Source organism: Cryptomeria japonica, chromosome 6, assembly GCF_030272615.1.
Source record: "Cryptomeria japonica chromosome 6, Sugi_1.0, whole genome shotgun sequence".
Taxonomy (NCBI): Eukaryota; Viridiplantae; Streptophyta; class Pinopsida; order Cupressales; family Cupressaceae; genus Cryptomeria; species Cryptomeria japonica.
Window position 1 is genome coordinate 74,020,586 of NC_081410.1, and position 144,179 is coordinate 74,164,764.

At 37.2% G+C, this 144,179-nt stretch overlaps 1 protein-coding gene across 2 annotated transcripts; it reads right to left on the minus strand.

Annotated features, from left to right (window-relative positions):
* Positions 1–22,059: 22,059 nt before the first annotated feature.
* On the minus strand, positions 22,060–75,429 carry LOC131064190 (serine/arginine-rich splicing factor SR45). Of its 2 annotated transcripts, XR_009111215.2 has the most exons (14): positions 75,148–75,429; positions 36,148–36,219; positions 34,842–34,930; positions 29,820–29,866; positions 29,600–29,680; positions 29,271–29,436; positions 28,986–29,154; positions 28,801–28,869; positions 24,528–24,647; positions 23,417–23,486; positions 23,164–23,213; positions 23,005–23,082; positions 22,817–22,911; positions 22,060–22,614 (listed from the first exon to the last, which is right to left on the minus strand). XR_009111215.2 is itself a non-coding variant. In XM_057998233.2 (13 exons), the coding sequence occupies exons 1-12, from the start codon at positions 75,327–75,329 to the stop codon at positions 23,007–23,009; spliced, it is 1,191 nt and encodes a 396-aa protein (XP_057854216.2). In that variant the 5' UTR covers positions 75,330–75,429; the 3' UTR covers positions 22,060–22,911; positions 23,005–23,006. The 2 variants fall into 2 exon arrangements, 1 of the variants encoding a protein (XP_057854216.2); XM_057998233.2 differs by having other exon boundaries at positions 22,060–22,911.
* Positions 75,430–144,179: the final 68,750 nt, after the last annotated feature.

The following is a 144,179-nucleotide window of genomic DNA, read 5'->3' on the forward strand; positions in this document are numbered from 1 at the left end:
GGTAACTTTTTCTTCATGCCTCCAATAGTGAATGCTATGTCGATGACTGTCACGATATCGGTGTAGCTCTTCCCTAGAGATTACCAACTCGCCAAACTTCTTCCTACCGATCACACCCTGATAAAAAGCCATCGGGTGCATCAGTAGAAGGCTTTCTTTCACAAATAACCATGCTAATGGACTTCTGAAGCACTGAAAACATTCATGAATACACTCATGACCCTGCTTCTATGATGAACCCTAAAAATGTGCTATTTTTTAATATTCAAAGAAGAGTACTTGGTTAACCTGGAAATGGCAATAAAATGTGTGAATGATAAGCTTCATATACCTTACTCGGAAGCTTACACTTTAGTTGTTGAAGCCATAAATAAGGAAGAGGTGCTCAATATAGAGTTCACAAGGCCTATTCTCAGTAGCAAGGATCATAAACTTTGTCATCAAAGACAAACAGAGATTGCAAGGAGCATTGCATTCCTTAAGCAATGGCTTGGAGTGGTAAAAGAACCAAAAGGGGAATGGTGGGTGAGTTATATGGTAGAAGAGGGGTTGGCCCCATTCTAGGCTGATAATCCCAGTGATATGGAGGTTGTAGAAACATAGGCCTCTGGCATGGAAGTCGCAGATGACAAGGAGGAAGAATAAGTTTTCATTACATAGTTTTGCTTGCAATTACTAATATAACTAATCTCATACATTGAAATATAGGATCTGTAGTTTTGGCAAGGCACATATTGAACTATTAATAAAAAACTTTGATATAGCATAGATAGCGCAGGGTAAGATACTCACTTGATGACACTTTCAAAACATATAGTTATACTAAATAAGTGAAGTTTAGAATGCGGATGTTTTTTGAATCAGGCACATACTAAAATATAGTAACAGGGAGTACTTTAGTAACTCTGGCATATTGGTTTACTTCAGCATTTATATTTAAACATATATAAGTCTTGAATATCATGGTAAGACAATGAAGTACAGGCTAGATAGGTTGTGTTATTATCAGTCCTTTGTTGACCAGTGTTTATACCCCTAATATTATTGTAGACTGGGTAATCTTTCATAGTATAGCCAACAATTTTTGATGCTGACTTAATATGAAAGAAACCTAGGCTATAATAACAACAGGGGTAACTATGCAAAGATAATATTGGCTCTTCTTCTTTGCAACTAACACTTAACAAAGTGGTTTTGCAGAAGGATTGTTTTGAAAATATGTTTTTGCAGGATAATCAGAAGATGGCAAATATGGCAACAGTGAACTAGGAAATATGGCAGAAGTGAACTAGGATGCTACCTATGAAGGGCTTTTTGATCAGCCAGAATGTAGAATTTGTAAAAGATGGCAACAATGAACTAGGATGCTACCTATGAAAGGCTTTTGATCAGCCAGAATGCAAAATTTGTATAAGATTATATGCAAATCATTAAAAGTTAGTAGTCACTGACTGGACCTATGGTCTCAGGCAAGGCCGGAGGTTTTCTCCTCTCCGCTCTTTCCTACCAGCACCCGCACTGAGCGGAGATTGTAATAAAATTTATTAATAAAATATGGCTTAGGCCTTTTACCAAGCAAAAAAAAATTATTCTATTTTTCGATTTTGTCATCATTTAATCATTTAACCATTTTCTAATATTAATTAAATATTTATTATTTGATTAATTCTGATTAATTCCCTAATTTAAATAATCTTTATTATTTAAATAAATTAATTCTCAATTTATATCTCTATTCAATTAAACATTAACCCTCTTTTAAATATTAATTATATATTATTATTTAATTAATTGTGATTTTAATCCTTTAATTTAAATAATCTTTATTAATTAATTAAATTCCATTTCTAAATAATTAAATAGTTTCTTTAAATTATTTAATTAACTAATTAATTCTTCTAATTCCATTTCCAAATCCCCAAATTCTAATTCAAATTCTTCTAATTAATTCTAATTTCATTTAATTCCAATTTCTTTTGTTTCAAATACATGTGCATGATTTCAAAAATCAAATTGAAAATCAATGTCAAGTACTAAATATATTCAAATACTAAATTGAATTTAAAATAAATTTAATATTTGAATTAAAATCTCATGAAAAGATTAAATTGAAAATCAAAGTCAAAGTGCAAGCACATGCTAAATTAATTAATTAAATCAATTATCTTTTCAATTCCTATTTCTATCTTTTAGTTAGCTTTTTCTAAATAAAGCTTTCTTTGTCATCCTCTTTATTTCCTCCAATTGTCCTTTTTCATCCTTCAATCATCTTTTTCCTCAATCAGTTGACTCAATTAATCTATTCAATCAATTGAGTTCCACCTCAAAATCAGCGGTTCAACTATCAATCAGCATGTGAGCTCACCTGAGTTCCACCTCTTGATCAATTTGTTCCATCTTTCAATCAATTCTCTCCAATAATTTATAAATTGAGCATTCAATCTCCATTTTCACTCTCTCTCTCTAAACTCTAGACAATTACTCTTTGAATCACGAACTTTGAATCTTTGTGTCAATTGCAGGTTGCCAGCACAATATCTGAGAGCCACCATACCACAAAGAAGAGAAGAACAATGGAAGCTACATGTGATCATGGAATAGGGAGTTTTAATTGATTATTTTGCATTCCTATTTGCTTGATTGTGTTATTTCATTGGTTTATTTAGAATTCTTTGATTGGATAGGGATTTGTGATTTCCTTTGTTTCTAATCGATAGTTAATGATGATTTTTACATACGAAATTTTGGTGAACCCGACGTGAACAATAGCTAATTAACTTCTCTGTTTTCTATGTGATTTTTGCAGGTTGTACGGATTTTTTAATTTTTTGTAGGTTTTGTATGTATTCCAAAGCGGATCTCATCATCATGCAATCACGTTTACAAAATCACGCAATCGCATAAACAGATTTACGCATTCATGTAGACACCAATACGCATTCATATTTTTTCAGTTTCTGGTTTGAGTTAGGCATTCACCAATATTTTTACACAATCTCCATAAGTGTCATGCATTTGCCTTAAGTGTTACGCATTCACCATATGTGTCACGCATTCACCATAAGTGCCATGCATTCGCCATAAGTGCCACGCATTCGCCAAAATTTTCACACATTTGCCAAAAGTGTCACACATTCGCCAAAAGTGTCATGCATTCATCATAGGTGTCATGGATTGGTCCTGATAGTACCACACAATTGTCATGTCACTATCACACATTTGTGCTGACAGATTTACGCAAACGCTCTGTTAGGATCATTCAATCGCTCTGTCAGAATTACGCAATCAACCTATAGAATTACGCAATAGATCATACAGGATCACACAATTGCTCAGGTATTATCACACATTTGTGTTTGTCATAGTTTAGTTTTTTGTTTTCTATGGGTTTTATTGGGTTACTAATTATCTGTCTACAGCCTGTGGTGAATTTACAGAGGATCAGATTATTATTGAATCATAAACACTCATGCTCTCACACTTCATTTTTGGGCTTAAAATAAACAATGGTTAAAATTGGCATGCATGCATTCACATTTCAATTTGGTGTTTTAAAATTGGCATGCACATGCGTATCTAACACCTAAATTTGGGTTTTTTTAAACGAACGTAAATCAGGTTGTTCAATAGATTAACTCACATTTCTTTTTTTAAGGGAAAGAATCTTTTATCATGTTTGGGGTGGACCTACTGTTGCATAACTACCTTTCCACCCGCCTTTGGGGTCTTGGGAGAAAGGGAGAAGGTGACAACAACGCCCAATTTTATTTTATTTCAATTAGTGAGGGGTATCTTTGACTAGGGATTTTATCACCCCATAGAGGTACTTCGAATTGGGATGCGTTGGGGGTATCATCTCTCCCAGCGTACTCTCGAGTGGATTTTTTGAGCCTCTATATAAATATATTGGTCAGGCGGCTAGAGTGTTGAGTGAATTCGACGTATGTGGGAGCCTTCCCTGCACCGATAAGTTCCACTAAAGTCTTAAGTGGCTTTCTCTAAGAATCCATCGTTGGATCAGGAACCCTCGAAATTTTACAATAAGAACCAACTTAATAGCCCAAATCCTACATTCAGTGATTCTGGGAGTGTGGATCATACCCCATAGATTCCCTTCATGTACCTTGCATTATGAGACAAAAAACCCTCAGTGATAAGATCTTCGGGGTAAGAGAGATTGGCATGCCCAAGAAGTGTGTGTCGTGGAGTGGAGCCAGTGCTGCCAGACTCTCTAGTTGTTTGTCTTGTTTCGGTATTTCGTAAGGGCCTCATTTGAATGGTTTCTAATTTCCAGCCTAAGATTGTCTTCTTTTCTTTTATATGTATCATTGTGTCAAACCAGTATTGAGTCAGTATTGGGCTATTTCAAGGCCTACCTTGCGTATCTTAGAATTCTCAAAGTTTGTTTGAAAATAAGTTCAGTCAGCTATACCTACCTCCAGACAACTATTCTCAGACTTGGAAAACAACAAATTTGTCCTATACATAGAATTACTCGAAACAAAGTCCATTTTGAAAGGTCAGACAGTCCTGCAAACTCAAATTTATACATACTCGTGACCATAGGTAGTCCTTGCATAGTCCTTGCATAGTCCTCATTTACGTCCTTATTATCATCCTCATATACATCCTTAAAATTTGCATGTCCTTGCATAGTCCTCATTTACATCCTTATTATCATCCTCATATACGTCCTTAAAAGTTGCATAAGTCCCTGCGTTGTCCTCATTTACATCCTTATTATCATCCTCATATACATCCTTAGAAGTTGCATAAGTTCCTCATTTACATCCTTATCATTGTCTCCATTATAGTCCTCATTTACGTCCTCATTATCGTCCTCATTTACGTCCTCATTATCGTCCTCATTTACGTCCTTATAATTTGCATAAGTCCTTGCATCCTCCTCATTATCGTCCTTATTATCATCCTCATTTACGTCATTAGAATTTGCATAAGTTTTTGCATCATCCTCATTATCATTCTCATAGAGTTCCCATATACGTCGTCATAATCTTCACATAGTCCTCATTTACGTCCTCATTATCATCTTCATAGAGTTCCCATATACGTCGTCATAATCTTCACATAGTCCTCATTTACGTCCTCATTATCGTCCTTAGAATAAGTCTTTGCATAGTCTTCATTAGACCTCATTTAGGCCCATCTTAGTTTGTCGACATTTGTATAATCATCCTCGAAATTCATATCCCAAACATCCAAAACACAATCAGAGGATCAATCAAACTCAACCTCAACTCAAACAAGTTTGTTAAGTTCAACAAATCAAACATTGTCACATTCAAAGAAATGGAGAAAACATCTTACATGTTGTGATCCTAGGTCCAAATCAATCAAGAAAACATCATGGATTGGCATTATACATTTCATAGGGAAGGTGGAGAATTTATCCCTTGCATTCCTATTCCATTGACATCCATAGAAACCTTAGCTCAATAGATCAAGACTTTGCAACAACAAATGATAGACATGACTAGTCCTAACAACCATAGGGGCTGGTTAGAAAAAATGATGAGAGAAGTGATGACCACGAGGGAATCAGTATCAAGCCAACCATCTTCTTCTTGTGAGACCATTCAAACATGCCAACCTTCATTCTTCAACAAAATCGTTCCTACCTCAATTCAACCAACATTAGAGTCATGTAAACCTTCTTTTTCTTTCAACCTACTATATCAATCATACCAATCATATGAACCCAACATTCAAAGTACCCCATTCAACCAAAGTTCAAATCAAAATTCACATCAACCCAACATTCAAACCTCTTTCAACCAAAATCAAACCCCTTTCAACCAAAGTCCAAATCAAAATTCATTCAACCAAAATCAAACCTCTTTCACCCACAATCATACTCCTTTCAACAAAAATCAAATCCCTTTCAACCAAAGCCCAAATCAACCATTTCATCATCCCCTGAAGTCACACAAGACCAATCCATGTCATCTCTATCCAATAACACAACCTCCCAAGGGCTATCCATCGTACAAATCCAATCTAATTCAAGTCATGACTCAGAGAGTCTCATTCAAAATCCTTTCTCATCAAGCCAATGTGTTGAAACATTCCAAGAATCTCCCATGCATATCCAAACTTCTTCCCCATGTCAACAGGATGATCCAAAATCAAAATAAATAAATCTTGAAACAAATAAAGATCAAGAATAAACACTTCCATCCTACCCAATTTTTTATCAAGATCCCACCGACCAAGAATCTTATGATGATCCCCTCACTCTTTTCTATTCCATTCATAATGATACCCTTTTGTCTCAAGAACAAAGTGTCCTTTCAAGTCCCATCCAACATCCACCTCCTAAGAAAGATCGGGACATTCCTTCCATCCTTCCTAATAATCCCTTTACAAGTCGATCAAAGTATTCCTTCACCTTCATGTCCTAAACAAGAACACATTATTTCTCCAAATCCTCATCAACGTTCCTCCATTCCTTCATCTCCATGTCATAATCATCCGTTTCTCTCACAAGATTCCCTCTCAAAAGAATTTACCATTTCTCCTAGTGATCCCAATCCCTCTACACAAGGTTTGCATGAACTCCTTATCAATGAAATCACCAATCCTAATCATTCTACAGATAATAATTTATCAATGATTGTATGTGTGCCATTTTCACATGCCAATGTGGTCACAATTTCGGAACCAAAATCCATTTGCCTCATACACCCACACTTGATAGATTAGGGGCAAGAGAATCTATCACAATTGGATTGATTTGAAAATGATAAGGCTATAGCTAAACTTATGGGGTCCAGAGCTGGATTTCCCTTTGATGATCCACAAAATCCACAAACTAAGGAAATAAACTTTGGAGATGTTGAACATGTACACTTAGCTGAGTCCTTATATCCTATTGGAAAAGACATCTTTATCCGAGTCTTCAAACAAAGACCAATGAACTATCTACATAAAATTTATATCGATCCTATGAACAGCATGCACCTTAAATGATATTATATCTAAGGGTTGGGTTAGTTTAGGTTTTACTTTCCGCATTGCATATCATTTTATTTAAAACACTGCATCACATATAGTTTCCTTTTTCAAATGCATCGCATTCATAAAATTTATGCATTAGCATATAGCAGCATCAATAAAACAAGGCAATTGTCCAAGTTTATCATATGTTTGCATTCAAGAGAAACAAGGACCATCTCCTTTCTTAGATATTTGGACATGAAGTCTTTGAGGTCATAAGGTCATTCATTTTCAACATTACCCTATGATGACGCTTTACTTATGGTTGGATAGTGATTGCACTATTTGAGACTTGTTAACCCAAAATTTCTCAAACACATTAACAAAATCTCTAATTCATTCTAGACACCTAGTTGATCATATGACTAATGAAAAATCTAAAATTTTACTTCAGCACTGCTATAATTGTCACACCCAAGTAGGTTTCGTTACTTACAAGTCAAGGCAAGAAAAAGAAAAAGAAAAAAAAGAACAAGTACTATGTCAAATATCCATCTCAAGGCAAAAGATAAATGATATATAACTGAAATATCACGCATACAAAGTGCGGTAAAAATATTGACTATGGGAACATGCAAGTAACTCCATCAAGGCTATGAACGCCTGCTGACAATGGAGCAATATTTGAGAAATTACAATCTATAACCTTGTCAGAGCTCTAAAAGCTTGTTGGCAGTGAGGCTCTATTTGGGATGCTTTTGAAGTTAGAATAATCCATATAGCTAGTCATATAGGATGCTAAGGATCTTTAGTGAATACAAAAGCAGGAATTAACTCATTTGCACACACATGGGCAAAAGAAGATCAAAGTTTCAAGAACCAATGGGGAGGTTTTTCGTGTCTCCATTTGTAAATCCTAATCACTAAGTGTGTTAATTTGGATGTTCCAAGGGACCTTAAGGATCGATTGACCGCTTATCTATGAAATGTTTTGTACCTCCAATTCAATTGGTGTATTACAAAATGTTAAACAAACACAGTCATCCTTGTTAGAATAGGAAATGCATCTTCATCATGCATATTGCATTAACATAGGTCATATTGAAAATTCATTGTCTCTACATGCATTCTGCAGATCATTATGTCACATAGGTCTACACACTGGGGGCATAACTGAAAAAATCAACTAAAAATAATATAAAGTCTTGGAAAAACCCTAAAAATCAAATACAATCCTGAAAAAATCAACCAAAAACTTCAAATATGATCCTGAAAAAATTGATCATAAACATTGGAAAATCATTCAAAAATCCAAAAACATTGAAAAGCATAAAATCCAAAAATAGCGAAAAACACAAAATCCAAAAACATTGGAAAATCCTTCAAAAATCAAAAACATTGAAAAGCATAAAATCCAAAAACAGCGAAAAGCATAAAAAATCAACCAAAAACATTCGAAAAAAGTCTTTAAAAACTCAAAAACATCCATATAATGTCTTGACAAAAAATCAATCAAAAACATTCAAATATCGATCCACATAATCCAAAAACATCGAAAAAGCTCTTGGAAAAGAACTAAAAATTGAAAATCAATCAATCAAAAACTTGCAATAAAATGTCTCGCAAGAATCAAATACCCTAGCAGATATCCAGCAAATGTTTCGCATGAAGTTAACAAAGGATACGACTATCCAGTCAAACATCTGCAATCAACTGATCAAACTATCTTATCAATCGTATCATATCCATATCAAGTGATCATTATCTTGTCTTAAATAAAAGAGGATATACTCGAAATCAGATAGGTCAATCTTAAACAGGGTCTTCAACTTTCTGAGATCAAACATTATCAACCATCACATCAAGCAACTGAGAACAAAGGCACGAGGTCAGTATGGCTGCTGAACTTTGTCCGAGTCAGTCTTTATCTTTTATCATTTGGCGACATATTATGTTCCTCTGCTACTCAAGGATGCCCACAAGTGACTAGAGAAGCCATGATGGGCATTATCTTTTTCTTTGTTTGATGTTTGTGGTGTGAACCGATGAAGTTCTAGGGAAATTGCTCTAGTGGGTGTCTGTGATAGGAGCATTCAGCTAGTGAATGCCACACATACCTCGACCCCTAGTGTATTTTCCAGAATGCAAGGGTTCACTCCTTGTCTGCTACGTGTTTGTTTCTTCAATGAGATATCTTTACATCTTGGTTCCTTATTCCCTGATGAGCTAAGCTTCATTGTTCAATAATAAGGCTCGGTGATGAATATATATTGTACAATAAATAATGACACAGGTTCGTGATTTAATCATTCTCATTCGCATCTCATTTGCTTATTGCTAGTTTGTTGATTATTTTCTCATCATCTATTTCTAAATCATTGTCTATCATCTAACATTATTCTATTTCATTCTCTCATATTCTATCTCAATATCATCTTCACATCACCTATCTCTATCTCTAATCAACTAACTATTCTTCTATCTAACATTCTTCTTTTTTCAAGAGATCATTCATACCTTTAATGCACAAACAATCTCTCAAGGGGGCATCCTACCTCCATTACTGAGGCAGAATTTTTTTTAATTTTCTTTGAAACAATGTCGTTCTGACATTGTCTCAAAGAGGGGCAAATGTAAACACCTAAAAATGTCTCATTGATCATGTACTAATTATTCGTCTAGTTGATTAAATAATTATTTAATTTTGATTAATTCTAATTAATTCCCCAGTTTAAATAATATTTATTATTTAAATAAATTAATTCTCAATTTCTATATCTATTCAATTAAACATTAACCCTCTTCTAAATATTAATTAAATATTATTATTTAATTAAATAGCTTATTTAAATTATTTAATTAACTAATTAATTCTTCTAATTTCATTTCCAAATCCCCAAATTCTAATTTCAAATTCTAATTTAAATTCTTCTAATTAATTCTAATTTCATTTAATTCCAATTTCTTCTGTTTCAAATACATGTGCATGATTTCAAAAATCAAATTGAAAATCAAAGTCAAGTTCTAAATATATTCAAATACTAAATTGAATTTAAAATAAATTTAATATTTGAATTAAAATCTCATGCAAAGATTAAATTGAAAATCAAAGTGTGCAAGCACATGCTAAATTAATTAATTCAATCAAATTAATTAATTAAATCAATTATCTTTTCAATTCCTATTTCTATCTTTTAGTTAGCCTTTTATAAATAAAGCTTTCTTTGTCATCCTCTTTATTTCCTCCAATCATACTTTTCAATCAGTTTTTTCTTCAATCAGTTGACTCAATTAATCTATTAAATCAATTGAGCTTCACCTCCAAATCAACAGTTCAACTATCAATCAGCATGTGAGCTCACCTGAGTTCCACCTCTTGATCAATATGTTCCATCTTTCAATCAATTCTCTCCAATAATCTATAAATTGAGCATTCAATCTTCATTTTCACTCTCTCTCTCTGAACTTTGGACAATTACTCTCTGAATCATGAACTTCGAATCTTTGTGTCAATTGTAGGTTGTCGGCGCAATATCTGAGAGCCACCATACCACAAAGAAGAGAAGAACAATGGAAGCTACAATGCGATCATGGAATATGGAGTTTTAATTGATTATTTTGCATTCCTATTTGCTTGATTGTGTTATTTCATTGGTTTATTTAAAATTCTTTGATTAGATAGGGATTTGTGATTTCTTTTGTTTCTAATTGATAATTAATGATGAATTTTACATACGACACTATGTATACCCTTAATTTGAAAGATATTGGAATTGAGTAATGGCAAGTTCGTATATGTATTTCATCTTTAAAGCTATCAACTCAGCCTACTTGCAGTGTCTTGGTTGACTTCAAGTAATTGATTCCATTTAACAATTTGTGTTCTCTTGTTTTCTTGTACAATAGGTCAAATCAAGAAGCTTATGTGATAATATTTTAGTGTTTGATGACCTTGAATATGCAAAGAAGTTAGCAGAGGAGATATGGGGCAAAAACAAAGGTGTGAGTCAATCTTGTTGTTTTGAAATCCCCTCTTGTAGGTATTTTAGTTGATTGTAGAGTTGGTCATTGTAGATATTTTAGCTGAGTGTAGAGTCTTCTATGATATCATCTTTGCAACATTGGGATTCTTCTCTTTCACTCTTTTGGGCTATCACAAGTTGATGCATGTTGCTTTGTGTGCTCCTAGTTGTCATAGCTTTGAACTAGGGCAATGATCTTGTGTAGAAGCTTCCTTCACTATGACTAGGATTCTTTATTGATGCTCTTGATTGTAGTTGTTGAAGCTTAAGATCATGGATGTCCCAAGTGGTGTCTCTTATTTGCAATTTCTAAGACTCGTTACTGACATTGCAGTATTTCTTATAATTGTATGACTATTATAGTGAATACATAACTTTGGTCTGCTAGATGTCTTTTTTTTCAGCTGTAGAATCATTGCATTTTTTTTGAAATTTTCTTTTTGTAGTTATTTTAACACACACGTACTATTAAATTAATGGTTGTTTTATCATGCAAATAAGGGTAATCATTGCATATGTATTAATATAACCTGCTATTTTTTCTTTTTGTAGAAACATACTCATAAATTCAATGAAGGTGATAAAGTTAGGTTATTGGATCCATTTGATAGTGTTGTTGTTGGCATTGGGAGGATTCACTCCCTATCTATTCTACATGGAGTAAACTTAAAAGGAACAGGTGACGCAAATGTGAACTTTTTAATGCTCACAAGTAACAATTCTCTTCCTTATGAAGACAAAATAGATGGAGTCATTCGTCTGAAAGAGAAAGAGGGAACCTTAGCAAGGTGACCATTAAAATATTTGCAGAAAATGATATAGTTGAATATGTTTATCATGTTTCTTATTGTTTTATGCAGTATTTTGAATATTTTGAAAAAGTTGGAAACTCTTAGACAACTTTGACATTTTTTATTATATTTACATATATACCCTTAAACAGATTTGACATCTTATAACTTGATTTATATATACATATTTGCAATATATTTTGTTTATTGCAGATTACCTTGTTTGTCATGATGTTCAATCAATCTTTTAATTCTAACATGTAGCTTGTTCGTATATGTAATATTTTTATTTGCTTTTATGATCTAGTTTGAGTTTAATGTTCTATTATTTTTGCATTATAAAATGACTAAATATACTACCAATAAATAAAAATGATTAAATATACTACCCATGGATGTAAATATATGACTAAAATAAGGACTAAATATATGACTATGATAACTAAATAAATGACCATTTAACAACAATCAATGATTAAATTAATGACTCAATATATGACTAAATAAATGACCACATAACAACAATCAATGACTAAATTAATGATTAAATATATGACTTAATTAGTGACTAAATATATGACAAAATTAGTGACTATCATGACTAATAAATGACCAGATAACAACAATCAATGACTAAATTAATGATTAAATATATGACTAATTATTGACTATTATGACTAAATAAATGACCGGATAACAACAATCAATAACTAAATTAATGGCTAAATTAGTGACTAAATCAATGACCAAATCAATGACCAAATCGATTTACCAAATTGATCAATCAAAACAACCAATAAATGACTCAAATAGTTTAGTCATAAATTTGGTCATGTGATTAATGACTGGCAATAAACTACTAATGGTCACGTGATCAAATTTAGTCATTTATATGCAATTTTTGGTAGTTTTTTTAGTCATATATTGTTGTTTTTGTACTAGTGAGGTATTGTATGGATTGAAGCAAGTTCCAAGAGTTTGATATGCAAGGCTTGACAAATATTTGCTAAAGCAAGGATTTCAAAAGGTACTACTAACAATAATCCCTATTTTAAGGTTGTAGAAAATGACATCTTCATTGTAGTTGTTTATGTAGATGATATAATCTGTGGAGGAAATGATAATATGTGCAAAAAGTTTTTTGATGAGATGCAAGAATTATTTGAAATTTTTATGATTAGGGAGATGAATTTCTTTCTTAGTTTACCAGTTAATCAAAATGTTGATGGTATATTTCTTTCACAATCTAAGTGAGTTAAGGAAATGTTGAAGAAGTTTGGAATGGAGAATACTAAACCTATATGTACTCCTATGGCTATTGGTTGTAAATTGAACAAAGATGTTGAATCGTCGAAGACTGATAAGAGCATATATAGATCTATGATTGTAGGTTTATTGTATTTGACTGCTACTATACCAGATATCATGTATGTTGTTTGTCTTGTGGCTATATTTCAACAAGACCTTAGAGAGACATGTTGTTGTTGTGATAAGAATTTTTAGATACTTGAAAGGAACAAAAGACTATGGTTTATGGTACCCTAAAAGATCTAACTTCACTCTGATTGCCTACACAAATGCAAATTGGGCTAGCTATGTGGATGATAGGAAAAGTACTAGTGGGGGTGCATTTTTCCTTGGACCCCAGTTAGTTTCTTGGTCAAGTAAGAAATAGGATTCATATCCCTATCTACTGCTAAAGTTGAGTATATTGTTGTTGCTACTTGTTGTACTCGAGTATTGTGAATGAAACAAACCTTGAAGGACATTGGAATATTATTTGATAAACATGTTTCTATCTTTTGTGACAATACCAGTGCAATAAACATTTATATGAATCTAGTACTGCATTCAAGAATGAAACATATTTCTATTCGGTGCCACTTTTTGAGGGAAAAAGTTTTGGAGAATGAAGTAAAGCTTGATTATGTGCCTACAAAGGAACAAATTGTTGATATATTTACTAAACCTCTTGTTAAAGATACTTTTGAATATCTCCATGAGAAATTGGGGGTCTCCTTTTCTAAACTAAATGCATATGGAGATGCATTAGTCCAGTAAATTTCTTGAACACTACTATTCTGGACTAATGATTTGATGCTACCTCTTAGGGGGAGCTTGGTGCAGTTGTAAGTTTTTGAAGAGTTGAATAAAATGAGCTAACAATTTTTGTACTTGAATCTTTGTCCTTGATGGCAAAGGGGGAGAGAATGAGAAGATGGGATGTCTAGCAAAGTGGGAGAGAACATGAAATAGATTGTTTTCTTGATTCTGATATGAGAGTTGTTGTCGTTGATGTGTTTTCATCAATGAAAAAGGGGGAGATTGTTGCAAGACTAATTAGAATGAGCTATTTATGTGTTGTCAATGACGTCAACATGCTTTGGTTGTCATTAGTGATTGATTGGTATAAGTGATGTTGAGCTCTTTGTGCAATTGTGATGAGTGATTTGCTCTGCATATCATCTATGTTGCATATCTATCATTTCGGTTTGGATATTGCTAAGCTATGTTTGAAGATGTTATATTCTAGATTTGGTGCTCTAAATTGTTGTGAAAAGGAAGTTGTGTTTACCAGTATGTTTGATAGTGTTTCTGTATGAAATGCATGCTCTGCATTTCTCCGTGCTATGGTTTTTAGCATTACGGTTTTGGATTTAATTTGATAATATCCTTAGCTTCATTCTATTTAGTTGACATGTGTTCTTGGACTTCGGAAGCATGATTTTCAAGTTCGATGGTGTTTTACTCTAGGTTTGGTTGACTTTAGGTGTTTACACTTCATATTGTTGCTCTGATGATTATGGACTATTGCATAACATGTTTGATGACTATTTTAGTTCTAATTAAGATGTGTTGTGCTCCACTTTACATTCTTGTCCACCACAGGAATGTTTAGTGCCGACCTAATTTGAATTATGTTCAGTTAAGTTGCTTAGATTCCCTTGCGAGACTTTGCATATGAGAAGATGATATATATAGTGATTCTTAAGTATTGTGTGTAGGGGTGTGTGTGAGAAATAAAGTGAGATGTGATGAAGGTGTATGAAAGAGGATCTATTTTCCTGATTGTTTGATGGTTGATGTTGAGTTGGTGAAAAGTGTTGAGTAAAGTGAGCTTTCATGTGTTATCTATCGGAAGCAATGAGCCGAAGGTATCTATAAATCTTGTAGTTGCAGAAGTGCAATGAGCCCTCTAATAGTGAGCCTCTCTTTCTTTCTCTTGGGCATTGTATCTTTCTTTGTAAAAATCACCTTAACCAATGTCACCCTAACAAGTGTTCATATATTGAGAATAGCTTCTCTATTTTTTTTTCCCCTAACAAAATTTCCCACGTAAAATCTGGTGTCTCATTGTGTATGGTGCATTCTAATGTTTCATGCTCATGTCTTTCTGTGGATTATGTGTTAAGATTAAGTTGTTGCAAATCTTATTCAAGAAATAAATTTAAGTTTTGTACAACTAATTCACACCCCCCCCCCCCTCCTCTCATTTCTCTTGTGCGTTAGTATATTCAACAACTATCAAATCAAAAATGTTGAACACAAGTAATACCTTATTCGACTTGGTAACTCCACCTCATATGCATTTCCTAAATCATGTTTCTTTATTATTGTACATGATCTAAACTTCTTCATTTTTTAACTTATTATATGTTCCCATATGAACCTTTCTTTCCTTAGATGAACCATAACTTCATCACCAATATTGAACTCTCTGAAATTCTACTCTTGATCCACCTTGCAGTAAAAGATTATCTTACTAATGTGATTTCTTACTTCTTTGTGCAAGTTCTTCACCTATTCTACAAAGTCCTCAGCATCAACGATACTCTTTTTCTCATTTATCTTCATCAATTTAGAAGCATTTCTTAAACTACTCACCTATACAATGAGGATTTACCAGTGCTCCTATTGATAAAACTATTGTAAGAAAATTTTGCATGTGGTTAAATTAAATTCCACCCCTTGGGCTTGTCCCCTACTAAGCATCTAAACAAATTGCCCAAGTTTCTATTCACTATCTCTATTTGTCCATCAGTCTATGGATGGTGTGCAAAAATGAACTTAAAATCTGTCTACAATTTCTTCTAGAAGTACCCAACAAATTTGGTATCCTTGTTAGAAACCATACTCTTTGGTAGACCAAAAAAACAACTCTACAATGTGAATAACATCATTAGTATTTTGACATAGAATGAAATGTGTCATCTTAGAAAATTTATCAACCATCACAAATATTGAGTCATGTCCCCTTTATATCCATGGCAAACCAAGAATAAAATGCATATTGATATCTTCCCATGGTCTCTTTGGTACAGGTAATGGCTGATACAACCGTGTTTTGACTTACTCTTTTAGTCATATCGCCTATTCTGCAACTTTGTACAAAATTCTTCACATCTTGTTGTAACTATAACCAGTAAAAATTCTCACTAACAAGAGCAATGGTCTTGTCTCAACCAATGTCTCCAACCAATCCTCCATTATGCTTCTCCTTAACAAGGTTCTTTCTCATAGAACTCCTTAGAATGCACAATTTGCTACCTCTAAACAAGATCTCATCTTGGATTAAAAAAACCAACCATTTTATCTTTTCCAAAGTAACAAGTTCTAAGCAAGCTCTCCAAGGCTTTTCAAAGTCTAGATCTTTAGGATACAAACTCTTGAGTTCATCAAACTGAACCTCTATCTTCATTTTTGTCAACAAATTTTGCCTTCTACTTAAGGCATTTGCAAATTTGTTTAGCATTGCACTGTTATGCTTCAAAACAAAAGTAAAACTTTGCAAACACTTAATCCATTTTAAGTGCCTCTAATTTAACTTCCCTAGACTATTAAGATACTACAAAGCCTTACGATTAGTATATAAAAGAAATGAATTTGGTAACAAATAATTTCTCCATTTCTTCAAAGCTTGAAGTATAGCATAAAACTCTTGATCGTAGATAGAATATTTTTTCTTGGCATCATTAATCTTCTCTCTAAAGTAGGCAAAAAACTTACCTTCTTGACTCAAAAGTGCTCATGTGGACTACCATTAGCATCACAATCAACTTGAAGTACCTTATTGAAATCTGGAAGTGCCAAAACAGGTTGCTTTGGGACTTTCTTCCTTCTCCAAACCCAATATTCATTGTAGAATTTTGTCTTAGGATTGTTGTTGATCAAACCTACTCAACCTCTACAACTGAGGTTTCAAGAAAATGCCAAATGCCAAGAATAATGAAATGAGTCTTCTCAACCTCCCTTATTAACTACTTGTGGAACATTCCTAAAATTATATTATGAAATCACTTTTTTAAATAGAATGATTTTTGCTCCACAAATAAGACTTTATACTCCAATTAAATAATTAACATAAATTGTATTTATTTTTTGCTTCTTGAATAACTTAACAATTACTTGTTAAGTTATTAAATTATTTCTTGTATCTACCTAAAGTTATGAAATATATATATAAAGGTTGGAGCTTGACATTTTATATATGCTATAAAAAGTATTGATTGCATATAGAGAGGAAGAAAGCCAAAAGGAGGGAGAATCTATCAACCCTCTAAAAATAGAGTAAACATCCCATACAAGTACTGATCTGAGAAATTCAAAGTGAGGGGAAATCAATCAACTTTCAACTTACATAAAGAAACTAAAATCCCGGCTATCAAAACCAAAGGCTTTTGAAAGATATTCAACCAAAAACTATGACATGAAACCTGTACAAAACAACTGAAGTAAAGTAACATGCAACTTGATTATTCCCATTAGAGGATTCTTCATAAGATGCTACATCTAACGACTTGGGAAACGAAGATGAGTACCCATGGGGGTCTATTTTTGTATGATCAAGGAGCTCTCAAATGCCATCAAATTTTGACAATGTAGAGGAGAATAAGGGCCCACTGATGAGATCTTTGTTTTGATGAATCCATGAGTGAAATGGGCCTATTGAATCTATCTTTAAACCATTGATCATGGAGATCAGAATTGATCTTGGAGTCTTTTTTTCCAATATTTTAGACCTATCCAAAAAACCAACCAAAAATATTAGAACGAACCTTTCCAAAAGTTATGAAAAATATTACAATGGACCAAAAATGAATTTCAATCATATCAAAATATTCTCAAGCACAAAAAAAAAGAACCTTCTAAAAATTGCTACTTTCCACGAATAGCAATCATCTTCAAAAAATATGGAGAGCTCCCATAAAATAGAAACCGTACCCAACAAGTATGATAGAATTTTCCTTGAATCCCTAAACTCACCACCACTATCAAAATCATGTCTTAAAAGGTCTAGCACTCTCCAAGAAAGTTGGAATCATTCAAGATGTTGTAAAGGCAACAAAAGTGGGACATTATTGTCCTCCCTTCCCAAAGATTATTTATCCTCATGTAATGTCCACTCAATCACTCATTGATCTCGAATAAAACCCAATATGATTCCAAGATCCCAAACCAATCTTAAAAGTAATACACTGCTTTCGCTAGTCCACTCTAATTAAATCTAAAATACTAATGTATCAAGTCTCCATTTTCTTTTCGTGTAGCCTAGCATAATAGCCATCTTAAACAACCAAGTTGAGATTCCTGCAAGATCTAAATTCCTTCTCTATAAAATAAAACACCTCATATCAAAGTGGTCTATGAATCTCTTATCTATCCCACTTATGTGTCATCAAAAACATGCCCAAATTATTTGCATGTGGGCTGAAAGCAAAAAGACGAGCACAACTCACTATGCCACCAATGTGAAATTCACTTGCATATTCCACTTTGATTTTTAGCCTTCGCTTTCCCAAATAATCACTTATATCTCATATTTTTCTATTGCTATCATATGTGCTTCTTGTATCATTAAGTGTCTCAACATTCAAAACAAAGAGTGAATTATCAAAAGCTAACTCGTCATGAATAAATTGCTACTCTACATTTGTGAGTTTACACCCTTAACTACCTTCCCAAATGCTATCAACATGTTGAACCTCCATGGTATGATGAACATTGGAATCATTACGTAACATCTCATCCTCCCTGATTTCTTCTTTGTATATCTAAGAGTAGCTTGGCTGCAAATTATAGTCCATTTGAAGCACATCAATTCCTTCAATTATCTACATGACTTCCATGGTCCTTGTGTTAGATTATTGTTCCTTAGGTATGGCTAAAATAGATAACTGATTTTCCACTTTTTGAGCCCAACTTAACTCTTAAGTTAAATTCATCAACCTCTTTCTCCTCATCTACGAGCAACTATAAGTAACTTGAATCATTACGTAACATCTCATCCTCCCTGATTTCTTCTTTGTATATCTAAGAGTAGCTTGGCTGCAAATTATAGTCCATTTGAAGCACATCAATTCCTTCAATTATCTACATGACTTCCATGGTCCTTGTGTTAGATTATTGTTCCTTAGGTATGGCTAAAATAGATAACTGATTTTCCAATTTTTGAGCCCAACTTAACTCTTAAGTTAAATTTATCAACCTCTTTCTCCTTATCTACGAGCAACTATAAGTAACTTGAATTTTATAATTTCCAATGCATCATTGATTGTCTGCAAATTTGCAAGAGTGACTCCTCCAATGCCTTTTTACCTCTCCCCAGTCTCAACATTCCAAACAAACTCTTCAATGCATTTGTGTGCCATCAACTCTTATCAAAGCTTGTTCCATTTTCTCTTCTATCACCAAATAATGATTCTTCAATTCTTGCAATTCACGAGGCATTTATTCTACATCAATAAAGGAGCTTTGCTCCTCACACAAAAAACATTCTGATTTGTCTTCATGTGTAGGATACAGTATCATATTTAGATATAAATTTACTAGAATGCTAAACTTATTTTTTTTACTCCTATAAGATCAACACCATCATTTGTTCTCCTCCTCCTTATGCAGTTTTAAAAGGTCTTTTCTGATAGGCTTCTCTAGTTCAAGTAACTTTAAGAGTTCTTCATACGACACCTATTATTTGTACTAATTAGGTAATTCTAGATACTTATCAAGAACTTTGGTGGCCTTATGTTCATAGTTAAATTTATCCTACTCCCTTGTCAATCTTGTCACATTTTGATGGCATTTCCTAAATACAAGCAAAGGTTTATTCATGAATTCCTAAAATGAACATACTCCTATGGTCAATATTCCTAACCTGAACAAATTTGAGCTTACAAGACGCTTGGGAACTGAACAAATTTGACTTTATTTCCACCATTCATAAGCTTCAATGAAAGTGCACTGACGCAGACTTAGCTTTCCCAAAGCTACTATGGGGAACCAAAGCCTATAGCATGATGGATTCATAGTAAAATAAATAAATAATGAATTGATGGTACTAGACTTGTAAGATTAGTTCTCAACTTAATCATATTTTAAACTTGTCGATTTTTGGGTTCCTAATCTTACAATAAGAAGAAATTCCAAGGTAATCATGAATAACCTGAACATGGATTATACAAGCAATCAACTTGGAAAAGTAACAGAATATAATGGCCATTGAATTTGATTAACTTCAACGACAAGCTTTTCTCAATGCAAAAGACGAAACAATACAAGATCAAAAGTGGAGCAAAATTCAGCGAAACTGGTGAGCAATACATGGAATTTTTGAAAAATTAAAATTCAAAATACAATTAATTAGAAATACATCTCAAAGCAAATATTAAAAGGAATGAAAATTTCAGAAATCTTTTTCAATAGCTATTTGGAGTCTACCAATTTCTTTACAATACCATTTTCTTCATTTCTTTTCAAGTCTTTTTTCTCTTGTTATATTTTGGTGCCTTTGAGAATTCATTTGAGCCATTTCACAAATTCTGAAAGTAACTCATTGAGCTATGTAGTTCATATGATTTTCAGAATTAGCGATTCTCCAATCCGCGAAGCATTTGACAGTGCACTTATATTAGATGATAGATGCAGCAGACCCTTCGTCTCTTGAATCTTTCTTATTCTATTTTTGCTACCTCAGCCTTTTATCAATTTTGTACTAATACCTAAGCCACAAAGGTCTGGCAAGTTTAGCTTGGTAATCCTCCTCATCAAGGGTTTATAGCTCTCATTATTTGCAAATTTTGAGGCTTTCCTTTTTTTGATACATGTATTAGCATTCTCAAGAAAAAAAATATTATTTACAATTAGAGCACGGAATAATTAAAAAAGAAAATATATTCATTGACACTCAAGTATTATTGCAGGGGTTTCATTTGTCACTGCAATTCTCAATAGAGTACGCTAGCTTACTCAGCTTGAAAATCAACCTAGAAAGGAAGAAAAATGATTAGATCCTTGGTCAGATGTATTGACTGCCTGACACAAATGAATCAGAACGTTCTTCCCCTTGCTTGGCTTGCTTTGTAGGATTGAGCATTTGCATACAACACTAATATTGAATTATTTTCCTCTACATATTGGAATGCCCTTCTAATCGAAGGCTGATAAGAACACTGAGAAACGATCATTGTTAGCAGTCCCAAGCTCTTGCAAGTAGAGCATAAGAAAAAATGATAAACGATATTAATAAAGTTATTTAAATACAAAATGTCTAGGCAAAATTTTTGCTTGGATTCATGCCCACGCAGCAGTGCGATAAGGTGTTAGAATTTCTTTTAATGCCTTCCACTTAAAGAGATTGTTTTCTTGTTTAACCACATGCTGTTTCACATGAATCTTCATTTATGTCAAATAATTCTGCATATATTTCACATAAAGTGGAGAAAAGAAATGAAGCAATTCCTTTCACTCAACTACAAATTAGTGAAGAAAATTTACCATTTCCAAAAGCCCTCAGAGTAGAGATAAGCAAAAATCATGATTCGAAGACTGTCAATCAGAGGCAGCATCTACTCTAGTAGAAATAAATTTGCCTCATTTTTTAGCTTTGATTTGAACAGTATTCATTGTACAAGATTGTCAAGTGCAAAATCTAAGGATTAAATGTTCAGTAGCAAAATGAAATGTGGAAAAAAGGAAAAAACATTAAGATGGTACCAAAAATAGGTTCCCAATCTTTTAATTAATTTCCATACCATAGATTAAAAAGCTCTTGAAATCCGTGTTTAATTTATAGCTGTCAAATATCACTAAATACTCTGGAAAATATTCCATATGCCCAGTAAAACAATGGTTTGCGCTGATGAATACCAAAAGAAAAAATACCATTTCCAAAAGCCCTCAGAGTAGAGAGAATAAAAAATCATGATTTGAAGATACCATTTCCAAAAGCCCTCAGAGTAGAGAGAAAAAAAAATCATGATTTGAAGACTATCAATCAGATGCATCTACTCTAGTAGAACTAAATTTGCCTCATGCTTGAACTTTGATTGGACCAGAATTCATTGTACAAGAATGTCAGGTGCAAAATATAAGGAACAAATGTTCAGTAGCAAAATGAAATGTGTAACAAGGAAAAAACATTCAGATGGTACCAAAAATAGGTTCCCAATCTTTTAATTAATTTCCATACCATAGATTAAAAAAGCTCTTGAAATCCATGTTTAACTTGTACCTGTCAAAAAACACTAAATACTCTGGAAAATATTCCATATGCCCAGTAAAACAATGGTTTGTGCTGATGAATCCCATCAGGCTGTCATGAAATACTTTGATAAATTAAGACAGCAAAATATCATAAGGATTCTGACCTAAATAACTGGGAGGAAATGGTCCAGACACATGACAAGATATTTTTTAAGGCAATTCTCTCCAAAATATTGTTTGTATGGTCAAATGCAGCAAAGGATCCCTTCTACACTAATCACTGCCTGCAACAAACTAGTGAAAAAAGGCATAATAATGAAACCATTGTTTGTCGCAAGTTGCACGTGAATCGCCTGACAAGGTATCTAGAAATGAGCAGCAAGACTATTTTAATGAGATGAACCAATCAACACTGCCAATATGAAAATGGTTGACAACAAAAAAATTCTACCACCGCACTACTACAAAATCAAGGATCTTTTGCCTACCACACAAAGAACCACAGTCAGCATTAAAGCTTCAGGGGGCATTCATATGCAAAACAATTTGCAAATACAAAAATTTAACCTGGATACTGCTCACACACAAAACATGGAGTCCTCGAGTCCAAGGTGTCCAGGGCTGCCAACTGGAATCCAAGGCTACCCATTATTCTGAGAAACCTGTAGTTGGTAAAGATAATTAAACCATTGCATTTATTTAAAGTAGAGAAACAAATCACAACAAAATTGACATGAAGTACTGCAAACCCCTACCCTTATGTGTTGCTTTTTGAAGGCGAATTTGAGCTACTCCGCCTACTACTGGGACTGCTTTTTCCTCCTTTCACAGGCCTGTACAACCATTAAGCATAATTATCAATAAGACCTAAAAAAAATGAGCATATAAGTCCAAGCTATAAATAGAGCATGCACCTTCTTGGACTCTGACTCTTTGAGAGTTTCCTATCTCCACGAGAGGAACGCTGCAAGAATCAAAGATGCCAAAGAAAACTAAACATCATGGATGTCTTTAATATGAGATATCTAAATGCAGTTGTGCACCATTACACAATTAAGTGTTCCATCTACCTCAATAAGCATTTCCAAATGTACAAATACAAAGGGAATACAACCATGAAGCTAGCACAAAAAGCTTGTCACAAGTGACTGATGATCATTTATGCACCTTTTGTGGACTAGGAGATTCAGAGGAAAATGAACTGGATCTTCCACGCTTCCGAGGAGGTGACCGTGCCCTGATAACAAAAATATCAAAACAGTTTGAGGAACATATATTTAGAAAAATAACATCATACAAGATACAAATTTCAACCAATGTTATTTAATACAATACAATAAAGAACCCATTCAAAAGAACTAAAAAAATATGTGCACTTTGCTAAAAAGCTGTGAGGACATGATGCATCCCTTTTCCTTTGGAACTTACAAGAAATTATTTTATTGTTCAATAATACTCCTTCAACCTTCGGCATTACTCTTATTCTTTGATATACAAAAGTTTTTAAAAAAACCAAGTGTAGAAAAACTCTGCCATTAAAGGCCGCGGATGACACACCTCAATGCCTTAAGAAAGAGTGCATCCTATCCATAAAAGGGCCAGTTTACTATGGACTCTGATCCTGTGGCCACATTCACTAGGGCAAGTAGAGTAAACCTTTTCTGCAGCCCAATACTTACACGGCTTTGCCAAAAAGAGCCATAAGGAGGTATACCAAAAAGAAAACTATTTTTTTATCCAACAAACCAAAGATGTAAATGGGTGACAAAACACAATTAAATAAAATCATATTTGGGATGATAATAGAAATAGTATGTGTTCAAATCAAGAAATCGCATATCCATTTGGAAGGAAAATTTGTCTCTGTTAGAATTTTTACATATTCATTAAAAATTATGTACTTCATATAGTCCAGACAGTAAAAGAAAATAGAAGACAATAAATTTAAGAGCCCCCTGTCTCACATCTAGAACCTTTTTAAACGTACTTGTTATGCCATAGCCAAATGAATTATAACATGTAAAGATAACTTGAGAAGAACAATCCTTTACCTGAAAACCTTTTGTTTCTAAGAATGAAATGCAGATCAAACAGAAAAGCCTGAATTTGGCAACATTACATTTCCAGAGACCTTTACTCTGTCTGTTCTTCCAGAACTCAAGTTATTCTTAATTACGCAATGGTTATTGCTTCAAAAAAATTAATTAAGTTAAAATTTTATTACACAATGGCTATAGCTCTAATAGTGTCTACATTTCCAGCGAATAATTGAAGTTACCTCCGGACGGGAGAACGGGATGTTGATCTAGACCGGAGGGGTCTACGTGGAGGAGAACGACTCCGTCGACGAACAGGAGATGATCTGCGAGGTGGAGTCCTACCACGACGAGGAGGAGATCTGTATAAAGATAGAAATAAGAACAGGAGAAGACAAAAAGATCTCTTAACTGTTTAAATTAATCAGCCATCAAAATTCATTAACTGGTACATATCTAACACGCCTACACCAGGTCAAAATATCTTGAATCAAGCCAAGATTTGAACTCAAATCTCAAAATGCAATATCAATTACTAGCTATATGTTCTAACAGCTAATACACAAGAAGTCAAACAACTAAAAATGGTGCAGAAACAATTTCTATAATGTAGAAGAACCGACCTCAGAAAAAAATGTATTAAAATATTTACTATCACGACAGTGGAATATATACTAAAGTGGAAGATTTGTTTTGTTTCAATTCAATCCATTCGAGGAGCAGTATTGATCCATAATTTTCTGGGAAGATAACAGATCAGTAGGAAGATCCACTACAGGAATCTTTAGGTTTCAGAACAACCACAAGGAAAAAACAGTGCAAAATCATTAATTCCATCAGGGAGCACCTTCAAAATCACCTGTTTCATTCCAACTGAATGTGTGAGATTAAGACATGAAATGACCAGCTTGACTTCATCTCTTCATTTTTGGGCAAGAAGATATTTCAGTGCACAATTAGCAACCTCAAGCATCTATATGAAACCATGGAGGGGCCGAATAAGGGAATTGCAGAACAAATTAAATGTTGAAGCAACTATTAGGATAAGAATTCAAGCTGAAAAGTGATGCAGCACAATTGACAATAAGAACAACTAAAAAAGTATTTCCTATCTTTGCACCTGTTTGTTCTAAGAAAACCATTCTGGAATATAAGGAATTGCCACTAGCAGCCATTTTACCCCATCCCAAGGTTTTCCGGTAGAAAAATATTTGTTATATTAATTTCTCTATTGAATTTAAACTCCAACAACATTTCAGACCTCTAATTAAGCTTTCAGCTGATAAAGTCAATAAGTGCAGTACTTTTAATTGTGTTTTTTACATTTCTACTAAAAACTAGGAAAACTATGGACCAGCTTTAACATGCAAAATATTACACAAAGTTGAACCTCAAATCAGGATACCAGAAACTTTTAGTTTTATTCAATTGATGAATGATGCGTTAAGGAAATTCATAGGTACGTCTTACAGTACATCTAAATGATACTCTAATTTTCAATGCTACATGTGAAGAACACCTGATCAATCCACTTGAAGAATGTTTTATAGGTCTTAAAATAAAAACAACTTATGTACAAAATGAACAAATGTGAAATTGCAAAAGAAGCACTTGTTTATTTGGGGTGTGTGGTTGCAGGAGGTGATTTTAGAGTACATGCAACCAAGGTGAAACTCATCACTAATTGACCTACACCAATGAGTGCCATAGACAAGGTGTTTTGTAGGGGTAGTTCAATGAATGAGGAACTTCATTTAGGGGCTCTCGACCATGTAACATCTCAACATGCAGTTAACGTGATGAGTACTAGCATTTAATCAGGTAAGGAACATGATCAAACTTATAAATTGCTTAAACATAAAATAACTTGTGCTCCAGTGCAAGCTCTTCCTAGCTTGCACCAGCCTTAGAAGTGGAACCAATGCGAGGGAATAAGTTGTGGTCCTCGTCTTGTTGCAAGGACATAAGTCAGTTTGTTATCATTCACAGATTTTTACATCAACACTTAGAAGATGACAAGTTCATGATAAAGAAATATAAGCACTACTTCAGGCACTTAAAAACGGAGACATAAATTGTTGGATAAATAAACTATTGCACATACTAACCACCAGCCTGTGCAATATTTGTGAGCAGAAAATAAATTTCAACAGACAAGTGACAAGTGGATAGGGTTTTAGCTACAACCCATTTTGGTGATTATATACAATAAAGGAGAGCACAAGTGCAGTGCAGGATATGCTTTCTAGGCCACCTTTCTCCAGAACAATTTCAGGCTTGGCCATAGTTACTCAACTAGAGCCTTTTACCAAAGAAACATATGGAAAGGAATATGCTCAAGATTCTAATTTTGGAGAGAATTTCAAGCAATTGCAATCTCACAGAGTTGCCAAGAGTGAAGTAAATTTCTATCTCAAGAATTGGCTATGCTTAAATTTGAGCAACTTGTGTGTACCAAAAGAACAAGGACTTCTATTGATGAGAGAAGTGCATACCTCCAAAGTTGTGGGCCATTTTTGGAGTTAGTAAGACATTGGCTCATTCACAAAGATGTGTATTGGCCTAAAATGCAGAAAGAAATAGCTAGATTTATTAGAGGTTGCAAACTTTGTTGCACTAGTAAATAGCTCTTACTGTGCCCACAAGGCCATGGAAAAGTGTTTCCATAAATTTTACAAGCGATTTACCATGAATAGGCATGGGCATGGGCATGGGCATGACTATCTTCTGGTAGTTGACGATAGATTTAGAGAAATGTGCTTTGCAACACCATGCAAGAAGTTCATCACAGGCAATGGGGCAGTTGAAATGTCTTCTGTAAATGTTTGGGTGCATTTTGGATTAACAAAGTATATTGTTTCCAATACAGATTACTGATTTATAGGGAAATTTCAATCTATATTTTGCTCCAAAATGGATACAAGGCTCCGAGAGAGTACAGCTTTCCACCCTCAAACCAAAGGGCAAAGGAAGATGAGCATACAGGGCTTTGGCACGGTTCATTGGAGACTACTAAAGCAGGTTTCCAAGGACTTGGCATCAGTCCTTGCCTTATATCCGTGCATCAACATCCAATCATCTTTTGAAGTTTGTTTGGATTAATTGACTCCTAAACTTGATGCTGCATTGGGGCAGTCAGCTAAGCAAGAACACCAAGATTCAGAAGTGGCAAGAGTCATTTAATTCATTAAATGGATTAGACAAATCCAGCTCAAGGTGAAAAACCAGTTAGAGAAATCTCAAGAAAAATGTAAGAACAAGCATGATCGGCATCATAGAGAACAAAGTCAAGGTTGGATATAAGATGTTGTAATTCTTATGAAAAAATGCTTCAAAGATCAGCTAAGAAGTATGGACATTGGACTCTTCACAATCTTGGAAAACTTAGGAAACAATGCTTTCAGACTTGATCTGCCCCAATATATGACAATAAATTTGGTGGCAAACTGTAAATAACTGCATTTGTTCGAACCATGCATTTGTTTATTGGTGATTACGAGTCAACTTGCCAAAATCTCTTTAGATGAGCCAGCTTGTACATATGACATGGCTAGTGGAAGTGGTATTGTATCTCATTGTAGTTCAAATGAAATTGAAACAAATGATGCTCTTGATGAAAAGCAATATGAAGATTATTGAATACTGATTGTAATTTTCGTTTTGTATTGACATTTCACAAATCAAAAAAATATTTTCATTTCTTCCCAATTATGAGGTATTTAAATATTTTGTTTATTGGCAATTACGAGTCATTGTTTTCTATTTTATAATTTTTAATATATATATAGCCAAACCCGTACTACCATAATACTTAAAGTTTGTATTTGTGCTCGTCCTTGTACTAGTCTGAACATAGTTTGCAATCTCTCTGAGTTGCCAAGTACTCTCTGTTTTTTTTGCTCCATGAGCTTTTACAGGTTTAACTCGTGAGTTTTTAAGGACATGAGAAAAATGTTGGTAAAAACCCCAACATGGGTAAAATGTTGGTTAAAACACGTTTTCACATGTTTTTTGGCTTATAAAACCATGCATTTTCTCTTTTGAAATGTCAATTTTTAATTTAATACATTTTGTAATTGAATTTTGCAAAAACTATATGTTTCCAAAAAAAATATATTTTTTAGTACTCTCTAAAGTTGCCTAGTTGAAAATTTTGGGCTTGCCAAGTACTCTCCATGTTCGATTTTGCGAACCATGAGTCTCACAGCTTAGTATTCCAATAATGAGTAAAATACTAAAATCATTCTAATCTCTAGAGAACTTGTATTTTGCCTTGTCAAGGGCTCAACTTCAACTCCCTAGAGAGTTTGTTTCTGAGATGCCAAACATGCAATGCACGATAACTATCAAGTTTGTTATGTGCATGATAAAGCTCCACCTCTGCATCTTGCTTAGAATTGTAAAGAAGAAACTAGACAGGCACAATTTAAAGACCTGACAAGCTAGTGGATATACTTTATAACTATTACAATACCTTTGACCATCAATACAGATATTGTCATAGGAATTGCATACCTGCGTCTATGAGACAATGGCGAGCGTGCTCGACCAGCTGGACTTCCCCTTATCCTTCGTGGAGAGGTCCTGTCAAGAAATGATACGCTTCTATAATTATGGAACAAAAGCATTGACCAAAGAATAAGTATCACTATTATGAATGCAAACAAACAAAAAGGAAGAGTCATATCATGTAATTCTACCTGATTGGTGAACGATTTCTACGACGGAAAGGTGGGGAAGAATTCCGACGAGGAGGTGAAATCGGACGACGACGCGGTGGTGAATCTCCTCGACGACGAGGAGATTCCCCTCGTCGATTTATTGGGGACCTTCGCAATGGTGAACGTGATTTCCGACGAAGTGGAGGAGCTACAAGTTAGGCATCAAAGAACAACCAGTGATTAAAAAACAAAATCACAATGAAAATGGCTCATAATGCTTAAGATTATTTGACAACATCCACAAATAACAAATTTACAACATACATTCCCTGTGACGTGCAGCCCCATCCTTTACTGCATCAGGAACAGCATTGTCTCTTGTTGAAATCTCCCTTTTAGGAGGGGGAACAACTGTTCTTGGAGGTGGTGATGTTCTTGTTCGTTGAGGGAGTGTAAATCGAGCAGTAATAAAATTTCCATCAACCTGGCCCTGAGTTAAATAATGGAAAACAACTAATCAATCTTAGCAGAGAACCAGAGCAAAATCTTGATTATCTCATGTTGTGCATCCGAACTTCATCATTACAATCATTGCCTTCAATGATTCTCACACATTAAAAATGTTTGTGTACAATGAGAAGACGAATTCTTACCCCATTCATATGAAGAAGTGCTTTCTCTGCATCAGATCTTGTCTTGAATTCTACATAGCCATAACCCCTGGGTAATTGAACCTTTAATAAAATGCATTAAAATTAATTAAATACTAGAAGGAACATCTAACAGTACTGAAACACCACTACAGTTTGAAAGAAAACCAAACTAGTAGACAACATAAAAACTTAGTTTAAGAAAGAAAAGTTGTAAACTTACAACACGGTCCATTGACAGTTCTACATTTACCACCTCACCAAAGTTACCTGAGAGAATTTAGAAAAACTTAGAACATTTCTGTGTAATTTTCTCAAAAAAAAGGAACTATAGTCCCCAGAGATTAAGATATGGTGCATGCTCTCAAGAAATGTCTTGAATCATGAAGTATGTCACAAGTTTTGAATTACTCAATCAACAGACTGCAAATCTTCTGATCAACAGAGAGCAAATCTTCCAAAGATCCAAGTGAGGCGATTATTTGCAATATTTGAGAAAGGTTTCTAACTAAGAAGGAAGATGATAAACTTTAGAATGTTTAAATTTCAAAAATGAATTGTAAAATAATACTCTCAACAGAGAAGAAACATCAGCATTAGCTAAATAAGAACATGACTGTTCTGAAAAGTAAGAGATACAAGCCATGGAATATCTAGTATTTGCATTTACTGTATACATTATTTACTATACAGCCATAGGCCCAAGTTTTCTTATCAATATAGTGGATTTACCACCAATATGACTGGATTGAGTGTACTTACACCATTTTTAACGTGTTTGATCAGACCTTTAATGCAATCAAAATACTCGAACTATAAAAACTAATTTTCAAAGCAAATAATCTTCAGCAATTGTAACATTGTGAAATACAAAGTTTTATCTAATTTTTAAGTTCTATTATACATTTTTTTCACCTTTTTTCCAGTGAAAGAGAACTGGAGTAAACCTATACAACAAAATAATACATAAACAAATCTCTCTATCTAAGTTTCCTTGCACGAAATATCATTTACCAGTGAACCTTAAATAATATAATATATGCATTTAAGCATTAAAACAAGAATTAAGTTGGTCTCATTCAATAGAGAAAACTCTCCTTTCCCTTGATGAAACATAAAATGATGTTTCTATTAGGCATTGTGTTTTATATGGCAAATCTTTATAACCATTAAAAAAATTCTTAAATGAAATTAAAAACATATAAGATGATAGTCAAATGAGAATTGAGTATATGAAACTTTAATGGCATAAAGATAGGCTTTGTTGATGCGCATAATTTCAACAATAAATATCTAAGGTTAAGTAAAAACAGTCTCCTTATTCTAACAACATTATCTAATAGCAATACACAAGAGACATGCTAGCTTAGGTAGGGAATAAAATTCATCATTGACTTTAGATTTTGAACAATTATGGAAAATCTAGGAGGTTTCTAGGAGATCCAAAATGAGGATATATGTACACACACACACCTAGAGACCCGTCTCCTACCCCCTAACACATGTCTCGGAGACCAGAGACGCCCCTCGACGCACGGGGTTCTTCTGGACATGGTCTCCTGCCATCTGTGAAGTCTCCCAACAAGAAATTGACATCTCCCGCCATAAAACTTAGGGCATAAGGTGTTATAAAAAAACTCTGATTCTCATCCTCTATCATCACCCTTGCAAAATCATTATTACTTATCTGTTAGTAATGGTAATGATAGCCACTGTAGTGTTCTGATCAATCTGCTCAATTGCCTCTCTAGAAAGACTCATCAATGATTTACAATTATTCACTTCTCTTTAAGTGTAATAATTTACTAATCACTGTACTTTTAAAGAGGTCGCTAGAATGTTAATCAGAGATCTTTGCGTAACATCAATTCAACTGTTGGAAATAATGTAAGCCACTGAGCATCTCCAGCCTTCTCAAATATCCTATAGGGATACATCCATGCAAACCTTCTCCATTCTCAAAAGAACAGTACCAAATTTCTCATAATTAGGCATCCCATATCCTTTGGCATGTGTATCAGCATCAAACTATCAATATTTTTGAATTTTAATCTATAAGTTTTGTGTGTGTGTGTGCATGTGCATGTGAGTGTGTGTGTGTGAGTGTGTGTGCGTGTGCGTGTGGGGCATACATCCATACAAATCTTCTCCATTCTCAAAAGAACAGTACCAAATTTCTCATAACTAGGCATCCCATATCCTTTGGCATGTGTATCAGCATCAAACTATCAATATTTTTAAATACAATCTTTAAAGTTTTGTGTGTGTGTGTACATCCACGCAAACCTCCATTCTCAAAAGAACAGTACCAAATTTCTCATAACTAGGCATCACATATCCTGTGGCATGTGGATCAGCATTAAACTATCTATATTTTTTAATTTCAATCTTTAAAGTTTTGTGTGTGTTTTTTTGTGTGCGTGCATCCATGCAAACCTTCTCCATTCTCAAAAGAACAGTACCAAATTTCCCATAACTACGCATCCCATATCCTTTGGCATGTGTGTCAGCATTAAACTATCATCTTGTGTGTGTGTGTCCATGTCGTGTCATGTCATGTGCGTGTGTGTGTGCATCCATGCAAACCTTCTCCATTCTCAAAAGAAAAGTACCAAATTTCTCATAACTAGGCATCTCATATCCTTTGGCATGTGTATCAGCATCAAACTATCATTGTGTGTGTGTGTGTGCGCGTGCCGTGTCATGTCGTGCCATGTGCATGTGCATGCATGCGCGCGTGTGTGTGTGACAAGGAGACCCAAAACTAGTTACCAAATTTTCAGTCCTGGATTTTTTACTAATCCTAACTCTGGTTCTCCCTAGAAATGACAAGAAATACTGTCAACTTTTCTTGAACCATAATAAGGGTCTCTAGAAATAAATTTTTAAAGACTTGAATCATGAGGAACGTAATCAACTTTGCTCTAATGGCCAATATCCTAGGAGTACATGGTTTTCATGTTCCAAGGAAGAAGCATCTTGTGTGCCGACTACAAAAGATTTTATACAGTCTAAAGCAAGCACCCCTATACATCAAAATTGGCAAATACTTTGATGAACAAAGGTTCCAACAAAATCCTTCAAGGTCCGATTTTTACATCAAATGATCTCATTCTACTAGTCATATATGTTAATGACATCAATTTTACAAATTGTCAAGCATGTGTTATTGAAAAAATCAAATATAGTACAAGTAAAGCTTTTGATGTAACTGATCTAAGCCTCCAACATAATTTTCCTCATGTAGAAGTTTGGCAAACAAGTGGCAACATTTTTGTCTCCCAAACAAAATATATTAAGGGTTTTCCTCAACAAATTCAAAATGACAAATTGCAAAATCTCGTCTACACCTATGGAGAAAGGCCTGAAGCTTTTAGCCAAGATTGACTCTAGGGCAATTAATGAGTCAACCTACAAACAACTAATGGGGAGCTTAATATACCTTACAGCCATCAAACCTGATTTCAGATATAATATGAGTTTTATTTCCAAATTCATGACAACACCAAATATAGACATTGGACTACAACAAAGAGGGCGTTGAGATATGTGAAAGGAACACTTGACTTTGCATTATGTACAACAAAAAGCAAAGACTTCAGGTTGTGTGGATTTACAAATTCAGATTGGTCAGTTTCTATGTATGATAGAAAATCCACTTCTGAACATGTTATCAGCTTTGGCACAGACACAATTACATGGACCAGCAAGAAGCAAGCTGCAACATGCGATAACTCTATCTTTGACTAAAGCATAATATCAAGGAACAACAAAAGGAGCATGTGAGGCAGTTGGCTCAAGAGGATGATTTTGGACATGAAGATGCCACAACAAAGACTACAACCCTATTTTGTGATAATCAAGGGGTGCTCAAACATGCCAAAAATCCAATCTCCATGAGCATACCAAGCTTGTTGAAAAACATTTTCACTTCACTTAACAATTTGTATAAGATGGATCTATCATAGTGCAGTAATGTCCAATAGAGAACCAAACTGCAAACATTTCTACCAAGTCTTTGAGTCGAGACAAATTTGTAAAATTTTGAATTAAGATTGGTGTAGTTAGTTGAATGACCATTCAAGGAGGCTGTTAAAATAAATATTAAATAGTAATGATCAATTAGTTATTCCAATTAAGCTTTAATAAAGTCAAACTACCTTTAGGATGTATCTTTATGTTTTATTTTCCTGTACTTTTTGTTTTTTTATTTACCCCACATTCATAACATGGGTTGTCGAATATGCGTATAATCCTCTATAAGAAGGCTTCCTTATGTGCAATATCTTGGTTTTCTTTATGTGCTCAATTTTTGTGATAGAGAAGTTAAGTACATTGGAGCTGGTGTTCACCACAATATCTCAAACTCGTGGCTTTAAACCTTTAATCATGTCAAACACACTATTTGAAAGGTTAACTACATTGGAGCTAGTGTTCATTGCGATATCTCAAAATCAACCATGTATATTTTATAAGATCCAATAATTTCTAAGATTTACCAAGCATTTACACTATTTTATGAAAATTGTTTATCTACCTGTGCTCATATGCATATAATGGTAATTTAACAGTCTAGCTGTTGTCCAGAGATAACTTTAGACTACTAACATTATTGCAGCATAGATTAATTAAAATTTATTTATACAAAAAAATTGTGCAAGATGAGTTATATAATACTGCTTTCAGCCTTCAATCAAGTCATATACATTATTTAGGAGGTTAAATACAGTTGGGCACCACAATACCTTGAACTCCACCTTGTATATTTTATAAGACTCTAATAATTTGTACTAGTTTTCTATTTTTTAATTTATCTGCCAGTGAACATATGCATGCAAACATGAAATTCGCCATGATTTCAGAGGATAAACATAGACAGACTCCCTTGCAACTACCCTTAGGAATTTTGCAGGAAGTCTACAGGCTGTGGCTTAATTTTGAATTGCCTTAACCTGGGGCAGGGAGATAATTATTGTATTGAATAGTCATTATATGTCTTATTTTCTGGTATATCAAGGACTGAAAGTCTAACATTTGCTTTATTTTTATATGTTTCATTACATTATTTGGTTGAGGGGCCCACTAATGAAGCCCCTTTCTTTTACCAGAGAAAACTAAATAATTCTCAGAACAATGGTAAATACTTAGTAGTTAGTACCAATGAGAAAATCAAATCATGATTTAACATTACAATTTCTAAGTGAAAAGGAATGGCAAAACCATATCATATCAATGAATTTCTTACTAAAGATCTCTTTCAGGTGAGCTTCATTCACATTTCGAGACAGATTGCCAATATGAAGCACCACCGACTCTGGCAGTGGAGATGATTTCCTGAAATTAAAATCTTTAACATATCAGATTAAGAACAATGTATAAACTAATAAAAAAAATAAAGAAATTCCATTGCCTATAAGATAAATAAGAACATGTAGATAGAAATCAGTATGATATGTTTGGTTTGACTAAGCAGTAACAATGGGAACCAGAAAAAACTAATCAACGGAGTCAAGAAAACACATACAAATATCATGGATACTGTGACATAATTATACTTATGACAGAATTTGTCATAATTCAAAAAAGTAACAAAAATAATACATTATTGGAGAAAGTTGCACTCAAATTTCAAGATATTACTAAGTTTGATTCTTGAAAACTTTAGTTATGTTGAAACATTTGCAAACCAGTGGCCTCATTATATCTGCCTCACCTATCAAATACACTAGTTCTTGACAGAGAAACGCAACATTTACCAAAATGTAGATTATTTCATCAGTTCAGATGCCACAAATGATGACAATCTTTTATATTAGAATCATCCAGGTTTGGTACCTAAAGACCTGGCCTCAAACATTTGGAACCAGAATAACCAAATCTAGACAGATTTGTCCGATTTGATCTGAAATTTTAAATTCCTACAGAAATTTACAATTTTTCGTAATTCAGGATATCTGAAATTTTTTGACAACCTCAATAAAGCAAGTGTTTTGAACCTGGTAATTATGTTTGGGTTTTTTCAATGGGACATGTCCACCTTGGATAAAGCTGTCTTTTCCATTAAAAAGCCCCAGGTCTGGTGCCTGAAATCCTAGCCTTGATCATTTGGAAAATTTTTAGCCCACCACGGACAGAACTTGGATTGTTTTTTATGGCAGGCAAGCCACTTTTCCACTGGACCACATTCAATTGACCAATCGTTTCTTCAGTTTCTAGGAGCATCAATAGGATTGAACATATGAACCCTTTGATCAAAAAGTAAACAAAGAATAATCCACAAAGTTTGTAGGTACTCTGAATAGTAGTATTGAAAACGTGTATCAAAATAATAGTAACTTACAAAGTGAGGGAAGCAACTAAAATTTAACAGATATGACTTTCTACTAGAAAGTACCTCTAAAAATTATGTGAACGGTGATACTTATGAAATATGAAAAAAGATCAAAACTGTGAGCTTATGTTACAGATTTGCTTTATTAGTTATTACACAATTTACCAAATTAGGAAAGTTTAAACAAAATGTAAAGTTTAAGTGAAGGAACAAAGAACACCTTGTGGGAGAAGACTTTCTAATCTGTTCTGGTGGTGGTGTACGAGCTCTCCTCGCAGCTGCTACTGGACTTCTGCATATCGGATTGACCAGTGTGAATGATTACAGAGAATTTAAGTGCAACTCGAAGAAAAGTATGCTCTTGCATGCCAATCAAAATCACAAAGCTAAATGGCACACTTTCACTAATCTAAATTATGCAGGTTATGGATTAAGAGCACCAGGTGGAGACACAAAAAACTTGAGTGCAAAATAGGATACAATTTTTAGTATGTGCGTGTGTTCATTACTTATATGAAAAAATATAGAATGCAAAACAATTCTATAGCTTGGGTACAGCTAGCGATGCATATTATGTGCATGTATGTACCCAAGGCATCCTTTTCTGACGCTAAGCACATGTCTTTGTTAACAGTATTAGAGGGCCAAAGAAACAGATATAGTTTTAAACTTGGTTGTGAATTTAATAAAAAATCAACCTTAATTATTTTTGCTTATTGAAATGCCACATATAAGCCTGGAAGAGATTCAAATAGTAATTAACTACCAAACCAAAGATAAGCATTTTAACTACTGAAACTTATGCATTTAAATGAACGTGACTAGAACTTATATTAAATGCTTGTAAAGCCACATACAAGCCTGGAAGAGATTCAAATAGTAATTAACTACCAAACCAAAGGTAAGTATTTGAACTACTGAAACTTGTGCATTTAAATGAACATGACACAGAACTTATATTAAATGCTTGTAAATACCTGATTAACAAGCAATCTACACAGTGGATCTGTCAGCGTTAATGGTTGACATCATATTCCATAAATTCATTGCTTATAAGTTATAGATGATTCCATCAAACAATTAGAAGGGAATAGAATGAATAAAAGGCAATGACCAAGGAAAATGAAAAAGAATAAAACATAAACTTCCCAGCATGAAAGGGTGTATATCTACATTCACATAAACATAGATCTACATGTATGGATCTTTCTATGCCCATTTAGATAAATTTATTTATACTTAGATATATGTATACTTGTTCTTATCCATATAGATAAAAGAAAGACCACATGCCAGGAACCAGATTTGTATGATGATCAAGTCCTCGGCTCTACCGAGCAATCCCAGCTCTTCTCCATGTATAAGCCTAGCATGGAACTGTTGTGACATTTTCACACATCGCCCCATTGCAAATGGAGACCCCCTACTTTTTAGGCCCTTCCGGTCTTTTGGCTTTGTTTTTTAGGTCTTTTTCGTAGCAGTCTCGTCAGTCTCTCCGCTTTGCAGGTGTTCGAGGGTCATTTTGATTAAGTCTGCTTTTCGTTTGAGTGAATTTGATGAAGTCTAGGACTCGTTTTGCTAATTTTAGGGTTTTTGCCTTCAATCCTAGATTTTAGGGGTTTCTTTTAGGGTTTTGAAAAAACTGAACTTAGAACTGGAATCGGGACCCTTCAAAGAACCTCCTAGTAAAATTTGAGCGAATTCTGAGCACTTACTATTTTTAGTAAGTCCATTTTTAGTAAGTTTCACTGCCTCCCGAATTGGTCTAATTTTGCCAAAAATCAAACTTACAATTTTTAGTAATTTCTATTTTTAGTAAGTGCTTTTCTAACCTATTTTGTCCAAACCCTAACATTTTGAAACACTTACTATTTGGAATAATCTATTTTGGCAGGTTCATCCCTGAAGACACTAAAGACTGAACGTTCCTCAAGATCATTTCTAAATCCGGAAGAGTCGAAAGGCAGACAAAGTTGGATCAAAAAAATGGTTAAGTTTGGAACTCCTATTCCAGAAGAAGAAAGCATGATTCACATCAATCCACCAATGTCATCCTGATCCGAAAATGGCCTGAAATTTGACCAAGTCTGAAAATTTGAAAGACCTTCCAAAATCCAGAATTTACGTTATGATTCTTAGGGACCTGAAACCACTCTCAAACATCCTAACAATATATATGAAATATAACTTAAAGTACCACTTATACTTAAATGTTATATTTCATATATATACATGACCTGAATTGGTAGAAAACATCAAATTCCTCCTTCATGGCCAAAATCCGCCCGAGCACTCAACAGGGCACCAAAATGGAGGGGTCATGGAGGATTCAGCATTTGATGAAATTCCTCCTCCACAGTGAAATTCCGCCCAAACACTCAGCAAGGCGCCAAAATGGAAGAATCATGGAGGATTCGGCATTTGATGAAATTCCTCCTCCCCCAATGAAATTTCGCCCAAACACTCAGCAGCACGCCAAAATGGAGGGGTATGGAGGATTCAGCATTTGATGAAATTCCTCCTCCTCAGTGAAATTTCGCCCAAGGCATGGTGAAGGCGCCAAAACAAGGAAGTGATGGAAGATTCCAAACAAAGCATGAATTCCTCTACACATGGAAATAGCGCCCTAGACTAATGGAAAGCGCCAAATTGAGGGATGCTTGGAGGCATGGAAAATGATCAAATTCCAAGACATGGTGAATTCCATGCTTAAGCTTGAAAATTGAAAATTTGTCTAAGGCATGAAAGTCAAAGGGTCAAGGAGGAATGAAAAGCAAAAAAAATCCCCTCAGAAATTGAAAAATTTTCATTTTTAGAGACCAAATCTTATCAGAATCCGGAAAGATTTGCAAATTTGGACTCATGAGATAATTCTCTATCTCTTGGACCCAGGTCCTAAATTTTAGGAAAATTCCTAAAAAATAGGAAATGTGGCAAATTGGTCAAAAAGCTCCCTGCGAATGTGATGAATTCAAAAAGCACAAAACAATTCCTCTCTCGAGAAAGAATTGCGCCCAAGAAGAAATTTAAAAAACAAAAAAATTGACGAAGTGAAGGAAATTCCTTCCTTCACGACATAGTTCTTGGAAATCATGAAAATTGGCTAAGGCATGAAGAATTTCCTTCGTCAAGTGTAAGGTACAAATTTCTTTCCAAAGGAGAATTCCTTCACAACATGAATTCCACGCCGGGATGAATTTAAGGTGGAAAAAACAATTTCTAAGGCAAGGAAGAAATCAAGGATGAATTGAACAAGAAATTCCCCCCCAAGGAAAAATTTGAAAAATCCATTCTCGAGCATCAAGAATCATCCGAATTTGAAAATGATGGTAGACTTGGAGTCGTGAGGGAATTTTCTCTCTGCTGGACCGTGGAACCCTAATTTGTGGAAAATTCCTAAAAAATAGATGGTAGAAAATCATTAAAAATCTCCTCCAGAGCAAAGAAAGTTCGAGAAACTTCAAGAAAATTCTTCATGGATCAAATTCTTCTCTCCTGAAGTTTTCTCTCTCCAAGGTTTTCTTGCCAAGTGGCAGCCGAGTCAACGCACGCTGAATTAATGAAGCATCTCTTTGCATGCAACCGTCACATTTATGGCATTATGGCAGATTCCTTCTGCATGCATGCAGTCATCATGTTCAAGAGATGATGGTGCATTTATGGCATCATGGGTGACTTTTGCTTGAGGGTACATTCATTGCATAGTGGGCACATTCTGAATGTAATGATTAATTAACGTTTTATGGGTGCCATTTTTGGAAGCATTGTAATTAATTGTATATGGGCTTTATGGGGTATTTATTGTTGACTCCCACCTTGTTGCATCTTGAATGGGGAATCTTCTAGGGTGAAACCCTAATTAGGGTTTTTCATATAATCATGGCCTGAAGCCTATATAAAGGGGTGACCCCCCTCATTTGTAAAGGAAGGAGCTTTGTATGAAATTTTTGCGATAAGTTTTTGGGAAAATAATAGTGAAACATTGTTCTCTGATGTTGTCCACTTAAGTTATTTTTTCAAAACTTGCATGGTTTCACCTTCCTTGCTTAGAGTAGTATTTTATTTTCTCGGTTGTTAGATAAAGTGCTTTGATTTCATGGAGAATGTAATGGTGTTTGATGAATTTCCATGGTTCATACTTTTGGCATCTTGTTGATTATAAGATGTTGTGTAAAGTTATAGCTTGAACCCCTAAATTTGTGCTAAGTTCGATTGTGGATAGTCGTTTGGATTGCATCGTTTTTGGGTATTCAAATGCACTTTCTCAATTTGAAAATCCTCTAGCATCCCCAAAAGATTGCACCAGTTCTTGCGGAGTTGTAGTTAAACTTGGCAAAGCAGAGCTTGGTTTAATTGGAATTTGTCCACCAAAGCACTATTCATTGATATCATCGTCCTTAGGAGTAGATTTAGATCCTTCTAAAAACCCTTTTCCCCTTTATTTTCAGTTCATTTAAGTCCCTTCGAAGCAAAAGCATCGCAAAATTGCCATATCTGATGATGGAGTTCCAGCCACAACAAATAAGTGAAAGAACGATCCAAACGTAAGGCCCCTTGGAGTACCAGCAATCACATCAGCCAACTGAGTCACGTTTGTAGCATAAAGGAACCTTGGAGTCGATTATTTGAACTTCTTGCAATCTTAGCATGCAATCGCACTTTGATCAAGAGAGAGTGAAGTGACTGTTAGACAACTTTATTCTATGTTCGACGCTGTCATAAAAAACACGTCAACAAGAACCTAAACTAATGTCAACTAATAAAGGAGGAGAAAATAAAGCTTTTCTTTTGAAGATCCTTATTTTAGTCACCACTTGAAACACTGAGAACAATTGCATAATTTCAAGTAAAATTTTCATGAACTTGAAATACATGGGGACCTTTGAAAATTTATAACCATTGGTTCTTTCTGCAGATATAAAAACAACTCCCCTGGCTAATGGAGCCAACGTGCTCAATAACCCAAAGATTGTTGGCATGCAAAAAACAAAGAAAAGCCAGTCGTTGAACTTAAAAATATTAAACTTGGATTTGGATAGTGCCTCAAAAGTTAACTGAGGCCCATCAGAGCAAATCCTCAAAAGTGAAAATATGTATGTTGAAGTAATGTTTGTCATTGATTTAGGTATAAATGCAATAAACATGGCTGAAGCAGAGGCCCTCCTCAAAGGAACAAACTTGGCTTTCATCATAAATTGTACTAAGATGCTCAATAACCCAAAGATTGTTGGCATGCAAAAAACAAAGAAAAGTCAGTCATTGAACTTAAAAATATTAAACTTGGATTTGGATGATGCCTCAAAAGTTAACTGAGGCCCATCAAAGCAAATCCTCAGAAGTGAAAATCTGTATGTTGAAGTAATGTTTGCAGTTGATTTAGGTATAAATGCAATAAACATGGCTGAAGCTGAAGCCCTCCTCAAAGGAACAAAATTGGCTTTCATCATTAATTGTACTAAGATGGGCAATGTTTGTTGGCTTGATGATAATTGTAATGAATAACTTCATCATATATTGTCATTGATGAAACACATACACACACATATGTTCATATTGTCTACCAGTGTGACTTCAAAGTTGTTTATATTAAAACTAGTATACTAGAGGTTTACATCTAACCGGTACATGGTGACAACCGATATATACATGGAGACAACCAGTGGATATACATAACTTGGCATCAACCTGAAGATCCAGGGGAGATTATCACAGGAGCATCAAAGGATAAACGGTTTATATGTTTAACTCCAACCGGTATTGTTGTTCCAACCCGTATTCATTGATTATGTGATGAGTTATCACTAGTCGTGATGAGTTATCCTTACCGACAATTTTTGGTGGTATTTTTGTGATGAGTTATGATTGTTTGACCAGATACACTGCACCTAGGAAATTGTGATATGATTTCTAGAGGCCGACATGAAATCTAAATGTCTATATATTGACATCTCGATGAATTATTTTGTATGAGCGAAGAAGATATGTTATGAGATATTTGATGTGAATGCAAAAGTGTATGTTGGTAATGAAGTTTTGAGTGCGCAGAAGAGGATCTATACAAGCAAGTTGTGCTACTACTAGATCACACCACCTGTTGTTTTCTAATCACTGCAACAGTCAAATCCCCTAACCGGGTAAGCTCCAACAAGCTTCATTGTACAAATCCTCTAACCAGGGGATCCATTAGTTTGGATTCAGAAATCCTCCACCAAGGTTACTCCTTGCAGGGTACTACCTTTTACAAGGTATAGCTTTTAACTAAGCTTTGGGATCTTTAACAGGAATCGCTCCTAGCAGAGCACTTTGTAGACCTTAACCGGTCAATTATCTATTACTGTAGATAGTTAACTTGTGAATCCCATCTCATTGTGGTTTTTACCTATTTGGGTTTTCCACGTATAAACACTTGTGTTATGGTGGATGTTTTACTTATTGTGGATGTTGTTATATCGTTTTGGATTGTATGCATATTGATGCTTTAGCTGAGGAAGTTGAAAAACTAAACAGTGAAAAGCTAAATTTGAGGAGAGAGCTAGAAGGTCTTACTATCCGCATGAGTCAGGAACTGGAAGCCAGGAGAACTGTTGAAGATCTCGTCAATGAAAGAGATCATGAGATTGCCAAGAACAAGCGAGAGAATGCTACTTTGCATGAGCATTTGAATGCAGAGGGGGAAGAAAAAGAGAACTTACAGCTAGATCTTGAATTAGCATCATCTCTGAGAGAGAACCTGTCAAAACATAATGAAGATCTCACCAGACAGCTCACTGAAGCAAATGGGAAATTGGAAAAGTTCAACATAGTTCTACCTTGCTAGAAGAGCAAATTCAATCACAAAGGATGAATGGTGATACCTCTGGACTTGGTTTTCACACATCTGAAAAAGGTGAATCCTCCAATACCAAGAGCAACACTCATAAGAACAAATCTGCTCCTAAGGCCAAAAAGCCTATCGGTAAGAAGGTCTTTAAACCTGTTTGTTTTGTTTGCCATAAACCTGGTCACATTGCAAATGTTTGTAGAAACAAACCTAATGGAAATGCAAACTACAATACAAATGCTAGGTATGTGTCCAAGAAATTTGAAAGTCATTGCTTCACATGCAAAATGTATGGACATAAGATCGGTTGAATGCAGATATGGAGCAAATAATCCAGTACCGCATATGCATCTAAAACACCAAATGGCAACTGGATGAGAAATTATGATAACCAGGGTAACATGAACTGGCAAAGATCCTACAGTAACCGGTTTAGTCCATTTGAGATGGAAAAGGTAACAAATGTCATTTGCACCATCTATAACAACTTTGGTCATGTGGCTATGAATTGCAAAAAAAGAACTGGGAGAGGTAATGCACGAGCTTGGAGATCATTTGGAATGGCCTGCTATCATTGTCATAAACCGAGACACGTAGCAAAGTTTTGTAGATCCAGAAAGAGCAAACCGGTTAATCCTTCTAAAGATCAGAAAGGCAAGCAAAAGGTCAATATTGAAGAAACCAGAGAAGAAATGAATCGAATATGGAAGAAGAAGAGTGATGACTTACCTAGAGAAGAAACTAATCCTTCACCAAGTGTGGAAAATCCTGCACCGGTGAATTAAGCCTTTTCAATATGGCTAAGGGGAGCATAACGATAAACCTACTTCCGAACCCCTTGAAATGAATGAGTGGTAAGAGAATTTGAATGCATGAAATTTTGATAGCTTTTTGTCAATCGATTATCAACCGGTTTTACGTTTGTCAATATTGTATGTATCATTAAGCGGTGTAATTAGGGTTTGTAACCCTAACGGGCGAGCATTTAATGCAATAGGTAAAAAGGATAAAAGCGAGTTTCACTTTGTTATTTTTACCCTAATGCATTCGAGAAAGAATTTTTGAGCGCTTGCAGAGCTAAGAAAGGATTGTTAGCTGATTTTAGTCAAAGTTGTATCGTGATTTGAGTGATCAAGCTGATTTGAAGGTTGGTGAAGACTGAACTAGTGTGCACTTGAGTATTCAATCGGTAAACGAGGTAGCACGCGTAAAATAAGGTATTTCTTTGAAAAATCCTGCTTCAAATCTAATCTATCTGAAATGGCATCGTCTTCTAAACCAGTAGAGAAATTGATGATCACATCTGAACCTATGGAAGTTGTAAAGGCGGAACGAATTGTGTCTTATAATGCTTTATCACAAGTTCGTAGTGGTGTCGTAGTGAAAGGAGATTTGTCCAGCTACATTGATTGCAAGATTGAGGATTTAGGATCATTGTCGATATATTCTCATTTGAAAATCCCTTTGCGATGAAAACAGAAAGATTCAACCAGAATATATTAGGGTTTATGAGAAAGGTTTTCATAATGCAGCTTATTTTCTTGAAGATTTTGAAGAGGAACATATCCAAATTATTTGGAGTCACGTTCATGGGGAAAACATGTATTTAGAAAGGACTCGTACTATAACCAAGGAAGCTATTCAAGCTGTAACTGGTTTTTTCTCAACCGGTGAAGTACCTAAGTTGAGGCGTATTTCACAAGAGACAGTAAACACTCTAACCGGATGAACCTTCTGATGGGCGTGCTTTTTTTGTCAATAACATCAAGGACCCAACGGTTAAGTTGGCAGCTATGTTTATGGGCTACCGGATATTCTATTCTGGTAGATTGAATAGTGTTCCATCTACAGCTGTGCATACTGCTTACAAAATGATAGCTGAAAATGCTAATTATGACCTATGTGAGACCATAAGGAGCCAAATATTGTTGAATCTTCAGTCTATCAAGAAGGATAGCAATCAAAAGTTTAAATTTGGACAGTTGTTGATCGGTCTATTCTTTTATTTCCAGAATTTCCTACCGGGAATTGGTGATCTTGAATGGTCTAAGAATCTACCGGTATCTGCCCAGATTAAGAATAGGATCAAGGCTGTGAGGAACACCTTCTCTACTGCAATGAATAAATATTTCAATGAATTTCAGAAGAAAATGAGTATGAGAGTAAGATTGCCTGAGGATGTGGTAAAACACTTCACTAAGGACATTATTTTCACAGTTACCACTGATTTCTGTTTGATGGAGGCTATTGAGCCTAGAGAAAAAGAAATGGAAGACATGAGCTATGAAGTCAACTATGACTTATTGATCAGTTATGCCAATAACCTGTTGGCATCTCCAGTGGACAAAAAGAAGGCAAAATTGGATACAGTTGTAGTTCAAACTACACAAGCTGAAACTAGTAGTGTTCCAACCATAAGTGGTAAAGTTAAGAAGGCGGCGGCTAAGCAAGCACCTCCGATGATAAAAAGTACAAGAGTGACACAAAGTGTCCAAAACAAAAAGGAACCAGAACCTAAAGTATATGCAAAGAAGGAGACTACATCAAAGAAAAGAGGTCGGAAACTAATTCTCCAAGTTGAATCTGAAGGTACTGATACTGAGGAGGAACCTAAGAAAATGAAAGCAACTGGTAAAACAACCAAACAAGTGAAGGAAGTGCCAAAGGCAACTGTGCCTATTGATGTCTTAACTTACAAGCCTGAGACTACCTTTAAGAGAACAGTGAAGACATTAGGAAGAAACAGATTTGATAATGTCAAAGATCATTTTGATTCATTCAATGAAGATGAAAAGGAACAAATTATTCAACAAGTAATCAATTATTTGTGCCATTATAATAGATTACCTCATGATCTTGTAAAGGATATCTCTAATTCCTTATATACTATTATTTTGAATAAATGAGAGGAAGTTGTAAAGAAGGAAAAAGAAATTATAGATGATGTATTTGTGCAATATTTTTCTGATTTGTCAAAGGATGAGTTGAATAAATTGTTTGATAAGTACAAAGTTCAATTTGCTTTCAAGGCAAGAAGATTGAAGCTACTTAGTGGAAAGGTACAAATTGTTGAGACTGGGAGTCATCAGATTGCTCGTAACATCCAACGAATGCAAGAGCTTATACATTCTTCTAAGGATGAGCAAGATACTGTTGATATACCTAAAATGGATGAGGAAGAAATTGTGCAAGCTGATGTTGTCTATCCTGTCAAGGAGAAGGATGACACTATTATCCAACGAGTCATACTTGTTGATGATACTCAGGATGCAATAAATCTATCTAGAAATGTTACTGCACCAGATATGCAGCCACTGGCAATTTCAGATTCACAAATTACTTCAGTTGAGAAACCGGCAACTCAACCAGGATTGGATATTCCACCAGCAAAGGAATAATCAATGAAACCCCAACTCCCACCGGTTTCACAAGCCACTCAGAAGGAATCCGATGAAAAAGTTGATACACAAATTTCTGAACAGGAAACGAAGAAAGAACAAGACAGAGAAGATTGAAGAACAAGACAGAGAAGATTAAGTTAACATCTCCTGAACCGGTAACATCATTAGTCTTACAGTAGATTGATGAAGATGACGATGACTCATTAGGCATCTCAGGGCCTATAATTGTTAATAATATGAGTGCATCTGAAATGATGAAGATTGCAACTGTCATGCAATCTAGGGCACACAAGAAAAGACTTAAAGAACACAGAATGGAAGCAAAAACCATTCAAAATGTTGTGGATATTCTGACAAGTCTACTACCCGAAACTGCTACAGGGCATCTGACAACTCCTATTAGCAAACTTGGTCAATTGGTTGCGGATGCATCTGACCAACTTAAGTCCCTAGAAGAAGCAATGCAAACTTATGCTGAGAAGAGTTACAGGAAGAAGCGTGGAGAGCAGCTTAAGAAAGAGATTGATACAAGAAAAATTGCTCTATCTCTTAATAAAGATTTATTAAGAAAAGTTATTGAAACAAGAGGAAAATACCTTGCATCTACTTCTAATGTTTCATTCTTTTATTCCGATATCAATAACAAGCGAATTGAAACACAGCAAGAGCTAGAGAAGATATGCAATGCATATGTACCACTTCAAGATTCTATTTTTGCTTTTGGCAAATCTGTGGATGATTTGCAAAACAGGTTAGATACCTATGATCTTGAAAAAGCAAAAAGACTCTAATCCCTGAAGGAATTGAGGAGTCTACTCACATCCCAAGTGGACATGCTGCAAAGAGCCTACAAGAATGCAGAAGCTATTTTGGCAACTCCAGAAACCTGTACACTTGATTCAATGGAAGAGTTCCATACTCAGATTATGTCTACCCTTGAGTTCACTAAGAACTTGCTGAAGACATGGGAACATGCTTTATCTCAGTTTAAGAGAAATTTTAATGCCATTTTTATGAGGCTTGCAAATGAATGAATCTTGATTCAGTTTTTCAAGTTTTTGTATATGGAGAACATTTTGATACAAATTTTCTATATATATATATATATATTATGTTTTTCAATTTGGCATTGTTGTCAAAGGGGGAGTAGAAATATGTATGTGTGTTGTGAAAATTTTGTATGTTGTATGTAGTAAGGGGGAGTATATGTATATGTGTATAAAAAAAAATTTATAAGCACACTTAACGGTACTACTGTAAAATTTTCTAAGTGTTGCCATCAATGCCAAAGGGGAATATTGTTGGCTTGATGATGATTGTAATGAATAACTTCATCATATGTTGCCATTGATGAAACACATACACACACATATGTTCATATTGTCTACCAGTGTGACTTCAAAGTTGTTTATATTACAACCGGTATACTAGAGATTTAAATCTAACCGATACATGGTGACAACCGGTATATACATGGAGACAACCAGTGGATATACATAACTCGGCATCAACCTGAAGATCCAACAGAGATTATCAAATGAGCATCAAAGGATAAACGGTTTATATGTTTAACTCCAACCGGTATTGTTGTTCCAACCGGTATTCATTGATTATGTGATGAGTTATCACTAGTCGTGATGAGTTATCACTAGTCGTGATGAGTTATCCTTACCGACAATTTTTGGTGGTATTTTTGTGATGAGTTATGATTGTTTGACCAGATACACTGCACCTAGGAAATTGTGATATGATTTCTAGAGGCCGACATGAAATCTAAATGTCTATATATTGACATCTCGATGAATTATTTTGTATGAGCGAAGAAGATATGTTATGAGATATTTGATGTGAATGCAGAAGTGTATGTTGGTAATGAAGTTTTGAGTGCACAGAAGAGGATCTATAAAAGCAAGTTGTGCTATAAAGAAATGAAACATGAAAAGAGGACCAGAGGTAAGTGACAAAGGCATCAGAATGCATTAAAACAAGAAAAGATCAAGGTTTGTGGGTTCAAGAAGAAGCACGTATTGCAGCCCACTATAGTGCTAGAGGGCTCAGTTAAGGAGAAACATCTGTTGTGAACCCCCATGCCGCTAAAGGGCTTAGTAAAGGGACAGTGCCCAACAAAGTCTTTGATTTTATTTTTTGTGCCAACATTCTGCACCACATGATCTATCTTAATGCTAGCTAACAGCATTCGTGTCAAACACAAGCCAATATGACACCCAGTGCCAGTCAATGCCGCCGCACTAAGCATTGCATGAACTTCCTCGTAATGATCAGAAGATGAATTGCTTCACCTTACCCATCATTCATCCTTCTCGATGCAACATCTCTTATAATAATTTTGTATATACTATAGTATTGGGACTGGTCAGGCCCCACCAAGACTTGTGAGAAGGCAAACCCAGTGAATCTATGGCTCCAACTGCCAGAACTGTGAAGTCTTGCATCTGGCCTCATGGGTCAACTGAGCCTAGCAAGTCTCAACACGAGTCTCAAAAGTCCACAAGGTCAACGCCCACATTTAAAAAACATCAAAAAACTCACTTCAATAATTTAAAAAACAAAGTATATCAAATGTAAATTTAAAAGGCCGTAAATGACTCAAACACATTTCATTTCGTTTTTTGACCATTTTCACTTGCCCATTTGATTTCAAATTGTTCGCTCAATCAGAAGATGAACTGCTTCGACTCACTCATCACTCATCCTTCTCTATGCAACATCTCTTGTAATAAATATGTATATACCATTACCACGATATTAGGACTTGCCCTTGCCCAAACTAGTGAGTTTAGGTCCTAGGCAAACCCAATGACTCTGGTTCCAACTCACAGACTCACCAAGTCTCGTGTCTAACCTCCCGAGTCTATAGAAACTAGCAATTCCAAATGTAGGATTCAGCGACCAACGTTGGCACTTAGAAATGCATTACAAAATACTCTTCAATAATTTTTAAAAAACACATCAAATGTAAACTTGAATAGCCATTATGATTAAAACATAATTTATTTGCTCTTTTGCCCATTTTTATTTGCCTATTCACTTTCAATTGTTTTCACTCATTTAAAAGATGAACTACTTCACCTTACCCATCATTCATCCTTTTCTATGCAACACCTCTTGCAATAAATATGCTTATTCCATAGTAGTGGGACTTTCCAAGTCCTCATCTTGACTTGTCAATCTAGGTCCAAGGCAAACCCAATAACTCTATTGCTACAACTCACACATTCACCAAGTCTCATGTCTAGCCTCACAAATCTATAGAGACTGGCCAATCTAGATGTAGGATTCAATGAGAACAAAAGGCAAGTATCCACACTTTAAAAAAATTAAAAAAACACAACAAATGTAAACTTAAACGATCTTGAAGGAAATTAATGACTCAAACACATATCATTTGTTGTATTGACTATTTTCACTTGCACGTTTGCTTTCAAACTGTTTTCACTCTACTTGGATAGCATTTTAATCTTCAAAGAAATTCAACATTCATGTGCAAGGAGACAGTAGGATCCAACTGACAATGGATTTGTTCCAAGGAGCTAATATAAGGCCCAAGATACGTATTTCCAATTTCCAACATCAAGCATCAAGTAAAGCTACATTGAAAATCTACAATTTTTGCCTCAAATTTTTTTCTTTACATTTTATAGCTAAATTTTTACAGAATTTCAGTTTTTTACATTGTAAAATTAGAAATCTAAAAAAAAAAAGGAAAAGGTTTAAAACCCTAGGGTTATGTTATTTTATTTTTTTCCTTGCATTCTTGCTTTTATTTTTCTTATTCATTTTTTAAACTTTTTGTTGCAAATTTTTAGCTTTGTTGCTTGCATTTTTAAATTAACCTTAACTTCTTTTCTATCCATGGTGTAGGATTTTTTAACTCTTGATATGCCTATACCATACACCAATCACAAAAAAAAGGGCTTTTTTTGCTCTAGGAGGCATTAACCATCTCAAATACATTGCCTGCAAAGATAGATACGATTTTACCTTATGCCTAAATGTTCAAAGTAAGGTTGTAAGGGAGATGACAGTGCAGTTGGAGCCTCCTTACTAAACAAGTAATAGAGATTAAGACAAAACCTAGAAGAGTGTGCAACTTCCAACCTATTTGTGTGCCATACTTGGATTGGGGTCATCAACCAATTTTGATCCATATGGAGGCAATCCAACAATAAGGGGGCAGCAAATGTAAAGCAAATGGTCCAAGATGACACTTGGTGAGATCGCACAAAATATCTTATTAGTTTCACTAAACCCATCATAAGTATGACTTGCTTTACTAACATGAATAAGCCATGTTTGGGAAAGACTTACGATGTCATCAACTCAATGATTAAGAAGATGAAGTCCATCATATATGCAAAAGAACATGATCCTAACAAAAATTTCTTCGAAAAGGTGTAGTCAATTTGTTTTGAGAGATTAAGCAAAACGAAAACCTCACTTCATATTCTTGCATTGACTCCCAAATATTATAGTGAACAAATCCTTGTTATGGCAACAAGGTTGCCACCATACCATGATACAAAAAGCACTTACTAAGCCCTTCCCTAAACATTGTATGGAGGATGCAATTGGAAAATAGTTTGTTGATTTTGCAGCCCCCAACTACATCCTCCAAAGGTCAAAGTATTTCCACTATCTATGGCAAGTATGGGAAGGGTTCTCACTCTTGGGGGTACCTTAATGACAAATAAATTGCTACACCTCCAAATTCTTCCAATCAAAATTTTATCACAAGCAAGTTTGTTAATATTTACCCATTTGCTAAGATCCTCTATGAGTACCAATGGAGTTGGGAGGACAAGTATATGCTTCCTCTGAAACTGTGGTATCTAGCTTTCAACCTTACCACGAAATCCTTTGACAAAATTCCAACTTGGGTAAGACTTCCATACCTCCCTTTACAATTTTGGTTTGAATCTTGTTTTGAAGTTATTGGAGACACTCTGGGCAAATTTTTGGGGGTGGATGAGGGTTCCTTAGGGTTGCAACACACAACCTTTGCCCATATATTGGTAGAGATGGATTTGAAGAAAGGTTTCCTTGCTAATTTAATTTTAAAATCTGGAGAGGGGAGTTGGTTGCAACTAGTGGATTATGAGGGCATCCCTTTTAGATGTCGTAGATGTTTCCAGATTAAACAACGCTACAAATTGTGATAAAAAAAAATCAAAGAAATAGGGTACATGGTGGAAGGAGGTTTCTAATAGGCATTATGTCGTGGAAAATTGTAGCCAAAACAATTCCCCAAGAGATTTAAATGAGAAGGGAGTCGTTCATAACTAGCAAAACAAAATTTCCGCAACACAATGCAATGGTCCTTTGTCATCCATGCCCTTAGGTGATTTAGGGACTTTGGCTACTGACAATGTTAACACTGATAATAGAGCTGACATGGAAGGTAAATGTAGTATTCTGGATGTGAGGGCAAGAAATAGTTCAAAGGCTAAGTGGTGTGATGGTCTAGAGTAAAATGAAAGACAAGTTTATTCAAGGAGCATGAATGAGAGGGGGAGGACTACTATGAAAGAATCTAAAGCGGAGATGCTAGAAGCAGATACACAAGAGGAACGATGGACAGAGGTGAAGAGGAAGAGAGATAAAAAATTAAGGGAGGAAGGTTCCTTAAATATGCTTCTCTGCTCACATTATAGGGGCCGAGTAAAAATCAATATCTAATTGTTGACCTATTAATGGATCCTACACTTTGATGCATTGTTAGTCGGGGGGGTGGCCCCTCAGTTGTAGCCCCACTTGGTTCGGGCCAAGTTAAAACCCAATATCTTAATACAAATAAAGTCTATTGATCAAAAAAAAATTACCCACTTACTAAATTTTATATTTTTCACATTAAAAATTACTATTTTCCAATTTGACGTTTAATTTATAATTTATTAATTTAACAACTCTAACAAGAACCCATTTTGCTTCAAAAAGTTGCTAGTCCTTGTTCATTTGAATGGAATTCGTGTACATACTCTTCTGTCCACACAACGAGAGGAAACCAATTGGCATCAACTTCAAGTAAAGCAAGGGAAATAACTTACAAGCATTCCAAAATTGGGCCTTCTTAGAATAAAGAAAAATGATGTATACAAGGAGAAAAGAAGTTGTGAGATGTAGATCCAAAGAAAAAAGACTTGGATATTTAATTTGTTGCACAATCTTCAATTTTTGAGGAGTCAACTAGCAAGCATACCTTTAGTCTGAGTGACAGTTGACTCCATGTTGTTCTCCTATTCTACTTGCATAATCTAATATTAATGATGATGTTGATTACTAAGTGTATTACTATTATTTTAATATTGAACAAATCTATCACGAGTATGACATTCAAGTTTCACAAATTGATATCAATTTAGTATTAGTGTATTTCAAATTTTTAAATTTGTAGTGGTTTTGTTTAGCATGTGCCTAATATATGGTATTCCAAACTTCTGTTTTTAAGCTGCATATATATTATGTTTTGTACAGACGTACACAAAACATACCCAACACCCCCCTCCCCACAAAGAACGTTCTGCCATATATCATACCCATGGACCCATACCCTATACCAATTTTGTAGCTTAGCTTTTGGAGTTCATGTGAGAAGTTTGTGGCATTTTTCACTTATTTTGTTGTTTAACTGTGTGCACAGCAGATCTAATTGATTAGTTTGTCTTTTCAATTTATTTTAAAATAAGATACAAGATGATTAGTTTTTCCCTTATAATCCACAATTTCAATGGTTTTTCAATTTGCTGAGTTTTACCAGGTCTGAGCTAAGTTTTTGTCACTGAACCTGAGACTGACGCAAAAAATGGTTTGATAAGTCTTTGCTGAGTCCAAGTCTCAACATTATAGTATCTACACTTACATCAAAAGCAGCATGTGTTTCTTGGTCTAATAACATACACATTTCTGCATCGCCATCACCTCTTAGGGCCTTTCACCATGCACAAACCTTTCAAGTTATTGTAATTCCGATTCAACTTTTTACTCGCCTTTGCTCCCAATAAGCCAATCTGTTTTATATTTGCACATCTATTGTTGTTTATACTTTATACTAAATAGCAATTTCACTCACAAGAGATCGAATCCTATACTTTAGTGTTATCATTGATGTTTTCAGTCTCTATTGTTCCTGGAATCCAAGAAAAATTCAATACAAAATCATGCCTATAAACAACTTCTTGTATAAATGTTGGCTTACGTCCATAGAAGTCTAGCATCAGGTCATGCCAAAAACAAGCTAATGACCTATATATGTTACTGAAAATTCCTCTGTGAGCAATTCTTCCAAACACAAATTGTAATAATGTAGTCATTCGACAAGAGGACATTGAGAACTAATAAATTTAATTAGCATCAACAAAGAGAAATTTCTAGATACTTTGATTTAAAGCAGCTTGCATAACTTGTAACTCCCTCTTAGAGTTTTTTGGTGTTATCCTCTCAATTTTACTGTCTACTTTATGTAAGGGAAAACCTTTCACAGCAATCAAGTGAGAGTTGAAATTAAAATGCACTACTTTGATCCAGGTTTTCTATAATTGGTTCGTTCATCCCACTCAAAAAGGATGAAAATATCCTTTCATGTTTGTAACTTTGGCAACAATGTAAACAGAATAATATAGAATTGCATAAGAGTTCAACTTCAACCATCTTCACAACTTGAAATGCCAAGAACCTAAAAGACCTTTCTATGCACTCAGAAGAAAGAGCCAAAATGTTCTAGAACTCCTTGTAGCAAAACAAAAGTACTATATATTGACAAAATTACAAACACAAAAAAAAGAGACAAAAATACACGTCACCAAATATTTAATAGACATAATATATCACCCTTATGGTAGGGTTTGACAATAAAACATCTGTGCAGGGCAAAAAATCAATAAAATCCTTCAATAAAGGGATAAAGTACAACTCAAGTCATAACCCATATGATAGCCTTGGCATAACAAGACTCGGGCAGGATAAACCAAATACACAATGCTCCTTTGGTAGGAGAGATTTAGAAACTTCCTCAGCAGATGCTTCTGAAAACACTTGGAGCAATAGACAATGAAAGGGCCATTGGAAAAAACAAAAATCAGCTCCCCTGCAGGCTTCAGAATCTATATATTTGAAAAAAAAAAAAGGCAAATAATCTACCATATGAAGACTACCATTCGGTAAACCATAAGAGAATTCCTGAAGCATATTTCAGTAGCTGCTAAACTTCCCTTCCCCCTCTGGCACCCACTAAAGGCATCCACTCCATAAATTCACTGATCTGATTTTGAAGATAAGTTTCCGTTATTTGTAACTCTCTTCGGACAATTCACTCACTAAAACTAGCAGCAATGTCCCCTCCACAGTACAGATCCCATACCATCATTGCTAGTCATACTCAAATATACTAGTAACACAAATAACCTCACCAAACCTAACTAACAAAAAGGATGTAGTGTCCCTCCCTGATTTATCTTTTCCTTCCGTGCTTCGATAGACTATTTTGTCATAGCATAGACCATTTTGTGATGCTTGGATTAGACTATCATGGATTTTTATGTGGTTTAGATGCTTTATCATGGATTTTGGACATATTATATTGCATTTGACATTACTATTTCATGTGGATGATGACATTATGGATTGTTATATGGGTTATTATTATGATAGGTGCTCATTTGATGACTTATATGCATCTCCTTCTATGTGTTGTTTATACTCTTTTACGATGATTTGAGGATATTTTATAATGTACTAACCCTAATTCATGATGTGAGATTGATTATAATACTGCTTGATTGTTTGCGAGTGTCTTTTATTGTCTTCGTGATAGGGATGATGTCACATCACTCATTGCGAGCGGGATGTGCCATTGCGATTCTCTATTCACTTGCCTGTATTGTATATTGTATATGTTGTATCGTGGCTTTGTAGATGTAGGAGATGACATAAAATATCATTCTACATTGTAAGTTTAAGATTGATTACCGTTGTCAGTCTTTGTGCGAGTTGTAGTTCAGTGTTGAGTTGTCTCTTGTTGGTATGTTTGGAGTGTTGTATGTATTGATTGGTTTAATTATTAATTAATCAAGTAATTTATATAGTTTAATAATGTTAAATTAAATTAATAGATTTATATCGTTTATAATAATAAAAGAAACAAATATAGTTGACAATAAATAAATATTTGGTAAATGATTTTATAGTCATTAGATGTTTATTATTTATTATTTATGGGCTTTTGGAATTATAATTGATATTATCAGTATTATTGTTTTGTAAAAATAAGGCTTAGATATTTAACTAATTAAATAGCCTTCAATTATTTATTGTGGCTTTAATCTATTTATGGCCCTTGGTTTATTATATTAAATTATTTGTTGGGCTTCATAGTTAATTGTGCCCATGAGTATTATCTCTTTGATTGATTTATTATTTATCTTCTTGGGTTGATTAAATATTATTCTACCTACCCTTTCGTGTGATTGGTTTAGTTATTGGGTAAGTAAATTAACTATTATTTTATTTACATTTACCTCGGTTTTTTATATGGGTTCGGTAAGAAATATTATTTTTGATATTATTTTGATTGGCCGACATATTCTATGGTTTTGGCCTGGTTTTCTATTTATTTGCTTTCCTGAGATTTCACGGGGGTTGGCTCGAGAGGTATTTTTTCTACGATTTTGGATTTGGATTGCTTTGAGGAGTTTGGATTGTGGCTTGTTGGATCTTCTTCAGCAAATTCATCCTTTCATTTTCAGCTTTCACCATGTTAGAGGATTTCTTGCTCTTGCATTTTCAGATTTGAAAAGATTGTCTTCTCTACGTATTCTCAGGAGTTTTTGGGGAAAATATTCATATAGTTGTATAGTTTAAAGTTTTAATTTATGTCATATGCATTATATACTATAGTTGAAACTATATTAGATTGGGGGAAAATTTGTATTATGTTGTGCGCAACCGTGAATGGTCGGCACTGCATATATTGTCTGAGTATTATTGTCTTGTATTTTTGGCTTCCTATGAGTTATTCTTTGGATAGGAACTGAGACTTGGCCTTGTTATACCCTTTTATAGAATGCTGGAGAGAGTCGGGAATTCATTTTAATTTCTGTAATTTTTCTGTGTTCTGGCTCAATGCCGTGTCGACCATTTTTTGGAAATCTTCTACTATGGTTTATGGTTTGATGTTTTGTTTATATCATTTATTTCCTATGATTTGGGCATTCTCTTTTGAGCCTTTATTTGTAAATTTTCTATACTTGACTGATTTTATTTTATTCCCATAAGTTTCATGTTTTCGTCTGAGTTTTTTTAGTAAATGTGCTAAAAGGACATATGCGCTATTTAGTTAAGTATATGCATTGTTTTACCTGTCAAATGCGCTGTTTTGTTTCTCGTATGCACTGCAAAACGATTCAAATGCGCTGAAACCTTATAGAAGCACTGAAACTTTATGTATGTGTTGTAAATCTGAGTAAATGCGCTACAAGATTTTGCAGAAGCGTTGTACAATCAGGTATATGCGCTGCACAGTCAAGTGTATGCGCTAAACTGGGTGTTTTTAATTTTTGGGTCTATTTTCTATGTTTTCAGAATTTCAGTTGGTTAATCTGGTTTTCTCAAATCATTATGATGTCTATCCAGAGACTGTGTCTTGGTCTTCAGTGACTCTAGGATGTCCGGAGTAATGTTTTGATGAGTTATTTGATCATTTGTATTGTTGCAAGAGGAGCGATGCCTTGCTATGGATTCTTTCCTCTATGATGTTGTGTGGTTTATTTGACCTATGTGGTATACATTATTGGTTCATGTGCATTTATGATGTTCTATCTTGGTTAGCCGGATAGTGTTTTGAAAGCTTCCTTGTTTGATTTCGTGTGTTGTTGAGACCTAGGTGCATGGTTAGGGGGAGTGGGATTTTGTGAGTCTGTCGAGGTCACGAGGAATAGACTGCTAGGATTTTTGAGTAATAGAACCGGGGTCTAGACTGTTTGGATAGCTCATTGGAGGTTTTCCATTGTAATTTGACAAGTGATAACATAATAATTAATATTAGGTGGGTTGGGTAGAGTAACTCATCTAAGCAAGATAATAAATGTGTTTTGTAATACCCATCTCATGGAACGGAGATCGAAGTGAGGTGGTAGATCTGGTAAATGAGTAAACCGAACTCCCTTGATTTCCTCAAAGGTTGAGATGGTTCCGCATGTGTACCCTATGTCGTAGCATGTGATGACACTCTTTCCCTACATGTCGGTCCTAGTTCCTTATGTCTTGTTGTTAAGTCACCTCTAGAGGTTTCTTGGTTGTTTGGTATGTTTTCCTTGGTTGTGTTAGAGTTGTTCCTCTTTGGTTGATAGGTGTCAGCTTAGATCTAGAGTGTGTGTGGGATCTTGTGTCATCTCCTAGCACAAGGGGTGGTTCTTTTGGTTCCACATGGTCGGGTGGTTGGTGCCTTCCTTCCATTGGGATGTTCTTCATTGGATGCCTTGCGTGGATGTGGATCTCTTCTCTCTTCAGCTCGTGGATGGAAATTCGTAGCAGATTAATGTACATGATTCATTTGACGTGTATATGTATTTGTATTTGAGAGCTATGCTCATTGTTGTAAAAGACATTGTATTCATGTATCTAGTAGATGTTATTAGGGAAAATGATGTATCAAGTGTATCTTGAGAATGTTTAATAATGAAATTAGTGGATATTGAATCTATGGATGTGAACTTAGTGCTATGTGTGTGATGATGTAATTAGTCCATATTGCTATGGTTTAATAATGTGGTAATTGGTATTGAAATGGTTATTTGATGTTAAAAGAAAATAATGGTTCGGATTAGGAACATTTGGTATTGGTGCTTAAACTGAACCTTATGGGATGGTTGAGTATTCATAAATGGATGTAATCATTCTAGGATAAAGTAATCAATCATATATGATTATGTGAAAGGAATTAATGATAGTAAGTTAGATTGTATTTGGATTATGGAAGTTAAATGATATCATAATTAGGAATTGTTAAGTGTGTAGCTTAAGTAGTGCCGTAGAGATACCCTAGAGGAAATAGATGATTATTGATGTATTGTATTTCATTCCTGCTTGTGTAACATGGTTGGTGATTATATTCGTGATGACTAGTTGTTTATCAAGTTAATGAATGTTATCGCATTGTATTGGATGCATGTTTAGATGTTTAAAAAAAAAAATTGTTATCTCTATTTTGCATGTTAGTTAGTGTATTTTTCTAGGGTATTTTGGTGGGCATTACAACTCACTAAAACTAGCAGCACTACCCCCTCCACAGTACAGATCCCATACCATCATTGCTAGTCATACTCAAATATACTAGTAACACAAATAACCTCACCAAACATAACTAACAAAGAGCTTCACATATCACATTGACATGGAACACACAAATTATGGAAATGCAACATAGCAGCCCAATTTTTTAATTATCTATTTATACTTCAGTTAAAGTCCCATAGAAGAGGGCTATCAAGAATTTCTCAACAAGTTCTAAAGAGCAAAATTTGGATAAATGGGTTGCAATGTCCCCAAATTGGGATTAAATTGTTTGTGCCCAAAACTGACAATTCTAAGAAATATTATTACTAGCTAACTACCCCATAGCCAATCATAGTTTAGTTTGGTAGGAAAACTCAAAAGGGCACCAGTAAACTGCCCAACCCAACTAAGCCCAACAGAACGCAATACTCAATCATGGCAACTTGCCATCATAGTTCCATCCCTTGGGGTAATCTATTTGCCTCTCGCCCCACAAGCGGCAAGAACATCCAACTATGATTCATTCCATCCCTTGGGGTAATCTATTTGCCTCTCGGCCCACAAGCGGCAAGAACGTCCAACTATGACCAGTTTCATCCCTTGAGTTAATCCATTCACCTTTCAGCCCACAAGTGGCAAAAATGTCCAACTATGACCAATTCCATCCCTTGGAGTAGTCTACTTAGTTCGTGTCAGCCGGTAAACCGCATCTCCCTCGCTTATTTCCTCCAACTTGTTGTGACCATTTCACACATCGCCCCATTTAAAATGGGGACCCCCTCTTTTTGCTCTTTTTGCTCGCCTTTTTTCTCCATTTTTAGGGTTTTGGTTTAGTTTGTCAGTTGTCTGGATTAGGGTCAGGCCTTAGGGTTTCCCATTTTGTCGTTTTCAGGCCAGAGTCCGATCAATCTTGAGAGCTTTTTGAGCTTCCTCTTGTAGGATGCAATTTTGAATGAAGTGAATTCGCCAGAGGCTAAGAATGTTTGTCTAGTTTCAATTGGAATTTTTAGTGCAACTCCGATTTTAGCTAAGTGTTAATGATGAGATTTTTTATTTTTGTCCGATTGAATGGTTTTGACCAAATTTTGAGAATTTTGATAATTGATCCCGGGCATTGGAAATGACTTGTTTTTGCCTTGTGAAGTGATTAAACCCTTGAAATCTTGATATTTTGGCCTGTGGAAGCAAAATTGCTCCTGTCCCTCAATGAAGGACCGGAGCTCGTTTCTCAAAATTTTACTGTCTCTGCAGGATCAAGACGAATTTTTGATTGAAAGTGATAAAGGGAGGCATGTTCTTTCCGTTGAATATAATTTGAAGAATTTCACAAACACAAAAATGTGTTAGGAGCAAAAATCGCTCCTGTCCCTCAGTGAAGGACCGGAGCTTAAAACCTAAAATTACCTTGTCCTTGCAGGATTTGAACGATTTGACGATTTGAAGAGATCAAAGGAGATATGTTTTATCAGTTGAATATAACTTGAAAGTGCCTTCGTGCAGAAAATTGGACCTAGAAGCTAAATCGCTCTTGTCCCTCAGTCAGGGACCAGGGCGAAATTCAGTGGTAGCTCCCGTCCCTCTCCCAGGGACCAGGGCGAAATTCAGTGGTAGCTCCCGTCCCTCTCCCAGGGACCAGAGCGAATTTCCTCATAGGGCATGTTTTGGGCAAAGATCAAGAAAGTTTTGAGTTTGAGGCAAACAAAGAAGGTATAATGAACCTGTTGAAGACAAATTGAAGATTGCAAGACGCCTGATGAACTCCATATTGGCCTAGGCGCTCCTGTCCCTCAGTCAGGGACCAGAGCGATTTTTGCCTTAGACGAATTTCTTGCCAAGTTAGAACGAACTCCAGGCCAAGGATGAATGAAAGGGGACACAATGAGTCCATTGAAGATAATTTTTGAAGTGAGCAAAGTGTGATGGAGCCTACAAATGAAAGTTCGCTCCTGTCCCTCTCCCAGGGACCAGGGCGAAATGTTAATTATCTTGCCTTCCTCCCAAGTTTAAACCACTCCAAGTCAGGATACAAGGAGGCAATGATGTTTGAAGTGTCTCGACGGAGAATGAAGTATCAAAGACCGCCAAAGATGAAGGAATTGCATTCTATGTCCTAGTTCGCTCCTGTCCCTCTCCAAGGGACCTGAGCGAAATATTCAAATGTATCCAAATTTAAGTTGCCACTCACATTTTAAGTGTTCGAAAGGGAGTAAAGAACATCGTTTTGCACTTTGAAGACAATTACAAGTTAATATGATGAACGATTTGCACTAAATGCCTAAATTCGCTCCTGTCCCTCAGTCAGGGACCAGAGCGAAATCTCCAAGGAGGCTTAAGTTTTGGATGTTGATCACATTTCGTACGTTCAAGAGGGATCAAAGGACCTCATTCTACATTGTGAAGGCGATTGCAAATTGATGGAAACAAGGATGAGCCCAGGATGCCTAAATTCGCTCCTGTCCCTCAGTTAGGGACCAGGGCGATATTCACTATATTGGTCAGTTCATCCAAAAATCACGCTAAGTCAAGGACGTACAAGGTTGCAAAAGGTTAGAGTATCCTTAAAAAGATGATGTGCAAAGAAACCAAACGTCAAATGGTGATCAATTTGAACAAGGAGACAAAATCGCTCCTGTCCTTCAAGCAAGGACCAGAGCGATTTTCACTAAATCTATCATTTGTTCCACAAGATCACATCAAGCCAGGGTACACAAGGTCGAAGATATCGTTTGGAAGGCAATGAACAAGAAGCAAAGGTTGAAAGATAGCAAATTTGAGCCAGAATACAAAGTTCGCTCCTGTCCCTCACTAAGGGACCAGGGCGAAAACCATTTAAGCATCAAAATGCCTTGTTAAGGACGAATAAAGTAAGAATGAAATGAAGGGATAACGTCATTGCTTGCCACATGATGAAGATTGGTGATCGAAGCAACAAAGATCAAGGAGAAAACACCAAGTTCGCCCCTGTCCCTCAGTCAAGGACCAGAGCGATATGGTTCGTATTTTTCAACTTCCAAATTTTGACGCTAAAACATTTTTTGAATTTTATTAAGTGCTAAAAAATCGATAAATTTTAAAATTCAATTAATAGCATTTAAAATTTGCGCGTAGCATTTAATTAATTATTTTTGCCTTTAAAAATCGGATTAATTAAAAACAATGGCATTTAATTAATTAATTATTAATTTAAAAATTGGGGCGCTTGGGGTTTATTTGTTTTAAAATACAAAAGTCGGCCTTTAAATTTATTTAAAATTTGCCTTATTCACCAAAGTCGGCCTAGGGTCAATATGAAGGTGAGCGCCTATAAAGGGAGGTGAAAATTTCATTTTCAAATCATCATTTAAACTTCATTCATATGCGATTTTGGAAGAAGAAGTGCGAATTGTGTTTAAAGAGTGCGAATTTCATTAAAGGAAGGTGCGAAGCATTATCAAAGGAATGCGAGTTTGAGTTGAGCGAACTTGCCAAGGCTACATTGAAGACCCCCCAAAGGTGGCGAAGTGCTAAGAAGGACGTTCATTTGAAGAAGATCGCGTGGAAAAGCTTCAAGCATCGATTTTTGCCTAGGCGATTCTCTTTATTTTGCATTTTAGAGTTAAACTCTCAAGTGAGGTATGGTGATGATCCCTTGTTTTAATTTTGAAATTTTGATCGTCATAGCCTTAAATTTTGAATTTTGAAATTTTGAATTCCAATAGCTCAATCGTTATTTAGGAAATGATAACTCAAGGACTTATCATGAAGTTTCCTAAAATTAATCTAATCTAGTTATACATTGCAAGATCTAGTTACTTATTATGAAATGTTGTGTAGGTATGGCGACCCCGAAGGCGGGAGCATCCACCAGTCGTCCAGCTCTCATGAAGGAAGATCAAAAGACCGAAGAAGTGGAGACCAAGATCGTGTCTAAGTGGAGCAACATTGGAGATACCAACTTGGGCAACTTCAGCACGAAGAAGTTTCGAGAGGTCCCTTACATTGGCAAGCCATCACCCGTCGCCCGAAGGATAATTGAAAGTGGCATCATTAAGGCGGTCGGCTTCCCTCCAGCAGTACAGTGTCATGAGTTGATGATCGAGTGTGCTCGTCATTATGATCCTCAATCCAGAACGATCGTGTCCAAGGAAGGAAACACTTTAGCTTATCTTTCAGAGGAAGCTATAAGTGAGGCTTTTCATCTTCCAGAGCACAGAGATATGGTCTACAAGAGCATAGAAAGAGCCAGGTCCATGTACGAAGATGATCTAGATGCTTGCCTAAGCATCATCAACAAGAACTGGTTACTTAAGAGTCGTCCTCGCCTGAGCAAGATCCCGAACACACCACATAGGATTGATTTCCAGGAGGAGTATAGAGATTTGATTACAATGCTCAACCGAATCACAGGAGCCCCTCAAGCCTTCTACTTTGAGAAGTGGATGTTCTACTTTATCCAAGTGATAGTTCAGGGAAAAGGAACAATGCATTGGGCTTTCCGGCATTCTGTTGATATTTATTACATTCAGAAGATAATTTTTGGAAAATAAAAAAAGGGAATAGAAACAACTTCGGATTATCATGCATTTACTTATATTGTATTAGTTCGGTTTAACTGAATAAAATCTGTGCCAATAAGGAATCTTCGAAACCCGATTTATTGAAAGGGATGATGGATGAAAAATTGTTCATAAATATACAAAACAGCGTATACCCTTTGATTCTATCAGATAGGGTGCTCGGAAAAGGTTGGAATAGTTAAATAGGAGGATTACTATGACTATAGCCCTTGGAAAGTCTTCCAAAGAGGAACAAACTTTATTTGATATTATGGATGACTGGCTACGCAGAGACCGTTTTGTTTTTGTGGGTTGGTCCGGTCTATTGCTTTTTCCTTGTGCTTATTTTGCGCTAGGCGGATGGTTCACGGGTACAACTTTTGTGACTTCGTGGTATACTCATGGATTGGCCAGTTCCTATTTGGAAGGTTGTAATTTTTTAACTGCTGCAGTTTCTACGCCTGCTAATAGTTTAGCACATTCTTTGCTGCTATTATGGGGTCCTGAAGCGCAAGGAGATTTTACTCGTTGGTGTCAATTAGGTGGTCTATGGGCTTTCGTACAGTTGAGGAGACTCAAGGCTACCAAGTCCTTCCACATGAGTTCATACGTCATATATGCCTTGATCAGGAGCTTTGAGTACGCAGGACTACCTCACAGAGGAGTGATTGGAAGAGGACCCGGCGAGGTCAGGGTTTGTGATTCCTATGTCCACTTGCATCATCCGCCAGGAAGTAACTACAAGTTAGTTAATGATACCTTCACGATGAACATCACAAGGACGTTGCAAGGTGGGATTCACAACAGATTATCTCAGGATGCACAGGAACTAGTAAAGAGGTACGGTGCTTGGTTTATCCAATTTCCGAAGTTTACTTATATCAGAGTTCATGGATGTCCTTCACCTCCATACATCTTGCCGAGATATCCGACAGACAAAATTGTGTTACTTGAGGTAACAAGATAGTTGGCAGCTTATGCGAAGGCATTCAGACACAGACATGGAAATGGAGTTCCTGTACCTATCATATTAGGCAATTCAGTTGAGGTATGTCCTAATGCTTTAGCCATGGATGACGCAGAGAAGGAGTTAGCTTTGTATTCTTTTTCATTCTTTGCTTTGAGAGAAAGCTTTGATCCACATGGATATATAGAGGAGACAGTCGGTAGGAAGTTTAAGCATGAGTTTCAGATAGAAGATTTTATGATGAATCTCTTAGACGATCTTGAAGTGAAAAGGAAGATGCATTCTAGATTGCCTTTGGATTTCATCAGGAAATGCAAGATTTACAGAGTGGCCGACCAAGCTCAGGACAGTGGCAGACATCTCCAGTCATCCTATGATCGAGAAAGCAAATCAGTAAGGCTAGATTGGAATGAGCCCGAAGTTGTGGATCTAGATGCTTTGATGGCTCCAGTCTTGTCTTGTACTCGCAGATGGGTTGATGTGCAGCATCAGAAGTTGAGAGAGCAAGGCATAGCTATGACTTTCACTTTGGAAGAGAAACCAGCCGAAGGTGGAGCTAGTGTAAGCGAAGGCAATCCTAATCCCAGAAATACAAGTGAAGGCAACCTTCGAAGTGCAAGTGAAGGCAATCTCCATCCAAGAGGTTCGAAGAGGAAAGAGAGACCTGAAAAGAGAGAATCTTCCAAGAAGAAGCAAGGGGCCAACCGAGATCGTTCATCCGGCACATCTTCTCGACCAGAAAAAAGAACACTTGAAGTGGAAGAGTCTATGGAGTCGATGGTACAGAATGATAAAGAAGGACAGGCACCTCAAGGGTCACCAAGTGGATCTCTCCAAGATTATGAGTTACATGAAGACAAGAACAATGACGAGGTAACATCTCCTCCCAGAGAAGAAGAAACACTGCATAAGGAGATACAGGTTAAAGAGACAAGATCGGCCATCCCAGATTGGTTGAAGGAAAGATTAACTAAGGTGATCGTGATTGAGGACGAAAACAATGTAATTGATTTGGAGAGCCTTGTTGGACGTTCTCAGGAAGTGACAGAGAAGAGGAAGGCTACCAAGATGTCCAAGATGATTAGAGATGAGACTGGATCCAGAAAATTACAGATAGCTACACCGGCAGTGGACAAGTATGAAGGGGAGATCCTAGCGGAGGAATATGATATAGAGACATTTGAGCTAGATCCATCCACAGCGAAACAGACAATGGATGATGCCACCGATTCATTTGAGGCCTTGAAAGACAAGCTTAGAGAAGAAATGGAGAAGAATAGAAAGCTTGAGAGAGAAGTCGGTGCATGGAGAACATATTTCAGCCATCTCAATGAGCCTTTAGGACGTCAGGATCCAGGAAGATCACCCGTACAGGCACTTCCCCTTCAATCAATTAATGAGGCAGAGAGATTCAGAAGTATGGTCCAGCGTATGAGTACTTGGATGGACAAATCTCATACAGTTGCCGTAGAATTTGCAACAAGGATGATGAAGACTATTCATAGGGCTATCCAAGTTCTTGAGATCATCCACAACTTGATGATAACAGTAGCCGCTTTTGCTCATACCAAAGATGTTATCATTCCTGTCTTGAAAGTAATCAGACAAGCATCGAGGAAGGTCTTAGCGCAGGAAAAGATTATGGATGGAGGACCTCACAGTTTGCTTCAGTGGTCAACCTTACTCCAGATGAAGGAAGTTCTCTTCGAGGACATCAGTATCAGATGTAGCCATGTTGAGGAGGTGATCAATCCGATCCAGGACAGAGTATTTGAGGTACTACGTACCATTCTTGGCAGGAGGATCGAAGTTGAGACAGATGTGGATTTGCAGGAATTGGAGGATAGAATCAAGGTCATCTTTTGCAAAGACGCTAATATCACAGATGAGCAACAGGACCAGATGTTTGCTACCATGCTCCTGATTGAAAAGACTAAGGAACTTGAACCTGAATGGGACGCTGCTCTTCTCGAGGCATTTGATCAGGTCATCCACTTGGAAGAAAGAATGAAGAATCTTCCCGAGATTCCAATTGCTGAGATCGAAGGAATCGTATCAAGATTCATTGCATATGCTAAAAAGGAGCATTGGAAAGAGAATAAGATTCTAGATGAAAGGTTGTTATAGATGACATGGCACTTTAATTGTCATTGGTCTATGTCTCCTAGGTTTTTGTGCCAAATTTAATATTTGGCTATGCATTTAATATTGTTCAGTAAAAAGGAGGCTATTTGTAACAAACCCTAATTAGGGTTTAGGTGTCATGATCTTGACCATTGATCTGCTTTCGATCTGGACCGTTCATTGTAATTGAGGATGCTATTTATACCCTCATTTCATTTCATTTTGTAATTAGAGATTAGATATCAAAGAGTTGGAAATTATTAGAGAGATTAGAGTTTAGAAGCAATTTACTTTTGTAGCAAGATTGAGTTTTGAAGAAGGAATTCAAACAATTGTTGTACATGATGGCTTTGAGATCAATGAAATATTGAAGTTATGGTGTTTTGTTGCAATTCTCTTGGTTATCTTCATGGTTGTTCAATTTTCTCGAATCATTCTCAATCAAAGTAGTGTGTTACTTCGAAGGACAAAGTGTTGGACTTGATCTTTGGTAGGATTCGCTTTCCAAACCACTAGCTTCTTGCTGATTGTAGGAACGCCTTGCGTGGTCGACTGGAGAATACTTGAATCACTTAACCTTCAATCGTTGTTGTATCTTGGATATGCACCTTCGTGGTAGTGTCTTTGATCTTTGATGTATTGAAAAATCATTTGTTACCTTAGAAGATCGCATCAATTTCAATTGAGTTGTTAGTTTATGGCAAAATTGAAGTTGGTAGAATCTCACCAAGCCTTGTCCACATTAAGTCATTCTTAGGGTTAGACTAGATTAGACCTCTTGCAAACCCTATCCTTTTGTTATTTTTTTAAAAGGCTTGTTTAGTTTACCAAGATCTTCGGCAACGTAAGGCCCCTTGATGACACAGCAATCACAACGACCATTGGTGCTTATCCACACGTAGAGACCCTACTTACAAGAACATTGGAGTCATCCTAACTGATCCTTCTTGCGAAATCTTCAGCAGTTAGCGACTTTATTCAAGAGAGGATAAGATGCCTTTGGGTATTTTATTCTGTGTATGATTGTGTACAAAATACACGTCAACACTACCCCATAGCCAATCATAGTTTAGTTTGGTAGGAAAACTCAAAAGGGCACCAGTAAACTGCCCAACCCAACTAAGCCCAACAGAACGCAATACTCAATCATGGCAACTTGCCATCATAGTTCCATCCCTTGGGGTAATCTATTTGCCTCTCGCCCCACAAGCGGCAAGAACATCCAACTATGATTCATTCCATCCCTTGGGGTAATCTATTTGCCTCTCGGCCCACAAGCGGCAAGAACGTCCAACTATGACCAGTTCCATCCCTTGAGTTAATCCATTCACCTTTCAGCCCACAAGTGGCAAAAATGTCCAACTATGACCAATTCCATCCCTTGGAGTAGTCTACTTAGTTCGTGTCAGCCGGTAAACCGCATCTCCCTCGCTTATTTCCTCCAACTTTACATATAATTGCTTGGGGTATAAGAATAGGTAGATTTCATTAATTTAATGAACATATAGTTTAACAATGCTTATTAATATCATACATAATATATATTAAAGAATATACATTACCGATCATATTTTATACAACTAAATATACACAACAAACATATCCATATTCATACATACTATCCTTAAACCAAATTTCTGCTTTGGTTTTTTGTATATATTTCAGAACTAATCTTATTATCTTCTTCTATTTTTCCCTCTCCCCCTTCTCCTTGGAGCATCGATCTGCATTATATACTTCTCAACCAGTCTTGGAAGATCATGTCTCTCCCTTGTTGCGTCCCTCCCAAGAGTGTTGTCTCCTTGTATTCTTACCATTGCTTTTAACTTAATAAATTGCTGCCCTTAGTTATTTGTATGTTGGTCAAGCATATAAAGGAGCATTTAAACTTAGACTTATCTTGTTGTCAATATAGACAAGTCGCCCAACATATAAATGATATTAATTTAATTTAATTTTTCCCCCTATGAGTGAAAATGTGTGCAAATAAAATGATTGAGATAAAACCTACCAATCTAAGCAAACACAAAAATCCATTCAACCATTCAAGATAAGGACGACTGAAAAGAAAAACTAGGTAAACAAAATAATATCAATTAAAATGCAAACTCTAGATTTATCCTTCGATTTGATAGTCCTTCGGTTTGATGTGCGCTCGATAAAGAGTAGATGCTAGATTTCACTCCATGATAATAAATGCAAAATGCATATTAAATTGATATGGATGTGTAAAAGATGAGTAAACAATTTGGCATTATGACGATATGAAAATGAAAGTGGATGCAAAATGAATGTAAGATGAGGATTCAAAATGGCATTTTAATGATATGAAAATGAGAAGTGGATGGATTGTGAAGGAAAATGAAGGGATTAAATAGGCTAAGCTAGAAGATGAGGAGGCATGAAAAAGAGACACTGGCCCTGAGAAGGGCAAGTGTCATGGATGGAAATGACGTGTCCTTGAGAACAACAAGTGTCATGGGGAGGAATGACATGTGTCCCTAATTTAAGATATTTTGGAATGTGCACACATATAGTGAGGGCAAGGGGATACGGTTGATTACAACCTGTGGTTAGCTAGGTGGATAAGGTTAGGAGAAGGATTAGATGAGAGTTAGGAGACATGTGGGGAAAGTATTATTAATTAATTCAATGAGGGAATTAAGAGGAAAAGTCAAAATGAATTAAATAATCAAATTATGCATTTGATGTATTTAACAGAAGAAGGGATCACATTTAATTATTGATTCATGATTATCAAATAATTAATTAAAAGGGGACTATAGCATAATTAATGAAATTAATTAGCTAGAAGGAGGGAACACTAACTAATTAAATAATGTTCACTATAATGGCGGAAAGTTTGGAAAGATTCATTCATAAAAAGGTGGTGGAAGGATCTCAGAAGGGCCTCATGCTATCCTCCGCGAATTTGATTTGCTCTCATCAACAATTTGTTGATGATACTATTTTAATGGGAAGCTCCTTTGTTGGGGAAGCCAAAATCATTAGATTGATTCTCTACCTTTATGAAAAGGCTTCTAGACAAATGGTTAACATTCTTGGTTGCTAACATTCTTGGTTGCATCATAACTAAGCTCCCCTCTACTTACCTGGGTCTCCCTTTGGGATCAAAACCTTCTGATTCCTTTTGGCTCTCTTTAATTGATCGGTTTAATAGGAAGTTGGTTGGGTGGAAAGGCAACCTTTTGAGTCAGGCTGGTAAAATTCAGTTGCTGAAAGCTACACTTCAGAACCTCCTAGTGTATGCCCTCAGTTTGTTCAAGATTCCCTCTAAATTTGCTGAAATTATTAATAAAATTCAAAAAAGATTCCTTTGGTTTGGGGTTGAGGAAAAGAAAAGAATCCCTCTAGTTGCCTGGGAGAATGTTTGTAAGCCAAGGAGATATGGTGGACTGGGAATTAGAAGCATTAAAACTTTTAACAATGCTCTTTTGGCTAAACAGGTCTGGAGATCTTATGACTGTAGAAGGGAATGGAACACTTTATGGCACAATAAATACCTCTCTAATGTTCATTCTTTGCAAGATTTTTTGAGTTCTTCTCATATCCCCACTGAGTCCCATCTTTGGAACAATATCCTCAAGGCTAGGGAAGTGGCTAGCTGGGGAGCCTATTGGAAGTTGGGGAATGGTAGAAGAATCCAATTTTGGGATGATTGTTGGATCGAGAATCACTCGCTTGCTTCTGATCCTACATTAGGATCTTTAAGGGATCTTTGTGTGGCATCTTTTGGCTTAATGGCGGCTGACTATTGGAAGGAGGGTAAGTGGGTGAATCTTTCTGTTGTTAGTCCTTCTTTTACTCACTTGCAGCTTTCCCTAAACTCTTTTGGTCTAAAGGATGATGTGGACGATGAGCTTATTTGGAAATTCACTCCTAATGGGAAGTTTTTTGTTGCTTCTGTGGATTGTTGTAAAAAACCCCATGTCTCTTGGTGTTCTAAGGTGTGGATCAAGGACCTCTCTCCTAAGGTCAATATGGTTTTTTGGCTCCTCTTTCTTAATAAAATCTTAACAACAGACAATCTTGTTAAGAGAGGCTTTTCTATCCCAAAAAGAAGCTACTTGTGTATGAGGGATGTTGAATCTGTTGATCATCTATTTTTACATTGCTCTTACACTTCTGAGATTTGGGGACTGGTGCTTCAGAAATGGGGTCTTTGTTTGACTCTCCCGAGGGCCATAAAGGAGTTCGTTCCCCAATGGAACCCGCCCTCAAGAAATCTTCTCTTGAAGAAGCTATGGTCCTTTGTGTTCCCTCACATGACGTGGGGTTTATGGAAAGAACGTAATAATCGTATCTTCAGGAATATCCATATCCCTCCTGATATTGTTTTCAAGAAAATCTCTAGAGCCATCTCCGATAATCTCTCGACTGTTAGCTCCAATGTTCTTTTTCAAAGTGGAATCCTTAAGGAGTATGAAGCCAATGTTGTCAAGGATTGGGATTTTGGTCATCTTCTTCATTTGGTCAAACCTAAGGTCAATCCTAGGGACAACATTAGTTGGAACTTTCCACCCCAAGGATGGGTGAAAATCAATTTTGATGGTGCGGCTAGGGGGAACCCTGGTCAAGCCAGCTGTGGGAGGGTGATATGGGATCACTATGGCAACTTCATTTCTGCTATTACTAGCCCTCTTGGAAAACAGACTAATAATGTCACAGAAGCTATAGGAGCCTATCACAGCTTAAAACTTGCTAAACAGTACAACTTTAAGCTTGTTTGGGTCGAGGGGGACTTTAAGAATATTATCAACTACCTAAAGGGCAAATCTACTCCGGCTTGGAATGTTGATATATGGATAAAGAAGGCAAAACATATTATTAAAAACCTTTGATAGATACATTATTGTTCATGTATACATACAAGCCAATGTGGCGGCCGACTTCCTTGCCAACAGAGGAGTGATGTGTAGGGCACAGCTTAGTTGGACCCGAGGTGACAAGCTGGACCCCGAATTTGCTATGCATTTGTTCCATGAGCGAAGTCAGGGGAGTAAAATTAATGATAACTCGTGCCATGATGACTCCGAGTGTTTCTAGAGTTATTGATACTTTCCTAATTGAGACAGGTGGCCAGAGAGGACGTGAGAATCAATGCGAACTTATTTTGCATGCTTTGTGGGCGATTTTAAACATCTTATGGAGTTTAACTTTCACTCTAAAAAAAACCTTTGCAGAGAGTTTTACAAAGAGCAAGTTAAAAATGGGTGGTGCCAGAAAAAGAATTGAGCCACCTAGTTGTGTGTAGTTGAAGAATGAAAAGAAGCTATGGCAGATTTTGGAGAAAGGGGGGTTCACTACCTACATTGAGAGGCTACAAAAGCGTAATCAAGATGTCACGAACTATTTTGCTCAAAACTGGAAGGATGGAACGATTGTTCTTCATGGTCAGAGGGTCCTGGTTGATGAAGCCCTTATTGCACAGGTCATTGGGTTATCTATGGAGGGTATGAAGTATTACAGAGACAGAGTGTATACTAAGCAAGTTGTGCAGAATTTCCCCAAGAAGGAGGCAGAGCGAGCCAAAATTGTCAAAAAGATGGCCAGTTACTATGACATTGCGATCATTAAGTCTTTCTGGCATAAGCTTCTTAAGGTAATCATGAATTACCTTACTTTGGATGGTCGTTATACTACGGTGTATGGTCATCACTTTGTTATATTGAATCATTTCCGCCATGGTCTGAAGATGTCTTTCCCTGGTTAATTTTAGTGACCACCGCAAGAAACCCTTCCAAGTTTCCTATCTTGCACGAAGGCCTGCTGATCCTTATTGATGCCCATTTTCGTGCTCTTCCCCCTGATGATTATATCCACATTATTTCTGAGAATGAAGAGACTAGTGCGGGTGAGTCTGACACTAAAGCTTCTAGGTCTGGGTCTGAAGGGAAATCCCCTCCCCTAAAAAAAGCTAAAATTGAAATACCCTGGAGTTCAAAACCTAAGGTGAGGAAGGGTATAAAAGGGCAAAAGAACATTATTATGTCCTCCTCCTCTACTTCTGCTGAGAATGGCTCCCCCTCTTCTAGTGAGAAGGCTGAAGATGGTAAGGATCTTGAATGTCCTAATGTCACGACCTCTCCTTCACCCAATAAGGAGACTAGTGATGTGGGCACAATTAGAATTGATGACCTTCATCTCAAAAGTGTCGAGCTTAACGATAAGAGGGAGGATTATGATAATGCGTTGGGCATGGCTCGTGAACATGCTATTGACACTTTCAGCATGTTCAAATGGTTGTTCCATGAACTAAAGGAGATAAGGATCAACCAAAGAGCCCTGGGAAGCAAAATGGAAGCGATCCCTATTGGTTCTACTCAAGGTAATCAGAACAATGAGGGGAATTGGACAGAGGATGAGAAGAAATCGGTTATGGACTGCATCAAGAAGACGGGTGAAGGGGTTGATCAGCTGAAGAAAAGGCTGGAGGATCGCATTACCCGTGTTGAGGAAGGCTATAACAAGATCCAGGACACCCTCAAAACTATAATGGCAAGCAATCACAAAATTGTCAAACAGTTTGCGATTGTTATGAACACTATGGTGAATAGTCTGGAGCAGCCAGATAGGGTTGTTGTCATTATTGGGGATGATGCTGAGGCGGCTCAGGGTGGAGAAAGACCCGTGGGAATATGGAGAAAAAGGCGGCTATTCAAAATGTGGATTACAAAGCTATGAAGACTGTTGCTGATACAATGAATGTCCTTGAGGCTGAGGTCGTTGAGACCCTCAAAAGCCTTATGTAACTGGGTCTGTGTTGTTTTTTGGTTGCTGGTTTTGTCTATGTCTGGGTTAGGTTTCCTTGCTGTCTTTTTGTGCCCGGCTGGGCTTTTGCTGTCCCTTTGGCTGTTGTTTCTAATGTTTTTCCATGCAGCCCATTTTGTTTTGGATGTTAATCTCTGATTCTATTCCTCTTAGAATCATTTTGTAAAAGGTTTTGGGATCCCTTCAAAACCTGTTTTTGCCTTAATCCAAAAACTAATTAAATAATGTGTAATTATTTAATTTAAAAGCATTCGGGATAACTAAATTCAATTAATTAAATTAATCAAATTTAGGTGTCTGCATTCCCTAATACTTAGTCGGCCCTAAAGCAAATTTAATTTAGATACTAAACAGGTCTAATTAAACTCAGTCGGCCCTCCCTATGGTGCTGCAATCTGGGGTATAAAGCTCTCATCTCAGACAAGGCATGACATGGGTAATGAGACAGTCCCTTGGAACATGAAATCTGCTTCTCTGAAGCTGTTCTTCGGGATGCTACATTTGAAAATTAATTGTACGTAATTGTGGAGAAAAAATCTCAAAAAAGCCTTGTTGGGCAAGAAAATTCCTTTAAAAAGCCTATCAGCATGCCAGCAACTTATACCAAATGACTGCCCAGTGTCTCTTCTCATAAAAATACCCACTCCACTTTTTATGGGAGCGACTGCTTATTTATGTTTGGTTATCTCATAGACTTTGTGAGCCAGACACTCATGAAAAATAAAGGAGGCATTGCCCCCTCCCTGTCACTCTATTCTTCTTCATTTTGTTTCCAGCTCCAAAACTTAGAATGTGCAATGTCAGATCTGGCATTGGGTTGGTACATTCGTTAAATTAAACGATATTTTTTTAATATGCAATGACCTTGTTTCTATTCAGTTGACATCATTACTTCAACAGAATGCTAACTCAGCAACGCTTTCCACACTAAACCCTAAAAGTGTTATAAATTGAAAAAGATAGCAAACATGTAGAACAGATGGACATCTGGAACTACAGTGCACCTAAAAAGTGTTCACCACTAACAGCTTAAATGGAATTATTTTGTTAGCAAATTTCTATTTTTCTGTCTAAATTAAATCATTCCTTCAACCAATAAGTTTCCTCAAATACCTAGCATAGACTTTTTTTTCTAAAAATCCCTGAACCTCACAAGAACAAAAGCCCTTGCAATAGGTGTTTCTATAAATTGAAATAACAACACGTTTATACTTTAAAGGAAATTAAATAAAGTAAAGTTTTCATGTCTTTCTGATGTGATGTCACTCAGAATAAGTGCCTAGAGGCTCTAAAGTCGGTATGAACATACAAGGTGGATATGCCAACAGATTAAAAACACAAGCAACCTACTGGCCGAGCTCATAAATGAACTAAAATTGATTAAGGCCAGGTGCAATCCCTCACAGTACAGAGCATACTGGAGCTTAAGTAGGTTGAAAGCATAAGTGAACTCAAATAGTCATTAATATTTTAAATAATTTAAAAACATCCAAATGCATACACCAACTGAAAGTATCTAGGCCGGATGCAAGTCTGTCAAGCACAGAGCTTACTCAAGCTCGTCTACACTGTATCGTAAATAACCTGAAATCGGCGCTATTTAGGCCAGGTGCATGTGTTAGTACTCCGGGGATAGATAATTTAAAATTCAGCCAAGACCATAAACAAGCTGAAATTGGTTGAGACCGCGTGTAAGTCCTGGCTGAGCTAAAGTCAGCACGCACGTAAATAGCGTGCAATTGGTTAAGGTGAAGTGCAATTCTTTGCAGTCCAGCATGTACTCGAGCTCAAGTAAGCTTACAGCTCGAGTATCCTGAACTTACCATAGTTTACGTCAGGTACAACTCTTTGCAATCCATGATGTAAAAGATCTAAAAGTAGGCCCAGGAAGTAAATAACCTAAAATTGGTGTCACCAATGTGCAAATCCTTGCAGTCCAGGGCAAGAGGATGCTTAAGCAGGCTGACAGAACAAGTAAGCTGAAATCAGCCCGGTCCGAGTCTTTACAAGTCCAGGATGAAAATGATTTAAATGTTGAGCAAGCACATAGACGACATGAAATTGGTTGAGGGCTGGTGCAAGCCGCGGCCGGCCTAAATGGGTGCACGCCTGAAAACAACTGATAACAGGTAAGAGGCATTGGGAATTAGGGCGTAAAAAATCTAGAGTCTGTGAAGCTCCTGGATAAACAACCTGTGAAATTATTCTCCGACAAAAAATTTGCCCAATGAAAGAGAATATAGCATACATCTTAAATCGAGTGTAACCCTAGGCCTGAAGTAATAAGGATACTTACCTTCTTTTCCTTGGAGGGTTTCGACCGCGTGACCTGTCGGAAGCCGAGTCGGAGGATAAAGACCTGGACCTTGACCTTGAAGGAGATGAGGAGGAGGCCGAGGGCGATGAAAAAGATGAAGATGAGGGTGAGGGTGAAGGAGACGGTGATGCAGCTCGCCCGCGCTCACCCTTCTTCGCCATTCTGCAAATTTTATTTTTTTTCTTATCAGATGAGGCGAAATTGCAGAGATATGAATGAGAGCATCACAACTTTGCGTATTAATAAAAATTAAACTCAGAGCAATAGGAGGGAAATTAAAACAGGAGTGGTTTTCACCGCTTTTGTTAACGTTTTGAAAATAGCAACACGACACCCATTGTGTTTTTTATTTTTATTTTTTTTCCGTTTTCAAATATTTTAATTTGTAGAATATTAAATTTATCATATTTTCATAATCTATGTTGTTGATTAATTGATTTCTGAATTCAATTTTATAAGAAGTTTTGTATCAACATTTTGGGTAATATTTCATGAACCATCCTTCTAGAGTTGTTTACCGACTATCATTACCTTCATTTTCTCACATAGGCTATGAGAACAAATTGCATAATCCACAACACTTGCCCCATTGTAAGTGTTACAGGTGAAATTCCCAGATTTTGCCCATCTAATTACACCGTTGCAGATGATTAAATCAAAAGCACCACAAATAGTGAGTAATTCTTCCCCAAAGTGATCGTAGCTTTTGCCTTCGGATACTCTTGTCCACTGATGGTCTTTGACTTCCGTGAGCCATAGAGAATTGCAATCTTCTTTACTGCAAAGCATGCAAGCTTGCTCACTTGCAATCCTAGCATTAAAATCTCCTACAAGGAGGATCTCACCTTGCTGAGCATAAATTGCAATATCTTTTTTCAAGGCAACAAAGGGATCTTTGTGGTCCAAACCATAGTTTTTGTATGTTTTTTAGACTTGTGGGAAAAATAACATGCTGCAATCCTAATGAGGTTTCCATTTTCAAAAAATTTGAACCATAAATATTGTTTGTTTGTGTCTTCTCTTTCTAGTTGAATTAGACGACCTTCTCTTTCTTTCACTGAAACCATTATACCTCCATGACCTTTGTCATTGCCTGTTGCCTTGTTCCAAACCGCCATCTTCGAATAACCATTAAATAAAGGGGTCATACACCCTTCATGCTCATTAGTCTCAGTGAGACAAATGATGTCTCTCCCCTCCGCAATAGGCCCTAACCTAGGTCCACGTCTCCACGGATAACCTCTGCAGTCCCAATAAACCAAACTCAAGGAATCATGGGTATGCGTTGATTGCTATTCATATTGACATGTAAGACCCAAAATTGGGTCTTCAACCACATTTGCCCATGATGACCTCGCACCTCTACTCTCTGCTAAGGAATTTGTTGCTGTAACTTTGTTGCCAACTTGTTGTCTTATTTTAGAATGAGGACCAAAACATGCAATTGTCGTGCTTGTGAACTGTATACCTGCAGTTGCAACACAAAACACTCAATAGATCATTACAAACATGGTTAATGAATAAAGCAATGAAAGATAAAACCATAGCTAAGCGATCTATCACCTCCTAGTAAATGCGAGTATGAATATTTTTCTCTCAGATCTGATTAGGCAAATTCCAGTGACTTGACTACATCGAGATGGAGGATTTAGATGATAAATGATGCATTTAAGCTAGCAATGATAATGATTAAGCTACATGATTCAATGATTATGCTAAAAAATATGCTAAAATGATGCAATTAAGCTATGATAACAATGCTCAAATGATAAACTAAGAGCTATTATGCCTATAGTAACAATGCTTGAGATGCAAATGAGATGGGATGATTATTGCTCCAAAATGGGGTCTACTTATAGGATTTCCAAGGCCAGGGGTGAGGTGGCAGGAATCAACGGTCAAGATTAAGTCTGAAGACATCAATGGTGAAATTGGAGGAGGTTGGAAAAGAGGTTGGATGAAAGGGAACATTTGCCATCTCTACGGTGACAAGTGTCGAGAAGCTTCTAGAAAGGTTGGATGAAAGGGAACATTTGTCATCTCCATGGTGACAAGTGTCAAGAAGCTTTGCTCATGAGAGAGCAAGTGTCTAAGGAAAGGGGACATGTGGCCCAATAATGTCTCAAGGGAAGAGTAGGTTAACTAAACCTAGGGTTAGATGGAAGGGGTTAGGTTAGGTGGTTAGAAGTTAGGAGGCATGTGGGTAAATTTGAATTTAAAATTTAAATAATACTAATTAATTCTCAACAACTCATAAATTGATTTGTTTTAATTAATTAGAAGATTAGAAGAATTAATTGAAGATGGGGGGAAAGCATTAATCAAAAGGGATTATGAAATGAACCTATTAAATAAATCCTTAGATTTATCAATAAGTAGATGAAAGGGGGAATTTAATCAAATTGCTTAGTGAATTCAATTAAATTGGGAAAGGGGATTAATTAAATAATTGCTAATTTAATTAATTATCTTCAGACCATTTTTACATGTATACATTTTGCCCCTCTTTGAAGTGAGGTGTGATGACGCGTTGATTCAAAGAATAATCTCATTTTGATGATGACATTGGTTCGAAAGGATGCCCTAGCTCTTGATTGATAAATTGTGATACGATGATGCCCCCTCGGGAGATCAATTGAGATAATTGATATTTGGAATTTTTGGATCTTTGTGAAATTGATTTCTCGATAAATTATGATTCGATGTCTGCAACTGTGGTTGATGAAAATGCGAGTTCTACGATCATGGTGATGTGGTTCTTGATTATTGAAAAAGCTTGATTGATTAGATCGATAAAATTGAGATTTAGTTTGGTTTCAGGAATGACACCTCCTGTATAAGACAAAGATGATCAAAGCATTTAGTTTTAGGAATGATATATTTTGTATAAGACATGATCGGAAGGTCTAGTTTCAGGAAAGATACATCTTGTATAAGACATGAGAGAATCGATTTAGATGTGATTGAATGGTAGAATTGATAAGATTGATTGGATAAAGAGCTGACAGTTTGTTGATATCATGTTGTAGAAACATTTAGGGTAGCATAAGAATTTCGCTGGGTTGATAATATCTGGAGAGATATGAGTCACCAGTCTGATTGTGTATACACTTGTGATGATACCTTGATGATTCCTGTGATAGATTTAACCTTGGATAAAAGGAGCATGCGAGATCCCATGCAATAAAGAAATGCAAGCTAAATGCAAATGAAAATGAAATGCAAAGCTACAATCGGACCAGTCACTGGATTATTGTGTTTTTGTCATCATTGAGCTTTTTAAAATGTGGGAAGTGAGTGCAAACATCGATGGTATAATTAACCATGATGACCTGAGCACTGCTTTCCTGGATTTTGATACAGCAAGTTAGCACAAGCATGGAGGTATAATTGAATCGAGATGACCTGAGTGTTGCTTGCATAAAACAGGCAGTATTAATCATTTCAATACGCAAATCAGAAATATCTTCAATGATACTCCAATGATCATGTCCTGAGACAAATTTGCACATATTAATGATTAATTTTCAGACAGCAGACAAGAAAAATATCATGTTTCTTCCTTGTTCCTCTAGTCAAAGACATCCTGGAGTCACTCAAAAATCATGATAGCGAAAATCAATATAGAAAAGTTGAGCAATCATGTTAAAATCATTATCCAAAAGATATCATCCATGCGTTTAGACTGACTTTGTGATAGTTTGATGGTTGATAATTTGATTTTGTGTTCAATGTTGGATGTGTCTCGGTTTTTGCTTGATAAGAGTTGTCTAACCATTTGTTCTACCTGTTTGATTAAGCTCAAAATGATCAAGAATTTTGCCCCCAGCTAAGTGCAGGATTTTACCCCAAGCCTAGAAACAAATTCATTATGACATACCCAATGATCCAAACCATGGCGAGAAGCCACTCAGGATGCCTGCATATGTACAAAGGCTTTACAATGCATATGAACAACGCTGATGGAAAAGAATGCAAGCGGAAAGATGCATGAACTAATAGATGGAAGAGCTAGCTGACAGATAGCGCATGTTTGCCAAGTTTTCACCATTTGTTTTTATTGCACTTTTTCTCATATTTGATTTTCTTTTTTCTTTTTTTTCTGCTTTTTCACTGTTTTTTAATTTTCTTGCTTTTTCACTGTTTTTGGATTTTTTGCTTTTTCACTGTTTTTGGATTTTTTGTTTTTTCATTGTTTTTGGATTTTTGGCTTTTTTAGACATAAAACTTCTTCATATGCATGTTATTAATGGGTTCTTCGAACCAATCTTCATCCTGTGTTGATAGTTGATATGCTCCTCATCCGAATACTGTGGTGATCACAAATGGACCTAACCAGTTTGGTTCAAACTTTCCTTTCTTTTCTCGATCTGCCTGGTTGCATGGATTTTCTTTTAGTACTAGTTCCCGTACTTGAAAGATTTGTGGTTTGACCCTGTGATTATAACTCCGGCACATTCTTTGCTGATATACCTTTAAATGATCAAAGGCATTTTGTCTTCGTTCATGGATCAATTCTAACTCCTGTAATCTAGATACGTGTTGTTCTTCATCTGGGATGAGACCTTTTAATGATACTCGTAGAGAAGGTATCTCTCCTTCTATTAGCAGTATTGCTTTTGATCCATAAACAAGAGAGAAAGATGTGGCACATGTTGGTGTGCGGATACTAGTACGGTAGGCCCATAGAGAAGGGTTCAATTGAATATGCCAAACTTTTCCAGCATCATTGACTGTCCTTTTGAGGATTTTTAGAATAGTTTTGTTTTATGCTTCTGCTTGCCCATTCCCTTGTGGATAGTAGGGTGTGAAAAAATTGTGTTGGATCTTGAATTTATCACATAACTCTTGTACATCCTGATTCTTGAACAGTCGTCCATTATCAGTGATAATGGTCATTGGTATTTCATAGTGACAAATGATGTAGTTCAAGATAAATGCAACAATTTGTTTTCCTGTGATATTTATGAGAGGTACTACCTCAATCCATTTTGTGAAATATTCTGTAGCTACAAGGATGAATTTGTGACTATTAGATGAATAATGATTTATCTTTCCCACTAGATCAAGACCCCATTGACAAAAAGGCCAAGATGTTGCCAAAACATGAAGTTCTTGTGTTGGTGCATGAATCAAATTCTCATGGATCTGACATTGTTTGCATGTTCTAGCTATTTGAAAAGAATCTCATTCCATGGTCGGCTAATAATAGCCCAAGCGTATGAGTTTTTTCGAAAGGGTAAGACCACTTGAATGAGTGCCACAAATGTCGTTATGGACTTCATGTAAGGCCTTCTCAAATTCTTCTTGTTCGAGACATCTTAAAAGAGTACTGTCTAGACCTCATTTAAATAGGGTATCCGCGACGAGAGTAAAATGGGAGGATTGGTGAATAAAGTTTCTCTTTTGATTTTTCGATAAGTTAGGAGGTAGGGTGTTATCTTTCAGGTATGTGTAAGTTTGGCCATAACGGGAGGAATCATGCCCCACAAGGTGACAGATAGTTTGGAAATCAGGACAATTACGAGCAGGGTAAAACAACTCTTCCACCGGGAATTCATAACGTTGTTGATTTTCCTATGTCTGAAGTAGAGAAGCAAGTGTAGCCATGGTTGTAATTCCCCAAAAATGATCATCTAAACCATGGGCCCCTAATCTCGACAACGTCACCAAGGTCCTAACCAAAGGCAATTAAATAAATCTTGAGCAGACAATCAATTCTAAAATCATCAAATGTCACATGGCAAATTAATCAACCAATATTAATTAAATATTTATATTTAATTAATTAAATCATTCCAAGTAAAACATTTTAAACAATTATCTTATTTATTTTAATTAAATATCTTTTGCATATTTAATTAAATAAATCAATTTGCCATTAAATCATCTTGAGGTATTAATTTTAATTAATTAAATCAATTGAGCACAAATTCTTCAAAAATGGAAATAAATCAGAAAAAGGAATTAATTGACAAAAAAGAATTAAAAATTTGAGAAAAGAAATCAATTGGAAACAATCTTGAAAAAAACAAATTAAAAATTGATAAATAATCTCAAAGAAAGCAATTAAAACAATTAAATCCCAAAATTGAATGAAATAAAGAATAAATCAGTTTTTCTTGATTTTATCTCAATTTTAATTCAATTTCCTCTTCTCTTCTCTCTTTCTTATACTTTAAGTTATATTTCATATATATTGTCGGGATGTTTGAGAGGGGTTTCGGACCTCTAGGGGTTATAATGCAAAATCTAGTTTTTGGAGGATCTTCCAAATTTCAGACTTAGTCGAAATTTCAGGGCATTTCAGCATTAGGAGTGAAAAATTTGTAACCACGATTTGAAATTAGGCTTGTGTAAGCTCACCAAGAGATTTGATATTTCACTAACTTTTTCTTCTTGCAGGTTGGAGGAGTTAGATTAGAATTTGTTGAAAAACAAATTACTTTTCAAGTTTTTCTTGAATTAAATTTTGATGATACTGACGCTAACCCTGAATTGTCTTCTGTCTGCCTGATATTTTCACAGCCTAACAAGTTTCTTTTAGGATGCTTGTCAAAGAATTTATCAATCAAACATACACCTATCAAAGAATAAAAACAACATGACTATCAATGCATTGTTTTTGCAGGTTGCCTAAGAGAATTGACCAAACGTCGTGTATTCTGTAAATTCATTTTTTTTAGGCACCTAACTTGGTATCTGGTTAATGAACAAATTTGTCTTTCATGTTTTTCAGAAAAATCAGAGAGGTAGGAGAGTATGCTATTGTCTTTTATAGACAATCAGAAATCTAGACCCTCGAAGCTTTTTCTATGTTTTGAGATTTACATACCTTTAGCGGGCCTGTCAGAGTGGGAAAAAGTAATCACCCTGTGAGAACGACCCAAGTGAGTACAGCTGGACCTGAGCATTCCAACTCACTATAATAAATAGGTCTCTAGTGATTAAAGTCTCAGAGGATGGGATTATTTGAGTTTTCTCTTTGAGATCTCTCATATCGAGCATTTTGTAGGGCCTCACGGTCTCAATCACGTTTACGTGACTATAGCTTGTTTCGGTACCTTGTCGGGCTATAGGCCTCAATCATGCTTGCATGACTTCAAGGGGTAATTTCAAACAAAATTCCTGACTAAGAACTATAAGATTAGAAGCTACTCGATTCACCTCCGAAAGGTTGATAATCTTTGTGCAAGAGAGATAGTAACTCTCCCAAGACACTTGCCATATCATGACCCCATTAGCATTTGGAGTCGGCTAATACGACGTTGAGAATCCATTGCGTGAGACTCAGCGGCCATATTCTGATTAGCTATTGAGTGTGTACCTAAATCAACAAGTAAAGGTTTTCTTCTCTAAGCCAACTTCCATAGGGTTTGCATGTTGTGATTGGAGTTACTATTCATACTACGTGTTTTCTGTGTTTTCATCCCCCAAACTGAAACTGAAATACTAAAACTGGAGAACACAAACTAACAAACTCAGTGATCAAAACTCTGTTTGTGTCACAAACTAGTCTATCCTGGTCAGAAATCAGTCCACCTCATAATTGGTCATGTTCAGTTGCCTTATCCAGTCATTGAAAAACCTATAATTTTTAGTCTCTGATCTATGAATAGTCGTACGAGTCTGCTGAATTGTCATCCTGCACTAAATCCTGTGTCGTACGAGTATACTATATTGTCATCCTGAGCCCAATCCTCTGTCGTACGAGACCCAGTAGTCTATCGTCGTGAGCCATATCCTGTGTCGTACGAGACAGAACTGAACATAATCATTTGTCATCTGGGACCTACCCATTTGTCGTATGATAATAGGCAGCAACTCATACGAAACATAATTGTTGTCATCCTGAACCTGTTATACTGTCGTACTGTTCTAGAAATACAGTCGTACGAGTCTCTGATTTTGTCAGTCGAGAACAGTCAAAACCTGTCCAAAACAATTTTACAGCGAGCCCAAAACTGGGTATCATCTTCCTGAACATAAAACAACCTTGATAGTGTACCTCTGTAGTTGCATTGCACGATTTTGTCAATCATTTCTCAGCTAGTTCAAATGAACATTTTATCAAACCTAAGTCAGCTTGGATAACGTCTTACATAGGATAGATCGTTCCTGAAACCAGACCAAATCTTAAGTTACTTCTCTTAATTACTACGTTAAACAAAATACTAGCTACAATTTGATCTTGACTTCTGCAACACATCTCACTCTCGATCCTGTCAATTAGAAATGCCTGTTCAAACCAGAAGTTCTTGCAACAAAAAGGACAAAGAAAAAGAAACACTCGTTGTGTCAAAAGACAATCCATTCTTTGTGGAAAACCCCTTTTACAATAAACCGTCCTTGTCACAGATACCAGTTTACGACATACCAATCTTTGGTCAGCCCCTATCTCCCATCATGTCTGGGGAAAGACAAGAAAGAAAAGCTAATAAAAAAAATACTCACAATGACTTCAGCAATCATGCCACTGACAACGATTCATCAACTGAATCTGAGCTTCCTGAACCTCCTGAAGATGAAGTACATAGATGTCAGAATAATAAAGAATTCTGGAAAATGATGAAGGTCATCATGGCTAGGGAAAAAGAAGACTATTTCTTAGAATTAGCAAAACAAGGTGCCAAACTCCCTACTGGTTATGATGTGGAGGCCTTCATTGCTAAAGAGGAAGAGACACCATGGGGAAAAATGAGCAAACAAATGCAAGCATTACAAACTGCAGTCACAAGAGTAGAAAACAAAGACAAAGCACCAAAACAATATTCTTTGGACGCAATATGCCCATTCCCATTTGACAAAAACCTTTACATGTCTCCATTTCCTTCAAGTGTCGAGATCCCAAAATTTGACAAATATGATGGTACCTCAGACCCTCGAGATCATGTTAGAGAGTTTTGTGCCGCCTGTATGGAGTTCATGCACGATCAAACGTATCTCATGCATCTTTTCCCAAGAAGTTTAGGGGGTCAAGCAATGGAATGGTTTGCAAGCTTGCCCAAAGGAATAAAAATGTTTGAAGAACTAATCCAACTATTTTTGCAACAATACTTGTACAACATTTGTCACCCAGTCACCATGATAGAGGTTTGCAATACCAGACAAAAGACAGGAGAACCCTTTCTCACTTTCCTCCAATGATGGAGAAAGATGTTCTCTAGATATTCACAGACTATCCCAGATCTTGAGAAAATGGACATCTTTGTTAACAACTTAGTCCCTGAACTGAAGTACAATGTCCAGATGCAAGTACACCCCTCATTCAACAAAATGGTAGATAACGCCCTCAGAATGGAAGACGTGCTTATCAAAAAGGGAGATATCTCACTTTGGAAAGAAACACAACAAGGTTCTAGCTCTAAAGAAAAGAATAAATACTGGAAATATGGCAAAGACAACAACAAGAACGTTGTTAGTGATGGAGTGGTAGATACTGTCCAAACAAAAACAAAATCCACAATATTTAACTTGGCCAGTGGCACACAAGCACTCAAGGCAGCTGAAACTACAACAGAGAATCCCCTAAAGAAAACAAGAGAGTGATTTAAAGACAAACCTTGGGTCTCAAAGCCTAAGTGTGAGTTTACTCCTCTAGATGAGTCATATGAATCGACTTTTAAAACTTTATTGGCAAATAATTTGATAACATTGCCAGACAATTCCCGACCATATGACCCAGAAATTAGACCCAAATGGCAGAGAGAAAACAAGTACTGTGACTACCATCGAAACAAGGGACATAACACAAACCACTGCATGAAACTCTGACATGAAATCCAAGATCTCATTGACGCAGGCAAGATCGTTGTTGGAAATCATGCAACTAATGCTGATCATAAGGCCTTTAAAGATCCCTTACCCACTTATGAACAAGGAGATTCCTCAAAATCCAAGGGAGGAGCTAGAGTCAATTATAATTACACTAACAACGATAATGTGATCAACATGATTGAATCTGTTCAACCTGAATATTGCAATGTGATCATAGTCCAGGATCATAAAAGTCAAACACCGACTGCTAATGCCGTGACTCACGCTCAAAGGAAGATTTCTCTCTCAGGAGCTAGTCCCCCAACTTTTGATCAAACAACATCAAAACGGCCAAATAGATAAAGAAACACAATCATGGCTAAATCGAAACAACCAACTTCATCATCTTCCCCTGGTTATAGTATTGTTGAACAATTGAAGAGAACCAATGCTCAAATCTTCATTTTAGAACTGCTTAAGATCTCTTTTGCTCATAAAGAGGTCCTATACAAGGCTCTACTTACCACTAGTGTCCCTAAAGATTTGGATATAGATCGGTTTCAATCTATGGTAGGTCACCTGACTTCACCTCGTTATCTCACATTCTCTGAAGAAGATGATAATTCACTGAGTCACCCACATAACCAGCCATTGCACATTGAAGCTATGATCCATAAACACAGCGTTAAACGTGTTTTGATAGATGGAGGCGCTGGGTTGAATATTTGTACTTACGGTCTATTAACACAGCTGGGATTCTCTGAAAATGTTATTGATCTAACAAAGAAGATAACAATCAAGGCTTATGATGAAGAGGATAGAACTTCTAAGGGACTGGTATCATTACCAATCAAAGTAGGACCTGTGGAGAGAGATGTCATTTTTCAAGTCCTGGATCTTCGTCTTTCATACAACATCTTACTAGGTAGGCCATGGATTCATGAAATGAAAGCAGTACCATCTATGTATCATCAGTGCCTGAAGTTTCCCTATAATGGAGTCGAGGTCAGTATTCCTGCCAATACAAGCTATACCTGTAACGCATTAACACAGGGTGTTGATGCTTTTGTTCCTAATAATAGAGCAACTTTTGCAGCTAAAAGTTCGGAATCTTTGCTGAAAGATTTGGAAAAGAAACTGAGAATCACAAACACCGACATGGATGGTTACAAGATAGAGCCTATACTCTCACTAACGTCTCTTCCTCCATCACCAAGATAGTCGAGAAAACCATCAAAGGGCATGAGGCCACAAACTTCAACTCCAAAAGTCATTTATGATGGCACCTTTATACAGTCCTCTACTTCTCTTGTAGGTGAAATAGAAGGGGATGATGTCCTTAAATCACTCTTCAAAGAAGACAGTGCAGATAAAGAAATATGACATTGTGAGATTTCTCCAACACAATATGGTCCAGGCTATAAGATGCTTCAATGCATGGGATATTCAGGTACTGGTCCTCTTGGCAAATGTCAAAAAGGTATTGTTGAACATATTCAGCTACAAACTAAGTCTGCCAATGATAAAGCTGGACTGGGATATGATCCAAGAAAGTCATCAGATCAGAAGCACACATCTCACCATCAACATAAGTGGAATAAAAAGGTACTACCTTTAACAGCACAAGAAATTGATACTCAACAAACTCAGGAGGAATGTGACGGTGAACAAAAAGAATTGCCCACCCAGAGAGAGGAAACAAATGGTAATCAAGTTCCAATTATATCAGCTATGATACCACATGAAGTAGATGCCCCAGAGGATATGAGAGACAAAATATATAGAATCAAAAAATTGTTTGCACCGCTGAACATTCCAGTCACATATACTGGCAGACAACAAGTAGATGACTCAGAAACTGATTCAAATGAGTATGAATGGGGTCCAGATCACATCTCAGATACATCTACTACAAAAACACTTGAAGAACTCAAGGATACCGTAGATGACACACAAGAGCTAATACGCCTAAGAATGCAAAAGGAAATAGAAGAAATCAGATTAAAATGACAAGAACACTATGACTGACAGCTGAAGAAAGAAAGGACATAAGCAAGTCCTTCACCTACCAATCCTCCTAATGAGATAGGACAAATCAATTACGGAACCACACAAGAAAAATTAGAAGCTAGAGCAAGAGAACCAATCATCAGTCGAGAAGAAGCTGAATGGAACAGATGACAGGGATTAACAGAACTGTCAAAGTCATGTCCATAAGTGTGTCAAATGCAAGCAATCAATGAACCAATTCGTGAAGGAACTTGCAGCATCAAGGATGTGGGTGTTGATACTATATATACCTTTACTAAGCCAATTGAAGAAGAGTCAGCAACTTCATCCTATGACTTTGATGACTCAGACAGGAGCTCTATTTATAACAACAACTATTCAACAACACATTATGATTACTCTATCATGAATGATGAGATACTGTCTACTATCACACTACGGTATGTAGTTGTCTCAAGTAGGTGACGATGCTAGAAGTAGGTTGGTTGGGTTAGGTCCAATAAATACTAACATAAATGACGATAATCGTGTCGTAACTCTTCTTCGTCTCGAGACACATATGCAAGGTAGTCTTCTGGAACTTGACTAGTCGGTCCGAAACAATGATGATAGTACTGTGAACTCCCTTAAGCCTGTTCCAACCTCATCCTTAATGCATCCAGAACTGATTGATTGCACCCTATATAACCAACCCTCGAATGTACCTACTTTTGCCAATGACTATACACTAGCCTACTATCTCAATGTAGTTGAACCCATGTACTCTCCCACCAGCAAACAAAATGAAAACATGACCGAAGTAGATATCAAGTATCTTAGTCGCAAAAATAAGAAAAATAAGAATAAAAGATCTGATGGCGAAAACCACATTGTGGCGGTGTCAAACTCTAAAAAAGAGAAAATAAAGGACGAACCTAAGGGTGAAAACCTCTCTAAGGCGCCTAAAGGAGAGATACTTGATATGCTGCCAAGTCACTTCCAGGAGAGATCTTCCATATTGATCGAGCCAACTCAGCCAGTGAACATTGGGAGTCAAGAGATACCGCATATCATCCATTTAGCTCAATCACTATCAGCAGAAGAGTTAAAAGATTTCAGTAATCTATTTTTAGAAAAGAAGATCAACTTTGCATGGACATACTCAGATATGCTAGGACTAGATACTGATCTCATCATGCATCATCTCTCTATTATGCTAGGAGTTAAACCAGTCAAACAAAAACTCCGAAAGATGCATCCTCATGTGGCACTACTAGTCAAAGTTGAACTAGAGAAATTGCTAAAAGTTGGATTTATCAGAGCTATAGACTACACATAATGGATATCCAACATAGTACCTGTATCAAAAGCAGACAAATCTATTAGAGTTTGCACAGATTTCAGGGAGCTCAACAAGGCATGTCCAAAAGATGATTTTCCATTGCCCAACATTGACATGATAGTAGATATGACTATTGGATATGAGATGTATTCATTAATGGATGGATTCTCTGGTTACAATCAGATCAAGATAGCACCTGAAGATCAAGAGAAGACAACTTTCACATGTTGATGGGGAACCTTCTGCTAGAATGTTATGCTGTTTGGTTTAAAGAATGCAGGAGCAACTTACCAAAGAGCAGTAACCATTATTTTCCATGATATGATGCATAAAAACATGGAAGATTATGTTGATGACACCCTAGTAAAGACTATGAAGAGATCTACACACATTCAAGAGCTAGGCCTCATATTAGATTGAATGGAAAGATTCAAGCTCTGTTTAAATCCAAAGAAATGTGCATTTGGGGTAACATCAGAAAAATTGCTTGGGTACATAATATCCTGAAAAGGAATTGAGGTTGACCCTGAAAAGGTCCAAGCTATAATGGAAATGCCTCCACCAAAGAATATCAGTCAGATGAGAAGTCCACAAGGCCATCTTCAGTCCATAAGGCGTTTTATATCTCAGCTAGCTAACAAAGCTCAACCCTTCACGAAGGTATCAAGGAAAGGGATTCAATACAACTGGGATGAAGATTGTGAACGATATTTACAACAAATCAAAGAATATCTTTCTAATCCACCCATATTAATGCCACCAATTCAAGGTAAGCCACTGATCCTGTACATATCAGCTACAGATACTTCACTGGGGGCACTTCTGGCACGACAAGATGACGATAAAAAGGAACGAACTATCTATTACATCAGCAGAACATTGGTGTCATATGAAATGAATTATACTATAATAGAGAAAGCATGCTTAGCTTTGGTAATTGCATCACAAAAATTAAGGCATTATATGTTGGCACACTCTATTATGCTAGTAGCCAAGATTGATCCACTCAAGTATCTTCTCAGTAAAGTAATGCTTACAGGAAGACTGGCCAAATGGGTCATGGTCCTTACAGAATTTGACATTGAATATGTGGAATGTACAACCATCGAAGAACAGGTTATTGCAGACCAACTTGCTAAAGCTCCACTTGAAGATGATCAACCTCTGCATATAGAATTCCTAGATGAATCAATCATGCACCTTACTAAACAATCATGGAAGATGTTCTTTGATGGGTCTTTCACTCAACATGGTTCTGGTGTTGGGATACTATTTATTACTCCCCAGAAATACTCAATTCCAAAAGCTTACAAACTTCTCTTCCCTTGCACAAACAACATTGCAGAATATGAAGCTTTGGTAAATGGGATTAAGCTGGCCATCGAGTGGAAGATCGTGGAATTACACATCTATGAAGATTCTCAACTTATTATCAACCAGATTAATGACCTATATCAGACGAAAGATGAGAAACTGATGCCTTACAAGAGGATGGTGGATGACCTCAAGAAATATTTTACCTCTGTATCATTTCAGCATATCCCTAGAACAACAAATAGAGCAGTAGATGCAATGGCCACTCTGACATCTATACCACAGCTACAGGAGTCTAACTTTCGTTTTGAATTCCTGGTGGAAGAGTTACATTACCCTGCCTATGATTCTCCCGAGTCCTAGGTAGTCTATTCTATTATTGGACATGACTCATCTCATTATAGCCACATTTACTCTTACCTACGTGACCAAGTTGTCCCTGCCAATCTTTCCCTAAATGAAAAATGGAACCTAATCTAAAACGTGTCACGGTACGTCATCATTGCTAATGACCTGTTCAGGCGAGGTTTAGATAATACTCTGTTTAGATGTCTAGAAACAGAGGAGTCTCAACACGCATTATCCAAAGTTCATGAAGGTGTTTGCGGATCTCATTCGAATGGTCTGACTTTAGCACGCAAACTACTAAGGGCTGGCTACTATTGGCCAGACATGGAGAAAGACACTATAAAATTTGCTAAAACCTATGAAAAGTGTCAACTACATGGGCACCTTATTCATGCTCCGGCAAGGGATCTCATACCCTTTGTGACACATTGGCCCTTTCAGCAGTGGGTGTTTGATCTAATCGGTCAAATATATCCTGCATCATCTAACGGCCACAAATTCATTATCACTGCCACTGAATACTTCACTAAGTGGGTAGAAGCGATTCCGCTCATCAAAGCCACGGGCAAACAAGTGGTTCTGTTTATTCTTAACTATATCATCTGTAGATATGGTATACCTTCATCAATTACAATAGACAATAGAGGACAGTTTAAGAACAAAGATCTAAATGAACTTTGTGAGAAGTTTAAAATCAAACAACACTGGTCCTTAGTATATTACCTTCAAGGTAATGGACAAGCAGAGGCATCTAACAAAAACCTATTGATGATCTTGCACAGAACAGTGAACAAATCTGGGAAGGATCGGCATCTACAACTCAATCTTACATTATGGGCTTATAGAATACATATCAGAACACCTACTAGGGCTACACCTTTTTCTTTGGTGTATGGGTCCGAAGCGTTATTAGCCATTGAAGTAGAAATACCATCTCTAAGAGTTTCCTTGCAAGGTCTTGTTATTGATGAAGACTATAGAATATTTAGATTGCAAGAGCTCGAATTGCTAGATGAGCGTCGGCAAGTGGCGTTCGATCATCTCAGAGTCTATCAAAAGAGAATGTCCAGAGGATATAACAAGAAAGTTCGACATCGATAATTTCAGGTTGGTGACTTAGTTCTAAGAGAGAATCCTAAAAATCAACAGTTTCGAGATAACAAAGGGAAGTTTGAATCCAACTGGTTGGGTCCCTATATCGTTACTACAGTTTTTGGCTTTGGTGCTTATCAACTTTCAACATTGGAAGGAGAACAACTTCGTGAACCGATTAACACCATCCATCTGAAGAAATTCTTCACCTAAATATTCTCTGCTCCAACAACTTTTACAGCGGAAAATGTCCTAAAGAAATCCTAAAAATCAAAAAATGTCCTGAAGAAATCCTAAAAATCAGAAAATGTCTTGAAGAAATCATAAAAATCAAAAAAGTTCCTGAAAGAAATCCTAAAAATCAGAAAAAGTCCTGAAAAAATTCAAAAAAAAAAAAAGAAAAGAAAAAAAGAAAAAAGAGAGAAAAATGCCCTGGTGAAAACCTGGTAAACAGGCACCTTGGTTAAAAAAAAAAAGAATCTCTGCCAAGCAGGTGAAAACCTGGTAAACAATCGCCTCTTGTACTCAAGCGCTCCATCTATCAACGCAACGTTGGCATTCCCGCTTTCCTACATATTTCCTTTCGCTTGTACATATTTCAGTCACTTTTGTGACATCCTAATTCGTTGGAACCTTCATGGCTTGAAACCGATCAATGTTCCAGTCTTAGGTAATCAACAGAGCACATTACATGTCCTAAGCAATGTCAACCAAGTCAACCTTACGTCAGTGAAACCCGATCGTCCACTTCGAGTCAGTTACCTATCTCCTGACTACTGAAGAGTTTTATCATTGAGTTAACAAGCAAAACATTACTGAAAACAATCACTAAAAAGTTTGAGATATGCATGAAACTTTTTTTGTGTGCTGTCTTTTATATTGGTTTTCGATTATTATCTCTCTGAGTAACTCGAAGAAGTCTATTGTGACTAAGAGGAGCAAGGATTGGGGGCATAATATTTTCTTGTTCTCTGCTTGTAGGAATGATTCCGATGATCTGGAAACATCTAAATTAGCTAGGTGTCTGTGATAAGAGCCTTCACATCAAGGTGAAATCGCCTCACATACCTCGACTCCGCTTATTTGAATGCTACAGGGAGGTTCCATATCATTTCTTTGTTTGTTTTAAGGGAATTTCTTCATTGTGCAATCTGTGTCCATGCGTAATCTGTCCAAGGATATGAACGAAAAAAGGGTCATTGCGGACAAGATAATTAATATTGCATATGCAAAGAAATGAACTCTATTCTGTCTGCTATAATTGTAAAGTGCTCAACGATGAAAATTAAGCTATTCAAATCCAATGACTAGGTTTAAGTTACATCTCATGTTGCATCTCATTTTGCATTTCATTCTGCATTTTGTGAATTTGGAGTAATTTCAATATAATAACAACGATCTCTTTATCCTTTGACCGAGAGTCGGGAGCGTCATCATTTCTCAGCTAAGTGGTCTCTTTTTCATCATCGTTTCTCCGATCGAGTACTTGTGTATTGAGATGTTAGCTGCATATATGGGCATATTATATAGATTCATACATTCATTATTTCTCATTTGCATTCATCTTATTGCACAGAAAAATGAAAAAATTGCATTACTCATTTGCATCATCATTTATTTGCATATGAAAAAGAAAGAAAAATAGACATTCATACATTCAAGCTGAAAATAAATGCATACATATAGAATAAAGCATATAAAGGACATCTCATAAGTGAATCAACACAAGTATGATGAAGTCAAACTGGATCTCGTGTATATATCATGTCAAGTCTAAGATACAAAATGATGTCAAAAGACATGTACAAACTCCCATCGGAGCAAGAATCGTATAGGCTATAAAAAAATGGGTATGTCTACAAAAAATATCTGAGCTACAAAAAGAAATCATCTAGCTCGCTCCCTCTCCCTCATCGCCTGGTAGTGGAGGAGGAGCTCGATGTCCGGGATCCTGACGAGGCGCCTGTGCTCCCTCTGATCGGGGCATATACTACAAATAGGGTTGCACCTGCTGTGCAACAAGAACTACAACACTATACGCTGCTATGTAATACACTACCCTACTGCTCTAGAGAAGGACCTCTTGTCGTAGAGACTCTATCTCTACTCTCAATGCTATGATCTAGTGATCACGCTCGACCCTCACCTTGACCAGCTGTCGGTCTCACTCCGCCAATTGAGTCTGCGCCACTATCAACTGTGACTGCAGCTCTACAAGACGTTCCCTCATCGACTGTCCAGTATTTGTCCCTTGCTCTCTCGCAGCCCCCCCATCTCCACCCCCATCTCCACCTCCACCGCCACCTCCACCCTGCTCCTCTCTCCGTTGTCGCACCTGTCTAGGAGCTACTCACTCCTCCTCCGTCCCACCCACTCGCCCTAAGGATCCACCCTCACCCCTCTGCTGCCCACCCTCAGTTGGTACCTTGCTACTGCTAGCACTGGGATCACCACTACCTCATTGCGGAGCCTCAACCCTGTCCTTGTGCTGGTGCGAGGGCATCCTCCTCAACATCCTCAATATGAGGACCCTGCTCGCCTGGGTCTGAAAAATATGAAAATGGATGTTGCTGAAAATGATCTCTATACGGGAGCAATACCCCCGCATCTACTACATCATCCAGGTAATCCCACCTCAGGCAATGTAACCTTGTCAACTCCTACATCGCCAACGCGTATGATAACTATGGAGACCATCCCTGTCTCTCCTCATCTGCTTATCGAGCATACGTTGTATACACCTGTGAGATCCCCTGGGGCCGACCATACTACCTCATCACTCGGGAAATGACGAATCGCTCCACAACAGTCTGTGACCTCCTAATCAGTGGGCGTGTAACAAAAAGGTCCCTGTGAACTAACCGCCAGTCATCCCACAACTCCAACCCTCTGTATGGTCTCCATACGATGGCTATCAGGTCATCAAGCTGTCGTCTCCAGAAGTTTGTCTTGCCCAGATGGGGCTGTGTGATATATCCGGCATATCTATAAATGATCGGTTGCTCAAGCTCTTTGCTGTCTGCTACTATGGGTCGACAAACAGGAAGGTGCTCCCAAGCCCACACCTGTAAAATGTACACACCTGCGGCCATGCTCTGCCCATCTCTGTATACGATCTCATGCATCTCCCGATACATGTGGGCCAATAAACAAGAGCCCCAACCAAGTCTCTGAGGGGTCTTTATCAACCTCTCTAGCATCTAGTCCCATTCGCTTTGGAAACCCTACTGCCCCTTGTCCGACATTAAAAAACACCTGATGAACCCTGCTAGAACACATGTCGGGGGATACTCCTCACTGTATTTGCACATAAGTATGTCCCAACTCATGGAATGAGTCAAAATGTCAGGATCACTGAAGACATGCCTCAATGCAGTACACATCCTCAGGAGTGATAGTCAACTCCTCAACTGGCAAATGAAATGTATTATGCTCTGAATGAAATCGCTCTACCAATGCCGTGAGCATCTCGTGGTTCACACGGATATCAGGTAACCTCAACAGATGAGTCAAGCCGCACATATCAACATGAGCCCGCTCAACCTCAGATAAATCTCAAACTAATGCCATAGTGGGAGGATACATGCATCTAAAGAGCACAAGAGGTAAGCGCACCTGCAACAATCCAACAATGAAGCATCAGAAAACATTCCATATGAGCCTACACGAGAAGCAAAACATCATGCAAATCCAACTAAGTCAAATGCAAAATCAAATTTTGACGTTTACACCCTCAAAAATGTTCAGTCTTTCGTATGACAAAACATAGAGAAGCAGCATCTCGTACGAGTCAAGAATAGGTGTAGTACGACAAAACAACTCCAAACGACAAAATTTTAGACCCCACACGACAAAATGGTCTTTTTACAGACCTATCGTACGACACATGCATGGCCTTAGAACGACAAATCTAATGGCCTAAAACGACAAAATACAATTTGCCAATTTCTTGTACGAGAAAAGATCCTGTCTCACACGATAAAACGTGACACTCAACTTCAAACATATGGATTACTTGCAAAATGAACAAAAAAATTCAAAATTGGAAACACAAACAGGCTTAAGATCGATCACTTACCTCTGGCCCATAGTTTCGGGGTCGATTATGTCTCCTCTGGTGCTCAAATCGATGCTGACAAGTAGGGACCACCATTTTCTTCGCAGAAGGCTTTTTGAATTTTCAAACTTGGAGGGTCAAAATGAATTGAAAATGACACTTTTGTCCCATATATAGCCAAAAACCTAATTTTTCAACTTGCTCCGATGGAAACGAAAATTGTACCCTTAGCTAATTTGACTGTCTTGATTTGATTTTCGGGATCGAAATTGAAATTTGAGATCATTTCGCTAGTCAATTTCAAAATTTGGACCACTTAGTGCTCTTTTCATCAGGTGCTCATTTTTTCTTCTAATTGCGCTCAATTTCTCGTTAATCAACGCTAAATCTCAATTTATTTTTTACAAACCAACTTTGCGTTCAATTTCTCGCTAAATTTTCAAAAATTCCTTTGATTCAATTTGTGCTCAAACAACTTATCATCGCTCAAAATTGCCTATCGTCATGTACCCTCGCTATTTTTTCGATTTCACTCCCGAGGGGGCATACTTGTGACCTTATGACCTCACATCTTCAATGTCGAGAAAATTTTCGAATCTTCATCAAAAGTCGAGCAAAAATCTTTTTCAACTAAAGAAAATCAATCAAATAAGACCTCATCGCTAGGGGCATATCAGTTTCATCGCTTTTTATCAAGCTGATATTTGTCTTCGTCTGAATCAATCTCTTAACGTTAATCAGTTTCATCGCTTTTCATCAAGCTGGTTATTCGTTTAAACTCAATCAAGGGTTTAAAGAGTTTCTTTGATCACACTCAATCTAAGCAAGTGTTTAGTTTCATTTGTTTCTTGATCAAGCTGAATAGTTTATCTTCTCTCGTTGTATCTTGATCAATCAAGTTCAAGATCGATTTTTATCATCACTCCTTGTGTCTAGATCAATCAAGTTCTAGATGAGTAAGATCCTCTTCTTGATCAATCAAGTTCAAGTTCGGTATCTTTTGTTTTCTATCATTCCTAGTTCAATCAAGTTCGGGATCGGTATCGCTTTAATCAGACTTTATTCAGCTTCGTTGCTTCGAATCAAGCTAAACACCTCGCTTTCATCTAGTTCATGATCAATCAAGTTTAGAACTGGGATCTCCTAGATATCAAATTTTCTTTGAACTAACGCGTTGCTCGCACATTAATTCAAAGAGGGGCAAATGTAATACCCTAAAAATGGTCATCTAAACCATGGGCCCCTAATCTCGACAATGTCACCAAGGGTCCTAACCAAAGGCAATTAAATAAATCTTGAGCACACAATTAATTCTAAAATCATCAGATGTCACATGGCAAATTAGTCAACCAATATTAATTAAATATTTATATTTAATTAATTAAATCATTCTAAGTAAATCATTTTAAACAATTATCTTTATTTATTTTAATTAAATATCTTTTGCATGTTTAATTAAATAAATCAATTTTCCATTAAATCATTTTGAGGAATTAATTTTAATTAATTTTAATCAATTGAGCACAAATCTTCAAAAATGGAAATAAATCAGAAAAATGAATTAATTGACAAAAAATAATTAAAAATTTGAGAAAATAAATCAATTGGAAACAATCTTGAAAAAAACAAATTAAAAATTGATAAATAATCTCAAAGAAAGCAATTAAAACAATTAAATCCAAAAATTGAATGAAATAAAAAATAAATCAGTTTTTCGTGATTTTATCTTAATTTTAATTCAATTTCCTTTAAAACCGAGAAAAACATCTGTATATGGTGAAAATGGATACAATAATAACGATATTGAAAGGCTAAATGAATTCAACCACAAAACCCTAGCCCAACAACAACAAAGATCCACCATAATATACGAAGATTACCTAAGACAATGCAAATCAAATGAAATCACAAAGATTATACCATCACATGTCCAATAGGGTTTTGATCTCCATTCTTCCTATCTCCATTGATCTTGCTTGATATATTTGCTCTCAGATTTTAGGTGCACAAGAGCTCAACAAAGAACGGAATGTGGTTGCAAGTAGGATCATAGTGTAGTCCAGTCCTTAAGATCTTTCATTAGAGTTTGATAATGAAGAAAGCATCTTCTTATATAGAAGACACTATAAGAAATAGAGGGATAAGATTGAGAGGTGTAAAAGGAGGTCGGCTATGATTAGAGGGTAGGTAGAGAAAATAAAAAAATAATGAAAGGGGTAGGTAGTGTATGAATTAAGAGATGAATGACACGTGTCATGGGTAAAAAAGGCTAATGAATTAATTAAATAAATAAAGATTTATTTAATTAATAGAAGAAATGGGATAATTAAATAAATAAAAATATTTATTTAATTTAGGAAAAGGATAATTTAAATAAATAAATGTATTTATTTAAATGAGAAATAAGGTTAGAAGAGGATAAATGAATTAATCAAATAAATAAAGATTTATTTAATTAATAGAAGAATTAAGCTTAGATAATTAAATAAATAAAATATTTATTTAATTAGATTGGACAATTTTGGGTGTCTACATTTTGCCCCTCTTTGAGACAATGCGGCTTGTCGCGTTGTTTCAAAGAAAATAAGATGAACTGATACAGAGTTGCCCCAAGATGGGAATGATATGCCCCCTCGAGAGATTGGATGAAAATGTCTGAAAAGATTACAGACAATCTCTCGATAAGAAAGAAATGCTAGAATGGACTGACCGAATAAAGTGACAAAGTCACGGGATAAAGAAGACTGACTCGAGAAACGAAGGCGAGGGCTAGGGTAAGCTATAAGATAGATCACGGGGGAAAATACACCCTCATTGTCATCTACACATCCACGAGAGCAGATTGCAAAGCGAAAATAAAGCAGGAGCAGTCAGCAGCAATGGCCTTCATTCATAGATTCGACCGCGTTCGTCGATTTCAGAGGCCAGTAGAGGCAGGAGAGCCGGTAAGTACCACAAAACCTCCTCATACTTTGACGCATTTAATTTTTTCATTAATGCATGCTAGATAGGGTAATAAATGCGCTTAGAGTAGGGTCCAAAAAGTGTCAAAAAACGTCTAGGCGCGTCTGCGTTGGTGCCAGGCGTGTCTGCGCTCGCGAGGCGCGTCTGTGTTTGTGCCAGGCGCATCTGCGTTTGAACCTGCGTCTATGTCAATTGCGGCCGCGTCTGTGATGTGCAGGCGCGTTTGTGCCAAGAAGGCACATCTGTGTCTCCTAAGCGCGTCTGTGCAGAGCATAGGCACGTCTGTGTCCATCAGGCGCGTCTGTGTAGTCTGTAAGCGCGTTTATGTCAGGTAAGTGCGTTTGTGTTTTAAAAAGTGTGAATTTGTATCTTCTAGGTCAAATCGACAGTTCTGTGATGAACATACACTGTCAATTGGATAAGCTGTTGAGAGGATACACTCAAGCAGGTCCTCTAGGAAGACTAGGATAGATCAAGGCACTTTGTAATGAACAGTGAGTACCAAGATAAAGTACTTTGTGATGAACAGGGAGTACTAGAATATGAGCAGCACTTTGTGATGAACAGGGAGTGCAAATGTGAGTAACACTTTGTGATGAACAGTGAGTGTCACACACGTAGTACCTTGTGATGAACATGGAGTACTACTAGGATAAATAGCAACACTTTATGATGAAGAGTGAGTGTCACTAGGAAAGAATGTCATATGCATTTAGATAAAAAGTAGCATTTTGTGATGAATAGTGAATGCCACGATGACTGACATGATTGATTTGCTTGACTGCAGGAGTATTTGTCGATGCTGGAGTCACGGGAGAGATTCCCGTCTACTCAGAGGTTGCGACCTGAGTTGTCATTCGAGGACAAAGTTGCCATCGAGGAGATGGGATTGAGACATGTTCTGTATGTGCCCGAGTTTCGAGCGAACATGGGTTTGCTGACTGCATTAGCTGAGAGATGGCACTCTGAGACGTGCACGTTCCATTTGCCGATGGGTGAGATGACAGTCACCCTAAAGGATGTATATAGGATATTGAGGATACCAATCGATGGGGAGCTGATCCCATACGATCGAGATGGAGACAGGGAGGCCCTTAGACGAGTATTCCAGGACCCAAGACTGGAGATGAGGGCAGGACATGTGGCATGGGACACCATGACAGCCACAAGGCTAGCGCTGCCAGCAGTGATAGGAGGAGCTGGATAGGGCAACACGGGGGTTGGCTATGGGCTGGGGAGGAGCACTAGAGACACTGGTGACGCAGCACACCGGGTATGCTTGGGGACCGTGTGTGCTGACACACTTGTATTATGAGCTACATCAGTTTGTGTATCATGGATCCATAGGATTGGGCTGCAGAGTGACATTGCTGTAGATATGGGCCTATGAGCATTTGCCGATTACCCGACCGATAAACTTCAGGGGCAGGAGTTATGGACGTAGTTTTGTGCATCTATATGATATGATCACGTCGCAGCCACGGATTGGCAGGTTAGAGCACTGGCGACGGCTGATAGACGATATTGATGTGGTCATATGGAGACTATACTTGGGCTGCGAGCAGTGGAAGGATGATGCAGTTAAGCTTCCCTACACCTTCTGGAGCAGGTACCTGATTGGGCGGACGCCCTATGTGCTAGAGAGATAGCTTGTGGACAGGGTTGGCCGACAGTTTGGCAAGATTCAGAGGATGCTCCGAGGCTCAGGCATGTATGCTCGGATGGTCAGAGATCAGACACAGTTTGGGCATTTGTTGTCATATGATCAGGTAGTTACACAGCTGGTAGAGATGATGCCCCTGCCCTGGGACATGTGGCCAAAGATCAAGGACGTCGGCATGGATGCTGAGTACACAGCATACTGGGCAAAACATCCCTTCCCACGCTTGACAGATCTGGGAGAGGCATTGGATGGAGATGGGGGTGGTGATGATGATGATGGTGGAGGTGATGGGGGCAGAGGCTGACGGAGGAGGAGGGGAGTAGTTGGAGAGAGGAGGGTTGCACCTCGAAGGGAGGGTGGCGAGGAGAGGCAGGCTCGGGTAGTGAGGGGTTGCGGTTGATTGCTGCTACAGGTGCCAGTAGCACAGGGTCCCAGACAGGTATAGGGACAGGGACAGGGACAGAGACCAGTACAGGCACCAATACAGGTACAAGTACAGGCACCTGTACAGGGGCAGGCACCTGTACAGGGGGAGCCACAGGCAGAGGCAGAGGGGGCTGACCCAATCGAGGATGAGCTGCTTGAGCTGAGGGAGATCTGCCAGGGCCAGGCAGATGAGATCCAAGAGCTAGAGAGGGAGAGAGATCGGCTCAAGACGAGGCTCAAAGATACTGAGTGGGAGCGGGAGCAGGCTATTCAGCACTATACAGAGGCTGAGACAGCACTGAGGGCCGGGAGACAAGCAGCGGAGGATACAGGGGCGGGATATGCTTATGTCCTGTAGGCAGAGGAGGAGATTGCCTACTAGTGAGATCTCTACTATGGTGCGGTGCCAGCAGATCAGCGGGCGAGGAGCTTCCATAGACCGTCGCGTACAGCGACAACTACAGGAGGGAGCCGGAGAAGACAGGCATCGAGTGGTGGGGTTATGGGTCCTCCACCACCACCAGATAGAGGATACAGGAGGGATGATCCTGGGGCAGGTCCTTCAGGGGCTCAGATTCCGTCGAGGCTAGGCAGCTCTGAGGGAGGGAGTTCATCATAGCCGTAGAGGGCTCCCTATGTATCAGTATTGTACCATTTTTGTATTGTAGACACCTGCGGGTGCTTTTTGTAGCCATATGATTTTGACATCATTGTATCATGACACTATGATTATATATTTGAGATGATTGCATATATATGTGTACCTATGTGATGAGATGTTCTTATGTGATGTTTGTTTATGATATAGATGCAAATATGTATATGATGCAATGTAATATTTTTGTTCTTTTATGTGTTTATATGTGTATGCATGATGCACGTGTGAATGTATAAAATGCAAATAAATATGATAATACAAATGTAAATTGTGCTAACAGTTGTTGTGTGCAGGATGTGATGCAGTTGTGATATCTATATGTATGTATGAAATGCTTATATGTGGTAATGCAGGTGCAACTACATGAAATGCAAATATTTTTGGTGTGTCATTATACTCAGTCATGTGATAGCAGGCTACGCGGACTCGAGAAGGATGATGAAAGTCAATCAAGAAAGGGGGATGAAAGATAGTAGATATGAAAGTGAAAGAGTTTCTTGTGCGTTATCATCATTGAGCTTTATTATGGCAAGTAGGTTATGACAATCGAGGCATATGTTCAACCCAGAAAGTCATTGTACCTGTTTGCATGGAGATAAGACAGTCACAAACAAAGAATACCCCACTTCACACTAGACTCACAGTGTCTTCATATCCTTGGACAAGTCATAGCATTACTAAGAGACAATCCATAGATAGCAAATAAAAATAGGTGACGATACCCCATCCTCGTCTTTCTGGTCAAAGACATCCTAGAGATAGAATCTCTAGTCAAAGACATCCCGGAAAAGCTAAAAGACATGTCACCAAAAGATAAAATCAAAAGAAAACCAAGACTCGACACCAACATCCACTATAGTCCTCAAGTTTAGTGTCTCTTGTTACTTGTATAGGTCTTATTTGATTGTGGTCACAATGTTTATTTTCACAAAATGGATAGATAGCACTGAACCATAATGTTGTCTGAGTCTGTTGAAAGATTTGATTTGTTGAAGCCCATTGTTGCTGCTATGTCTCATCTGAAATTGACTGAATCCATGAAACTGATACTTTATTGTGGAGAAGATGAAACTTTATTGCGGATTGTGCACGGATAGATTGAAGGAAGCTGGAAGAAACTGTACTCCTCGAAACATGTGATGTTCTCAGTTCCACACCCATCACTAGACATAGGATTTGCCTTAGCCACGGATAGGATCTGATTTATTATGGATGGAAAGGGAGGTTTATTATGAATGAATAGGTTGTAAGTGTGTGCAAAGTGAAAGGATGAAAGTGAATCCTGAAGGAGGGAGGAGCAATGTCTCTACGCATGGCGCTGGTGACCCAGTTTTCACCATGGTACTTGCCTAGGGCGCCACTGAAGTGGTTTTCACCATTGGACGAAATTATTTCTCTTTACTTTTTTGATTTTTTAATGTTTTTTGTGTCACAAGGCGCTTGTTTGCCGGGTTTTCACCAAGTAACGATTTTTTTATGTTTTTATGATTTTTTTTTGTATTTTTGAAATTTTTGATTTTTTTGTATTTTTTGAATTAGGATACTCTGAAGAGCTATGTGTAAAACTTGCGAAGGTGCATGCTGTTGATAGGATCCTCCAAAGGTTCACGTTCTGTAGTTGAGAGCTGATATGCACCAGATCCATATGCTGCTGTAATAATGTAGGGACCAAGCCAGTTTGGTTCGAACTTGCCCTTCTTCTCTCTGTCTTGTTGATTTTTAAGATTTTCCCTGAGAACTAAGTCCCCTACCTCAAATGTGCGAGGCTTGACCTTGTGATTATAGTTGCGACTCATTCGTTGTTGGTAAGCTTTGAGATGATTAAATGCAGTTTGTCTTCGTTCATCTAGTAGTTCCAGCTCTTGTAAGTGAGAGACCCTATAGTCTTCATCACTGATGATGTTTTGCAAAGAGACCCGTAAAGAGGGTAGCTCAACCTCAATAGGCAAGATAGCTTCAGCGCCATAGACAAGTGAATAGGGTGTAGCTCCAATAGGTGTGCGGACACTTGTGCAGTAGGCCCAAAGTGCATGATTAAGTTGGATATGCCAATTACGACCAGCATCATCGACTGTCTTCTTTAATATTTTAAGGATTGTTTTGTTAGACGCCTCAGCTTGGCCATTACCTTGGGGGTAATATGGTGTGGAGAAATGATGGAAAATATGAAAGCGGTCACAGAGTTCACGAACATCTTGATTTTTAAAGGGACGCCCGTTATCAGTGATAATGGAAACAGGAATGCCGTATCGGCAAATGATATAGTTAAGGATGAATGTAGCAATCTGTTTTCCAGTAACTCGTGTGAGAGGCACGACTTCGATCCATTTTGTAAAATACTCTGTGGCAGTGATAATGAATTTATGACCATTGGAAGAAGGAGGGTGAATCTTGCCTATGAGATCGAGTCCCCACTGACAAAAGGACCAAGGAGACGCAAGTGGTTGAAGTTCTTGTGCTGGTGCATGTATGAGGTCTTCATGAATTTGACATTGCTTACATTTCTTGACAAACTGATATGAGTCATTTTCCATATTGGGCCAGTAATATCCAGTCCTGATGAGTTTCTTGGCCAAGGTAGGACCACTAGCATGTGGACCACATATCCCTTCATGCACTTCCTGTAACACAATCTGAGCTTTGTCGCTTTCTAAACATCTAAGAAGAGTGCCATCTAGACCTCGCCGGTATAGAATATTAGCTAAAATGACATATCGAGAGGATTGGCGAATGAAAGTGTGACGTTGGTTATTTGATAGATCAGGAGGTAAAGTATTGTCACGTAGGTATGTGAAAATGGAACCATATAACTGGGATTCGGGACCGACCACACATATAGTCCCAGTAGGCATGATCTCATATGAAGGGACCAAAAGGTTATCCACCAAGAACTCATAGCAGGTCTCGTTTGGAGGTAGATCAATCAAGGAAGCGATTGTAGCCATGGCATCTGAGGCGCGATTCTGTTCTCTTGGTATCTGTTCAAAGTCTATCTTTGTGAACTGTTGTTTCAGATCATCCACCATTTGTTTATAAGGCATTAACTTTTCATCTTTTGTTTGATAATCATCAGTTGCTTGACGGATGACAAGTTGGGAGTCCCCAAAAACATGAAATTCCTGGATCTTCCACTGAATTGCAATTCATAATCCTGTTGTTAATGCCTCATACTCCGCTATATTGTTAGTGCAAGGAAATGATAATCGATATGATTTTGGTATGGAATCCCCTTTAGGAGTTATAAAGAGGATGCCAGCTCCTGCCACATGCTATGTGTATGAGCCGTCGAAGTAAAGTTGCCATGGCTTTGCATGTGACATTGTCAAAATGGATTCATCTGGAAATTCTAAACTTAGAGGAACATCATCTATCATGGAAGCATCTGCTAATTGATCTGCAATGGCTTGTCCTTTTATTGCTTTTTTGTCCACATATTCGATGTTGAATTCACTCAGGATCATTATCCATTTGGCCAGTCACCCAATAAGTGTTGCTTTATTGAGAAGGTATTTCAATTGGTCTATCCTTGCAACCAACTTAGTCTTATGAGTGAGCATGTAATGGTGTAATTTTTGTGAAGCATAGACCATGGCTAGACATGCATGTTCAATTGGTGTGTAGTTTAGCTCATATCCTACAAATGTGCGACTGATATAATATATTGCTTTTTCCTTGCCCTCAGCAATTTGTTGTGCTAAGAGTGCCCCCAGTGCTGTTGGAGTAGCTGATATGTATAGTGACAGAGGCTGATCTGGAACTGGTGGCATCAAAACTGATGGATTTAAAAGATAATCTTTGAGCGTCTGGAAATCTTGTTGATAGTTATCATCCTAGTTGAATTTGATGTTTTTATGTAGCAGGTGTTGAAAAGGATTACACTTATCTGCCAGTTGTGCTATGAATCTTCGAATGGACTGGAGTCTGCCTTGTAAGGATCGAAGTTGACTAATATTTCTTGGTGGTTGCATTTCCAAGATGGCCTTGACTTTTGCTGGATCAACTTCAATTCCTCTTTTGGATACAATGAATCCTAGGAGCTTCCCAGAGGTTACTCCAAAGACACATTTCTTGGGGTTTAATCTTACTTTGTATTTTTCCAACTGATCAAAGATGACTGAAAGTATGTCCAAATGTGTATTTCTGTCTATTGATTTGCCTAAGAGGTTGTCTACATAATCTTCCATGGTTACGTGCATGAGATCATGAAAGACAGTAGTCATGGCTCTTTGATATGTCGCACCTGCATTCTTTAGCCCGAAGGGCATGACATTCCAGCAGAAAGTTCCCCACGAACAAGTAAATGATGTTTTGTGTTGATCCTCAGGTGCGATCCTTATTTGATTATAACCAGAGAATCCATCCATCAACGATAACATTTCATGACCTGTTGTGAGATCGACAATCAAGTCAATATTTGGCAATGGGAAGTCATCTTTTGGACAAACTTTGTTGATGTCTCTGAAATCTGTACATATTCTGATGCTGCGATCTGGTTTACTGATAGGTACTAGGTTGGAGATCCATTTGGGGTAATCAATTGGGCGTATGAATCCGACATCCAGTAATTTCTCAAGTTCTACTTTGACTAGTAATGCCACTTGTGGATGCATTTTTCTTAATTTCTGTTTTACTGGTTTTGCCCCCAGTTTGACTGTCAGATGATGCATTACCAAATCCGGATCCAATCCAGGCATATCAGCGTATGACCAGGCAAAGTTGATTTGTCGTTCTTTGAAGAAACTTATGAATTTTGACCTTTCGGACTCAGTCAATGATTGAGCTAGGAATATGTTGTGTGGAACCTCTTCTATACCAATGTTTGTTTTGATAGTCTCCTCTACTAACATGGATGACTTTTCTTCATATGATGCTGGGAGAATGTCAAGCCTTCCATCTTCGGGTGCCTCAGAGAGGTTTTCACCCTCAAATACATCCTTTCTTTTTACTTTTTTGGGGTCAGACAATGCCACGGTGTGGTTTTCGCCATAAGACCTTTGATTTGTTCTTATTTTCACATTTTTGTGACTGGAAGGTCCGACACCCTCGCCGAAATATGCCACGCTATTGAGTTCTATAGTGTATCCCGCTTTATGGTCTCCAGGAGGAAGATCATCTCATATGCCTAGATAGTCAATAAAAGCTTCATCATTTTGGAATGTATCAAACTGTGCAGGTCCTTCATGATCTCAGTCAATGAGTTGATGGTGAACAAGGGGAAGGCCGTTAATGTGTTCGAAGTTAGGGGAGCTAAGAGTGAAGATGCAGTTATATTTGGGTATGTCAAGGTAATTATTGAGGTCATCAATGGCACTCTCCTCATCAGTCTCGATCGCGAGCAAATCCAAATTATCATCACTAGTAGCCTTTGGGGACAGGTGTTCTCATCCTATGTGATTTCAACCTAGAACCTTGAGACAAGGAGTGTGTGGAATCTTCATGAGTTGTTTCTTGACCAACTCTGAACTTGTTATAAAATTCCTCTTCTTCTATGGGTTCATCTGGTTCTCTAAATATCTCGTTGAGCTCATAATCACTGGAAGACTTGTCTGAACCCCATTCCCATTCGTTAGAATCTGTGGAATAGCGATCCTCTTATTGAATTTTGGCAGCTTTGATTTGTAAAGCTTCTTTTGTCCTTTGGGTGTGGACCTTGGAAGTTAAGAAACCAAGTCCTTTCGACCATTCCTTTTTGAAGGTCAATTCAGGTTGTAAAGGTTCCATGATGCCTTCCTTTCGTAACCCCAGAGGGCTTTTTCCATCATACCCGAATTTTTGTAGAATTTTGAAGCCTTTGCCATATTTCTCACATGGTAGATTGATGTGATCTTGTGTTTCCTCTTCATTATCTCTGAAAAGCATTTTGTATAAATCTTCGTCTTCTAGTTCACCCCATCTTTGAAAGGTAGTAGGGTCCCATTTGAGCATCATGATGGATACTTGCTTGTTAGGATGTGGTCTTCCATATTCTTTTGGGGAACTCATGACTTGTCGTAAGTGCATGGTTTGATTTAAAGTATATTCCCCCATGCCTTTGTCCTGAAACTTGCCTTTAAGCTCACCTTGTTTTGAGGTCGAGGGTTTTAACGACTCAGGATCAATGTATGCCGATGAAGGAACAACTTCACGATTACTGGGAATGATGGTCTCAGTTTTTGATTTCAGGTTATTGCAATATATGAATGGATTAGGATCACCGTTAACTGTTACTTCCACTCCATCATGAGGAAACTTAATGCATTGGTGATACGTGGATGGGACTGCCCTCATTTCATGAATCCAAGGATGTCCTAGCAATATGTTATAAGTGAGATTTAAATCCAGGACTTGATAAACCACATCCTTTGTAACTGGCCCAACTTTGAGAGGTAAGGTGACTATGCCCTTGGATGAACGTTCTTCGTCATCATATGCCTTAATGGTGATTTGATTTGTAGAATTCACAGATTTATCATAATATCCCAATTGTGTAATAGTGCTTAATGTGCAAATGTTTAGACCTGCTCCTCCATCTATTAGGACTCTTTTTATTCGATGTTTGTGTATGAAGGCTTCAATGTGTAATGGTGCATTATGTGGTTGACTTATGGAGGCGTCATCGGCTTCTGTGAAAGTAAGGGAGTGTGGAACGGAAAGGTACCCCACCATGGCTTGAAACTGGTCCACGTTCAGATCAGTAGGAACAGTAGTATCTCTCAAGATTTTGTCAAGAATGGCTTTATGTGCGGGAGATATGCATAATATCTCAAGGATTGAAATGAGCGCGGGTGTCTTCCCTAACTGTTCTACAAGGTCATACTCAGGTTTGGTTGATGAAGAAGTGGTGCTTTTAGTTGGAGCACCTTGCAAAGTGATTTTACCTCGACGGGTTGTAACATGACATTCAGAGGTAGGTTCAAAAAAAGATCCAACATCTTTTAGGACAATCCTGGGTCTCCGAGTAGAATTCTCAGACGCTTTGTCCTTGATGATAATAGTAGAGACGTAATTGTCCATCGAGATGTGATTGATAGTTGAATCATAGTTATAGGATGCTCTAGTATAGTTGGTCTGGTCATCTGTGGCTTTAGCTTTTCCTTTGTCATGTTTTGGGAATGGTTCCTTAAACATCTCATGTTCTTGATTAGACGAATGTCCCTCAATCTCAATGTCACCTCTATCAATGAGATCTTGTATGATGTTCTTCAATTGATGACAATTTCCTGTCTTATGACCCTTGCTCTTATGAAATTCACAATACTCATCATCGTTCCACCAATTTTGTTTAACCTTTGGTTCATATGGAGGAAAATCTGGAACTGTGATTACCTTGTTTGCCACTAGCTTCTTGAAGACTGACTCAAGTAGTTCTCCCAATGGAGTGTACTTCCTTTGTGATCTGGAAGTTGTTTGAGTATTCACTTGATTGTTTGTAGGACTTGATCTCAAAAAGATGAATTTGGGTCGCACTGTGTTGGCATCAACAACACCATCATTGACTGTGTTCTTGTTTTTATTCCAAAATCTTGGCTTGTCTTTTCCTTTAAAGTCATCTTTGTTTTCCTTGAATATCTTGATGACTCCTTGTTCAATTAGGACCTTTTCTGTCGCCAAGCCTTTTTCAATGACGTCCTTAAAGGTGGACAAACAAGCTTTCCTTAGATCATAGCCAATGTCTTTGTTAACATTTTGTGTGAACATTTCTACCATTTGTTTTTGTGGAATTTCACAAGAGCATATGCTGGCTAGATTTCTCCATCTTTGTAAGAATGATGCAAAAGACTCTCCCTCTTTTTGCTTGGTGTTGCACAAAGTAGTGACTGATATGTCTGTCTCTATGTTGTAGGAGAAATGTTGAATAAATGCCTTTGCTAAGTCACCCCATGACTTAATACCAGGTGGAAGTTGGGAGAACCATTCCATAGCTTGATCACCTAAGCTCTGTGGGAATAATCTCATCAAATATGTCTCTTCTGCTGCTATCTCAATGCAAGCTGTGAAAAATTGTCTTATGTGTGCCTTAGGATCCCCTTTTCCTCTGTACTTATCAAACTTAGGTCTCACAAAGTGTGTAGGAAATGGAGGCATTGGAATGCTCTTGTCAAATGGATAAGGACATATGTCTCTCATTGTGTATGTTGGCTTTGGTGTATTTATGTCCTCCATTTTCTTTTGTAAGTCCCTGATTTGTTGCTCCAAACTGCTCTTAGGTGGAGATCGACTTCTTGGACCATATCCTATGTTTGAGGTACCCATTGGAGGGGGAGCATGTTGCATATATGGATGATATTGATCATACACATGTTCATATGGAGGAGGTCTGTAATGATGCTGTGTATATGGACCACTTGGTATAGATTCATGTTGAGGAACACCATATCTATTTTGTGCATGTATACCATATTCTACAGGCATGTCATGTTCTAATGTGTTGCCCCCAATTTTGACATGAGGTTTCCTTGTGTCCAAATTTTGAGCATGCCTTTGAATATCCAATTGCTTTGGTGGTTGATCCTTAGCATTGGTATGTGATTGAGTATATTTGTCTGCATAAGACCTCCATAATGGTCTGCGAAGGTGAGTATCATATGCTTGACCATGTGTATGTGGGACCTCTGGTTTTTGAAGCAAAGCTGACGGTGATTCAGGTACCATATGTGGTCCTCTATTTCCTCCACTATTAGGTCTCCTTTGATCCATGTTGAAGTGAGGTTGTTGCAAAGGTCGATTTTCCATTATTTGAGACATGTCAAAATCATGAGGTATCTTGGCTCCACTTTGTGCCATCATTTGTAAGAAGTATTGTCTATCCCTCCTCATTATTTCTTCAACCAATCGATTGAAATGGGAATTCATAATGGATTCTTCCACATCTGCTGAATGTACGGAAAAGTTGTCCATATTGTCGTTGTGTGTAGCATTATTGTTTGTGGTGTCTATGTTCTCAACATTTGGAATGTTTCTATAGACATCCATGTTAGGTAATGTAGTATGATCAGAATTGAAAAAGATATCATTGTCATACTCATAAGAACTCATGTTTGCGGACTCTTGAGCCTCTTTAGTTTCTCTCCTAGATTTTTGAAGACAGGTTTCAACCATGAACTAGGTATTGACCAAGATGTGCGAGACTAGATGAAAAATGGAAAAAGTATGGAAGACCAAGAGTTGGATGGAATGTAAATGAATCTGAGGTGTACTTGCAATGTCCAAAGTGTAAGACCAAGTATGTATGTAGTAGAGTAGGTGTGACTTCCAAAGAGAGGATAGTTTCTTTTGATGAGGTAAGTTGACCTTGACTCTAAGTAAGACCAAATGAGACCCAAAGGTAAGAAACCTTGATGAGGGACCACTTAGCAAAGTGTTGTTGTATGTAGTGTGTTGACAAAATATGATGAGGACAAGCAAGTGACCTTTTGACTCAAGTTTAGACAATTGTGAATGTAATGAGAGATGTGAAGCAATGATGGACTTTGTGAGACCCAAGGATAGGTTGAATGCTAAATGAAACCTTGGAGAAATGATCTAGAAAGCTTAAGAATTTTGAAACTGATTATGTTTGTTTGCTGGACTGTAACAATTTTTCAATTCTGAATACAGACGTGCTTGTATACTTCATAGACGCGGTTTCCTGACACAGACGCAGCTCTGTTTAACACAGACGCGCTTCTGAGATTTTTTTTGCAAAGTGTAATGTTGATTTTGTGGACATAGACGCGTTTTTGCCCTTCACAGACGCGGCTAAACAACATAGACGCTATTATGTCCGACACAAACGCGTTTCTGTAAAATTTGTGCAATTTTTTTCCAATCTGTGAAGTCTTTTTGTTGTGACCAAATCTGACTGTTTGACTATTTTTTCGTGACAAGAGAACACAGTGTTGATGAGGACTCGATGTTTGCAAGTGTCTAGACTCAAAAATGACTCCAAGAAAAGTGTGTTGTTTGATGTAAAAATGTTTTGCATACAACTTGAAGACACAAAAGACACAATGTTTTGCTGTTTGGTCTTGAATGTTTTGAATGTTTAACGTAAGTCAAGCACAATTCTTATGGTTGGCCAAGATAATAGTTGTTGATCCCACATGGGGTTTTACCCCGAGGCTACGCTATTCAAAGTGGATACTTAGATGCTTGACCTCACTAGCTCCACCCTCGGCACTCACTTCTCGGGTCAGCCAAGCATCAGTCCCCACGAAAACTCCCCGTGGCAAACTTTGTATCTCTACTAAGAACCGTATGTGTGTGGGCCACTACCAGAGGTCCGACCTCCTGCCCCAACAACTAGAAGGATTTGGGCTTCTAAAACAAAAAGGTGCTAGTAAGGGCATCCGCTTGTGTGGCCATACATGCGGCACTTTCAGCTCTGTAAATACAGAAGGCTCCCAGTTGGTAGGGGTTACGCCCTACGAATGATCAAATAAATTTGATCAAACGGGTTTATGGGGAGACATAGTGTTGGTATGAACTAATCAGCACACGTTATCCATAGTTTTCACCATGAATACAGTTGTTTATAGTGGTTCGGAAGAGGTGGGTTTTTCTCGCTGCCACTTGGGTCGTTCTCTTCTCACTAGTAGTCCTAATGACCACACGGGAAGACAGGCCCTCTAAAGATTAAACAAAAAGAGCCTATTGCTCAAGACACAAAAGACAATGATTCAATTTTAATGCACCAATTGAAGTGTTTGCTAGTCTATGAAAACAAGGCACACAACAAAAATCCAAAAACTCTTGCCAAGGTCCTGCAACAAAGATTTGTTAGTAGTTTGGATTGTTTCAAATGATCACCCCTTCTTGCAAGCACACAAGTTAGGTAAATTTTAAACCCAAAAGACTTTGTGAAAAGAGGGGCCTTCAACCAAACGATTTAGCTTCCAATACAAGCTGCACCAATTTTGTTAGCTAGATCTGAAAATGTTAGCTCAAAATAAACCAGATCTGAAACCCTAAATGCAAAATCCGAAAACTAAATCAAAAAACCCAAAACTTGAAACTGGTGAACACAAACGCGGTTACCCTCAACACAGACGCGCCTTCGTGACACAAACGCGGTTCTGTGAGACACAAACGCGACTAAATAATGCAGACGCGGCTTCTGGACACAGACACGGATAAAAACATCATAGACGTGACTTTAAAACACAAAAGCCCTTTCCTGGAACATGCAAAATAAAATATTTCCAATAACACAGACGCGGCTCCAGATGTCGCAGACGCGCCAGAAAATTAAAAAACGTGATCCGAAAGTGTGCAGACGCGAAAATGTCGAAAATGCTGCCGAAAACGTCAGATCTGCAACTTCAAATACAAAATCTGCAACAAGATGTTAAATGCAAAAAGGGACAAGAGTCCCACCGGGCGTGCCAAAATGTATATGGTGAAAATGGATACAATAATAACGATATTGAAAGGCTAAATGAATTCAACCACAAAACCGTAGCCCAACAACAACAAAGATCCACTATAACATACGAAGATTACCTAAGACAATGCAAATCAAATGAAATCACAAAGATTATACTATCACATGTCCAATAGGGTTTTGATCTCCATTCTTCCTATCTCCATTGATCTTGCTTGATATATTTGCTCTCAGATTTTATGTGCACAAGAGCTCAACAAAGAACGGAATGTGGTTGCAAGTAGGATCGTAGTGTAATCCAGTCCTTAAGATCTTTCATTAGGGTTTGATAATGAAGAAAGCATCTTCTTATATAGAAGACACTATAAGAAATGGAGGGATAAGATTGAGAGGTGTAAAAGGAGGTCGGCTATGATTAGAGGGTAGGTAGAGAAAATAATAAAATAATGAAAGGGGTAGGTAGTGTATGAATTAAGAGATGAATGACACGTGTCATGGGTAAAAAAAGCTAATGAATTAATTAAATAAATAAAGATTTATTTAATTAATAGAAGAAGTGGGATAATTAAATAAATAAAAATATTTATTTAATTTAGGAAAAGGATAATTTAAATAAATATATGTATTTATTTAAATGAGAAATAAGGCTAGAAGAGGATAAATGAATTAATTAAATAAATAAAGATTTATTTAATTAATAGAAGAATTAAGCTTAGATAATTAAATAAATAAAATATTTATTTAATTAGATTGGACAATTTTGGTTGTCTACAACATCCAATCACATCAATTCACCTGGATTGTGCTTCCTCTTGGAAAATCTTGACCGCTCGTCATCATTTGATCTCGACCGTTGGTTTCTTTCTGAATTTTCTATAAATTCAGGCTCATCTCACATTCAAGAGAGGCTGGAGAATATATTGTTATTATATTATTTTTGCTCTAGGTTCACTGAGAATATTGCATACATATTTAGATCATTTATCTCATTTATTGCTTAAATCTTGTTAGATTAATATTGCATCCATCTAGCATTCATCATTCTTGTATAGATTAAAATCATTCGTCTTGATGTTGTCTAGTCACTGGTATTGCTAAATAATCTGAGAGCAATCTTATACTCGCATCTTTTAGAAGGCAATGGGTCAATTTGTTATGGTTTATTATTCATTGATTATATCTGATTAACCATGCATGTAATGACTTGATTGAAGTGTTGTGCTTACAGATACGGGTCCACTTTTCACACACACAATGGCATCTGTTGCTTTGTTGTCGTTCCTTGGAATATGCTAGAAAGTTATTTCTATAAAGTATTTCTTGATATCATCAACCATCTTTTTATAAGCCATTAATTTTGCGTCCTTTGTTTGATAATCATCATTAATTTGATTAATGACGAGCTGAGAGTCTCCAAAGACTTGAAGTTGTGTAATATTCCATTCTATAGCCATTTTGATACCTGTAACCAAAGCTTCATACTTTGTTGTGTTGTTGGTTCACGGAAAGCTTAATTTGTATGCTTTTGGGATTGTATGACCTTGTGATGTGATAAATAGAATACATGCTCCTGATCCATGTTGTGTATATGAACCATCAAAGTATAATTGCCATGTTTTTGTTGTGACTATTAGGATATCAGCATTGGAAAATTCAATCTGTAAAGGGTGATCATCTGGAAGTGGTGCCTCTGCTAGTTGGTCTGCAATGACTTGTCCTTTTATAGCTTTTCTGTCAACATACTCAATATCAAACTCACTTAGAATCATGATCCATTTTGCTAGTCATCCTGTTAATGTTGCTTTGTCGAGTAAATACTTCAGAGGATCAATTTTAGCTATTAACTTGATGGAGTGAGATAGTAAATAGTGTCGTAATTTTTGAGAAGCAAAAGCTACTGCCAAGCATGCTTTTTTTGTTGGTGAATAGTTGATCTCGTATCCTACTAGTGTTCTGCTGATGTAGTAGATGGCTTGTTCTTTTCCTTCATTATCCCGTTGTGCAAGCAAAACTCCTAATGATGTTTCGGTGGTCGATACATAGAGTAATAATGGCTTTCTTGGAATTGGTGACATTAGTACAGGTGATTGCATGAGATATGTTTTGATCTTGTTGAACGCGTCTTTGCATTGATGGTCCCACTTGAAATGAACATTTTTATGCAATAAATGAGTAAATGGTTGACATTTATTTGCTATTTGAGCAACAAATCTTCTGATTGATTGGAGTCTTAATTGGAGTGATCTAAATTGACTTATATTCTTGGGAGATGCCATTTCCATGATTGCTTTGACCTTAGTTGGATCCACTTCGATACCTCTAGCTGAAACAATGTATCCCAATAGCTTGCCTGAAGTGACACCAAAGGCACATTTCTTAGGATTTAGCCTTAGCTTGTATTGTTCTAACCTATCAAAGATCTTTTCCAGTATCTCTATATGTTCTTCTCTGTTGTATGATTTAGCCAATATTTCATCCACATAGTCTTCCATGAATGTATCTGTCATGTCATGAAATATAGTTGTCATAGCTCTTTGATATGTAGCATCTGCGTTCTTTAATCCAAAAGGCATGACGTTCCAGCAGAAAGTACCCCATGGACATGTGAAAGTTATCTTTTCTTGATCTTCGGGTGCTATTTTGATCTAATTGTATTTGGAAACCATCCATTAAAGAAAACATGGAGTGTCCAATAGTTAAATCTATAATGATGTCGATGTTAGGCAAAGGAAAGTCATCCTTTGGACATGCGTTATTAAGATCTCTAAAGTCTGTGCATATTCTGATGCATTTATCTGGTTTTGAAACATGAATGATGTTGGATACCCATTGAGGATATGCTACAGGTATGATGAATCCTACATTCAATAATTTCTTTAGTTCTGCTTTGACTAGGAGAGCTATATGCAGATGCATTTTCCTTAACTTTTGTTTAAATGGTTTGGCTCCTGGACTAACATTCAAGTGATGCATAATAAGCTTTGGATACAACCCTGACATGTATGCATATGACCAGGCAAAATTGATTTGTCATCATTTGAAGAATTCCACATATTGTTGCATTTCTTCTTCTGATAGAGAAGTCGCTAGATGAAGAATCTTTGTTTGCTCTATTGTGCCAATGTTAACTGCCTCTGTTGGTTCGATCAAAATGGATGACCTTTCTTGATAGTGCTTAGGTAAAGTGTCAAATCTCCCATCTTCCGGCACCTCAAAGAGGTTTTCACCATTAGATGCGTCCTTTCTTTTTACTTTTTCCGGATCTAATGTTGCCAAGAAATGGTTTTCAACATTAGACTTGATATTCTTTTCTTTATTTTCACTTTTTCGACTAGGAGATTTGGCACCCACTTGACTGGAAGATGCGTTGCTGACATTCCTGGTGAGAGTTGTTATGGGTTCAATTGCATTAAGATATATAGATATGGCATGGTCATTCAGAAAGGTATCAATGGCAGTATGTCCTTCATTTTCCCAATCAATAAGCTTAGGGTGGATTAGAGGTAGGGGATCTTCAGGTTGGGATGTTTCGATGGTATTAAGGGTCATGATGGATGTATCAAAGTTTTTAATATGTATGTCAATGTCTAGAACGGTACTCTCATCAGAATGACCTCGCATAAGAAATTCTTGATCGTCCTCGGTTAAGTCCAAGTCAGCCAAATGTGATTCTAATTCAAGTGAACTATTTCCTGACATTTGTCCTGCATACGTGTGAACTATATCGACTCCTACATCTCCTTCAAAGCAATTTTATTTAGTTGATTCTTCAGAGTGATATGAATCTCATTCCCATTCATTAGAATCTGTATCACTTGCAGCTTGCAATCTACAGATTTGTTCATATAGTATTTCTTCTGCTTTTCTTCTTTCATATTCAACTTCTTTAGGACTAAGATTGAGTTTTGTCAACTTTGTTATGATCTTTCCTTGACTTATATTAGCCTCTTTCTTATTTTGATTGAGATTTAATGTTGCTCGAGAGGTGCTTTTAGTTTGTTTCTCTTGTTGATTGGAAGCTTGTTTCTTTTCCCATTTCATGTTTGCTTTTGTTTGTTGCTTAGCTGATGTTTCTTCTCTTTTAATTTCCAGTTGTTCTTGTCTGTTTTCATATTCCTCTTGTTGTTGACTAAAAGATGTGTCTTCCAGTAGATTAACTTGTCCATACCCTAAGCTTGTTTTGTTTGTAGTCTGCTGAGTGTAAGGTTGGATAGGTTTTGAGATACCCTCTTTTCTTTTACCTATAGGACCTATTCTAGTGTATCCCATTCTTCTAAGAATGTTAAATCCCTTTCCATACTTTTCTGTAGGTATTATGACATTGTTAATCTTTTGTTGAAATTCTTCGTCCTTGTATAGCCACTATAGTACATCTTTGTCTTTTGTTTCCTCTGATAAGGTTCCAACACTAACAAATGCTCCATTGAATATCGGAAGATGTTTTACAATTGGTTGTTGTTTAGAGTTCGATGGTTTTCCAAAGGATTTAGGAGAAAGTGGTAATTGTGATATTAAATGTTCTTCGTTCCCTCGATCTCTTAGCTGCATTTGTTTTTGCATAGTTGACAAGAAAGAGGCAAATGATTGTTCCTTGGATTGTGTGTTCGAAGATGATGCCTCCCTATCATGAGGAACAATGACTTCTTGAATTGGTTTAAGATTACTACAATATTGAAATGGATTTGAATCTGCTAAGATCGTGATTTCCTACCCACTATAGGGAAACTTTAAGAATTGATGGTATGTTGATGGAACAACTTGTATTTCATGTATCCAGGGTCTTCCCAAGAGTATGTTGTATAATAAATAAAAGTCTAGAACTTGGCATGCTGTGTCTTTCTGCAAAGGTCCCACTCTGATGGGTAACATTACAATTACCTTAGAGGAACGTTCTTCTTCATCATAGGCTTTAATGGTGATCTTTTTCCGACAATCAACTACATCTTTTGAATAACCCAGAGCACGACCAAGACTCAAAGAGCGGATTTTTAAACCAACTCCCCCATCTATTAGGACAAGTTTAACTCGTGTCTTATGAATGATGGCTTCGATATGCAAGGGAGCATTATGGGGATGTTGTGGGGACATGTCGTCTTCTTTAGTGAATGATAAGCAGTGAGGGGTTGTGAGGTGTCCCACCATGGTTTGAAATTGATCAATATAAAGATCTTTGGAAATTGTTGTATCTACTAATACTCGTTCAAGAATTTCTTTGTGTGCAGGTGAAAGTTTTAACAGTTCTAAGATGGATATTTGTGCAGGTGTTTTCTGCAATTGATCCACTAGGTTGTATTGTGGTAGTGGATGATGTGTTTGTCGTAGGACCTAGAAAAACAACTTTGGCTTTAATTTGTGTGATAGCATGAGCATGTTCTTGATTTTTCTTTTCTTTAACTACAATCATGTTTATCACATTATCATATGTATGAGCGTAGTTGACCTACGCTTTACCCTTACCATGGTTTGTTGTTGATGATTCACCTTTCTCATAGTTTGGAAGCGAGGTTTTAAAAGTTGTATGAGATTCATTTGTTGTATTTCCATCCATAGTTATTACTCCATTATCTATCAAATCTTGGATGACATGTTTCAATCGCTGACAACTATCTGTGTGATGTCCCTTGTTTCGATGGAAATCGCAATAATGGTTATCATTCCACCAAGGTGGTTTTATTTGAGGTTCGTAGTTCCTTTCTTCTAGTAAAGTGATCAATTTGTTTGCGAGAAGTGTCTTTAGTACTGATTCAAGGGGTTCACCAATTTTTGTAAATTTCCTTCGAAAGAAAGTTTTGATACTTGCTTTTTTGATAGGGTTCACCTAGCTTGCTCAACACTTCACTAAGTTGATGTTGCTCAATTTCACCAACTCACCAGGCCTAGTTGCTTTCTATACCTACAAGTGCTTTTCAATCTCTTCTAGGTATTTCTCTTACTCACTCCAAGGTGTTTGCTTCAAGTGTCCTTGCTAGGAACCCTACCAATTTGCTATGTTTCCCATATGCTCAAAGATGGCTTCTTGGCTCAAATTCGTCAAAATGCCTTCCAATGGTCTTGAGATGTTGCAGAGGTGTAGAGGGTTATTCTCTCACATTTATAGATGGTTTCAAGGTCCATTTTTGGTTTTCTATCCAAAGGTTTCTTACCAATTTCAAAAATTAGTCTAGAAAAGGCTATAAGGGAAAGAGCCCAATTAGGCCTCCTAGAACCAGTTTTTGAGGTCTTGGCCTAAAATGATCCAAAGGACCCCCAAAATAAAACATATTTTCTTAAAAGATTCACTCAAACCCAAAGGATTTCAGTGGTTTTAAGCTTCCAACCCTTCTTTGCATACAAAAACCCCAAAACGAGAATTTCAAGGGCTTCTAGGCACTTGACTGGCTGCAACAAGTAAATATTGTCTTTGGACCTTAAAATAGAACTCTTGAGGCTTCCTCCTACACAATAATACTTGTACTAACCTATTAAAACTTCCCAAAAGCTTGGGACTTTCATTTACATTCACCTCTGCAATTTGTACTAACTTTTTATTTTGCCAACTCTAGCCGAGTTGCCCCTGGGCTCGCCTAGGGAAAGATGTTAAAAATATCAAATAACACTTTTAGACCTTCTATTTTTATATGTACACTTTATAATGGGTTTCATACCATGTCCCAAAAGGCCGTGATGAACACACGGTGGGATTTTATGGGGCACCCATTTTAGCAAAAACTGGCTACTTGTGAATCAAATGACCAAAACAATAGCAAATGCTAAATAAAAAGCTTGAAAATTAACATCCTACCTTGAAAAACACTAATAAACCTCAATCCATTATTGGATTCATGGATTCAATCCATTAAACCTTCAAAGAATGCAAAAATTGACAAAAACAATGAAAAGTGCAGTCCAAAATCTTGTATTTTGATTATTGCTTCCAAAATCCAAGTACACCAACCTTGGTAAACATGTAAGAGAGGGTTTTTATAGCCTTCCCACATTTGGAATCCTTCCATGGCGTTGAGAAATCCCTAGCTTCAACATTGGACCAATTTCAGGACACAAATTGTCATGACAACAAAAGTTGTCATGACAACTTTTTGCAACTTTGTGTTTTTTCCACTTTTGGCCTCTCAAACTCATGAGACCTGTTCTAAATAATCACATATGGAATTTCAAACATGCCAAGAACCTATTTATCCCTCTCAAATGCTTTTACCAACTTTTGACACCTTTGACCAACAAAAAGGCCAAAAACCCACTCAAACACACTATTTACACAAAAATGCAAACCTAAGTAAATGAACTCAAACTAGGCCTACATTGACACTAAATACTCACTCTTGGACCCTCCTAGAGTCCTTATTCACCACGGACTTGGCTAGGGTCAGTACAAGCCAAAATTTGCAAAATAAGAAAGCTAGGACCTAGGTGCTCTTGCACCATTCTCCCTAACAAAAAGAGATCATGTCACCTCGTGAGGAATTAGTGTTGGATCAATCCCAAGCTTTTGAAACTCTGACTCCATCACCCATGTAGATTCAGCATCATCCATACCCATCCATTTAATGAGGTGCTCCCAATAGGCTTGATGCCTATTCTTCTTGGCAATTCTTGAACTTAACACCTTATCGGCCTTAAGATTAGGCTTGGCTGTTAACTGAAGGTTATGTGTATCATCTAAAACCTTTGAGTGACTACATTCTGCACCTTGTATTGGCCTCTTGTGTGCAACCCAGTCTGCTATGTTAAAAATCGGTGACAAGCCTATGTTACTAGGTAGATCCACCTTGTATGCATTTTCACCATACTTGGCTAGAATGGCACATGGACCTATCCTTCTCATTTGTATCTCATTTGGTACTTCTTGCTGTAGCCTTTCTTTAATCAAGTGCACCATCACAAGATCTCCCAGTTGAAATTGTAGATTTATCCTCTTTTCATCAACTTTTGTTTGATTTTTCTCGTGTTCTCCTTCAAAGCTTGCCTAACTGATTCATGGACCTCCTTCATGGACTAAGCAAAGTCCTCTGCATATCCACTTCTGATTGCTGCACTTCCTAAATCCCTCAACTCAAAAATGCCTCTTGGGTGCACACTGTAGAAGTTTAAAAATGACCATATTTTTAAATGAATATTTTATGTTCATTTATCTATTTAATTAAATCCAATTTAATTAAATTACCCACATTCCTCTATTTAATTAAGTAAATTACTCAATTAAATTCACTATACCATTTAATAGAATAAATTCATTTTATTCAATTAAAACCCCTATCCACTTTTTAATTAAATTCAAATTTAATTAAAATAGTTATCCTAAATTACATAAATCCAATTTATTTAATTGCAACCAAAATTGAATTAAATTAAATTTTCTATTTTTCCCTCACCCACTTGCAAAATCCTACACCTCCCACTTGCATCCTAACCCTCTTTCTAACCTCTTCTAGATTCTTCTAATCCTAATTAATTAACCCAAACCCATCCATTATCCCTTTCCCCTAAATTTGAGGAGGTCACTTCTCAAATTTGGAGTAAAGTCTTCAAAATGCATTAAAGTTGAATGCCCCCAAATTTGGAAGGACTCTTACAAAGTTATCCCCAAAGTCTTCACAACCATTAATGGTTAACTCAAACCCTCTTACATGGTTAAAGAATTTTCATAAACTCAACCTCCATCTAACCCAAGGGTCTCATCAAGCATTTATTACTTTGACCATGGTTATCCTTAAACCTTTGCACAAGAGTTTATCCTTTGGGTAAAAGCTTTATCCAATGGATAACCTTAACCTAACTTTAACCCTTAACCCCTAGGGTAACCATGAGGTCTTCTCAAGCATTTAATGCTTCTTGCACCTCCTCTCAATCAGCCTTATGTTGACAATTGTCACCATTTCATTGGTGCCAATTGCAAACATGGATTCCCAACTTTCAAACTTGGCCCTTGATCAACTCTTTCAATCTCGGCCATCCATTGCCCTATTTTTGCTATAAATGGAGCTCTCATTCCTCCATTTTTGATATCTCCAAGTCTTTAAGCATCACACTTATACTCAAATCCATTCAAGCTTTCATATTTTATATGCTCATCATTTAACTTCTATTTTAAATTAGGAATTAATCTAATTATGCTAATTTAGAGTATGTTCCTTATCATATAGCTTAAATCATGGACTAATATAGTATGCTAGGATAGTTTTGTTTACTAACCTTGTCATCTTATAGCTAGTTTATTGTATTTGTAGCATCATGCATAGCTTAGGATGCATCTCATATTAAAATCAACAAAAAATATCCCTCATTCTTGCATTTGCCATCCCTAAACCATTTTGCTCAGTGATCTGAGAGCAAAAACATTGGTTTGAGGGACCGTGCAAGATAGAGAACCATGGAACCATCCTTGGGAAGCTGAGCCATGCTTCATGACTTCGTAGCTTGCACCAAGAAGTCTCGTGGGTGTGTGAGTAAGGCTCCATAGAGCTCAGTTTTTCACATATTGAGTTCTATCGGCCCACTTTTCCCGCATACATTTTTGGTGCCCACCGTGGGGCCTCACCCCATATATCAAATCAGTTTTGAAATATAACCACTTTTGCAAGTCCATGGAAAACGAGAATCAGTGCGTGGGAATCATTCCCTAGCGCATTTGGTCAACAGCCTAGCGCATCCAGTTCATTGTTTAGAGCGTTGGGTCCATCATTTAGCGCATAAAGTCTGTGTATTAGTGCATTAGAATACTAAACTTTTCCTGTTTGTCTCGACGCGGGAGAAAAACAAAGCAACGCTTCCGGAACACAAAGTAGCGCATCCCGAAAACAATGTAGCGCATCCCGAAAACAATGTAGCGTGTCACCACTTTCTTTTAGCGCATCACAGATATTTTGTAGCGCATACAGTTTGTTCTGTAGCGCATTGAAAACAGACAGAAATCAAAATTTTAAAATCTGTAATCCGGAGTAAAAAAGTAGACTTGTTGAAGTCCACCATCCATCTAACATTTTCCACTTGTTTTTTTGCAGGATTCTAACAAATCTGTTGCAGATGGGAGCTTAAATTTTAAAAATATTAAGATAGTTAGGATTTTCAATAACTTAGTTAAGTTAGTTTAAATTTTTAAACTTCTTTTATTCTTAAAAATTGAACTCACTTGTTTCCTTTGGGCTACAAAAAGAACCACAAAACAGAACATTTATTGCTTTCATAGGAAAAAAACCTATTTTTGGGCTTTAAAAAGAACCATACAAACCTTCCTTTTTTGCAAAAGTAGCTATAAAAAGAACCTCACCATCCTTTGGTGTATAAAAGGATTCATTTTCAATTTTTTTTGCAAAGGAAAGAACCTCACCTAAAATTTTTGTTGCAATCAAAGAAAGAAGTTATTCCCCTTTTGTTTACTGATTTTTCTTTTGTTGACCAAATCGAACCTTTTGCTTTGTTGACTCAATTATTTCCTTAGATTAAATAATCACTGATTTGGGGAAATAAAATTAACACCATGCTTTTTTGGAGCAACATCTCCCAATAGAGGTTAGTGAATCATTTCTCTTGAAAGGCTAAAAAGAAAAATTGTTTGCCTTGTCTCGAAAGTGGAAGGAATATGCTCTCCCCTTAACTAGGTGATAAAAAATCCAGACCACTCTTAAAAGCTTTCTTTACTTCAAGCAATAAATCCTTTAGCAGGCCTGCCTTCCCGAGGAGTTGCAATAAACTCTTAAAGCCATTTATGGCCAATGTGAAGGGAACGACCTAAGTGGGAAACGACTTTGACGCCAAGTATTCCAACCCACTATAATCAAAAGTGGAAAGTGACGAAAGTCCTTTTCAACGGTTGCGTGCAGCAATTAGCCTTCTCCTAGTATCCTCGAGATACGTAAAGCCTTTGTTCTAAAGGTTGGGAAGCCTCTCGCGGGAGTTTATCACTGATGGCAGAAGATGAAGCCTGATTACGAACCATAGAAATAGAAACTTTGAACCGAGTCAGTAACCAGACATTTATAACATCATAGTGCAAGGGTGGGGAAGAATCCGCCCCTAAGATCACTCACCATATATCTCCGAAGATAACTACTCAATTGTGAAGCAATTCACTTTGGGTTAATTTATGGCAAAAGGCAAAAAAACGGGCGCCCTTTAGGGGGTGACACGACTGTTTGAGCTAACAGAGTATCGAGACTAGTGGGCTATGATGTTATTTATGACCTTTGAATAAAAAGTCTTTCTGAAGTGTATTTTCTCGTATCCAAACCTGTTAAAACATTGAGGATTTGAACACATCCTCGCAGAACATACACTTTTTGTTAGATTAGGCAAAATGGTTGTCTTTTTTGTACTATGCTTGCATTTACTACTTCACAAAATCATCCATCAAGATTGAAAAACTCACAATCCAATCCAAAAATTACAAAGAAACCAACCAAAGGAAAAATTAGGGCAAACTAGCGCGTGGGAACAACTCCTTAGCACATAGGGTACTTCTGTTAGCGCATCCAAGTATCAAGTTAGCGCATCTGATCCAAACAGTAGCGTTTTATCCAAATTCCAAAACAATGTTAAAAAATTAGCTCATTGGGAAAACAGTCTAGCCCGTTGAAGCATCAGCTTAGCGTGTGAAAGCCAAACTTTAGTGCGCAGGGTTTAACAGTTAGCGCGTCACAGACCCATACTAATGCATAGCTTTTGGAAATAGACAGAAAACAAAATTTTAACAGTCAAAACTTTAGCGCGTGGCTGGGGGCAGCCTAGCGCGTGTGGTCGTTCTTTTAGCACGTGAAGTAAATCAAGTAGCGCATCTTGTCTCTGTTTTAGCGCGTGACCAAAAACAAAAAGATAGGGGGTAAAACAGTGAGGAATTTTGAAAATTTTGAAAACATCTTCAGAAGCCTCTTTTCATCAGCATCATTTTTCATCAATGCAGAGCAGTGAAAACAAAGCTTTAAAAGCTATTTCTTGAGCAAAGTTTCTGTCAAAACAAATGTTGTAAAAATTTGAAACTGATCGCACGATAAAACATATCTATCCTATCAAAATCCAGAAACCTCATCACAAATATCAAAAGAATCCTTTATCATCTCATGGATTTCATCTCAAAAACACTTGTTTAAAAATTTCAGGTTGTCAAATCAAGTTTCCATATCGGGAGACTTTTATCCATATCATTTGACACGCTTTGTCGTGAAGGGGCATCTAAACCTTCACTTTGATAGAGTAAAACTTGAATTTTCAAAACAAGATCAACTAAATCCAAAACAAATTGAAGGAAACCATTGATCACTTATGCATGACTAATTCTCATATTCTGAGAAGAAAGAATCTTTATCGTAACATCATGTTGAAGAAACAACAACCTAGTTTTTCTAAATTCATCAAGAGAAACAAGTTTTTATACATCAATCGTCAACTCTTCAAATCTCATCGAGTATTCTTTCATCATGTCAAACGTTATATCCAAAACAAATCCAATGAATTTGACAAAGAGCCTTTAAAGACTAGGGCATATTGTCAAGAATCCGCTTTTAATCAAATCATAAACCGTGGAGGAAGGATCAATCTGGCATTCTTGCCCGATGAGTGTATCACTTATAATACATCTCGACCTGAACCACCAACCCCCGAGCAACATATCGAAGAGGATTTTGTTCCCTTCGTCACTCAAAGTTTCTACTAAAATGCCTGTTACTCGCTCTCGACAAAACCAACAAAGCGAGGCACAAGCAGAGTCCAGTATGAATCGAAGGTTGTCAAATCCTTTTGAAGGTCCACACCTAGAGGGTACTGAGATTTCTGAAGAGCTTCTTCAGGAATGTTAGGAAAGTGCTTCATTCCAAAATCTTGTAGAAAGGCTCATGGAAAATGACAAAGAAAAATATTTGTTCATGCTTACAAGTAAAGGAGTAAAACTCCCTGAAAACCTTGACGCAGATGTGTTTAGAACACGACCTCAACATTACGAATATCAAGAAAGACAATGGGAAAGGGAAGCACGTGACCTTGAATAGGATATCCCTGATCAAAACATACCAGAACAACATACTCCAAGACAAAACATCCTAGATCAAAACATACCGGAGCAACATACACCAAGACAATACATTCCCGAGCAAAACATACCGTTCCATACACCATTTCAACCCAGGATCAATACAAGGGAAGAACCTTTCCTTAGCAAAACAATGCGCCTTTGGTTGCCCTTACTCAACAAATGCAAATGTTACAAAGACAAATGCAATACATGCAACAAGGGACAACAGTGCGGTACTCATTAAATGAAATTTGTCCTTATACTTTTGATAGAAGATTACACATGATCCCTTTTCCTCCAAACTCAGACGTACCTAAATTTGACAAGTACGATGGGAAAAGTGACCCTTGTGATCATGTCAAAGAATTTTGTGCCATGAGTCTTGAATTTGCTCATGATGATACCTATCTGATGAGGTTATTCCCCAGAAGCTTGGGAGGACAAACAATGGAATGGTTATCCAAAATTACGTCGCTTGTCAGATTGTTTGATGAATTAGTTAACAAGTTCGTAACACAATACTCCTATAACATTCAACATGCTAAAACCATGCTAGACGTCTGCAACACCAAACAAAAGAACAACGAAATATTCATGATATTCCTTTAATGCTGGCAACGTATGGTATCACGATATCCTCGAGATATTCTTGAAAAGGAGAAAATGGAAATCTTCATCGACAACTTGAATGGTGAGATGAGTTACAGGCTCAAACTCCAATGCATACCATCTTTCATCAAATTGATTGAAAACGACATTCAAGTAGAGGAAGCATGTGTCAAAAAGGGAACGCTCAAATTCTTCAAAGAAGGAACAAATTCATCACACTACAATAACCAAAACAACAACAACTTGGACAAGTCTTGATTTTGGACTCGAAACAAAAATGAAGGCAACAATGAATCGCATGATCCAAAATCTAAGCAACCAATGCTCGCATTATCCGGAAATCCTCAGGCTACGAAAAAATCCTAAAGGTACTAATCCAAACGCTAACACATATACACCAAACATCAATCAAGTACAACCCAACACAAACAACACCAACGATACTCAAAACAAAACCACGAATCAAGGACCTAATAACAATTCGCGCGACAACACTAACAATTTCCAAAAGCGTGTCTTCACACCACTGGGGCAATCACTAGAATCAACATTCAGAGAGCTTCTGGCAAACAAGATTCTCTCTTTGCCTACAATCAAAAACTATGAACCCCAAATCAAACCACCTTGGTGGAATGATTCACACTATTGTGATTTTCATCGTAACAAGGGTCATCGGACGAACGATTGTATGAGATTGAAAAACATTGTTCAAGACATGATTGATCGAGATGACTTAGCAGTAGATGGTCTCAAAACAAATGGTGACCACAATGCCTTTAAAAATCCCCTTCCAAATTACAACAAAGATGGAGCTCCAACCTCGAACGATACACATGGAGCTCGTATCAACCACATCTACAATAACACCATCAATCACATATCAGCTGAAGATCATCAGGTAAACGTCATCACCATCTGAGACCAGCATGATCATGAATCTGTGAATGTAACAACCCAAACTCATAAATATGTCTTGAAAGGACATACCGCACCTACCACCACTACACCAAAAATCCAATATGATTTGGTCAGCCAACTACGCAAAACTCTGGCTCAGATATCTATACTAGAATTTCTGAAACTGTCACCCAAACACAAAAACATATTGGAACAAGCGCTCTTGGAAACAAATGTACCTCAAGACCTGGATGCAGACAGATTTCAAGCCATGGTCCCCCATATGACAGGGCCTCATAATCTCACCTTCTTAGAGCATGATAATACTTCCTTGAGCCATCCGCATAACACTCCTCTCCATATTGAAGTCATCGTTTATAAACACTGAGTAAGAAGAGTCTTAATAGATGGAGGAGCTGGACTTAATATATGTACTTTAAAGCTTATCCGTGCATTAGGCTTCTCGAAGGAATCTATTGATCCCTGTAAAAAGATTACCATAAAGGCCTATGATGATGACGAAAGGTCATCTAAAGGAACCGTGATGTTACCCATTCAATTTGGACTAGTGCAAAAAGATACTATGTGTCAGGTCTTAGATATAGACCTCACCTACAATATTTTATTAGGTCGACCCTGGATACATGAAATGTAAGCAGTGCCTTCTACGTATCACCAATGTGTCAAATTTCCTTATAATGGACAAGAGGTCTCTATATCTATTGATCACAATCCATTTCAACATTGTAATGCAATGGGGGCAGCCCAGGACAGTTTGGTTCCTCATAATAGGGAAAAGCAACGATCCTCAACATCAGATCTACATAAGGGAAGGCTCGAATCATTATCTGGAGACTTCAAGCAGAAAATGCAAATCAAAGACCAAGGTATGGGAGAATACTCTTTGGAACCTATGTGTTTGGCCAAATTACCGACATCACTCAGATCTCATGGATTGCCCACTCCGTCAACACATCAGGTAACTTAGCCCATCACCAAATTTGATGGTACCTTCATCCAATTAGGCACTCTAGCACATGAATTAGAAGAGAAAGACATTCTTAGTTGGTTATACAAAGATGAGGAAGAAGATAACAGAGCAGCTGCTTTGGATATAGTTCTACCAACACACCTATATGGAAAGGGCTACTTAATCATGCAACAAATGGGATATGATGGTAAAGGACCTATTGGAAAACACAAAGAAGGAGTCACTGAACCCATAGATCTTCCTTCACAGCTCAGCAGAGACAAAACAGGATTGGGTTGTAAACTCACTTTCCTATTAAGAAAGACACCATGCATAACTCAAAACCTCAATGGAAAGCAAAGAAGCAGTACAAAGAAGAATCCTAGCAGGAAGCACTATTTGAGTCAGCAGAAACAATTCGCAAGGCACGTGAATGTCAAAAACATAAGTTACATCAGGAAAAGCTTCTAAGCCACAAGAAGGCCATATCTGCAGCAGTAGCTCATATTCAAACACCAATATCTCAAGAACTGATAATATCATCTCCTGATACCATTATTCCTCCCCGAGGAGGCACAGTCTATGAACAAATACAGAAAATAGAAGCAGGATCTGACACCAAATCAACAAAAACCCTCAAACTGGTATCCATCATCAAGGATCTGTTCTCACCCTACAACATACCTGTTTACAACACTGATAGAATCTGGGATGATGCCTCAGAGACTGATTCCAATGAATATGAATGGGGTAGTTGCTCAAATGCTACTGCAGATATCACTAACAATACTAGTACCATATCCCTCTCAGGAAGAACATAACGCAAATGATAGACCTCTTGAATTTGGACCGCAGAATATCTATGACACCAAGGAAAGAGAACATAAACATTATGAACAAGTCTATACAGAAGATAATACCATCGAAGACCTCGATGAAATCCTTGGCTTCTTTACCAAAACCAATCATAATGAAACCTCTGTCTTGACACTTACAGTAGCAGAACTTGATCCACTGAACGATTTCTTACCGCCCGTCTTTCCTAATCCCATTGACTGGGACGAACCCAAAATACACAATATACCAATTTTTCCGAATGATGAATCTATTATCCATTACCTATGTACTGTTAACCCAGAAACAGGCTCTACCAGCGAACAAAGTAACGATGTCTACACACCAGGGAGTGCCAAGTCTCTCAGTCGCAAAAATGAACCAAATAAAAGATTTGATGCTGAAAACCAGTCAATGGCAGCTCTAGATCACAAAAAAGTAAAAATAAAGGACACATCTGAGGGTGAAAACCTTTTCAAGGCACCTAAAGATGGGAGACTTGACACTCTTCCAGAACACTTTCATGAGCGATCACCCATATTGATTGAGCCCACTCAATCAATCAACATTGGTACCACAGAAGCAGTCAAAAACATACACCTTGCAGAATCTTTGACAGAGGAGGAAAGATCAACATTTATCATCTTTTTTAAAGAAAAGCAAATTAACTTTGCTTGGTCATATGCTGATATGCCTAGAGTTGATCCACACTTAATCATGCATCACTTGTCCATCTCTCCAGGAGTTAAGCCAGTCAAACAAAAACTACGAAAGATGAATCCACAGGTGGCACTCATGGTCAAAGCTGAACTAAAGAAATTATTAGATGTCGGATTCATCTGACCCATCGACTATGTAGAATGGATCTCCAACATAGTGCCAATATCAAAACCAGACGACAGTATCAGAATCTGCACTGATTTCAGAGATGTCAACAAAGCCTGTCCAAAAGACGACTTTCCTTTACCTAGCATCGACATAATTGTAGACCTCACAACGGGCCATGCAATGCTCTCACTGATGGATGGTTTCTCAAGCTATAATTAGATCAAAATAGCCCCAGAAGATCAAGACAAAACAACATTCACCCGTCCTTGGGGAATGTACTGTTGGAATGTTATACCTTTTGGCTTAAAGAATGCAGGGGCTACTTATCAACAAGCAATGACAACAATCTTTCATGACATGATGCACACATTCATGGAAGAATATGTGGACAATCTGCTAGCTAAATCATTCACCAGGGCATAACATCTCGGCATCCTAACAAAAATCTTTGATCGATTGGAGAAATTCCAAGTTCGGCTCAACCCTAAGAAGTGTGTCTTCGGGGTTACATCAGGAAATTTGTTGGGCTACATTGTCTTAGCTAAAGGTATTGAAGTGGATCCAACAAAGGTACAAGCCATTATGGAAATGCCACCACCAAAGAATATCAGTCAACTTAGATCTCTACAAGGACAACTTCAATCAATCAGGCGATTCATCGCTCAACTAGCTGATAAAAGTCTACCATTCAATCATTTGCTCCATAAGAATGTACCTTTCAGATGGGAGGCCAAGTGTGCAGATTCTTTTTATCAAATCAAACAATATGTGATGAACCCACCAGTTCTAGTACCACCGATAGCAGGCAAGCCACTCATTTTATACATTTCAACAACAAATATATCACTAGGGCCACTATTAGCACAAGAAGATCAACAAGGAAAAGAACGAGCCATCTACTACATCAGCAGGATATTGAATGACTATGAACTCAACTACACATTTATTGAGAAGGCTTGTCTAACAGTAGTCTTCGGATCTCAAAAGTTCCGACATTATATGCTAGCACACACAATTAAGCCAGTAGCAAAAATTGATCCTCTCAAATATCTACTCAACAAGGTAGCTCTTACTGGCCGATTGGCTAAATGGGTCATGATTCTTAGTGAATTTGACATCCAATACACAGAACGAAGAGCCATCGAAGGATAAGCAATTGCAGATCAACTAGCTGAAGCACCGCTACTAGGAAAACAAACTATGGAGATTGAATTTTTGGACAGGGACGTTCTTGCTATTTCTACCACACAATGGACTCTACACTTTGATGGATCCTACACTCAACATGGTTCAGGTGCTGGTATTCTCTTCATCACTCATGAAGGACACACTATACTAAGATCATATAGGCTCATGTTCCCATGCACAAATAATGTGGCTAAATATGAGGCATTGGTTATAGGCATCAAAATGGCTGTAGAATGGAAAATCACAGAGTTAATGGTCTATGGAGATTCACAACTAGTCGTCAATCAAATCAACAACGACTATCAGACAAAGGATGATAAGCTACTACCCTACAAACGAATGGTGGATGACTTCAAACAGTATTTTGTACACATCACCTTCGAGCAGATACCAAGGTTGAACAACAAAGCAACTAATGCCATGGCTACTATCGCTTCATTACTACAAATTCTAGAGCAATAGAGTCGTTATGAGTTCCTGGTAGAGAAACTGTTCTCCCTAGCCTATGACCACTCCGAATCCCATGTTGTCTATGCCTTAACTGGTTCAGATTCACCTTTATATGGACCGATATATGATTATTTAAAGAATAACATCCTACCCATTGACTTATCCTGAAACCAAAAACGTAATTTTATCCGACAAGCCGCCCGTTATACCCTTACTGCTAATACTTTGTACCGTTGAGGTCTAGATGGTACTCTTCTTTGTTTCCTTGATCGTAATGATTCTGATTCCGCTTTACACGAGCTTCACGAAGGTATTTGTGGAACACATTCAAGTGGGACTACTCTTGCCAAAAAGTTTCTAAGGATGGGATACTACTGGCCTACAATGGAGAAAGATTCTTACCACTTCGCCAAGAAGTGTCCTAAATGCCAAATCCATGGCAATCTGATAGGAATTGCAACCATTTACAACATCTTGGCCCTTTTGTCAGTGGGGGCTAGACTTGGTTGGCAAAATTCATCCTTCATCTTCAAATGGATACAAGTTCATTATAACTGCAACAGAATAATTTACCAAGTGGATAGAAGCAGTCCCAATGACCACAATAACTGGAAAGAAAATTGCGTCTTTTATCCTAAACTATCTGATCTGCAGATATGGTATTCCAAGTTCCATCATCATCGATAATGGACGACCATTCAAAAACCAAGATGTCCGAGAACTATGTGAACAATTCAAAATACAACATCGGTTCTCTACACCATACTGTAGTGTCCTAAAATTGCGACACTTGCAATTTCGACTGCATTTCGGTCTTCACGATGGTGACGCAACACGCAACCTGAATGGAGACCCCGAAACCTGTTTTTGACACTGAAAACTGCATTTTCTAGCACCCTGGCCTGAACCTCCTTTGCACCCTGCTGTCCCGGGAGGTGGGACCAGAGCGCCCAGTGCCCTGGTCCCCCAGGACCATGGCGCCCAGCGCCCTGGTCCCTGGGTCCTATTTTGGGCCCGGTCTCTTTTGGACTTCGGGTCTTTATGTTTGCAAATTGGAAAATATTATTTCTTGGTCGGCCTAAGGTCAGGAAAATCAGTCTATCAGCCCTAATTGACAAGTATATAAACTACATTTTCCTCTCCCATTTGGGTAAGAAGGACATAGGTGTACAAGCGTGGAAACTATACTCAAGCATTCAAGCATTCAAGCATTCAAGCAATTGATCATTTCAAGTCTCCATTCAAGGCTAAGTGTTGCATTCAAGACAAGGATTCAACCATTGAAGAGGAGATCACTTACTACATGCTACAACATACAACAAACAACAACATCTATACCTTCGCACATAAGGATACAAACATCCTTACAACAAGAGACGAACAGATCCCCCTTCGTTTCACGGATTTTTCGGAGGACCGTGGCGCCGGGCGCCATCGTGCCGACAACTTTGGCTCAAATTTGCAGGACAGCGCTGTATCGACATTTTACTGCTAATTCCAGGTCCGCAGCTTCATCCTATATCCCTATCTTAGTTTATAAGCGAATCTTTGTCACTTTCTATGCACTCCTAGCTTAATTCTTCTATCAACATTCTTTACAAAAGAGGGTAGCCTTGCTTTCTTAACCCTTGAAACACATTTAGCATCCAATCTTGCCTTGTGTGGGATTGGATCTTGTGGGTTTCAACCCCTCTTTTGAATGTAAAGTATCTCCCTTAAGTGAAAACCATCAACCCTAGGGACCTCCCTTCTCTCTCCTTGGAGTTGGAAGAGGGGAGAGCAACTAGGGTTCGATCATTTTTCCGCTTTACATTTTGGTGAACCTGACGTGAACATCCTTTCTGATTATTCATGGTTAGATCTGAAAATTGATTCCTTGATTACATTTCCATGTTTGATCTTTTGCAAAATTTTAGAGGTGATTGCATAAAAACCCTAAATTTTCTTTTTGAAAATTGAACTTGTGAAATGTTTAATTATTAATGCTTGTTTCAGATCTGCCCTTCTATTACAGATTATCAGTTCATATTTGTGCTTTAATTTTGAAAATTAAGTGGTTAAGTGTCGAAACCCTAATTTTTGAAACCCTCTTGATTCAACCTTTGTTCGACAATTTCACCGATCAAAACATCTCCAAATCGGCTGTAACTTTGGATTCCGGCATAAAATCACAATATCTTTCATCCCTGAAAATTTGGAAAAAAGTTGTGAGGACCGTGTGCACTCCGAGCGCCATCGTCCCCGACATTTTTTTTGAAATTTCGGGAGCAAGATCTTACTGTATTTTCCTGCTAAAATCCAGAATTTTGGCTAATTTTATCAAATCTAACACTTTCAAAATTATAGTCAAAGTTGGTCTTGTGATTGCTTGGTTTAAGGCTTCTAATCATTCAAAAATCATCGAAATTGAAATTTTGTGTCAAAATTGTGTTTCTTACTGTCATAAATCTGAAAAGTGTGTTTGCATTCATTCGAAATTTCAGTGCTCTATTCAAATTCTTGCAATTTGTGACTTTTGAAATTAAGTGCTTAATTACAACAACTTTGATTTCCGCTTTCAAAATTGAATTTTGCGTGAAATTGAGTCAATTTTTAAATTTCAAAACTTGCATTGCTTTTGACATTCCCTCTAAAATCATAAAATTCAAAATTTCAGTTTCCCTCTCTTTTTCAAAATTCAAATTTTGCATTTTTTGACAATCTTGGTAGGGTTCAATTTTGAGATTGCAACTTTAATTTGGCCTATCTACAGATCGTAAAATCACTCAATTTTTTCAGATTAGCTCTAAAATCATCATACCTTTCATCCCTGCAAATTTCGAAAAAAGTTGCAAGGACCGTGTGCACTCCGAGCGCCACGGTCCCAGACATTTTTTCCAAAATTTCGGGAGTCTGTCGTGATTGCATTTAACAGCTTAAATCTAGAAGATTGGCTGATTTTACTGAAAATTGCTACCTCTAAATTCAAAATCTTCTCTCTTTCTAGTGCATGAGTTTTACAACAATAAGCCCTACTTACACTATTCCCGTTAGACGAAGCCGTAGAATTAAGTCTTTCCGAGGTTTAACTACTGAGGAGATGGAACCTAATTTGAGTAGTCTTTTTAACGAGGACATGGGTAATTCCTCTAATCCTCCTAATGATGAAGAAGCTCTCCATGAGGTTTCTATAGAACAACTTTCAAAATTGGATAATCAATTTGACGATTTTCACCAATGGATGTCTCATGAGTATCCCGATAGTCAAGCTCTTCCTTTAATTGAGGGTCTAAAACATATGCTTCAAAGTGATAAGAATGGAATTGATATTTTGCGTGGTATTGCACACATTGTGGATTCGAATGTGATGCCTATGAAGAGTTGTGCTGAATCTTTAGGTTATACACAACCTCCTACACAAGTCAACCATTCTATTCCTTTGACAACTTCTATTGCTAGCATACCTACCTTTACATCAAACATAATGACTACTTCCATACAAGACATTCCTCCTGTGATTACCAGTCATGGGGGCAATCCTTCCTCTTCAATTAACCCTCTTCCTTCATTCATTCCGACTTCTTCATTCATTCCTTCAATGAGTGTTCCTATTACATCTTCACAAATGAACATCACGCAAGGGGGCAATTTGTTCAACCATTCCATTCCTCCTTGTAGTGTTCCTCCTGTCCAATCATCTCCTATGACTAATTATCATAGAGTCCCACCACCTTACTCTCTACCTTCTTTCAATAACATAACACCTCCATCTCAATCTAACACATCTAATATGAATTCTTCGACTGAAGCGACCATTAACAATCTTGCACAAACTGTCTCTTCTTTACAGCAACAAATTGCCTCTATGAATCAATCTAAGTTTAGTGTGCCCACATTTGATGTTGCGAGCCCACTTTCTCTTGACATTGTTCGAGCTATCCCTCCTAAACATGTTGAAATCTTGCATTTGGAGCTTTATAATGGTAAAGGAGATCCTCTAACACATGTTAAGACTTTTCAAACAATATGTACTGATTTTGCTTATGACCAAAGATTGCTTGCAAAACTGTTTACTAGAACATTAAGAGACAAAGCCCTACAATGGTATTGCTCGTTGCCTTCTTATTCTATTACTTCTTTCGAACAACTCGCAAATGCTTTCATTCAACAATTTCAAAACAATATAAGTCCTAAGGTTACTTTGATTGATTTAATGCATTGTAAACAAGGTGTTAAAGAAAAAGTGACTGATTTCATTGGTAGATATAAGCATTTGTATGCTCAAATTTCTTTTCCAATGCCTGATAATGATATTCAAAGAATCTTTATTTCTAATTTACAAAAAGATATTCGAGACAAACTTCTGTTTTCTGAGTTTACTTCTTTCCAACAGTTGTGTGCGACTCTTCACAATTATCAACTGACTGTGAATCAAATGGAACAATCACATCCTATGGCTCTGAGTGATAAGGGTGATAGCAGTCAACAAACATTTGGGAAGTTTAAACCGAACAAAGATTCCATCAAATTCAATGAAAACATCATCAACAACAATGTGAATGCAGCATCAGGTGTGCCTCCTATTTCTAAATTTTTCAAGAAAGAAAGAAAGTATACTCCTTTGAATGAATCGTTGCATAGTATTATGAATAAGTTATTGGAACAAAATGTGCTTACTCTTCCTCCTGTATGACAAATTGATCCTACAAATATTACTTCACCTTATTTTGATAACAAATCTTTTTGTCACTTTCATCGTCAGCCTGGGCATGATACTGAAAAATGTTTTTCTTTAAAGGGTAAAATTCAAGATTTGATTGATAATAATACTATCTCTGTTTCTGGAGTGAATGATAAAGGCAACACATCTGTAGCTCCTCCTAACCAAAATCTTCAGATTTTTACTGATCCATTACCTTCTCATACCTCTAATGCGATTGAGGCTAATGATTCCTCTCTCTCATCTGATGGTCTTGTGTCTATGACTCCGAATGTGATTAACTTTGTAGAGCAGCAAGAAAACCCTAAAGAACCTTCCATCACATTTGATTCTAGTGAAACCATTAGGGCACCTGATGGTCCTTTATACATAGTTGCAAAAGTCAAGAATACACCTTGCCGTGGAGTGCTTATTGATCCTTCGTGCATGGTTAATGTTATTATTGAAGAATTTCTTTTTACTTTGCAATTGAATCAAGTGATCTATGACAAAACAGATGTGATTGTGAAACTATTTGATGCATTTTCTTCTCCTGCAATTGGTTCTATTACATTGCCTATTGAGGTCCATAACAAATCTCTTGATGTGAACTTTGCTATTATTCCTTCATCCGAACAATTTCATGTGAAGCTTGGCTATCCTTGGCTATCTTCCATGAAAGCTATTGCTTCTCCTATTCATAAGTGTTTAAAATTTCCCCATAATGGTGAAGTTGTTACTGTCAATCATAGTCTCTTTAAACCAACTGAAAGAACTTCTAGCGTTCCTATTGATTACTTTTGGCCTAAACAATTCCAATCTCTTCCTCCGCGAAGTGATCATCTTTTCAAATCTTATAAAAAATGGAAAACAAATATGATCCTATCTCTAAGTGAACCTAGAACACCTAAACTTGACATTCCTATCGTTCTTGAGAAGGAAGTTCTCCCTTTGAAAGATAAAACTAATGTCTTTCCTCAAGAAGATTCCCAACCCATTCCTATGGATGTGACTATGTCTATGCCTCATAAACCTTCTAAGAGTAGACCTATACCTCCTCGTCATGATGGACTTGGTCTTCTTCCTAAACCAAAAATTCCTCCTTTATATGGAGCAGTTCCTCCTCCTTCTTTTTATAGAGAGAAGAGACCTTCTTCTTCTCCTATTATCCAGCCTAAGAGACCACAACCTAAACACCCAAGTGATAAGGATGAGAACATTCCTCCTCCTCAATCTTCTCCACTTCCTACTAAGACTAGACGAAATCATTCTGCACGTGAACGTCGACGAAAGCGTCGTCTTAGGGCTCAAGTAGCTGCTTCTCAAACTTTACAATCTCCAAAAACACCTTCAACAAGCATTATTCCATTTTCTCCTCAGCCAGAAATTGAGCCTAAATCTCCTAAACATAAGATGCATGATGGTCTTGATCCTGTGCGAGTTAAAGATCCTATTTTTATAAATCTTGATGATGATATAGATGAAAATGTTATTCATGATGAAAATGTTACTTCTCTTGTTTCTGACAGTGAATATGAACTTGTTGATGTTGATAACCATCTATCTAACAAATTTTCTAAAGCACTTATCCTAGCTCCTAGACAAGAACAACGTGGCTCGGGACATGAACATAGCCCTTGTTTGGATCTTGTGATAGCTCCATCTGTTGTGTTGGATGTTCTTCCTCTAGCATGTTCCTTGCCTTCCCGAAACATTGATCAGCAAGATCGGGGGGTAGATGACGTGCTAGACTAGTTACATTAGCATAGCAGATTCTCTCCTCCTCTCTTTTGTTACTTCTTCTATAAGTTATTCTCATTCTTCTATTTTTTGTCCTTAGTGTTGTCTACTTGAGGACGATGCAAAGCATTGAGATCTCTTTTGGTCTCTCTCATGTTGACTCAAAAGACACATGTGTTCCCTTCTTCTAGGTGACCTTCCTTGATTGGGGAATGAAGAACAATTATGCATACATACATATGATATACATACATGCATTATCATACAGCATACTGACCCTGAGGAAAGCGAAGTCACCTTGTGCTTTGTGTTTTGTGTCTATTATCCTTGGGTTTATCTCACACTTGGGGGCTAAATCTTTGTGATAACGTGCTCCTTTCCTTTCTCATTTCTTATGTGTATCACTACGTTAAAACAATCACCCCCGTTGAGGCGTGTGCGATTGCTTTAACGTAGGGGGGCATACACCCTGTCTATCCTTTCAAGATACTTGAAAATTTCTTGGTGAACTTAGCTTTGCCTTGAAAATTTTTGGTATTTCTTTTGCATGACTCATAGTGAGGGAACCTTACTACTGACAGTCATGGTTCTCCCTCGTGATCTTCCCTTTTACTTTGTCAATCGAAGTCGTAAGATACTTAGTCCACTGGGGGCTTGGTGTGTCTTGCCTCCTTGACATGGTGAAAGTCTTTCAATGTTGTTTCCTTGTACTTTACCGGAAGTATGAGCATACATACTCCCGCTAAAGTGGGGGATAAATGTAGCGTCCTAAAATTGCGACACTTGCAATTTTGACTGCATTTCGGTCTTCACGATGGCGATGCAACACACAACCTGAATGGAGACCCCAAAACCTATTTTTGACACTGAAAACTGCATTTTCTAGCACCCTAGCTTGAACCTCCTTTGCACCCTGCTGTCCCGGGAGGTGGGACCAGAGCGCTATTGACGTGTATTTTGTACACCATCATACACAGAATAAAATACCTAAAGGTATCTTATCCTCTCTTGAAAAAAGTCTCTAACTGCTGAAGATTCGCATGAAGGATCAATTAGGATGACTCCAATGTTCTGGTTAGTAGGGTCTCTACGTGTGGACAAGCTCCAGTGGTATGATGTGATTTGCTGTATCCTCAAGGGGCCTTACACTCCGAAAGTCTGAAATTTTACTAAACTAAAGAAGCTTTCAAAAAATAACAAAAGGATAGGGTTTACAAGAGGTCTAATCTAATCTAACCCTAAGAATGACTTCATGTGAACAAGACTTGGTAAGATTCAACCAACTTCAATTTCGCCATAAGATAACAACTCAATTGAAATTGATGCGATCTTCTAAGGTAATAAAATGATTTTCAACGCATCAAAGATCAAAGATACTACCACGAAGGTACATATCCAAGATACAATAATGTTTGAGGGTTAAATGATTCAAATATCTCCAGTTGACCACGCAAGGCGTTCCTACAATCAGCAAGAAGCTAGTGGTTTGGATTACGAATCCTACCAAAGATCAAGTCTCACACTATGTCCTTCAAATTAACACACTACTTTGATTGAGCATGATTCAAGTAAATTGAACAACCATGAAGATAACCAATAAAGTTGCAACAAAACACCATAACTTCAATATTTCATTGATTTCAAAAGTTATCATGTACAACAATTGCTTGAATTCCTTTCCTCAAACTCAATCTTGCTACAAAAATAAAATTGCTTCTAACTCTAAAATCTCTAATCTCTTCACTATTATCTCTTCTCTATCACCTCTATTATATCTATGAAATGAAAAATGAGGGTATAAATAGCATCCTCAATTACAATGAAAGGTCCAGATTGAAAGTAGATCAACGGTCAAGATCATGACACCTAAACCCTAATTAGGGTTTGTTACAAATGGCCTCCTTTTTACTGAACAATATTAAATGCATAGCCAAATATTAAATTTGGCACAAAAACCTAGGAGACATAAACCAATGACAAATAAGGTGCCATGTCATCTATAACAACCTTTCATCTAGAATCTTATTCCCTTTCCAATTCTCTTTTTTAGCATATGCAATGAATCTTGATACGATTCCTTCGATCTCTGCAATTGGAATCTCGAGAAGATTCTTCATACTCTATTCCAAGTGAATGACCTGATCGAATGCATCTAGAAGAGCCGCGTCCCATGAAGATTCAAGTTCCTTTGTACTTTCAATCAGGAGCATGGTGGCAAACATCTGATCATATTGCTCGTCTGTAACATTTGCGTCCTTGCAAAAGATGACCTTGATTCTATCCTCTAATTCCTGCATATCCACATCTGTCTCGACCTCAATCCTCCTGCCAAGAATGGTACGAAGTACCTCAAATACTCTGTCCTGGATTGGATTGATCACCTCCTCCACTTGGCTACATCTAGTATTGATGTCCTCAAAGAAAACACTCTTCATATGGAGTAAGGTTGACCATTGAAGCAAACTGTGAGGTCCTCCATCCATGATCTTTTCTTGCACTAAGACCTTCCTTGATGTGTGTCTAATTACTTTCAAGACAGGAATGATAACATCTTTGGTATGAGCAAATGCGGCTACTGTTATCATCAAATTGTGGATTATCTCAAGAACCTGGATAGCTTGATGAATAATCTTCATCATCCTTGTTACAAACTCTATGGCAACTGTATGAGATTTATCCATCCAAGTACTCGTACGCTAAACCATATTCCTGAATCTTTCTGCCTCATTGATTGATTGAAGTGGAAGTGCTTGCACAGGTGATCTAGCTGGATCCTGACGTCCCAAAGGTTCATTGAGATGACTGAAATATGTCCTCCATGCACCGACCTCTCTCTCAAGCTTTCTATTCTTCTCCATTTCTTCTCTAAGCTTGTCTTTCAATGCTTCAAATGAATCGGTGGCATCATCTAATGTCTGCTCTGCTGTGGATGGTCCTAACTCAAAAGTCTGTATATCATATTCTTCTGCTAGGATCTCACCTTCATATTTGTCTACTGCCGGTGTAGCTATTTGCAGTTTTCTGGATCCAGTCTCATCTCGAATCATCTTGGTCATCTTGGTGGCCTTCCTCTTCTCTGTTACTTCATGTGAGCATCCAACAAGGCTCTCTAAATCAATTGCATTTTCCTCGTCCTCTATCACGATCACCTTGGTTAATCTTTCCTTCAACCAATCTGGGATGGCCGATCTTGTTTCTTGAACTTGTATTTCTTTATGCACTATTTCTTCTTCTCTGGGAGGAGATGTCATCTCATTTCCTTCTCTATCTTCATCTAGCTCATAATCTTGGAGAGATCCATCCGGTGACCCTTGCGGTGCTTGTCCTTCCTCCTGCCTATCGTTCTGTACCATAGACTCCATGGATTCTTCCACTTGAAGTGTCCTCTTCTCTAGTCTAGAAGAAGTACCGGATGATCGATCTTTGTTAGCCCCTTGCTTCCTCTTGGAAGATTCCTTCTTTTCTGATCTTTCTTTCCTCTTCGAACCTCTTGGATGGAGATTGCCTTCACTTGCACATCGAAGGTTACCTTCACCTGAATTTCTAGGATTAGGATTGCCTTCACTTACACTAGCTCCACCTTCGGCTGGTTTCTCTTCCAAAGTGAAAGTCATAGCTATGCCTTGCTCTCTCAACTTCTGATGCTGTACGTCAACCCATCTGTGAGTACAAGACAAGACTGGAGCCATCAAAGTATCTAGATCCACGACCTCGGGCTCATTCCAATCCAACCTTATTGTTTTGCTTTCTCGATCATATGATGATTGGTTATGTCTGCCACTGTCCTGAGCTTGGTCGGCCACTCTGTAAATCCTGCATTTCCTGATGAAATCCAAAGGCAATCTAGAATGTATTTTTCGTTTCACTTCAAGATCATCTAAGAGATTCATCATAAAATCTTCTATTTGGTACTCATGCTTAAACTTCCTACCGACTGTCTCCTCTAAATGTCCATGTGGATCAAAGCTTTCTCTCAAAGCAAAGGATGAAAAAGAATACAAGGCTAACTCCTTCTCTGCGTCATCCATAGCTAAAGCATTAGGACATACCTCAACTAAATTGCCCAAAATGATAGGTACTGGAACTCCATTCCCATGTCCGTGTCTGAATGCCTTCGCATATGTTGCCAATTGTCTTGTTACTTCAAGTAACACAATTTTGTCTGTCGGATATCTCGGCAACATGTATGGAGGTAAAGGACATCCATGCACTCTAATATAAGTGAACTTTGGAAACTAAATAAACCAAGCACCATACCTCTTCACTAGTTCCTGTGCATCCTGAGATAATCTGTTGTGAATCCCACCTTGCAACGTCCTTGTGATGTTCATCGTGAAGGTATCATTAACTAACTTGTAGTTGCTTCCTGGCAGATGATGCAAGTAGGCATAGGAATCACAAGCTCTGACCTCACCGGGTCCTCTTCCAATTACTCCTCTATGAGGTAGTCCTGCATACTCAAAACTCCTGATCAAGGCATAGATGACGTATGAACTAATGTGGAAGGACTTGGTAGCCTTGAGTCTCCTCAACTGTATGTCCAAGCAATGGCTAATCATCCTAGCCCAATGTATCGTACCTTTCCCTTGAACGATCACCTGGATGAAGTAGAACATCCACTTCTCAAAGTAGAAGGCCTGAGGGGCTCCTGTAACTCGGTTGAACATCGTGATCAAATCTCTGTACTCCTCCTGGAAATCAATCCTGTGCGGTGTGTTCGGGATCTTGCTCAGACGGGGACAACTCTTGAGTAACCAGTTCTTGTTGATGATGCTTAGACAAGCATCTGGATCATCTTCGTACATTGACCTGGCTACCTCTATGCTCTTGTATATCATATCCCTGTGCTCTGGAAGATGGAAAGCTTCACTTATAGCCTCTTCTGAAAGATATGCCAAAGTGTTTCCTTCATTAGACACGATCGTTCTGGACTGAGGATCATAATGACGAGCACACTCGATCATCAATTCATGGCACTGAATAGCTGGAGGAAAACCGGCCGCCTTAATGATGCCACTCTCTATTATTCTCTGGGCGACAGGTGATGGCTTGCCAATATAGGGGACCTCTCAAAACTTCTTCGTGCTGAAGTTACCCAAGTTTGTATCTCCAATGTTGCTCCATTTCGACACGATCTTGGTCTCCACTTCTTCGGTCTTTTGATCTTCCTTCATGAGAGCTGAACGACTGGTGGATGCTCCCGCCTTCGAGGTCGCCATACCTACACAACATTTCATAATGAGAAACTAGATCTTGCAATGTATAACATAGATTAGAGAATATTTTTTTAGGAAACCTCATGATAAGTCTTAGAGTTATCATTTCCTAAAAATAATCGAGCTAGGAATTCAAAATTTCAAAATTTCAAAATTTAAGCTATGACGATCAACGTACAAAATTAAAACCAATAAAACCAAAATCGCCATACCTCAATAGAGAGCTAACTCTAGAATGCAAAATGAAAAAGATTCGCCTAGGCAAAAGATCGGAATCAGATGGCCTTCAACGTGATCTCTCAAACTAGCAATTTCGCCACCTTTTGGAGATGTCTTTAACGTGATCTTCCAATGCCTCGACAAGTTCGCACAAAATGAAGCTTCAAGTTCGCACCACCTTTGATTGATGTTTCACACCACCTTTGATGGAATCCACACCTTAAAACACAACTCGCATTTTCTTTTGTCTTCCTCAAATCGCATGTGGAATGGTAAAATGATAATGTGAAAAATGAAATTCTTCACCTCCCTTTATAAGCGCTCATACCACCCATCCCCTCTAGGCCGAGTTTTGCAAAATATGACAATTAAAACGATTTTTTAAATAAAAATAAAAGGCCGACCTCACAATCCTAGCGCTCCATTTAATTTTTTAATTGATTAATAATTAATTATTAAATGCCTTTATTATTTAAATTGTCAAATTCGATTTTTTTACAAAGGCAAAAATAATTAATAAATATCAAGCGCAATATTTAAATGCTAATTAATTGAATTTTTTAATTTATCGAATTTTAGCATTTAAAATAAATTCAAAAATATTTGCTTGAGCGCCAAATTTTGAAGATGAACAATACATACCTCATCGCCCTGGTCCCTGACTGAGGGACAGGAGCGATCCATTAACTTTGTCTTAATCCTTGCATTTTTGACGTTCAAAGTCTTCATCTCCACGTTGAAACTGGCATTTTTGCTAGGAAAATCGAACTTGAGTGTCTTGCCTGTGCGAGTGAGTGTCTTTTAGATGTGATATCGCCCTGGTCCCTTGGAGAGGGATAGGAGCGATCTAGATGTTTTCTCCATTTCAAGCTCAAATTGGTAACATTTTAACGTTCACCTCTTTTGTATTGCCTTCCAAATGATGTTTTAAACCTTGTGCAACTTTGCTTTGACGTGATCTTCAAAGGATAACAAGTGACTTAGCAAATATCGCCCTGGTCCCTTGGAGAGGGACAGGAGCGATCCTTGTGTCCTGGCTCAAATTTGCAAACTTTTGATCTTTGTTTCTTGTTCATCACCTTCCAAATAGCGATCTTGATCTGGTTCAACCTTGCTTTGACATGCATTTGAAGGAAGATGAAGGTTTTAATAAAAATCGCTTTGGTCCTTGTCCAAAGGACAGGAGCGATATAGCTTCTTTATACAAATTGGTATTCATTTAACGTTTAAAACCTTTGTATATATCTTCAAAAGACACCTTAGACCTTATGCGACCTTGCAAAACCTTGACTTAACGTAAATTTTGAAGGATTTGGCAACCATAGTCAATATCGCTCTGGTCCCTGCCTGAGGGACAGGAGCGAACTTCAAGGTTTTGAACTTGTCTTTGCCTTCATCAACTTGCAATATCTTTCATAGTGTAAAAGGAAGTCCC

Excerpts from the sequence above, each read along its gene's own strand:
- LOC131064190 (XM_057998233.2), bottom strand. The coding sequence starts at position 75,329 with ATGGCGAAGAAGGGTGAGCGCGGGCGAGCTGCATCACCGTCTCCTTCA. Across the intron at positions 36,220-75,147 it reads AACCCTCCAAGGAAAAGAAG|AAGTCCAGTAGCAGCTGCGA; the intron begins GTAAGTATCCTT and ends TCCGATATGCAG. Across the intron at positions 23,214-23,416 it reads AATCTCCTAGTCCACAAAAG|CGTTCCTCTCGTGGAGATAG; the intron begins GTGCATAAATGA and ends TGATTCTTGCAG.